Here is a 144,179-nt window from a genome sequence, read left to right as displayed (position 1 = left end):
TGATTAAGTAATTGGGCTTATTAACAAATGAAAACTGCGTGTATATTTTTAACTCGCCTGTCATGGGAAGAATGTTGCGCTCAGTGGGAGCAGTGATGCTGCGCTTTTGGTCTGAAGGATAGCTGGCAGGTCAGGAGGAGTAAGTTTGGTGGTTGAGATGCGAAGGACGTCACAGAGATGGCTGTCGACCGTTCTGGTTCGTTCTCAGCCTGCTTTTGTTCAGCGTTAACAGAGAGAATGTCTGCTCACAGATGTATGTTGAGCCGAACAAACTCATCATTCGTTTTGCGTGGCGTCTCATCAGAGGAAACTTGACCTTTTCCAAGCTCCGGTAGAAGTCAGGTAGAAAGAGAAGCGGATGCTGATTCTTCAGAAAATCATCACACTGAATTTCGATCAGTTCTAATTGCAGACTCTCCTCCACTTATTTTGCATCCATTGAAAACGGAGCCGCAAACAGTGTGATTTCCTTCTCAATGACAGAAAAATCTTGGAAGCGCTCACTGAATTCTGTCATGAGAGATGTGATCACAGACACATATTCTCCCATTTTTGCAGAGAGCTTGGCATTTGGAAATGCGCATTTGATTTGGGTCAGCGTGGGGAAGTGTGCTACATTGAAGTTGCGCAGTTGTGAACTCGAAGAGACGGAGCTTCGCATGGAAGGCTTTCATGTGCGCATACAGCTGTGGTACCAGCTGCTCTTTGCCTTGTAGTCTCTTGTTCAGGGTGTTGAGAGATGATCAGTGAGATCAACTAAAAAAGCCAGGTCTGCCAACCATAAAGGGTCACTGATCTCATGGAGAGGTCTGCCCTTTTCTTTCAAAAACTTGTCGATATTTGATCTCGGGGAATAAAACCGCTGCAGCACGCAGCCGCGACTGAGCCAGCGCACTTGAGAATGGTAGAGTAGGTCCCCGTATTCTGCATCGACATCAGAGAGGAACGCTGAGAAATTCTCTGTGGTAAAGCCTTCGGGCCCGAATTGTGTTGACAGTTTTCACAGCTGTGTTCATGACATCGCCAAGCTGGATTATCTTGGCACAGAGGGCTTCTTGGTGGATGACACAGTGCATTTCGACAGCCTCACCTCCGCTCTCCCGCGCACCTTGGCACTCACCATAGAGGCCATTCCTTTGCGCTCGCTTGTCATTGCTGGAGCCCCATCCGTTGTAATTCCACACAGCTTGTCCCATTGAAGTCCAGCCTGGTCAATTGCATCTGACACAGCTTCAAACATGTCCATCCCAGTTGTTGTCCCCTTTAGACTCCTCAGATCTAGCAGTTCCTCCGTAATGCAAAAATTATCATCAACTCCCCGTGAAAAAAATAACAGCTGTGCAGTGTCCGTGGCATCTGTGCTCTCATCACATGCACGCGACTAAAAATCGAAAGCACAAGCTTTATCTGACACTTGCTGTTTTAAGTTAGCCGACAAGTCTTCAATTCGCCGCACAAACGTATTTCTGGACATACTAACATCGTTGAAATCTCGATTTAAAGCTTTCGTGACTGCAAGGATTCATCTTCTTTGGTTCTTTCGGTAAAGTCACGTAGAATGAGAATAAAATAATAAATTGATAAAATAAAATAACACAATTAAATTCTCACGACGTTTCGGCCACAACACAAGCGGCCTTCATCAGGTGAAGGGACGAGACTGTCTGGGGGACAGCGCTGGAGTGTTGTCCTACCAGACAGTCTCGTCCCTTCACCTGATGAAGGCCGCTTGTGTTGTGGCCGAAACGTCGTGAGAATATTATTGTTATTTTATTTTATCAATTTATTATTTTATTCTCATTCTACGTGACTTTACCGAAAGAACCAAAGAAGATCGTTGAAATCCTGAATTTTCTCCGGGCACATTATTCCCACGACTTTAGTGAGGCACTGTTTGATGAAGTCACCGTCTGAGAAAGGTTTCCCGTGTAGGGCAATGAGTTGAGCTTACTCATAACTGGCTATTGTTGCATTTTCTTGAGCTTTGTTGGCACGGAAACAAACCTGCTGCTGCGTTAGCAGGCTAGCTTGCCATTTGCTTTACCTTCTCTTTCCGCTCGGCGCCAGTGTAGGACGTGAAGGTCTTATGTTTCGTTTCATGATGCCGTCGTACATTGTACTATTTCACTCTCTTTACAAATCAAACAAACACATTTCCCCCGTGGTTTCTATGAAAAAAAATCATTTTTCCACCGAGTCTGAAATTTTCTGCGCTCGCTTGCAATCTTGCGTCTGCCTCTTCGGTTCCGGCATTTCTGGTGACCCTGAGCAAATTTTTTCTTCGGTTGCTTTCTTTGTGGAGACGCTGCCTTGTTCAAGACAATAGCGCCACCTAGTTTTTAAACTAAGAGGTGCAATACAGTGGGCCATGCTCCATTATATTTTTAGACTTTGATACGGGCCAATTAAAAATGGATGGCGGGCCGTAGTTGGCCCGCGGGCCGTAGTTTGGACACACCTGGTCTAATCGATGCACGCATTTTACTTGGATTATGATATAACAATAATCATCTTTCTTTTGAAAAAAAAAACAATATATATTTTTTCAGCCATTACGTGAACCAGTGCCGGATGAAGCTCGTGCGGGGCCGGTAGCATTATGTTATGAAGGGGTGCTAAATAAAAAAACACGAAAATATTAAAACGCAATTTTTTTTTTACTTACACAGTAAAGTAATTTGAATTTTTTTTCTGCCATTTGCTATACGGCCAAACGATACGACAAATCGCGAACCTTAAAACGCCCCAGCCGTTCGTAAAAGTCGAAGGCGGTGTAGTACTATAGTCATTGAGCAAGTGCAGAGTCACTGGACCGGAATTGATGGCTTGAAAGCGTTTCGCGCGGGGCCCTTGAAAGTGCGGGGCGCGTAGCTACTACTACACATGTGTAGTAGCTATTACATATGTAGTAGCTACTACACATATGTAATAGCTACTACACACGTAGTAGTTACTACACATATAGCTACTACATATGTAGTAGCTACTACACGTGCAGGAACTACACGTGTGTAGTAGCTACTACATATGTAGCTACTACACACGGAGTAGTTACTACACGTGCAGGTACTACACGTGTGTAGCTAATACATATGTAGCTACTACTACACACGTAGCAGCTACTACTACATGCGCAGCTGCTACTACTACACGTGTAGTAGCAGTGTAGTAGTAGCTGCTACTACAAGTGCAGCTGCTACTACACACGTAGCTGCTACTATACACGTGCAGCTGCTACTACACACGTGCAGCTGCTACTACTACACACGTGCAGCGACTTTTTCTACTGTGTAATCTGGCACTGATTACAAAAACCCTTCCCACCCCCACTACGCGCCCCTCCCGTTATCGGATCGCCAGCATTGATGCAATCAGAGCCTGGCTTCTGATGCCGCTGATGAGGGACTGAATGTCGAAACGGGTCCAGCCGCTGCTGTGAGTCGAGTGATTTGCAGGAGACTTCCCAGCACTGGGGATGTGGTTTGGCTCAATGCCAGTTCCACAGTGGGTGTGGCTTTCGCTATCGCAGCGCACCAAGGAAAGTGCCCATTCAGGTCGATCTAGGGCAGTGGTTCTTAACCTGGGTTCGATCGAACCCCAGGGGTTCGGTGAGTCGATCTCAGGGGTTCGGCAGAGCCCCCGCCACGGAGGTCCGGACACACTTGAATTATTGTGTAAATTTGTGATGACACACACGGCCCGCTTGGCCATCACTGGCTGCAGATGATCATGCTACACCAGGGGTCGGGAACCTTTTTGACTAAGAGAGCCATGAAAGCAAAAAATTTGGAAATTTATTTCAGTGAGAGCCATATAATATATTTTAAAAGTGAATTCAACTAAATGTCAGTATAATAAGCCTCTGAATTTATTCTTTTAAATAATGTTATAACACTCACCATTAATGCGACTTCTGGTGCTGCATGGATTTGCTGATGTCTTTGTAGTCGGGTTGGTACTTTGTAGTCGGGTTGGTACTTGGTGAGGTTAAGCTTCATGCAAGCGTTGAGGCTTTCATCCGTTAAACGTGATCGTAGGTTGGACTTGATGTTTTTAAGATGTGAGAATGACTGCTCACATGCATACGTAGATCCAAACATGGTCAATACAGCAATACTCACACGCTGCAGTGTGTGGTATGTGACAGGAAGCGCGTTCCAAGTTTTGAGAATCAGCTGGTCTTCGGGTTGGAGTTTTTTCATTTCTGTCCACATGTGCTTGCTCGCCAACTCCGCTTTCTGTCGTGTGATTCTTTCCAAATCTTCATTCAGTGACTTGAACTTATTCACCCACATGTCTGAGGCCTTCAGGTCAGCCACTTCTGCTTCAAAATCTCTGACGGAGACACCAGGGATGTAATTCAGGTCGGCTGTGTTCAGTGAACACTCGTTTGGGTGGGTGATGAACTTAAAAAGACGAGTGTGCTCACGAAATTCTCCAAAGCGTGCTTTGAAGGACTGTAGGAGACTGGATGTGCAGCCAGCTAGCTGGTGGAGATCAAGGTTTTGAATGGGCTCACTTGCTGTGCATGCATCTTTAAATTGGCTCAGTTTTTCAAAATGTAGTAAACGACCTGTTTCAAGATCCGTGATGAAAAGCTCCAGCTTGTTTTCAAGATGTTCAGTCAGATCTACGAGATAGTAAAACTTGAGGAGCCACTCGGTGTCGGCTAGCTCAGGATGCCCGACGCCTTTCATTTCAAGGAAAGTCCGGATTTCGTTCAGGCAAGCCGCAAAACGGCTAAGCACCTTCCCTCTTGACAACCAACGCACATTGCTGTGCAAAAGCAGACCAGGATAGTTATTTACAACTTCATCCAGCAGTGTTTTAAACTGGCGATCATTTAAGGCTCGGGCAACAATAAAGTTGATCACACGAATGACCAGCGACATCACTTCGCCAAACTGCCTGTCACACATCTGAGCACAAAGTGCCTCCTGGTGTATAATGCAATGGAAACTTAGGATGGGTCTATTTTCATGTTCACGGAGAAGCGCCACAAATGCTTTGTTTTTCCCCACCATACACGGAGCACCATCAGTACACACTGAGAGAAGTTTATCCATAGGTAGACTTTTTTCTTGAGCAAACTCCATGAAAGACTTGAATAAATCCTCACCTCTTGTGGACCCTTTTAATGGCAGAACAGCAAGACTTTCTTCGCGCAGTGTGTCACCAACAGCATATCTTGCAATCACGCTGAACTGCGACAAATGGCTCACGTCTGTTGACTCATCCAAAGCCAGAGAAAAGAACGGCGCTGCATTTATGTCCTTCACTTGCGTTTCCTCCACTTTGTTTGCCATCACGATGGTACGATCATGAACAGTTCTTGCCGACAGAGGCATGTCTTGTATCCGTTTGATTATCTTGTCTTTGTTCGGAAGATCATCAAAAAGTTCATTGGCTACATCCAGCATGAACGTTTTAGCATACTCGCCATCTGTGAATGGTTTTCCGTTCCTCACTATTGCTAAAGAACCAGCAAAGCTAGCCGAATTATAGTCACCTTGCCGGGTCCATACGCGGAGTTGCTGCTGGCTAGCTTGCATCCTGCTCAGAAGCTCTTGGCACGCTTTCTTTCTGCTGTCTCCCGCAGGGTATTTTGATGCAAAGGTAGCGTGGCGCGTGTCGAAGTGCCGCTTTACATTCGACCGTTTCAACGATGTAATTTTGTCATTGCAAATTAGACACACCGCAGAACCCGCTCTCTCCACAAAGGCGAATTCTTCGGTCCATTCGTCCTGGAATGTACGATACTCGTCGTCTTTTTTTCTTTTCGCCATCTTCTTCGTCGAAGGGTTAGCTTTGAGCTAATGACCGAGCAGACGCAGTCTCAGACTGATTCAAAAGGGGGCGTTTACCTGTTTTACCCAGCAACGGCAAACGTAGGCCAGTATCATCCAATTAAAATAATGGACAATTGCTCCTGCAGCCCTGAACAGGACATGCGCAGTGAAAAATCGATGGATGGATTAAAACAAGTGAGAATATTTTGTTTTATCTGCGAGCCATATGCAATCATCAAAAGAGCCACATCTGGCTCGCGAGCCATAGGTTCCCGACCCCTGTGCTACACTGCTTGGCCAATCAGCGCTGCGGGGAATTTAGTGCGTACTCAGTAGTCAACGTGTGACTGTTGTTGTCGTACGTCGTGTGATTTCTTTAATATTTTATCCATACTAACTATGTCGGGCAAAAGAAGAAAGTGGTCGGACGAATATGTACAACATGGATTCTCATGTATCACGGAACGTGATGGGAGTGAGCGTCCTATCTGCATGATTTGCAACGCCAAGTTGAGCAACTCTAGTCTTGCACCGGCAAAACTAAAGGAACACTTCTTGAAGCTGCATGGAGACGGGGAATACAAGAACACAACACTTGCTGAATTCAGGGTGAAGAGAGCCAGATTCGATGAAAGGGCCACTCTGCCTGCTCTTGGATTTGTACCTGTTAACAAACCGATCCTGACAGCATCGTACGAAGTTGCTTACCTGATCGAAAAGCAGGGCAAGCCACCCACCATTGGTGAAACACTTGTGAAACCAGCTGCATTAAAGATGGCGAATCTGATACTCGGAACAGCGGCCGAAGGTAAATTATCCCAAATTCCCCTTTCAAATGACACCGTCAGTGACAAAATAGAAGACATGAGTAAAGACATCTTGGCTCAAGTAGTCGCGGATCTGATTTCAAGCCCGGCAAAATTCAGCCTTCAACTCGACGAAACCACAGACGTTTCTGATCTAAGCCAGCTTGCTGTTTTTGTACGCTATGTGAAAGACGACATGATAAAAGAAGAGTTTTTATTTTGTAAGCCTCTTACAACAACAACGAAGGCAGCCGATGTGAAGAAGCTTGTGGATGACTTCTTCAGAGACAACAATCTTTCATGGGATATGGTTTCTGCAGTTTGTACGGACGGAGCTCCAGTCATGCTGGGAAGAAAGTCTGGTTTTGGTGCGCTAGTAAAGGCCGATGCACCACACATCATTGTGACGCATTGTATTCTGCACAGGCATGCGTTGGCAACAAAAACCTTACCTCCAAAAATGGCAGAAGTATTAAAAACTGTGGTGGAATGTGTGAACTATGTGAGAAAAAGTGCTCTGAGGCACCGCATCTTCAGTGAGCTGTGTAAAGAAATGGGCTCTGAATTTGAGGTACTTCTGCTCCATTCTAATATTCGGTGGTTATCCCGGGGACAGGTGCTGAATCGTGTTTTTGCCATGCGTGTGGAATTAGCCCTGTTTTTGCAAGAGCACCAACACTGCCATGCAGATTGCTTCAAAAATCCTGAGTTCATTCTCATTTTAGCGTACATGGCTGATATATTCGCAGCTCACAATCATCTCAATCAGCAGATGCAGGGTGGTGGAGTCAATATCATGGAAGCGGAAGAATACCTGAAGGCTTTTCAAAAAAAGCTACCGTTATGGAAACGACGAACAGAGAACAATAACTTCGCAAACTTCCCGCTTCTGGACGACTGTGCAAGTAAGATCGAAGATGTGTCTGGAATCGGAGATATTTCTGTATCCACGGAACTGAAGCAAACAATTGCCACGCACTTAGATGAGCTTGCAAAGTCTCTCGACGGATATTTCCCTACAAGAGAGTCATATCCAGCATGGGTGAGACAGCCGTTCACGTTTGCTGTTGAAACAGCAGATGTCAATGATGAATTCCTCGACGAAATCATTGAAATTCAGCAGAGCCAGGTTCAACAGCAACTCTTCAGAACAACAACGCTCTCAACGTTTTGGTGTCGACAAATGAACAAGTATCCAGTTATTGCTAAGAAAGCCCTGGATTTTTTTATACCATTTGTTACAACATATCTTTGTGAGCAATCCTTTTCGAGGATGCTGGACATAAAAACGAAGAAAAGGAACAGACTTTGCTGTGAAAATGACATGAGAGTGGCACTTGCCAAGGTGAAGCCACGCATATCTGAACTGATCTCTCAAAGGCAACAGCAGAAGTCACATTGATTTCCAGGTATGTAATTTGTTGTGAGTTTATGCATTGTGTTGGTTTTATTCTTTGAACAAGGTAATGTTCATGCACGGCTCATTTTGTGTACCAGTAAAAAACATATCTATGTCTTGAATTTGAAAAAAATCACATTTTATTTTTCACTAAAGAGGGGTTCGGTGAATGCGCATATGAAACTGGTGGGGTTCGGTACCTCCAACAAGGTTAAGAACCACTGATCTAGGGCAATGGGTGGGCGCATTTTTTGACTCGCGGGCAACAATGGGTTCTAAAATTTGACAGAGGGGCCGGGCCAGTAACGGATGGACGGAGTGTTTGTGTGAACTAAGTATAAATGACGTGTTAAAAAATCATTACGTGAGAGGATTTGGCCTTTAACAGGCAGCAAAGCATTTATACGCAAGGCAATTTAACGAATTGCACGAACGTGAACGATACAGAAAAACACGCCGTAACTCCCGGTTGAAGTGCGCCATCTAATGGGGAAATGGGGGCACTACAGGAGAAAGGTAAAATTTAATTTAATAATAATTATTATATTTGGACGAGTTCGGCGGGCCGGATTAAAAAGCCCAACGGGCCGTATACGGCCCGGGGGCCGCACTTTGCCCACGTCTGTTCTAGGGGATGGTGGTGCTGCTCGCTAGCAGAACTTGCCCCAACAGTCTGTTAGAGGCTACACGAGGGATCTTTGTCTTTGTGTGGTTTTAATAGCTGCTGCTCGCGAGCAGAACTTGCCCCAACAGTCTGTCACAGGCTACACGGGGGATCTTTGTCTTTGTGTGGCTTTAATAGCTGCTGCTCGCTAGCAGCACTTGCCCCAACAGTCTGTCACAGGCTACACGGGGGATCTTTGTCTTTGTGTGGCTTTAATAGCTGCTGCTCGCTAGCAGCACTTGCCCCAACAGTCTGTCACAGGCTACACGGGGGATCTTTGTCTTTGTGTGGCTTTAATAGCTGCTGCTCGCGAGCAGCACTTGCCCCAACGGTCTGTCAGAGGCTACACGGGGGATCTTTGTCTTTGTGTGCCCCGTGGCCTCCTCCTGCACCTAGCCTGGCACAGTGGTGGGCACAGGTGGTGCATCGGTCAGCAGTCGTCTCAGTCAGTCGACCCATGGCACCTGCTGGGTCTGTCCCGTGACCTCCTCCTGCACCTAGCCTGGCACAGCAGTCAACCCACGGCACCCGCTGGGTCTGTCCCGTGACCTCCTCCTGCACCTAGCCTGGCACAGTGGGGCGTTCGACACTTCACGTGGTCTCAACGTGCACCTAGCCTGGCATAGGCGCCGTGGTGACGTAACCGCGGTTGTTGTTTTGTTGTTGTCGTCTGGATCACGGGTTGCTATTGAAGCGAGAGACAGGGAGAGTTGAATTGAAGGGGGGCTCTGGTAGAACGGGTTTGCCTGGCCGCGTGATTTTATATGTGCATGAAATATACATGTCTGATAAGTTCACTAGATACAGGTGGTGGGGGGGTTGTGGTGGGGGTTGGGGTGAGGGGGGTGAGGGGGGTGAGGGTGGTGGGGGTGAGGGTGGTGGTGGTGAGGGTGGTGGTGGTGGTGATGGTTGTGGTTATGGTGGTGATGGTGGTGATGATGGTGATGGTGGTTGTGATGATGGTGGTTGTGATGTTGGTGGTTGTGATGATGGTTGTGATGATAGTTGTGATGGTGTTGATGGTTGTGATGATGGTGATGATGGTTGTGATGGTGGTGGTGGTTGTGATGATGGTTGTGATGGTGGTGGTGATGGTGATGATGGTTGTGATGGTGGTTGTGATGATGCTTGTGATGATGGTGGTGATGGTTGTGGTGGTGGTGGTGATGGTTGTGATGGTGGTTGTGATGATGGTTGTGATGGTGGTGGTTGTGATGGTGGTGATGGTGATGATGGTTGTGATGGTGGTGGTGATGTGATGATGGTGATGATGGTGGTGATGATGTTGGTGGTGGTGATGATGGTGGTGGTGATGATGGTGGTGGTGGTGGTGATGGTTGTGATGGTGGTGATGATGGTTGTGATGGTGGTGGTGATGATGGTTGTGATGGTGGTGGTGATGATGGTTGTGATGGTGGTGGTGATGATGGTTGTGATGGTGGTGATAATGGTTGTGATGGTGATGATGGTTGTGATGGTGGTGATGGTGGTGGTGATGGTGATGATGGTTGTGGTGGTGGTGATGGTGATGATGGTGGTGATGGTGATGATAGTGATGGTGGTGATGGTTGTGATGGTGGTGGTTATGTTGGTGATGATGGTGGTGATGGTTGTGATGGTGGTTGTGATGATGGTGATGGTGATGATGGTTGTGATGGTGATGGTGACGATGGTGGTGATGGTTGTGATGGTGGTCGTGATGATGGTGATGGTGGTGATGGTTGTGATGGTGGTGATGGTTGTGATGGTGGTGATGGTGATGATGGTTGTGATGGTGGTGGTGATGGTGGTGGTGGTGATGATGATAGTGATGGTTGTGATGGTGGTGGTCATGTTGGTGGTGATGGTGATGATGGTGATGATGGTTGTGATGGTGATGATGGTTGTGATGATGGTGATGATGGTGGTGATGGTGATGATGGTTGATATGATGGTGATGATGGTGGTGATGTTGGTGGTGATGGTGGTGGTGATGATGGTTGTGATGATGGTGATGATGGTGGTGATGTTGGTGGTGATGGTGATGATGGTTGTGGTGATGGTGATGATGGTGGTGATGGTGATGATGGTTGTGATGATGGTGATGATGGTGGTGATGGTGATGATGGTGATGATGGTGGTGATGGTGATGATGGTTGTGATGATGGTGATGATGGTGGTGATGTTGGTGGTGATGGTGATGATGGTTGTGGTGATGGTGATGATGGTGGTGATGGTGATGATGGTTGTGATGATGGTGATGATGGTGGTGATGATGGTGGTGATGGTGGTGGTGATGATGATGGTAGTGATGGTGGTGATGGTGATGATGATGGTGATGATGATGGTGGTGATGGTGGTGGTGATGGTGATGATGATGGTAGTGATGGTGGTGATGGTGGTGGTGATGGTGATGATGATGATGGTGATGATGGTGGTGGTGATGGTGATGATGGTCGTTGTCACAACGTTTTGGGGGGGGGGGGGGGGGTTCTGGGGTGGAGCCTCTTCGTCGACGCGCCCTGCACCATACGTAGTCAACGCACGCTGGTCGGTGGTGCGGTGGAAATGACAACAAACTACACAACAACAACATATAAAGGTTTTTGGGTTAGATCGCGTTATTTATAAATGTGTCGTAACCCTCAACCACCCAACACGGCCCAATCAGCAAAAAAAGTGTCACGTTGACAAAAGACAAAATAGTTCACTACTTTAGCCCCGCACCGGTGACGTTGTTGAAGAAGAGTGAATCCACAACATTTACAGCTTGAGTAGTACTGTGACGTTTCGCTGGTAATTACAACAAACTAAACAACAACAACAAACTACATCATCTTTGGCTCTTTCGGTAAAGTCTCCACCACGTAGAATGAGATCAAAATAATAAAATAACAAAATGAAATTCGCACGACGTTACCTAAATCACGGGTTTCCCATTTTCGTTACGCTTGCGTAGTGGCCGAAACGTCGTGAGAATTGTATTGTGTTATTTTATTATTTTATTCTCATTCTACGTGGTGGTGACTTTACCGAAAGAACCACAGAAGATGAATCCTTGCAGTCACGAAAGCTTTAAATCGAAACAAACTACACAACAACAAACCACACAACAACAAACTACACAACAACAAACTACACAACAACAAACTACACAACAACAAACTACACAACAACAAACTACACAACAACAAACTACACAACAACAAACCACACAACAACAAACTACACAACAACAAACCACACAACAACAAACTACACAACAACAAACCACACAACAACAAACTACACAACAATAGGCAGCAGCAGCAGCTCTAAAGACATGAGTTTGTTGATGTGACTGTTGTTGTTGTCGATGTTGTTTCTAGTGTTGTTGTTATAACGTGATTGTTGTTAATGTTGTGTTGTTGGTGGCGTGATTGTTGACGTGATTGTTATCGATGTTCATGTTGCTGATGATGATGCTGTTGATGATAATGTTGATGATGATGATGTTGTTGATGATAATGTTGTTGTCAACGGTGTGATTGTTGTTGTCGATGCTGTTGTTGATGATGATGTTGTTGATGATGTTGTTGTCAACGGTGTGATTGTTGTTGTTGAGGATAATGATGATGTTGCTGATGATGATGTTGTTGTTAACGGTGTGATTGTTGTTGTACGGTGTTATTGTTGTTGTTGCTGTTGTTGAAGTTGATGATGTTGTTGATGATGATGTTTTTGTCAACGGTGTGATTGTTGTTGTCAACGGTGTTATTGTTGTTGCTGTTGTTGAGGATGATGATGATGTTGTTGTCAACGGTGTGATTGTTGTTGTTGATAATGATGTTGTTGTCAATGGTGTGATTGTTATTGTTGAGGATGATGATGATGATGTTGTTGATGATGATGTTGTTGTCAACAGTGTTATTGTTGTTGTTGAGGATGATGATGATGTTGTTGTTAACGGTGTTATTGTTGTTGTTGAGGATGATGATGATGTTGTTGTCAACGGTGTGATTGTTGTTGTTGATGATGATGTTGTCAACGGTGTGATTGTTGTTGTTGTTGCTGTTGTTGATGATGATGATGATGTTGTTGTCAACGGTGTGATTGTTGTTGTTGAGGATGATGATGTTGTTGATGATGATGTTCTCAACGGTGTTATTGTTGTTGTTGAGGATGATGATGTTGTTGATGATGTTGTTGTCAACGGTGTTGTTATTGTTGTTGTTGTTTCTGTGCGGTCCTCCGTCCTCCGCAGGAACACAATATGGCTCGGCACGCGGCCGTTCCACGGCTGCTCAGCCTCACCTCGTCACCCCTCCTCCTCATCCTCCTCCTCCTTCTAACGTCATCAGCAACCTCCTCCTCCACCACCTCCTCGCCACCACCATCGTCGCCACCACCATCGTCGCCACCGCCATCGTCGCCACCACCATCGTCGCCACCGCCACCACCATCGTTGCCACCGCCACCACCACCACCATCGTCAGCTCCGGCAACGCCTCTCCCCAGCAGCCCGGCTAATCCGGCCTCGTCGACCGCGCAAGCCGACCCCGGCGCGGCCGCCGTGAATTCTACCGCGGGCGGGAATGTCACGGCGATGCCGGCCGGCGCCGAACCGGTGCTGAATCCTACGGCAACGGCGCCTTCGGCAAGTCCTCCCGCCGGCGCCGACGCTACGACGGTGACGCCGGCCGTCAACGCGAGCTCCACGGCGAGCGCCTCCGGCACCGCCCCCACCACCGGCACCGCTACCGGCACCAACGCCACCACCGCTACCGGCACCACCGCCACCACCGCTACCGGCACCAACGCCACCACCGCCACCGCCGCCACCACCGGCACCGCTACCGGCACCAACGCCACCACCGCTACCGCCACCAATGCCACCACCGGCACCAACACCACCACCGGCACCGCTACCGGCACCAACGCCACCACCGGCACCAACGCCACCACCGGCACCAACACCACCACCGGCACCACCGGCACCAACGCCACCGCCACCACCGCCGCCACCACCGCCACCGGCACCAACGCCACCACCGGCACCAACGCCACCACCGCCACCGGCACGAATGCCACCGCCACCGCCACCACCGCCGCCACCACCGGCACCAACACCACCGGCACCACCGGCACGAACGCCACCGCCACCGCCACCACCGGCACCACCGGCACCGCCGGCAGCACCGCCACCGGCACGACGTGGCCCACCACGGTGAAGAGCGGCACGGCGAGCGGCGAGGAGCTTCCCGGTGAGACACGGCGCCGGGGGGTTCTTGGCGATCGGTGTCGTGGAACCCACCGGTGCGCTGACCCAGCGGTGTGGGGGTAGCGACGCGTCCCGCCTGGTAGACGCTCACGCAAACCGGCGTTGTTCAAGCTCTTTCTGTTCCATTTCTTTTCAAACCAAAAATCCACGGCAATCTTCGTTTGATTGCCGCGGGGTGCGCGTGGCTGACCGTGGCGTGCGGTCTGTTTGGCGTTCCCGGAAATTAATTTGGTTATTTTTTGGTGAATTCACGGGAGGTATGAAATGAAGTGAAATTTGTCAGATAAGGTGGTGAGGAACGCCCCTGTTCACGTGGTTTTTTTTTGCAGAGCTTTTTCCATCCCCCACAAGCGACTTTGTTAACAGATGAAAATGCGAAATTTTTCGTTTTTATTTCGTGAGTAGGTGTAAGGGTCCTCACCGCGCTACGCCACGGCTCTGTTTGCAGAAACGTCCTGGGGACACCACAAATGCACAAAACCGTGGCGACCCACACGGTTTAGCCCGCAATTCTTGTACAGGGGAAATTGAGTTGAGCAATACAGTCTGAATTGGTCTGTAATAAGGGGTTGACAGGTTTGGTATACACTACAACACTATACACTACACTATACTACTACACTACTATACACTACACTATACACTACACTATACACTACTATACACTACAACACTATACACTACACTATACACTACTATACACTACACTACTATACACTACATTACTATACACTACACTATACACTACTATACACTACACTATACACTACACTATAGGTACAGTAAATGTTAATTAATGCGTTGATTTAACCGTGTTTCTCTGAACGGTATGTGTTTATAATGTTGGTATCTTTACGTATTAATATCCATTGTGTTTAAATATTATGAAAGTAAATTTTTCGCGGTAAAAAAGGGGGTAACTTTCGACGCTGTATTTCTGTATTCGCTTAACGAACATTCCCCTGTTAACCACGGGCTTTTACAGGTGCGGTAAGTATTCATTAATGCGTTGATATAGCCGCGTTTTCCTTAGCAGTATGCGTTTATAATGTTGTTGGTATCTTTATGGATTCATATCCAATGTTTATAAATATTAGAAAAGTACGTTTTGGGTGAAAAAGGGGTAACTTTCGACGCTGTCGGAATGAATTACGCCTTTATCGCGTATTTTCTAGACTCGCTTAACCACCCAAAGTCTCTGAACGACCGGTTTAGTGGAAACCAATTACCATCGCGAAGATGAGGTTGTCACTGTACACAGCAGGCATCAGGGTCAGGATCGAACCCACGACCTGCTGCGTACCAGGCGAGGTAGTCAACATCTCATAGCCACCGTGATGATGATGATGATGATGAGAAAGAGACGCAGACTCCAAATTTACAGCAGCAGCAGGCATCGTCAGGGATCGGGATCGAACCCACGACCTCCTGCGTACCAGGCGAAGTAGTCAACATCTCCTAGCCACCGTGATGATGATGATGAGAAAGAGACGCAGACTCTAAATTTACAGCAGCAGCAGCAGGCGTCGTCAGGATCGGGATCGAACCCACGACCTCCTGCGTACCAGGCGAGGTCGTCAACATCTCATAGCCACCGTGATGATGATGATGAGAAAGAGACGCAGACTCCAAATATACAGCAGCAGCAGGCGTCAGGGTCGGGATAGAACCCACGACCTCCTGCGTACCAGGCGAGGTCGTCAACATCTCATAGCCAACATGATGATGATGATGAGAAAGAGATGCAGACTCCAAATTTACAGCAGCAGCAGCAGCAGGCGTCGTCAGGGTCTGGGATCGAACCCACGACCTCCTGCACACCAGGCGAGGTAGTCAACATCTCCCTAGCCACCGCCGCTAAGTTTTTAAAACTCCACTCCCGCCCCTCCCCCGTTCCCGCGCTCAGTGATGCCCAGGGACGTCGCCTCGCTGCGTGGGGCGCTGGGCGTCACGCTGGGGGTGCTGTTGGGCGTGGCCGTGCTCGCCGCTGTGGCTTGCTACGTGCGCGGGACGAGGCGCAAGCACGCGGTGCGCTTCCGCCACCGCCGCCTCTACGACAGCGCGGAAGAGCCCGGTAACGGCGTCACACCGCATGCGTCACACCACATACGTCACAATGCATACGCCACACCGCGTGCGTCAGGCCGCGTGCGTCACGACGCGTGCGTCACGACGCGTGCGTCACAACGCGTGTGTCACAACGCGTGCGTCACAACGCGTGCGTCACAACGCATGCGTCACACCGCATGCGTCACAACGCATATGTCACACCGCATGCGTCACACCGCATGCGTCACACCGCTTGCGCCACAACGCATGCGTCACACCGCATGCGTCACACCGCATGCGTCACGCCGCATGCGTCACAACGCATGCGTCACAACGCATGCGTCACACCGCTTGCTTCACAACGCATGCGTCACAATAGGCGCTGGCGTCCGCAGCAGCATCGTGTCGCCGCAGGGGCGGAGCCAGGGGTCTGTCGCCAACCGATGGCGTCCGGCTCAGCAGCCCGGCTCTCTCCATCATTCTTGAACGTCACCCCGGGCTGAAAATCCTGCCTCCGCCCCTGGTGCCGCGCTCATACCCCGCGCTAGCATCATACCGCGCTATGCCAAGACGAGCATCATACCCCCTTTTACACCACACTGGCATCATACCGCGTTATACCCGGGGCGAGCGTCATACGGCGCTATCATGATACCGCGCTAAGCCGCGCGAGCGTCATACCGCGCTAAGCCGCGCGAGCGTCATACCGCGCTAAGCCGCGTGAGCATCATACCACATTGCTCCCCTCCCCCCCCGCGTGTTCATCTGATCCTGCTTGTGATGTCGCGGCCAACGCAATGGCCCATCCCGAGGGCAGCACAGGGCAGCGTCATGCCACACGCCTGCACCGTGCCCTCACCACGCCTGAGGTAGCGTCATACCACACGCCTGCACCGTGCCCCCACCACGCCCGAGCTAGCGTCATACCACACGCCTGCATCGTCCCCTCACCAAACCTGGTGCATCAGCCAGTCATCTCGGTCATCTCAGTCAGTCGACCCGTGGCACCTGGGTCTGCCCAGTGACCTCCTGCCAGCGGGCGTTCGACACTTCACGTGGCCTCACGGTGCACATAGCCTGGCACAAGCGTCGTGGTGACGTCACCGCCACTTAGTGGCGAATGGCGGTTGTTGTTGTGTGTTGATGTGTTGATGTGTGTGTATGTTGATGTGTGTGTTGATGTGTGTGTGTTGATGTGTGTGTGTTGATGTGTGTGTGTGTTGATGTGTGTGTGTTGATGTGTGTGTGTGTTGATGTGTGTGTGTTGATGTGTGTGTTGATGTATTGATGTGTGTGTGTTGATGTGTGTTGGTGTGTGTTGATGTGTATGTTGATGTGTTGATGTGTGTGTTGATGTGTTGATGTGTGTGTTGATGTGTATGTTGATGTGTGTGTGTGTTGATGTGTTTTTTGATGTGTGTGTGTTGATGTGTGTGTTGATGTGTGTGTTGATGTGTGTGTTGATGTGTGTGTGTTGATGTGTGTGTGTGTGTTGATGTGTGTGTGTGTTGATGTGTGTGTGTGTGTTGATGTGTGTGTGTGTGTTGATGTGTGTGTGTGTGTTGATGTGTGTGTTGATGTGTGTATGTGTGTGTTGATGTGTGTGTGTGTGTGTTGATGTGTGTGTGTTGATGTGTGTGTGTGTGTTGATGTGTGTGTGTGTGTTGATGTGTGTGTTGATGTGTGTGTGTGTTGATGTGTGTGTGTGTTGATGTGTGTGTGTGTTGATGTGTTTGTTGGTGTGGCAGAGCTCCGGCTGGACGAGATGTCGCCCACGGCGTTCTACAACGCCAGTGCCGACTCCATGGACTTCTCTCCTTCGCCGGGATCCAGCCACGTTTGAGCGGCAACAGCGGCGGTGGCGGCGTCACGATGGCCGCCCACCTCGTCGCCCGCCCACCCACCTCGTCGCCCTGCTGCCTCAGCGACCCGGCCACCCCGTCGCCTGCTCTCCCACCTCGTCGCCCGCTCTCCCACCTCGTCGTCCGCTCTCCCACCTCGTTGCCAACTCTCCCACCTCGTCGCCCGCTCTCCCACCGCGTCGCCAGCTCTCCCACCGCGTCGCCAGCTCTCCCACCTCGTCGCCGGCTCCCCCACCTCGTCGCCAGCTCTCCCACCTCGTTGCCCGCTCTCCCACCTCGTCGCCCGCTTTCCCGCCTCGTCGCCAGCTCTCCCACCTCGTCGCCAGCTCTCCCACCGCGTCGGCAGCTCTCCCACCTCGTCGCCCACCAACCTCCGCTCCCTCCTCACCCTCCCCCCTCCTCCCACCCCTGTCGAGGCTGAGCCTTCCCGAGCCTCCACATTCTCTCTCCCGCCGCCACCACCACCGTCACCTCCCGCCATCGCTAAACCCACACCCACTGTGGAACTGCTACCCAGCGAAAATCTACAAAGCCCTCCCCACGACGCTCAGAGAGCCCCTGCTGGACATTTGTGCAAACAAGAGCTTTGGAGCTTATCGGATTCCTCCTGTGAGTATAAAATACAAGATTCTGATTCTGAGTTGCAGCAGCAGTAGCAGTGTTGTCACATCGCCCATCTCACTCCTGTGAACAACAGTGGGCAGGACCCTGTGTGTGGATTTAAAAAAAATATATATTTTCGTTTTAATCCTGGAGAAGAGACGCAATTATTATTATTTATTATAAATCTGCCCGGCTGGACGCGGAGGTCGCGCTCGGAGATGGCTGGTAGAGCGGTGGGCGGTGAGCGGGGGGCTGGGGGCGGTGGGCGGTGAGCGGTGAGCGGAGGGCGGTGAGTGGGGGGCGGGGAGTGGGGAGCGGGGGGCGGGGAGTGGGGAGCAGTGAGTGGTGAGCGGGGGGGCTGGGGGCGGTGAGCGGTGAGCGGGGGGGCTGGGGGCGGTGAGCGGTGCGTGGTGAGCGGAGTCGACGCACCACCAACGTCTCGTGCCGGTCTGTGAGGCGACGCACTCCCCTCCATCTCCCTCCCTCTCCATCCCTCCCTCCTCCCTTCCCTCTCAATCCATCTCCCACTCCCCTTCTCCCTCCTTCCCCCCACCCCCCTCTCCATCCCCCTCCCCCTTCCCTCCCTCCCCCTCTCCCTCCTTCCCCCCCCACTCTCCCTCCCCCCCACCCTCCCCCCTCCCTGTCCCCCACCCTCCCCCCTCTCCCTCCCCCCCTCTCCCTCCCTCCCTCCCCATCCCTCCCCATCCCTACGTCAAACCCGACGGGTAGTCACGTGCTCGCGAGTTTCACTATTTAAGCCGTTAGCCGTTTAGCTTTTTAGTTAAATTGAATTGTGGTGGTGGTCGTGATGGTAGTGGTGGTGTTGGTAGTGGTGTTGGTGGTGGTGGTAGTGGTGGTGGTGTTGGTGGTGGTGGCTGATCGATGCCCGGGTGCAGTCAAGGGATGGCTCCCTATTGGTCAACCACGTTTTGTATGCCGATGACCTGGTAATTGCGGCTCACTCAGTTGGAAACGCTGCTGCTGAAACTGGAGTGTGCCACTCAGAGGTGGGGCCTTACCATCAGCCCCACCAAAACGAAGCACATGCCTGGGTATTTTGTACCATCGGACACTCCACCCCCACAACTACCAATCGGTGATGGGGCAGTTGTGGAGAGAGTGGAGAGTTTCCCATACCTGGGCAGTGTGCTCATGACCGGCTCCGGTTTAACAGCAGAGGTCTCACTCCGAATCAGTCGAGTGGCATCTTTTCATCGGTTGCGTAACACTGTGTGGAAGCTACCTGGTCTGTCGCTCCGCACTAAGCTTCAGGTCTTCTCGGCCACGGTTATTCCCTCCCTTCTCTACGCTTGCGAAACGTGGACCCCCCTAACGGAACATCTTCGCCGGTTAGACACATTTAAGCTGGCCTGCCTACGATTAATCCTGGGTTTAACCAGGCTGGATTGTGTGAGGAGCTCACAAATCCTCGAAAGATCTGGACAAAGTCCCATCGGTGAGCTCCTCTGGCAGGCAAGGCTGCGTTGGCTGGGCAATGTAGCCCGCATGCCCAGCCACCGCATGCCAAAACAGCTTTTGTTCGGCCGGATCGAGGGGGCTAAACGGACGCGGCACGGGCTAGAGAAGAGATGGAGTGATGTGGTACAGGAGGACGTGGAGCTGAGTGGACTTGCCGATGACTGGTACCAGCGGTGTCAAGATCGGCCTCTGTGGAGGAGGCTCGTGAAGGACGCTACTGGGCAGTTGGAGGCAGTCGCCCTCCAACAACAACGGAGGGCGGAGGAGCGACGCTCACAACAACGAGCGGAGCGTCGGGTGGCTAAAGCACAGCAAGTTGGCACAGTAGGGGGCACAGTTGGTGCATCAGCCAGTCATCTCAGTCATCTCAGTCAGTCGACCCGTGGCACCTGCTGGGTCTGCCCCGTGACCTCCTGCCAGCGGGCGTTCGACACTTCACGTGGCCTCAAGGTGCACATGGCCTGGCACAAGCGTCGTGGTGACGTCACCGCCAATTAGTGGCGAATGGCGGTTGTTGTTGGTGGTGGTGATGGGGAGCGGTGGCATTGCGGTCAGCGCCATGCTGCTCTACGAACCTGGCGAAGCCGGGTTTGATTCCCGCTCACGGCCGCCACCACCATCACCAGTGACGATTTCTCTGAACCGATTCTGGGACTCCGCCTAGGTCGCCTCAGCCTCAAATGAGTAGCTGGTGTAGCGGTGTGTAGGGAACACTGCCATTGGGGAGAGACAAAAGCGGCCGGACGTGGTGCTGGCCACCCACCCCCTCGTGTGCTGTGCCGGCCTTCATAGGTGCTCGCTAACAGAACTTGTCCCACCACTCTACCATAGGCTATACGGGGGGATCTTTTGGTGTGTGTGGTAGTGGTGGTGTTGGTGGTGGTTATGGGGAGCGGCAGTGTAGCGGTTAGCGCTACGCTGCGCTATGAACCTGGTGACCCGGGTTCGATTCTCGCTCACAGCCAACACCACCAGTGACGATTATCTGAACCGGTCCCGGGCCTCCCCTAGGTCGCCTCAGCCTCAAATGGGTACTTGGTGCGGTGGATAAAAGCATTGCCACTGGGGAGACAAAGGCGGTCGGGCGTGGTGCTGGCCAACTACCCCCTCGTGTACCGTTCCGGCCTTCGTAGGTGCTCGCTAACAGCACTTGCCCCTACAGTCTGTTAAGGCTATACGGGGGATCTTTGTCTTTGTCTTTGTTGGTGGTAGTGGTGTTGGTGGTGTTGGTGGTGATGCCAGTAGTGGGTACAGCTGGTGGTGCATCTACCGGTCATCTCAGTCAGCCGACCCATGGCACCTGCTGGTTCAACATACGTACGTGCATACGTGTGCAGATGCATTCTAAACATTCTGAACGAGCTGGAGTCTACCCAGCCCCGCGGTGGGATAGGAGATGTTAACTACCTCGCCTGGTGTGCAGGAGGTCGTGGGTTCGATCCAGACTCTGACGCCTGCTGCTATAGATTTGGAGTCTGCGTCTCTCTCATCATCATCACGGTGGCTAGGAGATGTTGACTCCCTCGCCTGGTGTGCAGGAGGTCGTGGGTTCGATCCAGACTCTGACGCCCGCTGCTGTAGATTTTGAGTCTGCGTCTCTCTCTCATCATCATCACGGTGGCTAGGAGATGTTGACTACCTCGCCTGGTGTGCAGGAGGTTATGGGTTCGATACCGACCCCTGACAACGCCTGCTGCTGCTGTAGATTTTGGAGTCTGTGGATTTATCTCCAAGTCCTCCTCCGGGATTTTTCCCCCCCTCCACATTTAGAATCAACATCGCCACGCGCTTAGAGCGTTCAGCTGCTGCTGTACATGTCCACGTGATGATGATGGTGGTGATATCAGTCACTCGGTTGAGGCTGCTATCATTTGTGATGGCCATGTCACAGCTTCTGAAAGCGATAGTCTACTGCCGCATACCTCAGCGGTGGGGACCTCATACAATACATCTGGCCAGCGTGGAAGAGTAGGCCAAACACCTTCCCGAAAAAAACGGGGCTCTGGAGATAGGGGCCAACTTAGCGGAGGGCGTATTCCGCCAACGGTGACGTGACGCCATTAGATTTTATTTTTTTAAATGCAGTAATTTGATTCCTTGCAAAAAGTTAGTTTTAAAAATCTATTGGGTGTTTGGACATCTGAACACAATTCCGGTTTTATTATGGCCAGAAAGGGTAAAAGCCAATTTTTTTCATACTCTGATACTGGCAAAAATGTGTCCCCGTGATATCGCTGCTCGCCCCGAGCTCTCAAGGCCCCGATGGTGCCTTGCCCTTGTGCTTGTTGGCCTTTTGTCATCGTTCTCTGCTCTGACGCTGCTCGTGGGACTAGGCCCTAATCAAGGCTGCTGTCTCTGATGTAGGCCAATCAGTTTCATAGACAACGCCACGTAACATCGCCATCAGAGCCGCGTTTGTGTTTGAATGTTCACCTCAAGTACCGCGCGCGAGTGTGTGGCGAATGCGGTCACTTGATTCCTTGCGGAAAAGGTTTAATCTGTTGTTATGTTTGAACGTCTTCACACGACACCCGTTTTATTTATTCATCCTACCAGGCCAGGATCGTACCCACGGCTTCCTGTATACCGGTACAAAGTAAAGGATAGGTAAATAAGCAGATGAATCACCATGCGTGCTTTCAATAGGGCCACGTGCCTACACCGCCACTTACGTCTGAAAAAAGAACTGACGGTTCGAGCCCTGGGTCTAGGTGGGTTTATTTATCAGGGGGGGGGGGTTCATAATGGCCGTGTCAGAGACACTGAGCCAGTCACTCCTGAGGCCTGGGTTCAAGTGCTGGGTCTCTGTGTGTCTGTCTCTCAGGGGGTTCACAATGGCCGTATCAGAGTCATTGAGCCAGTCACTCCTGAGGCCTGGGTTCAAGCGCTGGGTCTGTGTGTGTGTGTGTCTCTCAGGGGGGTTCATAATGGCCGTGTCAGAGTCACTGAGCCAGTCAATCTTGAGGCCTGGGTTCAAGCCCTGGGTCTCTGTGTGTGTCTGTCTCTCTCGGGGTTCATAATGGTCGTGTCAGAGTCACTGACCCAGTCACTCCTGAGGCCTGGGTTCAAGCGCTGGGTCTCTGTGTGTCTGTGTCTCTCAGGGGGTTCACAATGGCCGTGTCAGAGTCACTGAGCCAGTCACTCCTGAGGCCTGGGTTCAAATCCTGGGTCTCTGTGTGTGTGTCTGTCTCTCTCAGGGGGTTCATAATAGCCGTGTCAGAGTCACTGACCCAGTCAATCTTGAGTCCTGGGTTCAAGCCCTGGGTCTCTGTGTCTGTGTGTCTCTCAGGGGGGTTCATAATGGCCGTGTCAGAGACACTGAGCCAGTCAATATTGAGGCCTGGGTTCAAGCCCTGGGTCTGTGTGTGTCTTTGTCTCTCTCAGGGTTCATAATGGCTGTGTCAGAATCACTGACCCAGTCACTCCTGAGACCTGGGTTCAAGCCCTGGTTCTGTGTGTGTCTCTCTCAGGGTTCATAATGGCCGTGTCACAGCCACTGACCCAGTCAATCTTGGGGCCTGGGTTCAAGCCCTAGTTCTCTGTGTGTCTGTGTCTCTCTCTCTCAGGGGGGTTCATAATGGCCGTGTCAGAGTCACCGAGACAGCCAAAGCTGAGAACCTGGGTTCGAATCCACACGTGCGGTCTTGCCGTTGCCATCGTATGTGTGTGCGTGAGTGTCTCTCTGTGTCTCTGTGTGTGTCTCTCTGTGTGTGTGTCTCTCTGCGTGTGTGCGTGAGTGTATAGATAGTTGTGTGTGTGCGTGCGTGTATAGATAGTTGTGGGGAGCGGTGGTGTAGCGGTTAGCGCTACGCTGCGCTATGAACCCGGCGACCCGGGTTCGATTCCCGCTCACGGCCAACACCGGTGACGATGATCTGAACCGGTCCCGGGCCTCCCCTAGGTCGACTCAGCCTGAAATGAGTACCCGGTGCGGTGTGTAAACATCGCCACTGGGGAGACAAAGGCGGCCGGGCGTGGTGCTGGCCACCCACCCCCTCGTGTACCGTTCCGGCCTTCATAGGTGCTGCTCGCTAACAGCACTTGCCCCGACGGTCTTTTAAGGCTTCACGGGGGATCTTTGTCTCTAGATAGTTTCACGTTGCGACGGAAGAGATGACGCGCGTATGCGGACACGTGCGTGTATCGATGTCCGGGGGGGGGGGGGGGGTGGGAATTTGTTACAGTCGTTGATTGTACCGTGATTGTTAACAATAAACAGGTTACATCGGTGTACGGATGCGTCACGGCCTCTCGTCCCTCGCTCGCTCTCAGCCAGCCGGAGCCTCCCATACACCACGTGACTCCTGAACTTTCTTTCGCACCGCACGCAGCCGACCCGGAGGTGCGGTCAACCTCGCTACTCGGAGTCCCTCCCACCTCTTCTCGATGGCGCCGCCCACTGCGAAAACAGACTCCGCTCACTCATGCTACGCGCAGGTCGCTTCTGTCGCACGCTCCTTTGCTACCCCCCCCATCCTCCTCCTCCTCCTCTCTCATCGTCATCATCATCACCGTCACCCTCTCATCATCATCACCATATCATCATCACTACTGTCACCCACTCATCATCACTATATCACCATCATCACCATCACCCTCTCATCATCACCATATCTTCACCATCACCCTCTCATCATCACCATATCATCACCCTCTTATTGTCGTCATCACCATATCACCATCATCACCATCACCCTCTCATCATCATCATCATCACTGTCACCCACTCATCATCACTATATCACCATCATCACCATCATCCTCTCATCGTCACCATATCACCATCATCATCACCCTCTCCTTTGTCGTCATCACCATCACCCTCTCATCATCACCATATCACCATCATCACCCTCTTATGATCACTGTCATCCACTCATCATCACCATCACCCCCTCATCATCACCATCACCCTCTCATCATCACCATCACCCTCTCATCATCGCCACCATCACCCTCTCATGATCACTGTCACCCACTCATCATCACCATCACCCTCTCATCATCATCGCCACCAATCACCCTCTCATCATCGCCACCATCACCCTCTCATCATCACCATCACCCTCTCATCATCACCCTCTCATCATCACTATATCACCATCAGCACCCTCTCATCATCACCATCATCACCCTCTCATCATCATCATCATCACCCTCTCATAATCGCCACCATCACCCTCTCATCATCACTGTCACCCACTCATCATCACCATCACCCTCTCATCATCATCACCCTCTCATCATCGCCACCATCACCCTCTCATCATCACCACCATCACCCTCTCATCATCACTGTCACCCTATCATCATCACTATATCACCATCAGCACCCTCTCACCATCATCACCATCACCCTCTCATCATCACTGTCACCCACTCATCATCACCATCACCCTCTCATCATCATCATCACCATCACCCTCTCATCATCACTGTCACCCACTCATCATCATCATCACCATCACCCTCTCATCATCGCCACCATCACCCTCTCATCATCACCATCACCCTCTCATCATCATCATCACCCTCTCATCATCACCGTCACCCACTCATCATCACCATCACCCTCTCATCATCATCATCACCATCACCCTCTCATCATCACTGTCACCCTCTCATCATCACCATCATCACCCTCTCATCATCATCATCACCATCACCCTCTCATCATCACCACCACCACCATCATCACCACCACCATCACCATTATCAGCACCACCACCATCATCATCATTATCACCATCCCATCATCCAAAACAATCGGAGGTTCTGTTGGCTGGCACTCGGGCTCAAGCGAAACTAAAAAAAGGTGGAGGATCAGCTGCGGTGGTCATGGACTCTGGGATATTTGGTTCTCCGCTCGCGTCTCAAGAGCCTCTGCACCGCACTCGAGCGGGAATTCGTCGCTCGACCACGTCGCGAAAAATAAGGATCAGCTGTCCGTGGTTAAAAACTCTGGGATTCACTTTCTCGGCTCGCGTCTCAAAGAGCCTCGTCGCTCGACCACCCTGATGCGGGATACCGCCAGCTCCTGCCGATGTGCTCAGCGGCGACGAATTCCACCGCCGATCGAGCCGTGACGGAGCGTAGTGGCATCAAATCTGCGACTGAAAGTTTTCGTGACTGCAGGAATTCACATTCTTTGGGTCTTTCGGTGAAGTCGCGGAGATAGGTTCGAAGTAAAAAAAACCGACGACGACGTTTCGATCGCGACACAAAGCGTTGTAAAGTCACAAAGATAGGCTCAGAGAAAATAACAAAAAAATAACAACAAAAAAACTGCGACGTTTGGATCGCGACACAAGCGTTGCGTTGCGATCGAAACGTGGCAGTTTTATTTATTTAGTTTTGTCATTTTCTTTGAACCTATCTACGTGACTTTACCGAAAGACCCAAAGAATACGTAGTAGCATCGACAAGGCGCGATTATTATCCGTAACTCGCTACTCTACGGAACGTCTGGCAAAAAAAGTAATATTTTAAAAAAACTTAAAAAAACACGCTTTTATTAAATGTACCGTACTATAACAATAGGGGTTTTCCCCTTTTTTTCTGGCAACAAAACTGAAACCTTTTTACAGGCATTCATGTTTACTGCATTAACCACAATACCTCCAGTCAAAATGCAAACAAAAAACACACACTATGATAATCTGTTATATTTTGGTACCGGCAAAGGAGGTCTAATGAAATGTACCCTACGAGTAAATGGCAGAACTCCACGACTCCCGAAGCTTGCCACAACGTAAGGGGGACCGTGGTCCAATTACAGCCAACGTCAGTTGAGCGTGGACAATTAGACCCAAGCCGAAACATAACATATGTAAAAAAAAAATGTTTAAGAAATATTTTTTATTTTTAATGATAGAATATAGTACTGTCATCAGTATGACATAAGCATACCAAGTTTGCAGTCGATACCACATTGGGAAGCGGGTCAACGTTGAGTTACAAGATTTGAGGATACAACAACAGGCAGAGTGAGTTAAATAAAAGCGCGTAATAATGAAAAAAAAAGGCCGGGGTGGTGCAAGATCCCCCAGTTTGTCCGTCGCTGAGCTGCATTGGATTCCGGTTGACCGGAATTCAATTGACCGGAATTCAATTGACCGGAATCCAATCGATCTTCGATGTAAATGAAGACCTTCATCTGTACGTAGTCTCAACAAGCCCTCTAGGGTTACTTTCGGACGGGGTGGGAAGCTGGCATTTGATGCACCTTTTAGGGCACAAACGACACGAGAGAGAAAAATCTATGGAGACGAGGCTCAAAAGAAAGCCGTCTCTGGTGCGGGCCAATCAGATTCGGGGACAATGCATCATGTTATCAGTGTGTTTTTTTTTGTTGGCCACAAGTATTGTGGTTAATGCAGAGACGATTCCTCGTAAAAAGGTTTCAGTTTTGTTGCCAGAAAAAAAGGGGGGAAACCCTATTATTATCTTATATCTTCTACGTAAATAAATACCTTAAAGTGTGCGTAGTCTCAAACACATCTATAGCGTTACTTCCCGACCAGGTAGACACCTGAGATGTTGTACACAGGTCGCTTCTAGGACACACACAACACGAGAGAGAAAATCTATCTTATACGCAAATACAGATCCGAATGTGTACGTAGTCTCAAACACTTCAAGGGTTACTGCCCGACAAGGTAGACAGATGACATTTGGTTACACGTGTCGCTTCTAGGACACAAACAACAGAAGAGAGAAGATCTATCTTATACGCAAATACAGATTCGAATGTGTACGTAGTCTCAAAAAACTTCTAGGGTTACTTCCCGACAAGGTAGAAAGTTGAGATGTGGTACACAGGTCGCTTCTAGGACACAAACAACAGAAGGGAGAAAATCAGAAAATCCCAGACTTGTCATTTTAAGGGCCACAAATCTCGACGTTCGAGTGCCCCATGAACACGTTTGAGTGCGTGGTGTCATTCAGAAGCCGTTCACAATGTAAGTTTGCGGGGTTTTTTTCGTTTGACAAGAGAGCGTTAGATGGCAAATATAATTAAAGCCAGGACCACACTGGGGTTCTATCTTTCATATATTTTTTAGATATTTCGGATGCAAGCATTGTATGATGTTGACATCTGAATAATTCGAAAACCGTAACATAGAGGATAGATGGGTATCTATGTATGTCTATGGGTCTCTATGTAAGTATATGGGTCTCTATGTAAGTCTATGGCTCTGTGTACGTCTATGGGTCTCTATGTATGTATATGGGTTTCTATGTGAGTCTATGTGTCTATATAAGTCTATGGGTATATATGTATGTCTATGGGTCTCTATGTAAGTCTATGTGTCTCTATGTAAGTCTATGGGTATCTATGTAATTCTATGGGTCTCTATGTGAGTCTATGGGTCTCTATGTAAGTCTATGGGTCTCTATGTAAGTCTATGGGTCTGTGTGAATTTATGGGTATCTATGTGAGTTTATGGGTCTCTATGTAAGTCTATGTGAGTCTATGTGTCTCTGTGTGAGTCTATGGGTCTCTATGTGAATCTATGGGTCTCTATATGAGTCTATGGGTCTCTATGTGAGTCTATGGGTCTCTATGTAAGTCTGGGTCTCTATGTAAGTCTATGGGTCTCTATGTGAGTCTATGGGTCTCTATGTGAGTTTATGGGTCTCTATGTGAGTATATGGGTCTCTATGTAAGTCTATGGGTCTCTATGTAAGTATATGTGTCTCTATGTAAGTTTATAGGTCTCTATGTAAGTCTATGGGTCTCTATGTGAGTCTATGGGTCTCTATGTGAGTCTATGGGTTTATATGTAAGCTTAGATACAAAGTGTAAATTAACAACACACAACACGCTCCGTGTCCATAACAACCGGCTGCGTATTTGGCGACGTTTCGGGCAATGAACCTTCTTCCGTAGATACAAAAATAAAGGAATCGCGATTCCACACCAATCGAAACCGCGTTAATCGAATCACGATTTCCTTTACATGCGAATGCGTCGCCTGTGAATCGATATTGATCCTGCAACGAATTATAGCCTCGATTCAGGTTATCGATTTAATCTACACGCGCGGAGAAATACATCGAGCGGCGATGCCAACATCGGCGCTAGCCATGATCTATCCACTGCGGCGTGAACTTACGGACTATTTATTTTGTGTTATACACGCTGCGTATAAAAAAATAAACTAAAGCGTTAACCCAAAACTACAAACCTGCAGCGGAATCGACTTCCGAGGAATCGATTCCCCGGCGAGTGACGCCCGTTAATATGTAAATGAGCAAACCAACCCCACCCACCACCACTCCCCCACGACAGTTTAAATTTCCCAGCAAACTCCTTCCTCATTGGTTGCCACCGTCAACGTTACTGCGGTGGGAGAGGGAGGAGAGAGAGGGGGGGAGAGAGGCGGGGGGGGAGAAGGGAGGGAGGGGGGAGGGAGGGGGGAGGGAGGGGGGAGGGAGGGGGGAGGAGGGAGGGGGGAGGGGGGAGGGAGGGGGGAGGGGGAAGAGAGGCGGGGGGGAGAAGGGAGGGAGGGGGGAGGGGGAAGAGAGGCGGGGGCGGAGATAGGCGGGGGGGAGGGGGGGATGGAGGGAGGGGGGAGGGATGGAGGGAGAGGGGGGAGAAGGGAGGGGGGAGGGAGAGGGGGGTGGGAGAGGGGGGAGGGAGGAGAGAGAGGGGGGAGAGAGGCGGGTGGGTAGAGAGGCGGGGGGGGAGAAGGGAGGGGGGGAAGGGAGGGGGGGAAGGGAGGGGGGAAGGGAGGGGGGAAGGGAGGGGGGAGAGGTGAGAGAGGGGGGTAGAGAGAGAAGGAGGGGGTAAGGAGAGCAGTACGATAAATATTTTGTTACATAAAGCAAAGCATTAAAAAAACAAAAAAACCCGAAATGATGAACGAAGCAAAGTGCCGACTACACCGAGCATCTTCTTGTTTCCTCTGATCGTTAAAAAAGAGAGGGGGGATGGGGAGGGAGAGGGGAGGGAGAGGGAGGGGAGAGGGGGGGATGGGGAGGGAGAGGGGAGGGAGAGGGAGGGGGGATAGAGAGGGAGAGGGGGGAAGGGGAGGGAGAGGGAGGGGGGGATGGAGAGGGGGAGGGAGGGGGGGATGGAGAGGGGGGAAGGGGAGGGAGAGGGAGAGAGGGGAGGGAGAGGGGAGGGAGAGGGGGAGGGGGGGGAGAGGGAGAGGGGAGGGATGGAGAGGGGGGAAGGGGAGGGAGGGAGAGGGGGAGGGAGAGCGGGGGGAAGGGGAGAGGGGAGGGAGGGAGAGGGGAGGGAGAGGGAGAGAGGGGGGAGGGAGAGGGGGATGGACAGGGGGGAAGGGGAGGGAGGGGGGGAGGGGATGGAGAGGGGAGGGAGAGAGCGGGGTAGAGCGGAGAGAGAGGGAGGGAGGGGGAGGGAAGAGGAAACCGACCAATGAGAGCCTGCCGCCCCACTGGGTGAGGGACGTGACGTAGTGGGAGAGGGGGGGGCGTGCACCACTGAGTAAGCCGCTCTCCCATTGGCTCCAAACGCCGGGGGGGAGGAGGGGGCGGGGCAGAGAGCGAGAAATTTGAAATCTGCTGTGGCGATTGCAAAGGCGGGAACGGCGGAGCCGACGCTATGGAGGTGAGGGAAAAAGTTTAAATTAAATTTAGAGAGAGAGATAAATAACTTGTTAACAACACATGTAGACAGAGCGAACTTTGCCCTTGTGTTTTTGTTTGTTCGCGAGTAGAAAATCGCCCTGGGGGCCTCTGGGCCCGTTGACAAACAACGCGACTAAATTTCCGGACCGATACAGAAAACGGCGTCGATTTAAACAACTTTAACATTCTAGAGGTGGGGTGGGTAGGTGAAGTCACGCAGATTGGTTTCAAGGAAAATAACGAAAGAATAAAAAACGGACACTATGTAAAATAAAAAAAATGGACACTAAAACGGACACGGACACCAACGCAAGCGCGGGGTTGTCACGTCCCTGAAGACGGCCGCTCGCGTTGCGATCGAAACGTCGTCGTGAGGTGTTGGTTTTTGTTTGTTTGTTTGGGGTTCTTTTCGTTTTGTTGGGGGGTTGTTGTTGTTCACTTTTGAACCTATCGACGTGCAAAAAAGACCGACACCCGCGCTCGCGTTGCGATCGAAACGTCGTGTTGAGGTGGTTTTTACATTTTTTTTTACTTCGAACCAATCTACGCGATTTTAGCGAAAGAGTTCCCAAAAGGATATGAATTAACTGCAGTCACGCTAGCTTTAAAGTCAAGATTCTATGTACAACGCTTAAACAAACAAATATATATACGTGTAACGTTGTTGTGGAAGTGACTCACGCAATGAGCTATGGCCTACAGCGTTTTGGTGTTGCCATGTTATTTATGTAGTTTTATTTTTTAAACGTTTCGGTCACGGTCCCTGTGATCGCTGTTACGTTGCAATCAATGGTTTTATTTTGGGCGATTTCAAAAACGTTTTTTTAAAAAAAAATTTTGTATCCACGTTTGTTTGTTGCAGTACGGATTTAAGATTGACGGCCTTAAATCTAAAGTTGTCTTGTGGTTCATATTCTTGTTTCTTTCGGTAAAGTCACCACGTTTTGAAGGGAAACAAAAAAAATAATGAAACGATATTACTTTATTGTTTCCCTATCTACGTGGTGACTTTGCCGAAAGATTTAAAGCTTTCGTGACTGCTAGGATCCATACTCTTTGGCTCTATTGGGTAAAGTCGCGTAGGATTTTTTTGTTATTTTATTTTCACCTACGTGACTTTACCCAATAGAACCAAAGAGTATTTGCCGAAAGAACCAAGAATATGAATCCCTGCAGTCACGAAAGCTTTAAATCAACATTTTTTTGTCTTGTGGCTGTTGTTTTGACTTGCAGAGACGTTGGTGTGGCGCACGGCGCTTTTTTTGTCATATTTTTTTCCTGTTTTTTTGTCCTGGATTTTCTGTTTTGTACAGTCACACACGTAGTCACTTCAAGATGTTTTTCTTGTTTTTGTGTTTTTAGTTTGTTGCGGTTGCACCCGATTCAAGAGCCGAATGGCTCACACGGGGCTATACCAAATAAACGAAACTGAAAAAAAATGAAACTGGCCCTCAGGCCAATTGAACAATCCCAGACAGATAATCACGTCCATTATAACAGGTCCCTGCAGGGTGGGCTGGTAGGAACATTTGAATTTTGCGCAATTTTACGACATTGTTACGTAAAATTGTGCAAAGTGAGAGCGGTCTTCCCACCTTTTTGCCCTCCAAAATCGTTGAGGGTTCTTCGGACAAATTTTACACCCAACAGCACGAGATTTCACTTCGTTAAAGTATTGAAAGGGGACGGACGGACACATTAATCTATTGCAGGCTGGTACACTCAGTTTATAACTTCGTTCCTACCAGTATAACTTTAACGTTCTATATACGGTACGCACGTACTCTTATGTATATAACGTTGTTAACGTTCTATGCACACACACAATATATATAAAACGTGTTGCCGTACAAGTAACGAATTGGTCACGTTCTGTTTACGTGCCACAGCTCATTACAAGTCGGGTGGTGGCGGGGTTTAACGACACAACAACAATTGATGTATTTACGCGATCGAACCAACAACAAAAAAAACCTGTACCATGGATCCCGATCAATAATCACAGCGATTAATACTTGAACAATTTTACATCTGACGTAGTTTTTTTAATATATCTCGGCTGTCGTTTCGGTCGCTAATATCGACTTTAAGTCGTAACTGTGAAGGTTTCGCGACCAATATCCACAATAAAGGTTGCTTTTTGGGGGAGGGTTAGATCTCGTAATAAAACATCTAAGTGTTGTGTCGTTAATACCCCTCCCCCCGCCACCACCAAACACAGACAATTCGTAACGGGGTCTGTCACGTCAACAGAACGTGCCAATTTGTTACTAGTACAGCACTGTGTATAGTGTAGTGTGTATAGAGTAGTGTGTATAGTGTAGTGTATAGCAGTGTATAGTGTAGTGTATATTATAGTGTGTGTAGTGTATAGTGTAGTGTATAGTAGTGTATAGTGTAGTATGCTAGTACAGCACTACACCGGTGTGTTGGAGAGTCTCGCCACAACATTGACAATCTTGAGTTGACGTTTCGCCAGTAATTAATGGTGCCGGTTGTAATGAATGTGGAGGGAGAACCTCTGTTATGGATAACCCTCATATTTAGACTCAAAATCATGCGTTTAGAGTACAATATTTGGCTGCTATAAACTCATAATTTCGGGTGTTTTGGGTTCGATCGTGTAAATATATGAATGCATTGTTAAACCCGCCACCATCCGACGCAGACAATTAGTAACGGGGTTTTTCACGTCAACGGAACGTGCCAATTTGTTACTAGTATAGCACGAGTGTATAGTATTTGTATAGTTTTCTTTGGTTCTTTCGGTAAAGTCAGTTATCAATTTATTATTTTATTCTCATTCTACGTGACTTTACCGAAAGAACCAAAGAAGATGAATCCTTACAGTCACGAAAGCTTTAAATCGATATTTGTATAGTGTAGTGTATAGTGTAGAATACTAGTACAGCACCCACCGGTTGTGTATTGGAGAGCCAAGCCGTAACATTTACAATTAAATGTTACGAAGTAATTAAAAACCGGCATCGTCAGTCGACGGCCATATTTGTAGTTTCGGGCCTTAAATTAGAAGGGGTATAGACGTGATGACACAACGTGTGTGCGCTATTCCTGCACGTACTTGGTTGTCCACTCCTGGATGCGTCCCATCCACTTGGTCGAGAGTTGGCGTCTCCACTGCCCCCCTCCCGTCATCCCCCCCGCTCCTCTGCCCCCCGTATTGGGCCGTGTTCGATCCGCTGCTGGATGGAGGTCTCCGCACATCATCATAATCGTCGGCTATCGATCGCCTTAGGGTAGGTTGGCGATGAGGAGGCCTCACCTCTGCCTCAAATGAGTGCTGCGTGCAGTAAACATCACCACGGGGGGGATGGGGAGGGGGGAGACAAAGGCGGCCGTGCGTGGTGCTGGCCACCGGCTTCCCCCCCTCCTGTGCTACAGTGCCGGCCTTTGTAGGTGCTGCTGCTGCGACTCGGGATCGCCAAATCTGTCAACCCCTTATCAGTGCCCTACCTTATTACAGACCGATTCAGATCTTATTGGTCACCCCGTGGCCCTTATACATCTCAACGTTCATTATATACACTACACTATACACTACTATACGCTACACTATATACTACTATACACTACACTATATACTATTATACACTACACTATACACTACACTATACACTACTATACACTACACTATGCATTACACTATGCACTACACTATACACTACATTATACACGACTATATACTGCACTATACACTATTATACAGTACACTACTGCATAGCTCTCAACCCCTTATGAGTGCCCTACCTTATTACCAACCGATTCAGATCTTATTGGTCACCCCGTGCCCCTTACAAATCTCAACGTTCATCTTATACACTACACCATCGGTTGGCTACGTATGGTGCGAAAGAAGTTCAACTTGCAGTACACAAACACCTACAATGAGACCCAAAATATTTATCGCACCTCCTCCGGGCCCTTTCGACATCCCTCCTCGCAGACGTCGATTTAATCCATCGGCTTCACTCGCCAAGTCGCTCCCTCGCTCGCTCACCGGTGACCTTGCCCGCTCGGAACGCCCCACTCGCCTGTCGCCCCACCGTGTGTCGGCCAGCGGCGTGACAGCCAACCGCGTCGGAACGACGGCGGGTCGATGCGCAGACGTACCCTGGCGACAAATTGTGTTCGCTAGTCGAGGACTTGCCCGTACAGCTCAGGTGGGCCCTATGCCCGGTGAAGTTAAGCGACAGTTGCACGGCTTAAGATTGCCTGCCGCTGCGCGGTTCTCTCGCACAGGAGGCCAACGTGACCAAGCTGGAGATTGGCGACATCACGTTCACGATGCGGGACAAGGTGCATAGCCTCCTGCTGGATTTCGACGAGACGGTGATGAGGCCAAAGACACAGTGGCTCGAGGAGATCGTGAACGAGGCCCAATTGCACTTCTCCGCCGCGTGAGTCTGAAAGCCTGTGGAAGGGGCGGGGGGATGGGGAGAGTGAGGGGAGAAGAATGAGAGGGGAGAGGTAGGAGAGAGTGAAGGGCAGTAGAGAGACGGTAGGAGAGTGAGTGGAGGGGAATAGAGAGAGGGGAGTGGTGGTGAGCCGAGAGAGGAGAGAGGTAAGAGAGTGAGTGGAGGGGAGTAGAGAGAGTGAAAGAGGTAGGAGAGTGAGTGGAGGGGAGAAGAAAGTGGGGAGAAGTAGGAGAGTGAGTTGAGTGAGGGGAGAGGTAGGATAGTGCGTGGAGGGGTGTAGAGTGACAGGAGATAGGTAGGAGAGTGCGTGGCAGGGGGTAGAGTGAGAGGGGAGAGGTAGGAGAGTGTGGAGGGGTGGAGAGAGGTAGGAGAGTGCGTGGAGGCGGGGAGAGTGACAGGAGAGAGGTAGGAGAGTGCGTGGATGGGAGGCGAGTGAGATGAGAGGAGGGGAGAGAGGCAGGCTGGTGGGGGACATTTTGAAGTTCGTTGACATTGACTGGGTTGGCAGCCAGCGATGGGATTTGATCATTGGGTGCCATCTTCCGAGCAGGACGCTTTTATCAATCTCTCTGCTTTCCAGAAAAGCACCGGAGATGCTCCCCAAGACTCCGTCGGCCAAGAATCGGAGACGTCTACGCAAAAGCTCTGTCGCCTGCAACACGAACCAGTACAACACCCCGCCACGGTACGACCGGCTGACGTCATGCACGACAAACTTATTAAGCTGTTTTTTTATATTTCATTCATGTTTTTTAGCAGGTAAGGGGCCCCACACTGCTGAGCTGTGTAGCTGTTTTTCAGAAGCGACCCTGTCTATCGCAAATGATACCCCAACGCAAGTTTCTCCAGACTCGTATAGAGACCCATAGACCCACAGAGATCTAGCGACTCGTAGAGACCCATAGAGACCCGTACTCAATCAACTGTTTTTATTCTACCAGGTTAAGGCCCACTGATTTGTGTAGCTCTTTTTCAGAATTGACCGTGGCTATCGCAAATGATATCCCAACGCATTTTTCGACAGACTCGTAGGGACACCCATAGAACCACAGAGATCCAGAGACTCGTATAGACTCGTAGAGAACCATAGAGACCCACCCTCAATTTACTTTTTATTTTACCAGGTAAGGAGCCATCTATTTAGTATGTACGCAAAAATCTGTCAAAACTTGACCCCTCCCTGTAAGCACGTGTACTTTTTACACCTCCCCCTCCCACCTGCGTATGTACGCTTGACGCACCCCCCCCTCCCCGAAATCCAAATCCTATAGAATGGCCGATATTTAATCCACGCAGAAACGATCAAGGATTAATTATATTAACGTGTTTAAGCAAACAGTCCACTGCCGGACTATCTAACTCATGCCTTAAAGCTTTCGTGACTGCAGGAATTCATATTCTTTGGATCTTTCAGTAAAGTCATGTAGCTAGGTTGACGGTCGTTATCAAGAAATGGGGGTTAGCTTCTAAAATCTAAAGGCAAACTGTTTACAAAGGTTTGAGATGGGCATGTAGCCCAAATGTGAGCAGCATGGACGGGGCAACCAATGTTGGTGTGAGTGGTGGGGAAGCGACCGCGACGGTGGAGGGTTTTCCACCAATTTAAAGGGATGCCAGGTAAAAAATGTGCATGGTTAATGTAAGATCGGTGAGCGGCCTCCACGGTGAGCGCGCTGAGGTGGCTATGTTAATGCGAGAGATTGGCATGTCAAATGGAGGATCGCAGAGCCGTAACCTCTAGGTACGGCGCACGGAGGTGGCTGCGTTGGTGCGAGAAATGTAACCTGTTCATGTAAAATCCTAGAGCCGAAAATAACAACTAACATCGTAAGGTGGTAGTATGGGAACATCACAGCCAGTTATGACTTAAACTGGTTGATAACGTCCTTCCAACGATTGCTCAGTTTGTACCCATCTTCTCGGTTGAAATTGTGTCTGTCCATATATGGATGGCTTCATCGACGAATCTTTGTTGATAGCCAGTGGGTTTGCAAAGTACCTTCGTCTTAGAGAAATCAATTTCGTGTGAGCCCACCGCATTAAAACAATGATAAGCAACGGCTGAGGTATTGGTCCTAGAGTGTTTCAGTTCTGCCTTATGTTCACGAACATGGTCCGAGACATCGTAATGTGGTAGGATGGGAACATCACAGCCAGTTATGACTTAAACTGGTTGATAACGTCCTTCCAACGATTGCTCAGTTTGTACCCATCTTCTCGGTTGAAATTGTCTGTCCATATATGGATGGCTTCATCGACGAATCTTTGTTGATAGCCAGTGGGTTTGCAAAGTACCTTCGTCTTAGAGAAATCAATTTCGTGTGAGCCCACCGCATTAAAACAATGATAAGCAACGGCTGAGGTATTGGTCCTACAGTGTTTCAGTTCTGCCTTATGTTCACGAACACGGTCCGAGACATGTCGCTTAGTTTCCCCAATGTAACTACTGCTGCAGACACAGCTTAGTTTGTAGACACCGGGGTATTGCATGTCAGGGATCAGATGACAAATTTTATGTACTGTGTCCAATTGAAACCTGGATCTTGTTTCTGCTCGTGATTTTGTAAATCTTTTTGGTGACCCCTGTTATGCATGGCAAGGTGATGGTTTTGATTGGGTCCTCAGTTGGTTCTTTCCCAACGGTTGATGTGATAGCATTACGGATTGTGTAGTCTGAATATTCATTCATCTTGGGAGCTTGGTGTACGTGATGGAGACCGCTTGTGTTGCGATCAAAACGTCGTGGTTTATTTGCTTTTTTAATTTGAAATATACTATTTTTATTTAATTTTATTATCTTTTTTTTCTATCTACGTGACTTTACCGAAAGAACCAAGAATAGGTGATGATGGTCGTAAATACATCGAACTCCACGTTGCCGCGTTTGGATGAGGGGATTCTTCTGGGATGGATGGTGGTGGATGGCTTTCCTGTAGACAGTGTCCCATTGAGCCATCTGGTCTCTTTTCGATTAAACATTCAGGAATGGTAGCTTGCTATCCTTTTCCACCTCCATGGTGAATTTGATGGCTGGGTGCATGGAATTGATGTGGTTGAGGAATTGGTTCAGAGGTGGTCGGCCATGTGTCCAGGTGACGAACGTGTCACCTACGTACCTCTTCCACAAAGACGGACGTAGTGTGGATGCCTGGATGGCATCCGTCTCAAAATTTTCATGAAAACATTGGCTAGAACTGGAGATAAGGGAGAACCCATTGGGGTACCTTCAACTTGTTTGTAGAATGTTCCATTCCAGGTGAAGTAAGTGTTGGTGAGGCAGTGTCTCACCAGGGCCGGTACATCAGCATTCAGTCTTTGTTAGACCAAATCTTCAATGATTGCAATGGTGTCAGGCACAGGAACTCTGGTAAACAAATAGACTACATCGCTCATCGTTACTGATGTTGCTAATAGGTGCCTGAGCGTTTTTGAGGATTGCAGTGATTTCTGTTCCTGCCACGTCTGCAGTAATGACCCTTAAGGGCTACGTCAGCCTGGGCAATGATGTCATCAACTGGGATGTGTTTAGGGGTGACTGCAAAACTCTACCCTTTAGCGAGAACCGATTTGTCAGTAGACCTCCCATACGCGAGCGTACACATTTGGGTTAACCCCTCCATGCGTACGTACTAAATGGATGGCTCCTAAGGTCCCACACTGCCGAACTGTGTAGCTGTTTTTCAGAAGCGACCCTGTCTATCGCAATTAATATCCCAACGCAAGTTTCTCCAGATCTGTATAGGGACCCATAGACCCACAGAGATCCATAGACTCGTATAGACCCATAGAGACCCGTGCTCAATAAACTTGTTTTTACCAGGTCAGGCCCCACTGCTGAGTTGTGTAGCTGTTTTACAGAACCGACCCTGTCTATCGCAAATGATATCCCAGCGCAAGTTTCTGCAGGCTCGTAGTATCGAGACACACAGAGATCCTGAGACACGGAGAGAACCATAGAGACCCATACTTATCGAAACCCATACTCGATCAACTATTTTTATTTTACCAAGTTAAGGCCCACTGAGCTGTATAGTTGCTCTTTTTCAGAAACCGACCCCGGCTATCGCAAATGATAGCTCAACGAAGTGGCTTATCATTATCATCGTCATCACGTTGACTTCTACACTGGCGGCCAAATAACTCCAAACGCGTGAAGTTGATTTCTAATTGCTGAGGGAAAAACTGGGGGCCCCGAAGAAAAGAAAAAAAAATTCCCGTGACCACGGAGAGAACGAGAGAGACATGCAAGCTCCGAATGTACTCCAGGCACCGGGGTCGGGATCGAGCCTACGACCTCCTGCATACCAGGCGTCCTCCGGAGAACCGACCTCATTAGTTTATTGTCCATTTCCCCCGCACCTCAAAATAAGCACGGCCGGCCACGTGGCTATGTTAATGCGAGAGATTCGCATGTCAAATGGAGGATCGCAGAGCCGTAACCTCTAGGTACGGCGCACGAAGGTGGCTGCGTTGGTGCGAGAAATGTAACCTGTTCATGTAAAATCCTAGAGCCGAAAATAACAACTAACATCGTAAGGTGGTAGTATGGGAACATCACAGCCAGTTATGACTTAAACTGGTTGATAACGTCCTTCCAAAGATTGCTCAGTTTGTACCAAAGACGTTCGACGCCCGTACATAGGTCAGCCGCGTGGCATGGCCACAGCCCACGCGTTCAATACAGCTGCGTCTTGGACAAGGTTTTCCTGCATCGAACATCGTGCAGTGTTCCGCAGCGTCGCCTCGTGTTGGCGCGCACCTTGTCTTGTCGTTTGCTCAGCCAGCTTTACCAGTTCTCCTCGTTCTCGTCATCCTCGTCCTCATCCTCCTCGTCCTCATCCTCCTCATCCTATTCCATCAGTGCACCACGAGACGAAGCCGAGTTGGGCAAGGTTGTCCCACGTGCAACATCGCGCGCGGCATCTCGCGACGTCGCCTCGTGATGGCGGGGGTGACCCTGTCCCGTCACTCACTCGGCCAGCGTTTGTTCCTCCTCCTAACCCCTTCCCTTCCCACCATCACTCCTCCTCCTCCTCGCCGCGTGCAGCACCAGACTTCGCTGCAACCACGTTGGCCGGCAGAGCAGGCTGGCCACCTCGTCGACGGGCGTGCTCACGCGCTCGGTCGTGCGCCAGATGGCCGCTCACTCCACGGTCTCCTCCGGCGCCGGGAGTGCCGCCGCAGCCAGCGCGAGGGCGAACAGCTCCCGGGGTGCGGCGGGCAGGACGGTGCTGAACATGGTGGGTCGCTACGAGGAGCTGATTGCGTCGGCATCGAAGGTAGGGCATACGCAGGGGCAGGGCAAGGGTAACGGGAAGGGGCAAGGCAGGGCAAGGGCGGCAGCGGTTGCCGGCGTTGACGTTCGCGCGGTGACGCAGAGAGAGAAATGTTGTTCACTCGTACCAGGAACGTAACCCCATTTTTCCTCACTGGAACGAGGTTTTTATGCATTTGGGAATTCATTCGCGAGCCGATATAGGGTTTGCTGTATATCCAAATTCACGGCATAAGCCCCACTCGCTCACCCACTGGCTCACTCACCCATTCATCCACTCATTCACCCACTCACTTAATCACCCACTCACCCACCCGCTCACCCACTCACCCATTCATCCACTAGCTCACCCACTCACTCACCCACTCGCTCACCCACTCACCCATTCATCCACTAACTTACCCACTCACCCACCCGCTCGCCCACCCGCTCACCCACACACCCACTCGCTCACCCACACACCCACTCGCTCACTCACCCACTCATTCACTCGCTCACCCACTCACTCGCTCACCCACTCGTTCACCCACTCGCTCACCCACCCGCTCACCCACTCGCTCACCCACCCGCTCACCCACCCGCTCACACACCCGCTCACCCAATCGCTCGCTCACCCACCCACTTGCTCGCTCACCCACTCGCTCACCCACTCGCTCACCCACTCACTCATCCACTCACTCATTCGTTCACCCACCTGCCCACCCACTCATCATTCACCCACTCCTGCAAACGACGACTCCACATCCCGGGATCACCTGAGTTCTCACCGGGCTTCACCGAAATCCAACTTTGACACCCGAATTTGGCTTTGCAGGCAACGCCCAGGCCTCCTAACGCCACCATGGAGGCCGACGCCAGCGGCGCCAACTCGGAACTGACCAGCGGACACTCAACCCGGAGACTGTGGACATCAGCGGCAGCAGCAGCAGCAGCAGCAGAAGGGGAAGCTGTAGGATCCGGATGGGCGGCAGCAGCAGCGGTGGCAGCAAGAGCCGACACAGCCAATCCAGTGCATCTCTCCGATTCGCTCAACGCCAGCAGCGCCGCCGCCACCGTGTCGTCGCCCGGAGCGGTGCAGCGTCCGACGCGGCAGAGCCGCGCCACCGCCGCCGCCGGCGTGGTGTCCTCCATCCTGGCGAGCCGCTACTCGCAGGGCAAGCAGCGCGCCAGCCTGGCGCGGGAGCGGGCACGCCGGAGCAACCTGGCGGCGGCCGCGGCGGTCACGGCGGCGATGGCGCGGCGGTGCGCCATGGAGGAGCAGGAGGAGGAGGTGGAGCGAGGTGAGAGCACGTGTGTGTGTGTGTGCGCGCGCGCGCGTCAGTGTGTACGAGTGGGGAGAGGTAGTGTAGCGGTTAGCGCTACGCTGCGCTACGAACCTGGGCACCCGGGTTCGATTCCCGCTCACGGCCAGCGCCGGTGACGATTATCTGAACCGGTCCTGGGCCTCCCCTAGGTCGAACGTCCTCAAATGTGTACCTGGTGCGGTGTGTAAACATCGCTACTGGGGCGACAAAGGCGGCCGGGGGTGGTGCTGGCCACCCACCCCCTCGTGTGCCGTCCCAGCCATCATAGGTGTGTGCCCACGGGATTCGTTGTGTGTGTGCGTGTATCCGGTGGTCCCGGGCCGATCCGGCAAAACCGCTCCAAAGGGGGCACAGCTTTGCCAGACCGTCAAACACATCTCGTTGTTGAAACAAGAGCGTCGTAGTAGTACGTACAGTGAGGGAAAAAAGTATTTGATCCCCTGCTGATTTTGTACGTTTGCCCACTGACAAAGAAATGATCAGTATAAATTTAATGGTAGGTTTATTTGAACAGCGAGAGACAGAATAACAACAAAAAAATCTAGAAAAACGCATGTCAAAAAGTTATAAATTGATTTGCATTTTAATGAGGGAAATAAGTATTTGACCCCTCTGCTAAACATGACTCAGTACTTGGTGGCAAAACCCTTGTTGGCAATCACAGAGGTCAGACGTTTCTTGTAGTTGGCCACCAGGTTTGCAAACATCTCAGGAGGGATTTTGTCCCACTCCTCTTTGCAGATCTTCTCCAAGTCATTAAGGTTTCGAGGCTGACGTTTGGCAACTCGAACCTTCAGCTCCCTCCACAGATTTTCTATGGGATTAAGGTCTGGAGACTGGCTAGGCCACTCCAGGACCTTAATGTGCTTCTTCTTGAGCCACTCCTTTGTTGCCTTGGCCGTGTGTTTTGGGTCATTGTCATGCTGGAATACCTATCCACAACCCATTTTCAATGCCATGGCTGAGGGAAGGAGGTTCTCACCCATGATTTGACGGTACATGGCCCCGTCCATCGTTCCTTTTATGCGGTGAAGTTGTCCTGTCCCCTTAGCAGAAAAACACCCTCAAAGCATAATGTTTCCACTTCCATGTTTAATGGTGGGGATGGTGTTCTTGAATCATTCAGATGTTCATTGGAAAACTTCAGACGGGCATGTATATGTGCTTTCTTGAGCAGGGGGACCTTGCGGGCGCTGCAGGATTTCATTCCTTCACGGCGTAGTGTGTTACCAATTGGCATGGAGCCCCAGGCTGAGGGAGATTGACAGTTCTTTTGTGTTTCTTCCATTTGCGAATAATCGCACCAACTGTTGTCACCTTCTCACCAAGCTGCTTGGCAATGGTGTTGTAGCCCATTCCAGCCTTGTGTAGATCTACAATCTTGTCCCTGACATCCTTGGAGAGCTCTTTGGTCTTGGCCATGGTGGAGAGTTTGGAATCTGATTGATTGCTTCTTTGGACAGGTGCCTTTTATACAGGTAACAAGCTGAGATTAGGAGCACTCCCTTTAAGAGTGTGCTCATAATCTCAGCTCATTACCTGTATAAAAGACACCTGGGAGCCAGAAATCTTTCTGATTGAAAGGGGGTCAAATACTTATTTCCCTCATTAAAATGCAAATCAAGTTATAACATTTTTGACATGCGTTTTTCTGGATTTTTTTGTTATTCTGTCTCTCACTGTTCAAATAAACCTACCATTAAAATTATAGTCTGATCATTTCTTTGTCAGTGGGCAAACGTACAAAATCAGCAGGGGATCAAATACTTTTTTCCCTCACTGTACATCATCACCCCATGCAGATGCATCGAGATTAGAGTGGTAAGCACGGTACGGTAAAATGCAGTAACTTTTTGCAGTAGGATATTTATTTTTACGTTTATTTATACCAATTTGACGTCGTCGACACATTTACAACACCCCAAAAAAAACCCCCCAAAAAACTCGTACACGACGCCTGAAACGCAACGTTACGTGAAGGCACGCAAAAAAAAAACTATCTTAAATAATGACGGTGCCGTGACTGTCCTTGGTTTTTTTATTAATCCGGCGCTCGCGCGCGCGAGAACCCCCTTCCGCTCGAAGCTGCCGGATAATCGTGGATCCACTGCGCATCGATGCTTCGTTTAAGAGTCGGTTCTCCTGCAACGCCGCGTGCGATTTATTTTTTCACAGCGCGAATCGGAGATAGAACGCGACGAATGCGCTGTGTTGGGAACACGTCTTTTTTTTTCTTTCCCCCGTCACGTAACGCGGACGTGAATGAGGATGCAGAGCGGGACCCCCTATTTTTTTCGGGCCGGTATCAAAGTGTAACGAACCCAGGAAAAGGGGGGGCGGCACTGTCCTTGTCGGTGATCTTTATTGAAGGGCGAAGACCCCCCCCCCCCCCCGGCTCCAACTGCTGCCCCGATCCTCTCGTCTCGACCCCCCCCCCCCCTTTGTCCCCAGCGTGGGCCGCCACTCCTTGACCCGTGGCCACGCTGGCCCCTCTCACTCGAACCTTCTCGATGTTCTCCTCGGGTCCCCCGATCCGCACAACTTTGCCTCCCTTTTCTGTCACTCGGCCACAGCTCCTATTCTCGATCCTTCTCGTAGGCCCCAGCGCGTTCACCCTGTCTGTCCGTTTAACGCAGGGGTGGGGATCGTCCGGCCCGCGGGCCGTGTGAGGCCCTCGAAATCATTTGGTCTCTGGCCCTGCCAAGGCAACCGCAGGCGGGACTCGAAATTCGATAAATCTAGGAGCAAACCTGGAAAAGCAGTTGCGAGTAGCAACAACATCGTCAATACCAGATAACATCACCAATACCAGCTAACATCACCAATACCAGCTAACATCATCAATACCAGCTAACATCATCAATACCAGCTAACATCATCAATACCAGCTGACATCGTCAATACCAGCTAACATCACCAACACCAGCTAACATCACCAATACCAGCTAACATCATCAATACCAGCTAACATCATCAATACCAGCTGACATCGTCAATACCAGCTAACATCGTCAATACCAGCTAACATCACCAATACCAGCTAACATCACCAATACCAGCTAACATCACCAATACCAGCTAACATCGTCAATACCACCTAACATCGTCAATACCAGCTAACATCACCAATACCAGCTAACATCAATACCAGCTGACATCGTCAATACCAGCTGACATCGTCAATACCAGCTAACATCACCAATACCAGCTAACATCACCAATACCAGCTAACATCACCAATACCAGCTAACATCATCAATACCAGCTAACATCGTCAATACCAGCTAACATCAATACCAGCTAACATCAACACCAGCTAACATCACCAATACCAGCTAACATCATCAATACCAGCTAACATCGTCAATACCAGCTAACATCACCAAAACCAGCTAACATCACCAATACCAGCTAACATCATCAATACCAGCTAACATCAATACCAGCTAACATCATCAATACCAGCTAACATCGTCAATACCAGCTAACATCGTCAATACCAGCTAACATCACCAATACCAGCTAACATCACCAATACCAGCTAACATCAATACCAGCTAACATCATCAATACCAGCTAACATCACCAATACCAGCTAACATCACCAATACCAGCTAACATCACCAATACCAGCTAACATCACCAATACCAGCTAACATCACCAATACCAGCTAACATCACCAATACCAGCTAACATCACCAATACCAGCTAAGATCACCAATACCAGCTAACATCATCAATACCAGCTAACATCATCAATACCAGCTAACATCACCAATACCAGCTAACATCGTCAATACCAGCTAACATCGTCAATACCAGCTAACATCGTCAATACCAGCTAACATCACCAATACCAGCTAACATCGTCAATACCAGCTAACATCGTCAATACCAGCTAACATCACCAACACCAGCTAACATCACCAATACCAGCTAACATCACCAATACCAGCTAACATCATCAATACCAGCTAACATCATCAATACCAGCTAACATCACCAATACCAGCTAACATCATCAATACCAGCTAACATCACCAATACCAGCTAACATCACCAATACCAGCTAACATCACCAATACCAGCTAACATCGCCAATACCAGCTAACATCGTCAATACCAGCTAACATCGTCAATACCAGCTAACATCACCAATACCAGCTAACATCACCAATACCAGCTAACATCACCAATACCAGCTAACATCGTCAATACCAGCTAACATCGTCAATACCAGCTAACATCGTCAATACCAGCTAACATCGTCAATACCTGCTAACATCAATACCAGCTAACATCACCAATACCAGCTAACATCATCAATACCAGCTAACATCACCAATACCAGCTAACATCACCAATACCAGCTAACATCACCAATACCAGCTAACATCAATACCAGCTAACATCATCAATACCAGCTAACATCGTCAATACCAGCTAACATCGTCAATAGCCAGCTAACATCATCAATACCAGCTAACATCGTCAATACCAGCTAACATCGTCAATACCAGCTAACATCGTCAATACCAGCTAACATCATCAACACCAGCTAACATCGTCAATACCAGCTAACATCACCAATACCAGCTAACATCGTCAATACCTGCTAACATCACCAATACCTGCTAACATCACCAATACCAGCTAACATCATCAATACCAGCTAACATCATCAATACCAGCTAACATCATCAATACCAGCTAACATCATCAATACCAGCTAACATCAATACCAGCTAACATAAATACCAGCTAACATCACCAATACCAGCTAACATCGTCAATACCAGCTAACATCACCAATAGCAGCTAACATCACCAATACCAGCTAAAATCATCAATACCAGCTAACATCACCAATACCAGCTAACATCATCAATACCAACTAACATCATCAATACCAGCTAACATCACCAATACCAGCTAACATCATCAATACCAGCTAACATCACCAATACCAGCTAACATCATCAATACCAGCTAACATCATCAATACCAGCTAACATCGTCAATACCAGCTAACATCACCAATACCAGCTAACATCACCAATACCAGCTAACATCACCAATACCAGCTAACATCACCAATACCAGCTAACATCACCAATACCAGCTAACATCATCAATACCAGCTAACATCATCAATACCAGCTAACATCATCAATACCAGCTAACATCATCAATACCAGCTAACATCATCAATACCAGCTAACATCATCAATACCAGCTAACATCATCAATACCAGCTAACATCACCACCACGCCTCACCAAAGAGAAGCAGTTCCAGCCCGTTGCATTAGGGGCGAGTTAATGAAATGTTTTACCAAATATAACAGGCTAAATTTTAAGTTGATAAATTTGTATGGCCCGCGAATGACGTTATTAATGTTCAAATGGTTCTTGGCAGACAAAAGGTGACCCCTAGTCTCTTCCCGTGCTAATTCCCCTTTCATTACTCCCTGGGCCGCTCGTCCCCTGTACTGTCTTTACAAAAGTGTGGGAAAAAAATAAGAATGGGTGTGTTTTACCCTTTCTGGCATATAAAACAGGAGTCGTTAAGATGTCCAAACACCAAATATGAAGTTGAACAACATAAGCATACTTTCGTGACCAATATCCATAACGCAGGTTTTTTTATGTGGGTTAGTTCCCGTAATTATATATATAAATTTGTCGTTAAACCCCGCCACCACTCGACACAGCCGATTAGTAAGGAGTCTGTCACGTAAACAGAACATGCCAATTCGTTACTAGTACACAGCACCTTCCGGTTTGGTGGAAAGAAAATCCATAACAATGTGGTGGCGGGTTTAAAGACACATTTATATATTTGTGTGTGTGTGTGTACGCACTTTGTAATGGTGGTGGTGAGATTCTCGTCGGCGGTGGTGAGATTCTCTCGTAACTTGACCGAATGGAATACCCGGCGTTGTGCGATAATAATTATTATTGAGATTTCCCCCCCCACCCCCCCCCACCAGATGTGAAAAACGGTGAATCCATTTCGTCCGGCTCGGAGACCACGCAGCTGAGGTAGGGATTTTGTTAGTCGCTGCTCAATCCTGGAGGTGTCATCGTTGCACAGGCCGCCCAAGTCTCAGTGCGTGGTCTGTGTGGTGTTTGTGTGTGTGCAGTGTGTGTCTGGTCTGTGTGGTGTTTGTGTGTGTGCAGTGTTTGTGTGTGTGCGGTGTGTGTGGTGTTTGTGCCTGTGCAGTGTTCTGTGTGGTGTGTGTGGTGTTTGTGTGCGTGGTCTGTGTGGTGTTTGTGTGTGTGCAGTGTTTGTGTGTCTGGTCTGTGTGGTGTTTGTGTGTGTGCAGTGTGTGTCTGGTCTGTGTGGTGTTTGTGTGTGTGCAGTGTGTGTCTGGTCTGTGTGGTGTTTGTGTGTGCGGTGTGTGTGGTGTTTGTGTCTGCAGTGTTTGTGTGTGCGCGGTGTGTGTGATGATGTGTGTGCCATGTGCGGTGTTCTGTGTGGCGTGTGTGGTGTTTGTGTGCGTGGTCTGTGTGGTGTTTGTGTGTGTGGTGTTTGTGTGCGTGGTCTGTGTAGTGTTTGTGTGTGTGCAGTGTTTGTGTGTCTGGTCTGTGTGGTGTTTGTGTATGTGCAGTGTGTGTCTGGTCTGTGTGGTGTTTGTGTGTGTGCGGTGTGTGTGGTGTTTGTGTCTGTGCAGTGTTTGTGTGTGCGCGGTGTGTGTCTGGTCTGTGTGGTGTTTGTGTGTGTGAGTGGCGTGTGTGTGTGTGTGTGAGTGGCGTGTGTGTGACGTGTGCGGTGTGTGTGAGTGGCGTGTGTGTGTGACGTGTGTGTGTGACGTGTGCGGTGTGTGAGTGGCGTGTGTGTGAGTGGCGTGTGTGTGTGCGAGTGGCGTGTATGTGTGCGAGTGGCGTGTGTGTGTGTGAGTGGCGTGTGTGTGTGACGTGTACGGTGCGTGTGTGTGACGTGTGCGGTGCGTGTGCGCGCGGCTTGTGCGCGGTGCGTGCGGTGTTTATGCATCCGTATGGACACAGGAAGGTCGGGGGGGGGGGTGGTGGGGGTGGTGGTGAGCCGTGGCACTTTGCAGTCAGCACTGCAAACCACTCCCAACCCCGGCGAGCTGAGTTCGATTCCCGCTCGCGACCCACTAACCGGCCCTGGGCCTTCCCAAGGCTCCGCCGCCGCTCGTCCAGCAGCACTCGGCCCTCGACGGGTGTCGCCTTTGTGCGTCTCTCCGTGTAGGAAGCGGAGCTGGAGCATGTCGTTGGACGAGCTTCCGCCCGGCGGGGACGGCGAGTCGCGCTCCTCCGCCGAAGAGGAGCTTCCCCCGGCCAAGAAGAAGGCGCTGTCGCCTCGCCGTTGCAGGATCAAGGTGCGCGCCCTGAGACTCCCGTGTCCTTGAATCTCCATGCCGACGTGTCTCCGTACCCACATCTCCTGGTGTCTCCATACCCGCGTCTCGCCGTGTTCCCGTGACTCCATACCCACGTCTCACCGTGTCTCCATACCCACGTCTCACCGTGTCTCCTTACCCACGTCTCACCGTGTCTCCATACCCACGTCTCCCGGTGTCTCCATTCCCACGTCTCACCGTGTCTCCTTACCCACGTCTCCCAGTGTCTCCATACCCACGTATCACCGTGTTTCCTTACCCACGTCTCCCGGTGTCTCCATTCCCACGTCTCACCGTGTCTCCTTACCCACGTATCACCGTGTCTCCATACCCACGTATCACCGTGTCTCCATACCCACATCTCCCGGTGTCTCCATACCCACTTATCACCGTGGCTCCTTACCCACATCTCACCGTGTCTCCATACCCACGTATCACTGTGTCTCCTTACCCACGTCTCCCGGTGTCTCCATACCCACGTATCACCGTGGCTCCTTACCCACGTCTCCCGGTGTCTCCATACCCACGTCTCACCGTGTCTCCTTACCCACATCTCCCGATGTCTCCATACCCACGTATCACCGTGTCTCCATACAAACATTTCCTGGTGTCTCCATACCCACGTCTCCCGGTGTCTCCATACCCACGTCTCCCCGTGTCTCCATACCCACATCTCACCGTGTCTCCATACCCACATCTCCCGGTGTCTCCATACCCACGTCTCACCGTGTCTCCATACCCACATCTCCCGATGTCTCCATACCCACGTCTCACTGTGTCTCCATACCCACATCTCCCGGTCTCTCCATTCCCACGTCTCACCGTGTCTCCTTACCCACGTCTCCCGGTGTCTCCATACCCACGTATCACCGTGTCTCCATACCCACATCTCCCGGTGTCTCCATACCCACGTCTCACCGTGTCTCCATCCCCACATCTCCCGGTGTCTCCATACCCACGTCTCCCCTGTGTCTCCTTACCCACATCTCCCGATGTCTCCATACCCACGTCTCACCGTGTCTCCATCCCCACATCTCCCGGTGTCTCTATACCCACGTCTCCCCTGTGTCTCCTTACCCACATCTCCCGATGTCTCCATACCCACGTATCACCGTGTCTCCATACAAACATTTCCCGGTGTCTCCATACCCACGTCTCCCGGTGTCTCCTTACCCACGTCTCCCGGTGTCTCCTTACCCACGTCTCACCGTGTCTCCTTACCCACATCTCCCGGTGTCTCCTTACCCACATCTCCCCGTGTTCCTGTGTCTCCATACCAACATCTCCCGGTGTCTCCATACCCATGTAATGGTTCGATAGATGCGCGCACGCTCTCGTGTGAAGGCAACACTATTTATTAACGCAACCGTAATTACACCACACACAGGGTGGTGACCACCGACCTAACCTCGCGAACACTCGACACTCGGGTAACAATTGGCGTGGCCAAGCCAGGAGGTGCTACTGCTTGGCCACGCTGACTTGAGGCTTCCCTTCACTCTTGGCGAGGCGTCTTCATCCCGGGCCCTGGCAGCCCCGCACCAGGTGCGGGGCGCCCCCTTACATGCGCCTGGGCGTGGCCAGGCCACACCCAGGCCACGCCCACCTTCTAGAACCCTCGAGACGGCTCTGCTCTTGGCCACGTGACCCCAAAAGTCCCCCTGGGGCCCCCGGCCCACACCTTGATCCGGTCACGTGTCCGGCCGGGTTCACACAGAGTGCCGCGGCCTCACACAACCCCCGTGGCACTGACCGACAGCCTGTAGACTCCCCGACCCGGCCGTGACGTCATTCCTATATACCCAACGTAGTGACGTCATGTGTGTGTGCAGACTCAACACGGTAGTGACGTAATAAGTCACTACGCCCATGTCTCACCGTGTCTCCTTACCTACATCTCCCGTGTCTTCATACCAACCTCTCACCGTGTCCCTGTGTCTCCATATCCACGTCTCCCCGTGTCTCCATAACCACGTCTCCACGTATCCCCGTGTCTCAAAAAGGCGTGGTCGCCTCGCTGTCCCAGCATCAAGGTCTCCCTGTGTCTCCCTGTGTCCGCGTGTCTCCCCGTGTCCCCGAATCTCCAAACTCCCAATGTATCCCCGTGTCTCCATACAAACATCTCCGCTTGTCTCCATATCCACTTCTCACCGTATCTACACTCCACTTCTCGCCGTGTCCCCGTATCCCCCTGTGTCTATACTCAAAACAAAATAAAATAAAAAAATAGTTTTTTTATCTACGTGACTTGACCGAATAAAACCAAAGAGTATGAATCCTTGCAGTCACGAAAGCTTCAAATCTAGAACTCCCTGTGTCTCTCCGTGTCTCCCTGTAGCCAATCGTGCTAATCGGAGGTGTCTCCTCCCTTGTCTCCCTTGTGTCTCCCTGTGTGTCCCTCCACGTCTCCCCCGTGTGTTTCCCCCCGTGTCTCCCCCCGTGTCTCTCCCCCGTGTCTCCCCCCGTGTGTCTCCCACTGTGTCCCCGTGTGTCTCCCTCTGTCTTCCCCCCCGTGTCTCCCCCCGTGTTTCCCCCTGTTTCCCCCCGTGTCTCCCCCCGTGTCTCTCCCCCGTGTCTCTCCCCTGTGTCTCCCCCCATGTGTCTCCCGCTGTCTCCCCGTGTGTCTCCCCCTGTGTCTCCCCCTGTCTCCTCCCCCCTGCATCTCCCCGTGTCTCTCCCGCAGATGCCTGTGCCTCGATCCAAGGTGCTCCTCTCCTCTCTGAGGAGGCCGGCCCATGGCTTCCTCTCTTCTCCCATCTCCAACATCATCTCTGCTCACACCTTCATCAAGAGCCACACGCCCAACAAAGTCGGCCCCAAGGTCAGTCCAGGATCTGACATCGCGTCGCGGCGAGAGGCGGGTGGTATGACGCCGTTCCATCGTGAAATCGTGTATGACCTTGCTTCATCGCGACAACGGCCGTGATATCGCATCAACAAGAGCTGGGTTTTTTCGTGTTTGGTCCGTTGCCCGAGCACGGAGGGTTCCACGTACACGCATCGCACCACCGTTAGAAATGGTATGACGCCGTGTGTGCGGGCGTCCATACCACGCACGTGTGTGTGTGACGGAGGAGGAGGAGGTAGCCTCCAGGGTTGTTGTCGAGTGCCGGTGTCGCCTGTGCAGGAGAAGGAGCAGCTGCTCCTGCAGCAGCAGAAGCAGCACCAGGAGGAGCAGCGCAAACTCAAGCAGGAGGAGAAGCAACGCCTCAAGCAGGAGGACTTGAAGCGGTGAGGCCTTGCTTGCTCGCTGCGCGTGCGTGCGTGCCCTGTCCCTGTGTGAGGAACGGTGGTGGTAGCGGGCTAGCGCTACGAACCCAGCAACCCGGGTTCGATTCCCGCTCGCGATTATCTGACACCGGTCCTGGGCCTCCCCTAGGTCGACTCGGCCTCAAACGAGTGCCCGGTGCGGTGTGCGGCGTGCGGTAAACATCGCCGCTGGCCGGGCGTGGTTGCTGGCCACTCACCCGCCTCGTGTGCCACAGTGCCGGGCCTTCGTAGGTGCTCGCTAACAGCAATCGCCCAAGCAGTCTGTTATGGCTACACGGGGGGATCTTTTAGTGGGGAGTGGTAGTGTAGCGATTAGCGCTACGCTGCACTACGAACCTGGCGACCCGGGTCCAATTCCCGCTCACGGCAAACGCCAGTGACGATTATCTGAACCGGTTCCTGGGCCTCCCCTAGGTCGACTCGGCCTCAGATGAGTACCTGGTGCGATGTGTAAACGTCGCCGCTAGGGAGACGAAGGCGGTCGGGCGTGGTGTTGGCCACCCACCCCCTTCGTGTGCCGTGCCGGCCTTTATAGGTGCTCGCTAACAGCACTTGCCCCTACAGTCCGTTAAGGCTACACGGGGGATCTTTGCCTTTGTGTCGTCTGTCTGTGTGTGGGCCGCCATGGGGAGCGGCGGCGCGTCGGTCTTCACGCCGAGTTCGATTCCCGCTCGCGGCCACGATCATCCGAACCGTTCCGGTTCCCTCCCGCTAGGCCAGACGTGGGCAAAGTGCGGCCCCCGGGCCGTATACGGACCGTTGGGCTTCTTAAGCCGGCCCGCCGAACTTGTCCAAATATAATAATAATTATTATTAAATTAAATTTTACCTTTCTCCTGTAGTGCCCCCACTTCCCCATTAGATGGCGCACTTTGACCGGGAGTTACGGCGTGTTTTTTCTGTATCGTTCACGTTCGTGCAATTCCTTGCGTATAAATGATTTGCCGCCTGTTTAAGGCCAAATCCTTTCACGTAATGACTTTTACATGTCATTTATAAACACTCCGCCCATCTGCTCCCGGCCCGGCCCCTCTGTCAAATTTTAGAACCCATTGTTGCCCGCGAGTCAAAAAATTTGCCCGCCCTCTGCCCTAGGGTCTGCTCGGCCCTCACCAGGCATCGCCATTGGCCGGGCGTGGTGCTGGCCACCCCCCCCCCCCCCCAACCTTGCCGGCACTTCACGTGCGCCGACTCGCTGCCGCTCGACAGCACTTGGCCCCGGACAGTCCGCTGAGGCTTTGAGGGCGGGCGGGGAACCTTTAGCTTTGCGTGGGCGGTGGTTTTCGCGTGCAGGAAACGCGAGGAGCGAGAGCGTCGCGCTGTGGAAGCGCGCGAGAAGATGGAGCAGAGGGACCTGGAGAAGAAGCGCCGCTTGGAGCAGAAGCTCGCCCTGATGGACCTCAAGCTGAGCAAGGTGCGGGCGCCGAAGCCGCACCGCACAGCACCACAGAGTGCTACAATACAGCACCACAGAGTACTACAATACAGCACCACAGCATACTACAATACAGCACCACAGCATACTACAATACAGCACCACAGAGTACTACAATACAGCACCACAGAGTACTACAATACAGCACCACAGAGTACTACAATACAGCACCACAGAATACTACAATACAGCACCACAGAGTACTACAATACAGCACCACAGAGTACTACAATACAGCACCACAGAGTACTACAATACAGCACCACAGAGTACTACAATACATCACCACAGAGTACTACAATACAGCACCACAGAGTACTACAATACAGCACCACAGAGTACTACAATACAGCACCACAGAGTACTACAATACAGCACCACAGAGTACTACAATACAGCACCACAGAGTACTACAATACATCACCACAGAGTACTACAATACAGCACCACAGAGTGCTACAATACAGCACCACAGAGTGCTACAATACAGCACCACAGAGTACTACAATACAGCACCACAGAGTACTACAATACAGCACCACAGAGTACTACAATACAGCACCACAGAGTACTACAATACAGCACCACAGAGTACTACAATACAGCACCACAGAGTACTACAATACAGCACCACAGAGTACTACAATACAGCACCACAGAGTGCTACAATACAGCACCACAGAGTACTACAATACAGCACCACAGAGTGCTACAATACAGCACCACAGCGTACTACAATACAGCACCACAGAGTACTACAATACAGCACCACAGAGTACTACAATACAGCACCACAGAGTACTACAATACAGCACCACAGAGTACTACAATACAGCACCACAGAGTACTACAATACAGCACCACAGAGTACTACAATACAGCACCACAGAGTACTACAATACAGCACCACAGAGTACTATAATACAGCACCACAGAGTACTACAATACAGCACCACAGAGTGCTACAATACAGCACCACAGAGTACTACAATACAGCACCACAGAGTACTACAATACAGCACCACAGAGTACTACAATACAGCACCACAGAGTACTACAATACAGCACCACAGAGTACTACAATACAGCACCACAGAGTACTACAATACAGCACCACAGAGTACTATAATACAGCACCACAGAGTGCTACAATACAGCACCACAGAGTACTACAATACAGCACCACAGAGTACTACAATACAGCACCACAGAGTACTACAATACAGCACCACAGAGTACTACAATACAGTACCACAGAGTACTACAATACAGCACCACAGAGTACTACAATACAGCACCACAGAGTACTACAATACAGCACCACAGAGTACTACAATACAGCACCACAGAGTACTACAATACAGCACCACAGAGTACTATAATACAGCACCACAGAGTACTACAATACAGCACCACAGAGTACTACAATACAGCACCACAGAGTACTACAATACATCACCACAGAGTACTACAATACAGCACCACAGAGTACAATACAGCACCACAGAGTGCTACAATACAGCACCACAGAGTACTACAATACAGCACCACAGAGTGCTACAATACAGCACCACAGAGTACTACAATACAGCACCACAGAGTACTACAATACAGTACCACAGAGTACTACAATACAGCACCACAGAGTACTACAATACAGCACCACAGAGTACTACAATACAGCACCACAGAGTGCTACAATACAGCACCACAGAGTACTACAATACAGCACCACAGAGTACTACAATACAGCACCACAGAGTACTACAATACAGCACCACAGAGTACTACAATACAGCACCACAGAGTACTACAATACAGCACCACAGAGTACTACAATACAGCACCACAGAGTACTACAATACAGCACCACAGAGTACTACAATACATCACCACAGAGTACTACAATACAGCACCACAGAGTGCTACAATACAGCACCACAGAGTACTACAATACAGCACCACAGAGTACTACAATACAGCACCACAGAGTACTACAATACAGCACCACAGAGTACTACAATGCAGTACCACAGAGTACTACAATACAGCACCACAGAGTGCTACAATACATCACCACAGAGTACTACAATACAGCACCACAGAGTGCTACAATACAGCACCACAGAGTGCTACAATACAGCACCACAGAGTACTACAATACAGCATCACAGAGTACTACAATACAGCACCACAGAGTGCTACAGTACAGCACCACAGAGTACTACAATACAGCACCACAGAGTACTACAATACAGCACCACAGAGTACTACAATACAGCACCACAGAGTACTACAATACAGCACCACAGAGTACTACAATACAGCACCACAAAATACTACAATACAGCACCACAGAGTACTACAATACAGCACCACAGAGTACTACAATACATCACCACAGAGTACTACAATACAGCACCACAGAGTACAATACAGCACCACAGAGTGCTACAATACAGCACCACAGAGTACTACAATACAGCACCACAGAGTACTACAATACAGCACCACAGAGTACTACAATACAGCACCACAGAATACTACAATACAGCACCACAGCGTACTACAATACAGCACCACAGAGTACTACAATACAGCACCACAGAGTACTACAATACAGCACCACAGAGTACTACAATACAGCACCACAGAGTACTACAATACAGCACCACAGAGTACTACAATACAGCACCACAGAGTACTACAATACAGTACCACAGAGTACTACAATACAGTACCACAGAGTACTACAATACAGCACCACAGAGTACTACAATACAGCACCACAGAGTACTACAATACAGCACCACAGAGTACTACAATACAGCACCACAGAGTACTACAATACAGTACCACAGAGTACTACAATACAGCACCACAGAGTGCTACAATACAGTACCACAGAGTACTACAATACAGCACCACAGAGTACTACAATACAGCACCACAGAGTACTACAATACAGCACCACAGAGTACTACAATACAGCACCACAGAGTACTACAATACAGCACCACAGAGTACTACAATACAGCACCACAGAGTACTACAATACATCACCACAGAGTACTACAATACAGCACCACAGAGTACTACAATACAGCACCACAGAGTACTACAATACAGCACCACAGAGTGCTACAATACAGCACCACAGAGTGCTACAATACAGCACCACAGAGTACTACAATACAGCACCACAGAGTACTACAATACAGCACCACAGAGTACTACAATACAGCACCACAGAGTACTACAATACAGCACCACAGAGTACTACAATACAGCACCACAGAGTACTACAATACATCACCACAGAGTACTACAATACAGCACCACAGAGTACTACAATACAGCACCACAGAGTGCTACAATACAGCACCACAGAGTACTACAATACAGCACCACAGAGTACTACAATACAGCACCACAGAGTACTACAATACAGCACCACAGAGTACTACAATACAGCACCACAGAGTACTACAATACAGCACCACAGAGTACTACAATACAGCACCACAGAGTACTACAATACAACACCACAGAGTACTACTCCCACCCTCCTCCTGCCCCTTGTGACACGACGTGCCCCTGGGGCGATGCCCACAGCAGAACAAGGAGGGGAAGGCTGCGGAGGAGAAGGCCAAGAAGCTGAACAGGAGGCACGGGGGGTGCGACGAAGAGATGCCGGCGGCGGCTGAGAGAGTGAGGCACGCTCCCACGGTAACCCGGCAACACGCGGCCCCAGCCGCCACGCGCGCCAGCGATACGCAGCACACGTCAATGCACGCACGCACCTATACGCAAGGGCAAAGATCCCCCGTGTAGCCTTAACAGACTTGTAGGGGCAAGTGCTGTTAGCGAGTAGCACCTATGAAGGCTGGCACAGCACACGAGGGGGTCGGTGGCCAACACCGCGCCCGGCCGCCTTTGTCTCCCCAGTGGCGATGTTTACACATCGCACCGGGTGCTCACTTGAGGCTGAGTCGACCTAGGGGGAGGCCCAGGACCTGTTCAGATAATCGTCACCGGTGTAGGCTGTGAGCGAGAATCGAACCCGGGTCGCCAGGTTCGTAGCGCAGCGCGCTCACCGCTACACGCACACACGTTCATATACACAACAACCGCTATTCGCCACGAAGTGGCGGTGACGTCACCACGATGCTTGTGCCAGGCTATGTGCACCTTGAGACCACGTGAAGTGTCGAACGCCCGCTGGCAGAAGGTCACGGGGCATACCCAGGTGCCACGGGTCGAGTGACTGAGATGAGTGGGTGATGCACCACCTGTGCCCCCTACTGTGCCAACTTGCTGTGCTTTAGCCACCCGGCGCTCCGCTCGTTGTTGTGAGCGTCGCTCCTCCGCCCTCCGTTGTTGTTGGAGGGCGACTGCCTCCAACTGCCCAGTAGCATCCTTCACGAGCCTCCTCCACAGAGGCCGATGTTGACACCGCTGGTACCAGTCATCGGCAAGTCCACTCAGCTCCACATCCTCCTGTACCACATCACTCCATCTCTTCTCTGGCCCGTGCCGCGCCCGTTTAGCCCCTCCCGATCCGGCCGAACAATAGCTGTTTAGCCATTTGGTGACTTTGCATGCGGGCTACATGGCCCAGCCAACGCAGCCTTGCCTGCCTGAGGAGCTCACCGATGGGACTTTGTCCAGATCTTTCAAGGATTTGTGAGCTCTTCACACAATCTAGCCTGGTTAAACCCAGGATTGATCGTAGGCAGGCCAGCCTAAATGTTTCGAACCGGCGAAGATGTTCCATTAGGTGGGTCTACGTTTCGCAAGTGTAGGGAAGGGAGGGAATGACCGTGGCCGAGAAGACCTGAAGCTTCATGCGGAGCGACAGTCCAGGTAGCTTCCACACAGCTTTACGCAACCGATGAAAAGATAATGCCGCTCGACTGATTTGGAGTGAGACTTCTGCTTTTAAACCGGAGCCGGTCATAAGCACACTGCCCAGATATGGGAACTCTCCACTCTCTCCACAACTGCCCCATCACCAATTGGGAGTTGTGGGGGTGGAGTGTCCGATTGTACAAAATACCATGGCAGGTGCTTAATTTTGGTGGGGCTGATGGTAAGGCCCTACCTCTTAGTGGCAAGCTCCAGGTTTAGCAGTAGCGCCTCCAACTCCTCCTCTGAGTGAGCAGCGATTACCAGATCATCGGCATACATAACATGGTTGAGCAATAGGGAGCCATCCCTTGACCGCACCCGGGCATCGATCAGTCTTCCATTATATCTCTACGAGATGGAAATTCCTCCGGTACAGCTATTTAAGGCCTCACGAACTACCTGGTCAAAATAGATGTTAAATAATGTGAGAGCCAGAGGACATCCCTGTTACACCCCAAGGTGAACAGGGAATGGCTCCGACTCCCGGCCACGTAGTTTTACCCGGGCCAGCTCACCATCACGAAGGTCCTTTATGATCGTGAGCAGAGGGTCAGGGACTCCGAAAGCACGAAGAACAACCCAGAGCCCAGGCCTACTGATGGTATCATAGGCCTTGACCAGGTCAATAAAGTAGGTCTTGTTAGAATTCCCTACACCTCTGCTGTAGTAGACGGACAGAAAGTATGGCATCCGTGCAGGACCGCCCTTTCCTGAAACCACATTAAGGCTCCGCAACCCTCTCCTCAGCATGCCTAGCAAGGCGATGTTGAATAATCCTTTCCAGGACCTTTCCCGGCACACTGAGGAGTGAGATGCCCCTGTAGTTGTTAGTCTGTGCGGTCCCCCTTCTTAATGAGGGGGACCACCACACACACACCTATACACACGCATCAGTACACACACTCTTATACACACAGACACGTCAACACACACGTACACACACACATCAATACACATACCTATACACACGTCAATACAACACACACAAATACAGAAACACGTTGATATACACGCGCACACCTCAATACACAACAACAACCGCCATTCGCCACTAAGTGGCGGTGACGTCACCACGACGCTTGTGCCAGGCTATGTGCACCCTGAGGCCACGTGAAGTGTCGAACGCCCGCTGGCAGGAGGAGGTCACGGGTCAGATCCAGCAGGTGCCATGGGTTGACCCGACTGAGATGACCGGCAGATGCACCACCACCTGTGCTCCCCACTGCGGCACCTGGCTGCGTTTTATCGGCCCGGCGCTCCGCTCGTCGTTGTGAGCATCGCTCCTCTGCCCCCCGTTGTTGCTGGAGGGCGACTGCCTCCAACCGCCCAGTCGCGCTGTTAGCGAGTAGCACCTAATGAAGGCCGGCACGGCACAAGAGGGGGGTGGGTGGCCAACACCGTGCCCGGCCGCCTTTGTCTCCCCAGTGGCGAGGTTTACACATTGCACCGGGTGCTCATTTGAGGCTGGGTCGACCTAGGGGGAGGCCCAGGACCGGTTCAGATAATCACCACCACGCGCCCAGGTGACCGTGCGCGGCAATCGAACTCTGGTTACCGAGTTTGTAGCGCACACTCTCCACTTCGCCACTGCTGACGACAAACATGAAGATCTCCCATATAGCCGTAACGGACTGTTGGGGCAAGTGCCGCTGGCAAGCACCTATGAAGGCCGACACGGCACATGCAGGGGTGGGTGGCCAGCGCCACTCCCGGCCGCCTTTGTCACCCTAGTGGCATTGATAGGAGCTCGCTAACCGTGCTTGTTTTAACTTTTAACCCCCCACCCTTGTGTGATTGTGCTTGCCCGGGCAGGAGGAGCAGGAGACTGCATGGAGGGAGACGGAGGCTCAGAGACAGAGGGAGATGGAGGCTCAGAGACAGAGGGAGACTGAGGCTCAGAGACAGAGGGAGACTGAAGCTCAGAGACAGAGGGAGATGGACGCTCAGAGGGAGACTGAAGCTCAGAGGGAGACGGAGGCTCAGAGGGAGACTGAAGCTCAGAGACAGAGGGAGACTGAAGCTCAGAGACAGAGGGAGACAGAGGCTCAGACACAGAGGGAGACTGAAGCTCAGATACAGAGGGAGACGGAGGCTCAGAGACAGAGGGAGACGGAGGCTCAGAGGGAGACTGAAGCTCAGATACAGATGGAGACGGAGGCTCAGAGACAGAGGGAGACTGAAGCTCAGAGACAGAGGGAGATGGAGGCTCAGAGACAGAGGGAGACAGAGGCTCAGAGACAGAGGGAGACTGAAGCTCAGAGACAGAGGGAGATGGAGGCTCAGAGGGAGACTGAAGCTCAGAGACAGAGGGAGACGGAGGCTCAGAGACAGAGGGAGATGGAGGCTCAGAGACAGAGGGAGACGGAGGCTCAGAGACAGAGGGAGACGGAGGCTCAGAGACAAAGGGAGACGGAGGCTCAGAGACAGAGGGAGACGGAGGCTCAGAGACAGAGGGAGACGGAGGCTCAGAGACAGAGGGAGACGGAGGCTCAGAGACAGAGGGAGACGGAGGCTCAGAGACAGAGGGAGACTGAAGCTCAGAGACAGAGGGAGACGGAGGCTCAGAGACAGCGGGAGACGGAGGAGGCGGAGAAGCAGCGACAGAGACGGCATGCGGCGGAGCAGCGGCTGAGGCAGCGGGAAGAGCTGCAGAAGCGACTGGATCAGAAGCAGCAGCAGCAGCAGCAGGAGCAGAAGAATGAGGGGCGACTGGAGGCCTCGAGGTACGGGGGCAGTCCTCCGTTGGCACGCTCCTTGCGTGCTGCGCCTTTTTGGAATACCGCGGCCGCGCTCTTGCACCCTTCAGACCTTTTATAGGAACGCGCGGGTGGCAGCGTTTCGGAATTGCGTCATCAGGCCGCGTGACACAACGCCCCAGCCCGTGGCTTGTCGTCTCGTGTGGACATTTTACAGCAGCGGCGAAATAGAGGCCCGCTGGACGTCCACAGAGCTCCGGGGATTCCCGTAGGGCCACAGAGGCCCGCAGAGACCCACGGAGAGAACCACGCTCAGTGGGCGTCGCCCTGGTAAAATAAAAAAATAGTTTAGTTTGAGTGTGGGTCCTCGATGAGTGGTTCCCGGTGGGATGATCGGCCGCTGCCCGATGATTATTTGTTTTTGGAAGCGTGCGCTTGCGGAGCCTTTTGGCTGCTGCTTTAAATTTCTACGCGGCGGTGGCGGCGGCGGCGGGGATGATGACGACGACGATGACGCTGGCCACTCGGTTGGGCTCCTGTCATTTGTGGTAGCCAGGTGGCTTGTAAAAAAAGAGTTTAACCTGTACATATAATGTACTCTCCCTCCCTCTCTACCCTTCTTCCCCTCCCTCCGCTCCCTCCCCTCCCCTCCCTCCTCTCCCCTCCCTCCCTCCCCTCCCTCCTCTCCCCTCCCTCCCTCCCCTCCCCTCAAGCTCCCTCCCGCCCTCACTCCCTCCTCTCCCCTCCCTCCTCTCCCCTCCCTCCCCTCCCTCACTCCCTCCTCTCCCCTCCCTCCCTCACTCCCTCCCCTCACTCCCTCCTCTCCCCTCCCTCCCTCACTCCCTCCCCTCACTCCCTCCTCTCCCCTCCCTCCCCTCACTCCCTCCTCTCCCCTCCCCTCACTCCCTTCCCTCCCTCTCTCCCCTCCCCCCTCCCCTCCCTCCCTCCCTCCATGTGATCATTCCTCCTCATGACTCGCAGCAGCAAGCAGCAGAAGGAGAACGACGGCCGGGCGCTCAACACGAACCTCCTCAACGGCACCATGATCCTGGTACGTGCCGTGCGGCGGCGGCGACGACGTCACCGCACCGCAGTGACGTCGGCGTGCGTGCGTGTTGACGTGCGTGTGTGTGTGTGTTGACGTGTGTGCGTGTTGACGTGCGTGTGTGTGTGTGTGTTGATGTGTGTGCGTGTTGACGTGCGTGTGTGTGTGTTGACGTGTGTGTGTTAACGTGTGTGTGTGTTGACGTGTGTGTGTGTTGACGTGTGTGTGTGTTGACGTGTGTGTATGTGTTGACGTGTGTGTATGTGTTGACGTGTGTATGTATGCATGCGTGTATTGACACGTGTGTGTGACGCATGTGTGTGCGCACGTACATTGACGCGCGCGCACGTGCATTGACACGCGCGTGTGCACGTGTGTGAACGCCGGGCAGAACTCAACCCCGCCAGGCACCGCCGCCGCCAGGACCCCCAGGACAACGATGATGACGACGATGAAGCAGCAGCCGCGAGCCAAATCCTTGGAGACCTACGGCATGGACCAGAACAGCGACGACTCCACAGACGACGAGTCGAAGCCACGCAAGCCCATCCCCTCCTGGGCACGAGGTGCTCGCTCGCTCGCTCACACGCTCGCTCAAACATGTACTCGCTCGCCCGATCGCTCGCACACTCGCTCGCACACTCGCTCGCTAAACCACACGCTCGATCACTCACTCACCCGCACTCGCCCACTCAACCGCTTGCTCGCTCGCTCACTCACTCGATCACACATTTACTCAAACATGTACTCGCTCGCCCGATCACTCAACCACTCACTCGCCCGCCCGCCCTCTCGTTCGCTCGCTCACTCACTCAACCACTCGCTCAAATACACATTGTTGCTCGCACACTCGCTCGCTCATCCTCTTGCTCGCTCGCTCACACACTCCCTCAAACATGTACTCGCTCGCCCGATCACTCAACCATTCACTCGCCCGATCACTCAACCACTCACTCGCCCTCCTGCTCGCTCACTCACTCAGTCGCTCAACCACCCGCTCACTCGCTCGACCACCGGCTTACTCACTCGCTCGACCACCCGCTCACTCACTCGCTCAACCACCCGCTCACTCACTCGCTCAACCACCCGCTCACTCACTCGCTCGACCGCTCACTCACTCGACCACCCGCTCACTCACTCGCACAACCACCCGCTCACTCACTCGCTCAACCATCCGCTCGCTCACTCGCTCGACCACCCGCTCGCTCACTCGCTCGACCACCCGCTTTACTCACTCGCTCTCCGTCCGCTCCTCACCACCCCGCTCCTCACCATCCCCTCCTCTCCCCCACCCTCACCTCCCCTCTCGCTCCCCGTCCGCTCCTCACCACCCCCCCCCCCCCCCCCCGTGCCTCGCGCGCAGAGGCCCAGCTGATGGAGGCCCTGAGGGGGCAGTACAGGGCACCGCCCGACCTCGACGTCCTCTTCGGCGCCATCCCCGCCCCCATGCTGGAGGAGATCTTCAACCAGCGCAAGACGCACTACTTGAAGCGCACCAGCTCCGCTGTCTGGCACAGCCCCCCGCTGGCCGCCGGTGACGCCGCCGGCATCACCGGCGGCGTCTCCTCGTCCTCCAAATTCGCCCCGGCGTTCAACGCGACGACCGCGCAGGGCTACGGCGGCCGTCTCGCCAACGTCTTTGGCAAGAAGCACTAGGGGGGGGGGGGGTGGAGGGTGAGGGGGGGGAAGGTGCCCGTGGCCAGGCCCATAATGGCCGTTTTCGTAGAGGAGGAGCAGACCGGGTTTGGGAGTCAACGCGTGGCAGTGGTGGTGGCGGTGGTGAGGAGGAGACTGGGTTTGGGAGTCCACGCGTGGCGGTGGTGGCGGCGGTGGCGGCGGTGGTGGCGGTGGTGGCAGTAGTGAGGAGGAGGAGGAGACTGGGTTTGGGAGTCCACGTGTGGTGGTGGTGGTGGCAGTAGTGAGGAGGAGGAGACCGGGTTTGGGAGTCCACGTGTGGTGGTGGTAGTGAGGAGGAGGAGGAGGAGACTGGGTTTGGGAGTCCACGTGTGGTGGTGGAGGCGGTAGTGAGGAGGAGACCGGGTTTGGGAGTCCACGTGTGGTGGTAGTGAGGAGGAGGAGACCGGGTTTGGGAGTCCACGTGTGGTGGTGGTGGTGGCGGTAGTGAGGAGGAGGAGGAGGAGACCGGGTTTGGGAGTCCACGCGTGGTGGTGGTCTTGGTGTTGGTGGTGGTGTTGGCGGTAGCGAGGAGGAGGAGGCCGGGTTCGGGCGTCCGCTCGCCGCCGGAGGATCTTGCGAGGGTTCGTCGTCACGGCCGTGTTCCGTGCGCGGGCTTCAGGTTGACGGCCGCTGCGCTTGCGAGGCGCTGGATCACGGCGACGTTGCAAGGGGCCTTGGTTGAAGGGCTCCTGGCCTGTTGTTTGCCGAACGACGCGTCACCCCGTCAGCCACCACTTGAGTTGGAGCACAGGGACTGGGTCACGACTTTCTGTCTTGCTGTCGGTGAGGTTGGGGGGGTGTTGATGATAGTCGCTGTGTTGTGAGGCATTGGACCGGAACTGCTTATTGACTGGGTTCGAGCCCTGGGTCTGTGTTTGTAAGTTTACACGATGGCTGAGAGCCTAGGTTCGAGCCCTGGGTCTGTGTTTGTAAGAGTTCACGATGGCTGTGTGACATAGAGCCAGCACTGTCGCTGAGAGCCTAGGTTCGAGCCCTGGGTCTGTGTTTGTAAGAGTTCACGATGGCTGTGTGACATAGAGCCAGTACTGTTGCCTAGAGTCTAGGTTTGAGCCCTGGGTCTGTGTAAGAGTTCACGATGGCTGTGTCACACAGAGCTTGCACTGTCGCCGAGAGCCTAGGTTCGAGCCCTGGGTCTGTGTTTGTAAGAGTTCACGATGGCTGTGTGACACAGAGCCAGCACTGTTGCTGAGAGCCTAGGTTCGAGCCCTGGGTCTGTGTAAGAGTTCACGATGGCTGTGTGACACAGCCAGCACTGTTGCTGAGAGCCTAGGTTCGAGCCCTGGGTCTGTGTTTGTAAGAGTTCACGATGGCTGTGTCACACAGAGCCAGCACTGTTGCCTAGAGCCTAGGTTCGAGCCCTGGGTCTGTGTTTGTAAGAGTTCACGATGGCTGTGTGACACAGAGCCAGCACTGTTGCTGAGAGCCTAGGTTCAAGCCCTGGGTCTGTGTAAGAGTTCACGATGGCTGTGTGACACAGCCAGCACTGTTGCTGAGAGCCTAGGTTCGAGCCCTGGGTCTGTGTTTGTAAGAGTTCACGATGGCTGTGTCACAGAGCCAGCACTGTTGCCTAGAGCCTAGGTTCGAGCCCTGGGTCTGTGTTTGTAAGAGTTCACGATGGCTGTGTGACACAGAGCCCACCACTGTTGCCTAGAGCCTGGGTTTCAAGCCCTGGGTCTGGGTGTCCACTGAATCACTCCGGCGTTGTAACAAAAATGTCTTTGGCACCGTTGCGGCCTCGGCCATGAACCCATCGGAAGTTTGCCGTCACCGGACACCCACCTGGAGTTCGAGCCCTGGTCCCCTGCCGCCTTGGGGAGGCGGCGCGATTTTCGCGGCGATTAGTGCAGCGGTTAGCGTGCCACGAACCCACCGAGGAGCCGAGTTTGATTCCCTGCTCGTGGGACAACCAACCCAACGCAACCGACGGTCATCCGAACAACAGGTCCAGTGGGGCCCTCCCCTAGGTCGTCTCGGCTTCAAAGGAGGTACCGGGTGCTGCGGCGTGCAGCAAACACTGCTCCGCCGGATTTATCAGATGGTGCTGCTCGCCACGAAACACCACTTTCCCCCAACAGCCTGGGGCGGGGCGGGGGGGGGCAACCTCTTTTGCCTTTGTGGTGAACATCGCCGCTCGGAGTCGGAGCCTCGGTTTCCGCCGCCTTGGGGAGGCAGCGCGGTTAGCGCAGCGGCGGTGGTTGGCGCGCCACGAACACACCGGGCGAAGACTCCCGCCCGCCCGCCACTTTGCGTACACCCCCCCCCCCCCCCCCACACTTTGACGCCCCGCACGCCCGAGAACATTTTACGGTGATCGGCAACCGAAGGTCACGGCGGTGTGAAACCGCAATGGAGGAGAGCCCGTTTTTTGTTTGTTGTTTTGAATTGCGTCAAAAAAAAGAACCAACTCGGCGTGGCAAACGGGGCGGGCACGGCGGGCACGGCGAGGGCACGGCGAGGGCACGGCGAGGGCACGAGGGGGCGACAGCGGCCTCTGAATTCGACGACGCGCGCGGCTCCGGATACCCGCGGGTTTTTCTTTTTTTTCCTTTTCCAGCGACGGATTTTTTTTCATTTTATAACTTAAAAAAAATGTCTTTCTCCGAGGTCACAGCTTCTCCCCCTCCTCCAGACGGCAGCCGACCCGCGGGTAACGAGGGCCCCCCCCCTCCCCCCCGGGATCCGCGTGCCGACCCGCCAACCTTTGCCACCGTCGCGGCACACCGCCGGGTTAACGCGCCGGTGCCCGCACCGCCGCCAAGCGTGACCCACCGGGCTCTCGGTGGTCAAGCGTCTGTCCTGCGACGTGGCCGTGAATAGCCGGCGGTGGGCGGAGTGGCGCCCGCTCGCGGCGTTCCACCCCCCCCCCACCCCACCCAGTCGCTCGCCCTTTGCCGGGTGTTTCCGTCCCTGTCGTTGCGTCCGCAAGCCTCTGCGGCGTCGTCCCATTTGTAAATGTTTATTTCGGTTTTTTTCTTCATTTTTACCGCCTCGAATGGTCTTGTCTGTTGTTACGGACGCACCCCTTGCGTGTTTGTTATTGCGACAGCCTTTTTAGAGAGCGCGCGTGTGTCTCTTTACATAGTCTATGAATAAAAGTTATTCGATTTGAGTTCGGGAGGGGGAGGGCGCACGCCGTGTGGTTTTTGAACTCGTCGAATGGAGATGCCTGCGTGAAAGGAAACCGACGTTGCACACTCGATCACACTCCATTGGTGTACACTCTCAATCACACACTCATAATGTACACTCGATCACACACTCATGTACACTCTCAATCACACACTCATAATGTACACTCAATCACACACTCATCATCATGTACACTCAATGACACACTCATCATCATGTACACTCAATCACACACTCATCAAATACACACTCAATCACACTCTAATCAAATACACTCTCAATCACACTCATCAAATACACTCTCAAACACTCTCATCAAATACACACGCAATCACACTCTCATCAAATACACACTCTCATGCACACTCTCAACCACACTCCATTGATGTAAACTCTCAATCACACACTCATAATGTACACACTCGATCACACACTCACCATCATGTACACTCTCAATCATACTGTCATCAAATACACATTCAATCACACACTCATAATGTACACTCTCATCAAATACACTCTCAATCACACTCATCAAATACACACTCAATCACACTCATCAAATACACACTCAATCACACTCTCATGCACACTCTCAACCACACTCCATTGATGTACACACTCAATCACACTCTCATCAAGCACACACTCAATCACACTCTCATCAAATACACTCAATCACACACTCATAATGTACACTCTCAATCACACACTCATCAAATACACAATCACACACTCCTCAAATACACACTCAATCACACACTCATAATGTACACTCAATCACACTCCCATCAAATACACTCTCAATCACACACTCACCATGTACACTCTCAATCGCAATCATCAAATACACACTCAATCACACACTCATAATGTATACTCTTAATCACGCTCATGAAATACACTCAATCACACACTCATAATGTACACACTGGATCACACTAATCAAATACACACTCATCATCATGTACACTCTCAATCACACTCATCAAATACACTCTCAATCACACTCTCATCAAATACACATTCAATCACACACTCATAATGTACACTCTCAATCACACTCATCAAATACACTCTTAATCACACTCATCAAATACACACTCATGATCATGTACACTCAATCACACACTCATCATCATGTACACTCTCAATCACACACTCATCATGTACACACTCAATCACACACTCATCATCATGTACACTCTCAATCACACTCTCATCAAAAACACTCAATCACATTAATCAAATACACTCAATCACACTCTCATCAAATACACATTCAATCACACACTCATAATGTACACTCTCATCAAATACACTCTCAATCACACTCATCAAATACACTCTCAATCACACTCATCAAATACACTGTCAATCACACTCATCAAATACACTCTTAATCACACTAATCAAATACACACTCATCATCATGTACACTCTCAATCACACTCATCATGTACACTCAATCACACTCATCATCATGTACACACTCAATCACACACTCATCAAATACACTCTCAATCACACACTCATAATTTGCACTCTTAATCATAAACTCCTCAAATACACACTCAATCACACACTCATAATGTACACTCTTAATCAAACTCTCATCAAATACACTCAATCACACACTCATAATGTACACTCTTAATCACACTCTCATCAAATACACACTCAATCACACACTCATAATGTACACTCTTAATCACACTCTCATCAAATACACACTCAATCACACACTCATAATGTACACTCTTAATCGCACTCTCATCAAATACACACTCAATCACACGCTCATAATGTACACTCTCAATCACACTCATCAAATACACTCTTAATCACACTAATCAAATACACACTCATCATCATGTACACTCTCAATCACACATCATCATGTACACTCAATCACACACTCATCATCATGTACACTCTCAATCACACTCATCAAATACACACTCAATCACACTCTCATCAAATACACTCTCAATCACACACTCATCAAATACACTCAATCACACTCATCAAATACACAATCACACACTCACCATGTACACTCTCAATCGCACTCATCAAATACACACAATCACACACTCATAATGTACACTCTTAATCACACTCATGAAATAGACTATCAATCACACACTCATAATGTACACACTCGATCACACATCAAATACTCAATCACACACTCATCATCATGTACACAATCACACACTCATCAAATACACTCTCAATCACACATTCATCATCATGTACACTCGCAATCACACTCTCATCAAATACACTCTCAATCACATTAATCAAATACACTCTCAATCACACTCTCATCAAATACACACTCAATCACACTCATCAAATACACATTCAATCACACACTCATAATGTACACTCTCATCAAATACACTCTCAATCACACTCATCAAATACACTCTCAATCACACTCATCAAATACACTCTTAATCACACTTATCAAATACACACTCATCATGTACACTCTCAATCACACACTCATCATCATGTACACACTCAATCACACACTCATCATCATGTACACTCTCAATCACACACATCAAATACACAATCACTCTCATCTCACTCAATCACACACTCAATGTACACACTCAATCACACACTCATCAAATACACTCTCAATCACACACTCATAATTTACACTCTTAATCATACACTCCTCAAATACACACTCAATCACACACATAATGTACACTCTTAATCAAACTCTCATCAAATACACTCTCAATCACACACTCATAATGTACACTCTTAATCACACTCTCATCAAATACACACTCAATCACACACTCATAATGTACACTCTTAATCACACTCTCATCAAATACACACTCAATCACACACTCATAATGTACACTCTTAAACACACTCATCAAATACACTCTCAATCACACTCATAATGTACACTTAATCACACTCATAAAATACACTCTTAATCACACTCATAATGTACACTCTTAATCACACTCTCATCAAATACACACTCAATCATACTCCATTGATGTACATACTCAATCACACTCATCAAATACACACTCAATCACACACTCATCATCATGTACACTCTCAATCACACTCTCATCAAATACACACTCAATCACACATTCATCAAATACACTCAATCACACACTCATCAAATACACTCAATCACACACTCATCATGTACACTCTCAATCACACTCTCATCATGCACAAACTCAATCACACTCATCAAATACACACTCAATCACACACTCACCATCATGTACACTCATCACACTCTCATCAGATACACACTCAATCACACTCTCATCAAATACACACTCAGTCACACACTCATCATTATGTATATTTTCAATCACACTCTCATAATGTACACTCAATCACACTCTCATCATGTACACTCTTAATCACACTCATCAAATACACACTCAATCACGCACTCATCATCATGTACACTCTCAATCACACACTCATCATAATGTACACTCTCAATCACACTCTCATAATGTACACTCTTAATCACTCTCTCATCAAATACACTCTCAATCACACACTCATCAAATACACTCAATCACACTCTCATCAAATACACACTCAATCACACTCATCAAATACACAATCACACTCTCATCATGCACACACTCAATCACACTCTCATAATGTACACTCTTAATCACACTCTCATCAAATACACACTCAATCACACACTCATAATGTACACTCTTAATCACACTCATCAAATACACTCTCAATCACACTCATAATGTACACTCTTAATCACACTCTCATAAAATACACTCTTAATCACACTCATAATGTACACTCTTAATCACACTCATCAAATACACACTCAATCATACTCCATTGATGTACATACTCAATCACACTCATCAAATACACACTCATCATCATGTACACTCTCAATCACACTCATCAAATACACACTCAATCACACATTCATCAAATACACTCAATCACACACTCATCATGTACACTCTCAATCACACTCTCATCATGCACACACTCAATCACACTCTCATCAAATACACACTCAATCACACACTCAATCACACTCAGTCACACACTCATCATTATGTATATTTTCAATCACACTCTCATAATGTACACTCTCAATCACACTCATCATGTACACTCTTAATCACACTCATCAAATACACACTCAATCACACACTCATCATCATGTACACTCTCAATCACACACTCATCACAATGTATACTCAATCACACTCTCATAATGTACACTCTTAATCACACTCTCATCAAATACACTCTCAATCACACACTCATCAAATACACTCAATCACACTCTCATCAAATACACACTCAATCACACTCTCATCAAATACACAATCACACTCTCATCATGCACACACTCAATCACACTCTCATCAAATACACACTCAATCACATTCTCATAAAATACACTCTCAATAACACTCCATTGATGTACACTCTCAATCACACTCTCATCATGTACACACTCAGAATCTTATCCTGGTGAAATCCGATGAGCTATGGTGCTCTTTTCAACAGATGTCCACTATCATTGCACTCCATCGTTCACAGCGCAGAACATGAGAACCTACCACTACACACACACGGGGTGAGCTGTAGGGGTGAAGGCGGGGTGAGCGGTAGGGGTAGAGGCGGGGTGAGTGAGCGGTAGGGGTGGAGGCGGGGTGATCGGTAGGGGTGGAGGTGGGGTGAGCGAGTGGTAGAGGCGGGGTGATCGGTAGGGGTGAAGGCGGGGTGAGCGGTAGGGGTGGAGGCGGGGTGAGTGAGCGGTAGGGGTGGAGGCGGGGTGAGCGGTAGGGGTGGAGGCGGGGTGAGTGATCGGTAGGGGTGGAGGCGGGGTGAGTGATCGGTAGGGGTGGAGGCGGGGTGAGCGGTAGAGGTAGAGGCGGTGTGAGCGAGCTCGTAGTTTTAGTTGTGGTTGTTGTGGTGGTTGTTGTAGTGGTGGAAATGATTGTTGTTGTGGTGGTGGTTGTTGTGGTGGAAATTATGGTTGTTGTGGTGGAAATGATTGTTGTTGTGGTGGTGGTTGTTGTATCGGTGGAAATGATTGTTGTTGTGGTGGTGGTGGTTGTTGTGGTGGAAATGATTGTTGTTGTGGTGGTTGTTGTATCGGTGGAAATGATTGTTGTTGTGGTGGTGGTTGTTGTGGTGGAAATTATGGTTGTTGTGGTGGAAATGATTGTTGTTGTGGTGGTGGTTGTTGTATCGGTGGAAATGATTGTTGTTGTGGTGATGGTGGTTGTTGTGGTGGAAATGATTGTTGTTGTGGTGGTTGTTGTATCGGTGGAAATGATTGTTGTTGTGGTGGTGGTTGTAGTGGTGGTGGTGGTTGTAGTGGTGGTTGTAGTGGTGGTGGTTGTAGTGGTGGTGGTGGTTGTAGTGGTGGTGGTTGTAGTGGTGGTGGTTGTAGTGGTGGTGGTGGTTGTAGTGGTGGTGGTGGTTGTAGTGGTGGTGGTGGTGGTTGTAGTGGTGGTGGTTGTAGTGGTGGTGGTGGTTGTAGTGGTGGTTGTTGTTGTGGTGGTGGTTGTAGTGGTGGTTGTGGTGGTGGTTGTAGTGGTGGTTGTAGTGGTGGTTGTAGTGGTGGTGGTAGTGGTGGTGGTGGTGGTTGTAGTGGTGGTGGTGGTTGTAGTGGTGGTGGTTGTGGTGTTTATTGGTTATCAATCGATGTTCCCACTGCTCTTTTACTGCCTTGGGTGGGCAAAGTCCACGCCGACTCCACACAGCCACCAGAGACACACAGAGACACAGACACACACAGAGACACAGAGACACAGACACACAGACACACACAGAGACACAGCCACACAGCCACCAGAGACACAGAGACACAGACACACACAGAGACACAGACACACACAGAGACACAGCCACACACAGACACACAGAGACACAGAGACACAGACACACACAGAGACACAGACACACACACACAGCCACCAGAGACACACAGAGACACAGACACACAGAGACACAGACACAGCCACACACAGAGACACAGACACACAGACACAGAGACACAGACACACACAGACACACACAGAGACACACACAGAGACAGCCACCAGATACACACAGACACACACTGAGACACAGAGACACAGACACACACAGACACACACAGAGACACAGCCACCAGATACACACACAGACACACACTGAGACACAGAGACACAGACCGAGACAGAGACACAAACAAAGCGAGACACGCAGAGACACAGACACACAGTGAGACAAACACAGAGAGAGACACACAGACACACACAGCGAGACACAGAGTTAGACAGACACAGAGAGAGACACAGCGAGAGAGACAGACACACAGCGAGACACACACAGACATAGCGAGACACACACAGAGACACAGACACAGAGAGACACAGACACACACAGCGAGACACACACAGAGAGACAGACACACAGCGAGACACATACAGAGACAGACACACAGTGAAACAGACAGAGAGAGACACAGACACACACAGCGAGACAAACACAGAGAGAGAGAGACACAGACACACAGCGAGACACAGAGTTAGACACAGAGATAGAGACACAGACACACAGCGAGACACAGAGAGAGAGAGACAGACACAGCGAGACACACACAGAGACAGACACACAGTGAGACAAACGGAGGAGACACAGGCACGCAGACAGAACCACAGAAACAGAGACACAGAATCAACGAACATCTCATGTGAGGACAAGGCGCAACCAGGTGAGGTGGTGGTGAGAGTGGTGGTAGTAGTGTAGGTAGTGGTAGTAGTGTAGGTAGTGGTGGTAGTAATGGTGGTAGTAGTAGTAGTGTAGGTAGTGGTAGTGTAGTAGTGGTAGTGTAGGTAGTGGTAGTAGTGGTGTAGCTATTAGTAGTGAAGGTAATGGTGGTAGTGGTAGTGTAGGTGGTGGTGGTACAGTAAGGGAAAAAAGTATTTGATCCCCTGCTGATTTTGTATGTTTGCCCACTGACAAAGAAATGATCAGACTATAATTTTAATGGTAGGTTTCTTTGAACAGTGAGAGACAGAATAACAACAACAAAATCCAGAAAAACGCATGTCAAAATGTTATAAATTGATTTGCATTTTAATGAGGGAAATAAGTGTTTGACCCCTCTGCAAAACATGACTTAGTACTTGGTGGCAAAACCCTTGTTGGCAATCACAGAGGTCAGACGTTTCTTGTAGTTGGCCACCAGGTTTGCACACATCTCAGGAGGGATTTTGTCCCACTCCTCTTTGCAGATCTCCAAGACATTAAGGTTTCGAGGCTGACGTTTGGCAACTCGAACCTTCAGCTCCCTCCACAGATTTTCTATGGGATTAAGGTCTGGAGACTGGCTAGGCCACTCCAGGACCTTAATGTGCTTCTTCTTGAGCCACTCCTTTGTTGCTTTGGCCGTGTGGAATACCCATCCACGATCCATTTTCAATGCCCTGGCTGAGGGAAGGAGGTTCTCACCCAAGATTTGACGGTACATGGCCCCGTCCATCGTCCCTTTGATGCGGTGAAGTTGTCCTGTCCCCTTAGCAGAAAAATACCCCCAAAGCATAATGTTTCCACCATGTTTGACGGTGGGGATAGTGTTCTTGGGGTCATAGGCAGCATTCCTCCTCCTCCAAACACGGCGAGTTGAGTTGATGCCAAAGAGCTCCATTTTGTATTCATATTCTTAGTTTTTTCGGTAAAGTCACGTTGAAGGGAAACAACAAAATAATAAAATATATATAAAACAATAAAAAAATTCTCACGACGTTTCGACCATAACTCAAACGGTCGTCTTCAGGTGTGTTGGTTTGCATAAATTTATTTTTAAACGGTGCATTAATTTATTTTTTAAACGGTGCATTTATTTATTTTTTATAAATAAATAAATGCACCGTTTAAAAAAAAATTATGCAAACCAACACACCTGAAGACGACCGTTTGAGTTATGGTCGAAACGTCGTGAGAATTTTTTATTGTTTTATATATATATTATTATTTTGTTGTTTCCCTTCAACGTGACTTTACCGAAAAAACTAAGAATATGAATTACTGCAGTCACGAAAGCTTTAAATCAAAATTTAGCTCCATTTTGGTCTCATTTGACCACAACACCTTCACCCAGTTGTCCTCTGAACCATTCAGATGTTCATTGACAAACTTCAGACGGGCATGTATATGTGCTTTCTTGAGCAGGGGGACCTTGCGGGCGCTGCAGGATTTCAGTCCTTCATGGCGTAGTGTGTTACCAATTATTTTCTTGGTGACTATGGTCCCAGCTGCCTTGAGATCATTGACAAGATCTTCCCGTGTAGTTCTGGGCTGATTTCTCACCGTTCTCATTATCATTGCATCTCCACGAGGTGAGATCTGGCATGGAGCCCCAGGCCGAGGGAGATTGACAGTTCTTTTGTGTTCCATTTGCGAATAATCGCACCAACTGTTGTCACCTTCTCACCAAGCTGCTTGGCAATGGTCTTGTAGCCCATTCCAGCCTTGTGTAGGTCTACAATCTTGTCCCTGACATCCTTGGAGAGCTCTTTGGTCTTGGCCGTGGTGGAGAGTTTGAAATCTGATTGATTGCTTCTGTGGATAGGTGTCTTTTATACAGGTAACAAGCTGAGATTAGGAGCGTTCCCTTAAAGAGTGTGCTCCTAATCTCAGCTCGTTACCTGTATAAAAGACACCTGGGAGCCAGAAATCTTTCTGATTGAGAGGGGGTCAAATACTTATTTCCCTCATTAAAATGCAAATCAATTTATAACATTTTTGACATGCATTTTTCTGGATTTTGTTGTTATTCTGTCTCTCACTGTTCAAATAAACCTACCATTAAAATTATAGACTGATCATTTCTTTGTCAGTGGGCAAACGTACAAAATCAGCAGGGGATCAAATACTTTTTTCCCTCACTGTCGTGGTAGTGTCGGTAGTAGCAGTGGTGGTAGTGTAGGTAGTAGTAGTGAAGGTAATGGTAGTAGTGGTGGTAGTAATAGTGTAGCTATTAGTAGTGGTAGTGTAGGTATTAGTAGTGAAGGTAATGGTAGTAGTAGTGAAGGTAATGGTGGTAGTGGTGGTAGTGGTAGTAATAGTGTAGGTATTAGTAGTGAAGGTAATGGTGGTAGTGGTGGTCGTGATGACGATTATCGGAACCGGTCCTGGGCCTCCCCTAGGTCGATTCAGCCTCACACGAGTACCCGGTGCGGTGTGTGTAGTGAACATCGCCACTTGGGGAGAAACAAAGGCGGCCGGGCGTGGTGCTGCCCACCCACCCCTAATAGGTGCTCGCTAAAAGCACTTGACCCAACAGCCTGTTGAGGCTATAGGGGGGAGCTTTGTCATATTTGTGTGGAACTTCTTTCGTGCCGTACGTAGCCAACCGTACACTTCGGAGGTGTGTAGTGTGGTGTGTGTAGTATGATGTGTGTAGTGTGTGTAATGTGTGTGTAGTGTGTAATGTGTGTGTGTAGTGTATGTAATGTGTGTGTAGTGTAGTGTATGTAGTGTGGGTGTGTAGTGTGTGTGTAGTGTGTGCAGTGTGTAATGTGTGTGTGTAGTGTGTGTGTAGTGTGTGTAGTGTGTGTGTAGTGTGTATATGTAGTGTGTGTATAGTGTGTGTAGTGTGTGTGTAGTGTGTGTATAGTGTGTGTAGTGTGTAGTAGTGTGTAGTGTGTGTAGTAGTGTGTAGTGTGTGTGTAGTGTGTATATAGTGTGTGTGTAGTGTGTGTGTAGTGTATGTCTGTATTGGGTGTAGTGTGTATGTGTAGTGTGTCGTGTGTGTAGTGTGTGTAGTGTAGTGTGTGTAGTGTGTGTGGGAAGCTGCAAGCCCCAGGCTACTTTGGGCTCGCCTTCCCATCAACCGGAGGCGAGGAGTGGTGGTCGTGGTTACTTATGCCCCCACCGAAGACGAACATCCGTGGAGGGATGCAGGCAAAGCCGATGAGTCAGATGCCTTCTACGACCTCCTGTCACAGGTGCTGGCTAAAGTGGCCCCTCGGGATAGAGTAATCTTGTTGGGTGACTTCAATGCCCGAGTTGGTCATGATGCTGGCACCTGGTCTGGAGTGATTAGAGGGCATGGGCCAGATCAGCTCAATAACAACGGTAGGAGGCTGCTAGATTTTTGTGCAGCCCATGGGCTTGTAATTACCAACACGCTGTTCTGGCATCGGCGCATCCACACAACATCATGGATGCATGCCGGGTCCAAGCAAGAACATCTGCTGGACTACATAGTGACAGACCAGCGGATGCGAGCCCATGTCCTTGACACCAGGACCTACCGTGGAGCTGATCTGCCCTCTGACCATCGACTAGTCATCTGTAAGATGCGCCTGCCATTCTTACACTCCGGCGGTGGGTGTACACCCAGGACCCCATTCCAACCTAAAGTGGCCTGGTCTCAGTTATCTGATGAAAGTTGCAAGCGAGGATTTCATCATCGCTTGCGGCTGGGGTTGGCATCGTCCCCCACTCCTCCTGATGTCGAGGGTAAATGGGCGAGGTTTAGGACTGTGACTCATGCAGCTGCAATGGCTGCTTTGGGTACGCGGTCCAGATCTCCCCAGAGACCCTGGCTGACAGAGGAGGTGTTCAGGATGGTTGAGAAAAAGCGACAGGCCCACTGTCATCGGCGACAGAATCCCACGTCAGAGAATGAGGCTTACTGCAGCCTTCGCTCGGAGGTTCGGAGAGCCGTAAGGCACTGCAAGGATGGGTGGTGGTCGCGGGTTGCTGAGGAGATGGAGTCTGCCTCAGTGGCCCGTGATCACAAATCTCTATTTAACTCCATCAAAAAGTAACCTGCAGCGTCACACCTATTACCATCATTAGGGGAAAAAAACGGTGATCCAATCTCCGACCCCCAGGAACAGGTTTGCAGATATTTCTGTGAGGTCCTGGGGGAGGGAAAATCCCTCAGCCAGGAAAACATCGTGGCACAAAGTGGGGATGACCCTGCTGAGGCTGCGGTGCCTCAAATATTGGAAGAAGTCACCCCCTGTGAGTGGCTGGCTGAGGTGCCATCTGCTGAGGAAGTACTGAAGGCGATCCGGAGTCTGAGACCAGGAAAGGCAGCAGGCAGAGATGATCTCCCAAGCGAAATGCTGAGGGAGGATGGCATTTGTGCACAAACTGCCCTACATGACATAATAACGACAGTCTGGACCACTGGACGGGTTCCGCAGGATTGGAAGGATGCCCTGGTGGTCCCCCTCTTTAAGAAGGGGGACCGCACAGACTGTAACAACTACAGGGGCATCTCACGCCTCAGTGTGCCGGGAAAGGTCCTGGCAAGGATTATTCAACATTGCCTTGCCAGGCACGCTGAGGAGAGGCTTGCGGAGCCCCAATGCGGTTTCAGGAAAGGGCGGTCCTGCACGGATGCCATATTTTCTGTCCGTCTGCTACAGCAGAGGTGTAGGGACTTCCAGCAAGACCTACATCTCTGTTTTATTGACCTGGTCAAGGCCTATGATACCATCAGTAGGCCTGGGCTCTGGGTTGTTCTTTGTGCTTTTGGAGTCCCTGACCCTCTGCTCACGATCATTAAGGACCTTCATGATCGTGAGCGGGTCCAGGTAAAACTACGTGGCCGGGAGTCAGAGCCATTCCCTGTACACATTGGGGTGCGACAGGGATGTCCTCTGGCTCCCACTTTATTTAACATCTATATTTACCACGTAGTTCGTGAAGCCTTCAATAGCTGTACCGGGGGAATCTCCATATGGTACAGATATAATGGGAGGCTGATCGATGCCCGGGTGATGGCTCCCTATTGCTCAACCACGTTATGTATGCCGATGATTTGGTAATAGCTGCTCATTCAGAGGAGGAGTTGGAACTAAGCACCTGCCTGGGTATTTTGTACCATCGGACACTCCACCCCGACAACTCCCAATCGGTGATGGGGCAGTTGTGGAGAGAGTGGAGAGTTTCCCATACCTGGGAAGTGTGCTTATGACCGGCTCCAGTTTAACAGCAGAGATTTCACTTCGAAGCAGTCGAGAGGCAATATCTTTTCATCGGTTGCGTAATGCTGTGTGGAAGCTACCTGGTCTGTCGCTCCGCACTAAGCTGCAGGTCTTCTCGGCTACGGTCATTCCCTCCCTTCTCTACGCTTGCAAAACGTGGACCCCCCTAATGGAACATCTTCGCCGGTTAGAGACATTTAGGCTGGCCTGCCTACGATCCATCCTGGGTTTAACCAGGCTGGATTGTGTGAGGAGCTCACAAATCCTTGAAAGATCTGGGCACGGTCCCATCGGTGAGCTCCTCTGGCAGGCAAGGCTGCGTTGGCTGGGTCATGTAGCCCGCATGCCCAGCCACTGCATGCCGAAACAGCTTTTGTTCGGCCGGATTGAGGGGGTTAGGCGGGCGGAGGAGGAACGCTCACAACAACGAGCGGAGCGCCAGGTGGCTAAAGCACAGCAGGTTGGCACAGTAGGGGGCACAAGTGGTGCATCAGCTAGTTATCTTAGTCAGTCGACCCATGGCACCTGGGTCTGTAGTGTGTGCCGTGTGTGTGTAGTGTGTGTGTAGTGTGTGTACATCTGCTATCCGCGATTAAAGTCAGGTCACAGGTCAGTCACTATAGACTCACATGGAGACCCACACAGAGACCCACAGACTCACACAGAGACCCACATACTCTCACAGAGACGCATAGACTCACACAGAGACCCATAGACTCGCACAGAGACCCATAGACTCGCACAGAGACCCATAGCCTCACACAGAGACCCACGGAGAGACTTGAGACTCACCCAGAGACCCATAGACTCACACAGAGACCCATAGACTCACACAGAGACCCATAGACTCACACAGAGACCCATAGACTCATACAGAGACCCACAGAGAGGCCCATAAACTCACACGGAGACCCATAGACTCACACAGAGACCCATAGACTCACACAGAGACCCATAGACTCATACGGAGACCCATAGACTCACACAGAGACCCATAGACTCACACAGAGACCCATAGACTCACACAGAGACTCATCGACTCCCACAGAGACCCATAGACTCACACAGAGACCCATAGACTCACACAGAGACCCATAGACTCACAAAGATACCCATAGACTCACACAGAGACACATAGACTCACACAGAGATCCATAGACTCACACAGAGACCCACAGACTCACACAGAGATCCATAGACTCACACAGAGACCCACAGACTCACACATAGACCCATAGACTCGCACAGAGACCCATAGACTCACAGAGACCCATAGACTCACACAGAGACCCATAGACTCACACAGAGATCCATAGACTCACACAGAGACCCACAGACTCACACATAGACCCATAGACTCGCACAGAGACCCATAGACTCGCACAGAGACCCATAGACTCGCACAGAGACCCATAGCCTCACACAGAGACCCACAGAGAGACCTGAGACTCACCCAGAGACTCATAGACTCACACAGAGACCCATAGACTCACACAGAGACCCACAGAGAGACCCATAATCTCACACGGAGACCCATAGACTCACACAAGGACCCATAGACTCACACAGAGACCCACAGAGAGACCATAGACACACAGAGACCCACAGACTCACACAGAGACACATAGACTCACACAGATATCCATAGACTCACACAGAGACCCACAGAGAGATCCATAGACTCACACTGAGACACATAGACTCACACAGAGACTCACAGAGAGACCAATAAACTCACACGGAGACCCATAGACTCACACAAGGACCCATAGACTCACACAGAGACCCATAGACTCACACAGAGACCCACATAGAGATCCATAGACTTACACTGAGACCCATAGACTCACACTGAGACCCATAGACTCACACAGAGACACATAGACTCACACAGAGACCCATAGACTCACACAGAGACCCACAGAGAGACCATAGACTCATACAGAGACCCATAGACTCACACAGAGACACATAGACTCACACAGAGATCCACAGATAGATCCATAGACTCACACTGAGACCCATAGACTCACACAGAGACCCACAGAGAGACTCATAAACTCACACGGAGACCCATAGACTCACACAAGGACCCATAGACTCATACAGAGACCCATAGACTCACACAGAGACCCACAGAGAGATCCATAGACTCACACTGAGACCCATAGACTCACACTGAGACCCATAGACTCACACAGAGACACATAGACTCACACAGAGACCCATAGACTCACACAGAAACCCACAGAGAGACCCATAGACTCACACTGAGACCCATAGACTCACACTGAGACCCATAGACTCACACAGAGACCCACAGAGAGGTCCATAGACTCACACTGAGACCCATAGACTCACACTGAGACCCATAGACTCACACAGAGACCCATAGACTCACACAGAGACCCATAGACTCACACAGAGACCCACAGAGAGGCCCATAGACTCACACGGAGACTCACACAGACTTGGTTAGGGCTGATCGGGGCTCGCCACGTGCAGTGGGTGGTTGATGGTCTCCGTTTACTGCACACAAAGCAAACATCGTCAATTAGTTTGCGTCTTTGTTCGCTGAATTCAAAACGTAAATAATTCAGCTTTGAGAATAAATTTCAAAGAAAAAATATATCCATCTTGACTGACACGCTACGGAGAAGGCCGATTGCCCGAAACGTCGCCTCTTATATATAAACTGTTATGCGATTCATATAATTGTTTTTTTTCATACCAGGTAAAGTCCCACTGAGCTATGTGGGAGCTCTCTTGCAGAAACTCTGACCTGGCCATCACAAATGATAGCCAGGTCAACCATGTGGATGATATCATCATCATCATCATCACCACCACCATCATCACCACGTGGGTGATATCATCATCATCACCACCATCATCACCACGTAGGTGATATCATCATCACCACCACCATCATCATCACCACGTGGGTGATATCATCATCATCATCACCACCACCATCACCACCATCACCACGTGGGTGATATCATCATCATCACCATCATCACCACGTAGGTGATATCATCATCACCACCATCATCATCATAACCACGTGGGTAATATCATCATCACCACCATCATCATCATCATCACCACGTGGGTGATATAATCATCATCATCATCATCACCACCATCATCACCACGTGGATGATATCATCATCACCACCACCGTCATCATCACCACGTGGGTGATATAATAATAATCATCATCACCACCACCATCATCATCACCACGTGGATGATATCATCATCACCACCACCATCATCACCACCTGGATGATATCATCATCACCACCACCATCATCATCATCACCACGTGGATGATATCATCATCACCACCACCACCATCATCATCACCACGTGGATGATATCATCATCACCACCACCATCATCATCACCACGTGAAAAATGTATAAAGCAGCAGCCAAACACTCTAAACGTGCGCTTCTACAGACTCCTAGAGACTCACAGAGACCCACAGAGACTCACAGAGACCCACAGAGACCCACACAGACCCACACAGATCCACAGAGATCTAGAGACTGACAGAGACCCATAGAGACCCAGACTCACCAAGTATCATGCTATAACTATTTTGTATTTTACCAAGTGAGCTATGTTTGTAAGCGCCCTTGCAGAAGCTCTGGCCTGGCCATCACAAGTGATGGCAGCTCACTCCTATTGGCTGATATCATCATCGTCGTCGTGTGCAAATTTACAGAAAGCAGCCAAATAGTCGAACACGCGTGGTGATGTCAATTCTAAATGTCGAGGGGAAAAACCGGAGGACCCGTAGACAAATACACGCGGCCATGGGCAGAGAGACACACAGACACCAAATATACAGCAGCAGCAGGCATCGTCAGGGTCTGGGATCGAACCCACGACCTCCTGCGTACCAGGCGAGGTACTTAACATCTCATAGACACCGTGATGATGAGAGAGAGAGAAACGCAGTCTCCAAATATACAGCAGCAGCAGGAGGCATCGTCAGGGTCAGGATCGAACCCACGACCTCCTGCGTAACAGGCGAGGTAGTCAACATCTCATAGCCACCGTGATGATGATGATGAGAGAGACGCAGACTCCAAATATACAGCAGCAGGCATCGTCAGGATCTGGGATCGAACCCACGACCTCCTGCGTACTAGGCGAGGTAGTCAACATCTCCTAGCCACCGTGATGATGATGAGAGAGACGCAGACTCCAAATATACAGCAGCAGCAGGCATCGTCAGTGGCAGGGATCGAACCCACGACCTCCTGCGTACCAAGAGAGGTAGTTAACATCTCCTAGCCACCGTGATGATGAGAGAGAGAGATGCAGACTCCAAATATACAGCAGCAGCAGGAGGCATCGTCAGGGTCAGGATCGAACCCACGACCTCCTGCGTACCAGGCGAAGTAGTTAACATTTCCTAGCCACCATGATGATGAGAGAGAGAAACGCAGACTCCAAATATACAGCAGCAGTAGGCGTCGTCAGGATCAGGATCGAACCCACGACCTCCTGCGTACCAGGCGAGGTAGTCAACATCTCATAGCCACCGTGATAATAATGATGAGAGAGACGCAGACTCCAAATCTACAGCAGCAGCAGGCATCGTCAGGGTCTGGGATCGAACCCACGACCTACTGCGTACCAAGTGAGGTAGTTAACATCTCCTAGCCACCGTGATGATGATGAGAGAGACGCAGACTCCAAATATACAGCAGCAGCAGGCATCGTCAGTGGCAGGGATCGAACCCACGACCTCCTGCGTACCAGGAGAGGTAGTTAACATCTCCTAGCCACCGTGATGATGAGAGAGAGAGATGCAGACTCCAAATATACAGTAGCAGCAGGAGGCATCGTCAGGGTCAGGATCGAACCCACGACCTCCTGCGTACCAGGAGAAGTAGTTAACATTTCCTAGCCACCATGATGATGAGAGAGAGAAACGCAGACTCCAAATATACAGCAGCAGTAGGCGTCGTCAGGATCAGGATCGAACCCACGACCTCCTGCGTACCAGGCGAGGTAGTCAACATCGCATAGCCACCGTGATGATAATGATGAGAGAGACGCAGACTCCAAATCTACAGCAGCAGCAGGCATCGTCAGGGTCTGGGATCGAACCCACGACCTCCTGCGTACCAAGTGAGGTAGTTAACATCTCCTAGCCACCGTGATGATGATGAGAGAGACGCAGACTCCAAATATACAGCAGCAGCAGGCATCGTCAGTGGCAGGGATCGAACCCACGACCTCCTGCGTACCAGGAGAGGTAGTTAACATCTCATAGCCACCGTGATGATGAGAGAGAGAGACGCAGACTCCAAATATACAGCAGCAGCGGGCGTCGTCAGGATCAGGATCGAACCCACGACCTCCTGCGTACCAGGCGAGGTAGTCAACATCTCATAACCACCGTGATGATGATGAGAGAGACGCAGACTCCAAATCTACAGCAGCAGCAGGCATCGTCAGGGTCTGGGATCGAACCCACGACCTCCTGCGTACCAGGCGAGGTAGTTAACATTTCCTAGCCACCATGATGAAGAGAGAAACGCAGACCCCAAATATACAGCAGCAGTAGGCGTCGTCAGGATCTGGATCGAACTCACGACCTCCTGCGTATCAGGCGGGGTAGTCAACATCTCATAGCCACCGTGATGATGATGATAGAGACGCAGACTCCAAATATACAGCAGCAGCAACCATCGTCAGGGTCTGGGATCGAACCCACGACCTACTGCGTACCAAGTGAGGTAGTTAACATCTCCTAGCCACCGTGATGATGATGAGAGAGACGCAGACTCCAAATATACAGCAGCAGCAGGCATCGTCAGTGGCAGGGATCGAACCCACGACCTCCTGCGTACCAGGAGAGGTAGTTAACATCTCCTAGCCACCGTGATGATGAGAGAGAGAGATGCAGACTCCAAATATACAGTAGCAGCAGGAGGCATCGTCAGGGTCAGGATCGAACCCACGACCTCCTGCGTACCAGGAGAAGTAGTTAACATTTCCTAGCCACCATGATGATGAGAGAGAGAAACGCAGACTCCAAATATACAGCAGCAGTAGGCGTCGTCAGGATCAGGATCGAACCCACGACCTCCTGCGTACCAGGCGAGGTAGTCAACATCTCATAGCCACCGTGATGATAATGATGAGAGAGACGCAGACTCCAAATCTACAGCAGCAGCAGGCATCGTCAGGGTCTGGGATCGAACCCACGACCTCCTGCGTACCAAGTGAGGTAGTTAACATCTCCTAGCCACCGTGATGATGATGAGAGAGACGCAGACTCCAAATATACAGCAGCAGCAGGCATCGTCAGTGGCAGGGATCGAACCCACGACCTCCTGCGTACCAGGAGAGGTAGTTAACATCTCATAGCCACCGTGATGATGAGAGAGAGAGACGCAGACTCCAAATATACAGCAGCAGCAGGCGTCGTCAGGATCAGGATCGAACCCACGACCTCCTGCGTACCAGGCGAGGTAGTCAACATCTCATAACCACCGTGATGATGATGAGAGAGACGCAGACTCCAAATCTACAGCAGCAGCAGGCATCGTCAGGGTCTGGGATCGAACCCACGACCTCCTGCGTACCAGGCGAGGTAGTTAACATTTCCTAGCCACCATGATGAAGAGAGAAACGCAGACCCCAAATATACAGCAGCAGTAGGCGTCGTCAGGATCTGGATCGAACCCACGACCTCCTGTGTATCAGGCGGGGTAGTCAACATCTCATAGCCACCGTGATGATGATGATAGAGACGCAGACTCCAAATATACAGCAGCAGCAACCATCGTCAGGGTCTGGGATCGAACCCACGACCTCCTGCGTACCAGGCGAGGTAGTCAACATCTCCTCGCCACCGTGATGATGATGAGAGAGACGCAGACTCCAAATATACAGCAGCAGCAGGCGTCGTCAGGGTCTGGGATTGAACCCACGACCTCCTGTATACCAGGCGAGGTAGCCAACATCTCATAGCCACCGTGATGATGAGAGAGAGAGAGACGCAGACTCCAAATATACAGCAGCAGCAGGCATCGTCAGTGGCAGGGATCGAACCCACGACCTCCTGTATACCAGGCGAGGTAGTCAACATCTCCTAGCCACCGTGATGATGATGAGATAGACGCAGACTCCAAATATACAGCAGCAACCATCGTCAGGGTCTGGGATCGAACCCATGACCTCCTGCGTACCAGGCGAGGTACTTAACATCTCCTAGCCACCGTGATGATGAGAGAGAGAGAGACGCAGACTCCAAATATACAGCAGCAGCAGCAGGCGTCGTCAGGGTCTGGGATCGAACCCACGACCTCCTGCGTATCAGGCGAGGTAGTCAACATCTCATAGCCACCGTGATGATGATGATGAGAGAGAGACGCAGACTCCAAATCTACAGCAGCAGCAGGCGTCGTCAGGGTCAGGATCGAACCCACGACCTCCTGTACACCAGGTGAGGTAGTCAACATCTCATAGCCACCGTGATGATGATGAGAGAGACGCAGACTCCAAATCTACAGCAGCAGCAGGAGGCATCGTCAGGGTCTGGGATAGAACCCACGACCTCCTGTGTACCAAGCGAGGTAGTCAACATCTCATAGCCGCCTTGTCCACATCTTACGACTTGCCCTGAAATTTTGATTTAAAGCTTTAATGACTGCAGTAATTCATATTCTTAGCTCTTTTTCACACCTGATGGCGACCGTTTGTGTTATGGTCGAAACGTCGTGAGAATTTTAATTGTTTTATATATATTTTATGATTTTATTGTTTCCCTTCAACGTGACTTTTACCGAAAGAGCTAAGAATATGACTTGCCCTGACTTTGCCTCGTCCGGGTCACCGAGTGCAGTGGCTAATCTCTCTCTCTCTCCCTCCCTCTCTGTCTCTCGCTCTGCTGTCAGGTCACCGTGACTCTGCCCAGATAAGAGTCGAGGATAAACGCTCAGCCATTGACCTCGGGCGTGGGCTGAGGCCTCGTGACAGAGGCTCCAGGGAGTCTGAGAGATGCCCGTCCCACGCAAAACCCAGCCCCGAGACCTGGGCACACACAGGCCCTTAGCGCCACGGTGGCCTAGGAGATGTTGACTACCTCGCCTGGTATGCAGGAGGTCGTGGGTTCGATCCCTGCCACTGACGATGCCTGCTGCTGTATATGTGGAGTCTGCGTCTCTCTCATCATCATCATCACGGTGGCTATGAGATGTTAAGTACCTCGCCTGGTACGCAGGAGGTCGTGGGTTCGATCCCGACCCAGACCATGCCTGCTGCTGCTGTATATTTGGAGTCTGCGTCTCTCTCTCATCATCACCACGGTGGCTAGGAGATGTTGACTACCTCGCCTGGTGTGCAGGAGGTCGTGGGTTCGATCCTGACCTTGACGACGCCTGCTGCTGCTGCTGTATATTTGGAGTCTGCGACTCTCTCTCTCATCATCATTACGGTGGCTAGGAGATGTTGACTACCTCGCTTGATGTGCAGGAGGTCGTGGGTTCTATCCCTGCCACTGACGATGATGACTGCTGCCTGCTGCTGTAGATGTGGAGTCTGCGTCTCTCTCTCTCCTTCCTCTCTCTCTCTCCCCTCGTGGCCACGTGGATTGTTCCCCGAGTCCTCCCCCGGGGTTTCCCTTCCACATTTAGAATCGACGTCACCACGCGTTCAGAGTCTTTGGCTTCCGTTATAAACTTCCACACGACAACGGTGGTGATGATGATAGGGGCCGTCCATACATGACGTCACGCACATAGGTTGGGGGGGGGGGTCAGACATTTGTGACGATGTGTCTAGTGTAGTGTATAGTGTAGTTTATAGTAGTGTATAGTGTAGTGTATAGTAGTGTATAGTGTAGTGTATAGTGTAGTGTATAGTAGTGTAGTATATATTGTAGTGTATCAAGGACATGGGCTCGCATCCGCTGGTCCGTCACTATGTAGTCCAGCAGATGTTCTTGCTTGGACCCGGCATGCATCCATGATGTTGTGTGGATGCGCCGATGCCGGAACAGCGTGTTGGTAATTACAAGCCCATGGGCTGCACAAAAATCTAGCAGCCTCCTACCGTTGTTATTGAGCTGATCTGGCCCACGCCCTCCAATCACTCCAGACCAGGTGCCAGCATCATGACCAACTCGGGCATTGAAGTCACCCAACATGATGACTCTATCCCGAGGTGCCACTTTAGCCAGCACCTGTGACAGGAGGTCATAGAAGGCATCTGACTCATCGGCTTTGCATGCATACCTCCACGGATGTTCGTCTTCGGTGGGGGCATAAGTAACCACGACCACCACTCCTCGCCTTCGGTTGTTGGGAAGGCGAGCCCAAAGTAGCCTGGGGCTTACAGCTTCCCACACCTCACCGCCACGCTCCCACGCCCCCTTCATTCTTTTGTTCAAAAGAAGAGCCACACCCTGTTGTTTGGCAGTCTGCTGCCCCGAGTAGAGGACTGTCCACCCCTCATGGTGGCAGGAGCCAGAACCGGTCCACCGGACCTCCTGAATACCACAGAGATCCAGGCGGTACCGGTCCAGCTCCCGACAGAGGAGTGGCAGCCTCTCCTCCGCAGTGAGCGTTCGAATATTCCACGTGGCCATCCGTAGTGGCTTTTCCTTGTTTCTGGAGGAGCCCCGAGGGTAGAGATTCAATCTCCTGGCTCCGCCAATTATGGTTTGACCAGGAGACGTTATAGATGCCTGCCCCCCCCGGGGCCTCCGGCACAAGCTTATTAGTTACATATTTCAGTTTACCTCGTGGTTTAGTGGTCATTAATTGAAGGTGGAGGGGTTACCAGCCTCTCGCACCCGTCCAGAGCCCCCGTTTAGCCACTGTGGTGGACACAGACGCCATGAGGGGAGGAACCAATCGGAATTGGCCCTCCCCCCACAGCACTGTCCACGACAGAGTTGCCCGTCCGGCACCGCGAGGAGGTAGCGGGTTGTTTCACCAACTCACTCACCCACCCACCCACTCCATCACCCACTCACCACTCCATCACCCACTCAGCCACTCCATCACCCACTCACGCACTCCATCACCCACTCAGCCACTCCATCACCCACTCACGCACTCCATCACCCACTCAGCCACTCCTTCACCCACTCGGCCACTCCATCACCCACTCACGCACTCCATCACCCACTCAGCCACTCCTTCACCCACTCACCACTCCATCACCCACTCACCACTCCTTCACCCATTCACCACTCCATCACCCACTCACCACTCCTTCACCCACTCACCACTCCATCACTGACTCACGCACTCTATCACCCACTCAGCCACTCCTTCACCCACGTGCCCCACTCTCGGGGTTGGCCGTGGTGGCAGTACAAAGAGATTAAAGTGCGTTCCAAAGGGGCTCAAAAGTCAAATTCCGCATGGGAGTCGCTGAGCCGTCTCCTCCTCCCCCCCTCCTCCTCCCCCCCTCCTCCTCTTCCCCCCCCTCCTCTTCCTCCCCCCTCCTCCTCCCCTCCTCCTTTTCCCTCCCTCCTCCCTTGCTCCTCCTCCCCCCTCTTCCCCCCCCCTCCTCCTCTTCCTCCCCCCTCCTCCTCCCCCCCTCCTTCCCCCCCCTCCTCTTCCCCCCCTCCTCCTCTTCCCCCCCCCTCCTACTCCCCCCCCCTCCTCCTCTTCCCCCTCCCCCTCCTACTCCCCCTCCCTCCTCCTCCCCCCTCCCCTACCCCCACCCCCTCGCGCAGGCCGCGATGGACGCCTGCGGCAGGGAGCCCGAGGGCCCCAACTTCGCCTTCACGACGGCCCCCACGTGCGGGGCCTACGCGAGAGACCCGGATTCAAGCCTGAGCTCGCCTGGATCGGCCGCCCAGGAGGGGTTCAGGGAGGGCGGCGGGGAGTGGAGCCCACAGACAGGTGGGGCGGGTGGTGGTGGTGGGGGGGAGATTAGCGATCTGTCAATCACTACTGCTGACCCCGCCCATCGATGCTGACCACGCCCACCAAGCTACTGACCACGTCGACTCGCTATCGACCACGCCCACCCACACTGACCCCGCCCACCCTACACCGACCCCCCGTCCACCTCCACCAACCCCGCCTACCCACACCCCCACTGACCTCTCCGACCCACACTGACCCCGCCCACCCATATTGGTTCCGCCCACCCCCGTGACCACGCCTACCTCCTACTGACCCCGCCCACCTCCTACTGACCCCGCCCACTCAGGAAACGAAGTGACTGCAGGGATTCACATTCTTGTTTCTTTTGGTAAAGTCACCACCACGTAGAAGGGAAACAATTAGAACCAAGAATATGAAGTGTAAAATGTCAACATCACTGCTCCCAGCGTGCAGTCTCCATCTCTGAAAACCACCACCACTACCACCACCACTACTACTACCACTACTACCGCTACCACCACCACTACCACCACTAGTACCACCACCACTACCATTACTACCACCACCACTACCACCACTACCACCACCTCCACTACCACCACTATCACCACTACCATTACTACCACCACCACCACTACCACCACCACTACCACCACCTCCACCACCGCCGCTGCCTCCACCTCCACAACCTCCACCACCACCACCTCCGCCACCACCACCACCACCACCTCCACCACCTCAACCACCACCTCCACCACCACCGTCACCACCTCCACCACCACCACCTTCACCACCACCACTACCACCACCACCGTCACCACCACCGTCACAACCGTCACCACCGTCACCACCTCCACCACCACCACCTCCACCACCAACACCACCGTCACCACCTCCACCACCACCACTACCACCACCACCGTCACCACCACCGTCACCACCTCCACCACCACCACCTCCACCGCCACCACCACCTCCTCCGCCACCACCTCCGCCGTCACCGCCTCCGCCACCACCACCTCCGTCACCACCGCCGTCACCACCGCCGCCACCTCCGCCACCACCACCACCACTACTACCACCTCCACCACCTCAACCACCACCTCCACCACCACCGTCACCACCTCCACCACCACCACCTTCACCACCACCACTACCACCACCACCGTCACCACCACTACTACCACCACCTCCTCCACCGTCACCACCACCGCCGCCGCCACCACCACCTCCACCACCACCTCCACCGTCACCACCTCCACCGTCACCACCTCCACCGTCACCACCTCCACCACCACCACCTCCACCACCACCACCACCTCCACCACCACCTCCACCGTCACCACCTCCACCACCACCACCACCGCACTCTCCCCGGCTTTCTACTTTCCGAGTCGGTCGCCCCGGCCGCCTCAGCCCCGCGCAGCCCTGGGCGCGATTCGCGTCGTTCACCATCGGCGCCGGGGAAGACAAAGACGGACGGGCGTTGCTTAAGGCGATGGCCGTGGTGCAGCAGCAGCAACAACAACAACAGCTACAGCTGCTGCTCCTACTGGCTGCATTTGCCCCCAAAAAGCCCGCGTGGGCTACCCGGGGGAACTTTGCATTTGGCTGTGAGGCCTACCGCGACCCGTGAAGCCTGCCGTGTTTCCTAGGCGCCGTGGGCTCGGCGGGGTCGCCTGGGGCCCGGGTGGAGGGCGCGGGGCTGTGCGTGGTGTGCGGTGATCGCGCCACGGGCTTCCACTACAACGCCTTCACGTGCGAAGGGTGCAAGGGTGAGCGCCGCTGTGCCGCTCACCACCACTCACCACCACTCACCACGCCGCTCACCACCACTTACCACCACTCACCATCACTCACCACGCCGCTCACCACGCCACTCACCACGCCACTCACCACCACTCACCACGCCACTCACCACCACTCACCACGCCGCTCACCACCACTCACCACGCCACTCACCACCACTCACCCCGCCACTCACCACCACTCACCACACCGCTCACCACCACTCACCACGCCGCTCACCACTACGCCGCTCACCACCACTCACCACGCCGCTCACCACGCCGCTCACCACGCCACTCACCACGCCACTCACCACCACTCACCACGCCACCACTCACCACGCCACTCACCACCACTCACCACGCCACTCACCACCACTCACCACCACTCACCACGCCGCTCACCACCACTCACCACGCGGCTCACCACGCCGCTCACCACGCCGCTCACCACCGCTCACCACCACTCACCACGCCGCTCACCACCACTCACCACCACTCACCACGCCACTCACCACCACTCACCACGCCACTCACCACCACTCACCACGCCGCTCACCACCACCACGCCGCTCACCACCACCACTCACCACCACTCACCACGCCGCTCACCACCACTCACCACGCCACTCACCACCACTCACCACGCCGCTCACCACGCCGCTCACCACACCGCTCACCATCACTCACCATCACTCACCACACCGCTCACCACCACTCACCACGCCGCTCACCACCACTCACCACGCCACTCACCACCACTCACCACGCCGCTCACCACGCCGCTCACCACACCGCTCACCATCACTCACCATCACTCACCACACCGCTCACGACCACTCACTACGCCACTCACCACCACTCACCACCCGCTCACCACCACTCACCAACACTCACCACGCCGCTCACCACCACTCACCACGCCGCTCACCACCACTCACCACGCCACTCACCACGCCGTTCACCACACTCACCACCACTCACCACACCACTCACCACAGCCACTCACTACACCACTACACCACTCCTCACACACGCCACTCACCACTCACCAGCCACTCACCACACCACTCACCACACCACTCATACACAGCCACTCACCCCAACACTCATCCACAGCCACTCGTACACAGCCACTCACCACACCACTCACCACGCCACTCACCACACCACTCACCAACACTCCATACACAGCCACTCACCACACCACTCACCACACCACTCACCACACCACTCATACACAGACACTCACCACCCACTCATTCACCAGCCACTCACCACACCACTCACCACACCACTCACCACAGCCACTCACCACACCACTCATACACAGACACACACCACACCACTCATTCACGCCACTCACCACACCACTCATACACAGCCACTCACCACACCACTCACCACACCACTCACCACACCACTCATACACAGCCACTCACCACCCCACTCATACACAGCCACTCACCACACCACTCACCACACCACTCACCACACCACTCATACACAGCCACTCACCACACCACTCACCACACCACTCATACACAGCCACTCACCACACCACTCACCACACACCACCACACCACTCATACACAGACACTCACCACACCACTCATTCACAGCCACTCACCACACCACTCACCACACCACTCACCACCCCACTCATACACAGACACTCACCACACACTCATACACAGCCACTCACCACCCCCACTCACCACACCACTCACCACCCCACTCATACACAGCCACTCACCACCCACTCATACACAGCCACTCACCACACCACTCACCACACCACTCACCACACCACTCATACACAGCCACTCACCACACCACTCACCACACCACTCATACACAGCCACTCACCACACCACTCACCACACCACTCACCACACCACTCATACACAGACACTCACCACCCCACTCATACACAGCCACTCACCACACCACTCACACACACCACTCACCACCCCACTCATACTCAGACACTCACCACACCACTCATACACAGCCACTCACCACCCCACTCACCACACCACTCACCACCCCACTCATACACAGCCACTCACCACCCCACTCATACACAGCCACTCACCACACACTCACTCACCAACCACTACACCCACACCACTCATACACAGCCACTCACCACACCACTCACCACACCACTCACCACACATACACAGCCACTCACCACACCACTCACCACACCACTCATACACAGCCACTCACCACACCACTCATACACAGCCACTAACCACACCACTCACCACACCACTCATACACAGCCACTCACCACACCACTCACCACACCATTCACCACACCACTCACCACACCACTCACCACACCACCGCACAAGAGAACGGCACCACCGGGGGGCATTGCTAGCTCGGGGTGAGCAACTTCTAAGTGCAGGTGAAGTCTTAACCGACTGTGATGTTTTTGCCCTGACGGTGCCTTGCCCTTGTGCCGTCCGCCTTCCGGCCTCGTCCTCTGCTCTGACACTGCTCGTGAGACTAGGCCCTAAGCTAGGCTGCTGCCTCTGATGTAGGCCAATCAAAGGCAACGCCAGCGTAACATCGTCACCAGAGCCGCGTGTGCGTGTTTGCACGTTCACCGCAAGCAACGCACGCGCGTTCGCGTGCGCGTGTGGCTGATGCGGCAACTTTGATCCCCTTGCGAAAGGTTTCTGTTTGGCGCTTGAACATCTTCGCCGTCGGCCGTGCGCAGGCTTCTTCCGCCGGGCGATGGTGCGCTCTACGGTGCAGGCCTGTCGCCTGGGCGGGCGCTGCCACATGGACACGTACATGCGGCGACAATGCCAAGGGTGCCGCTACCGCAAGTGCCTGCAGGCCGGCATGCAGGCGCAGGGTACGCGCGCTGGAGACGTGGGCGAGCGGGCGGGCGAGTGGTTGAGTGATTAGTTAATTGTTGAGTGGGGGGGGGGAATGGTTGAGTGGTTGAGTTAATGGTTGAGTGAGTTAATTGTTGAGCGAGTGAATGGTTGGGTGAGTTAATTGTTGAGCGAGTGAATGATTGAATGAGTGGTTGGTGAAGTGATTGAGTAAATAGTTAGGTGAGTTAATTGTTGAGTGGGGGGGGGAATGGTTGAGTGGTTGAGTTAATGGTTGAGTGAGTTAATGGTTGGGTGAGTTAATTGTTGAGCGAGTGAATGATTGAATGAGTGGTTGGTGGAGTGATTGAGTGAATAGTTGGGTGAGTTAATTGTTGAGTGGGGGGAGGGAATGGTTGAGGTTGAGTAGTTGAGTTAATGGTTGAGTGAGTGAATGGTTGAGTGAGTGAATGGTTGGGTGAGTTAATTGTTGAGCGAGTGAATGATTGAATGAGTGATTGGTGGGGTGATTGAGTGAATAGTTGGGTGAGTTAATTGTTGAGCGAGGGAATGGTTGAGTGAGTGAGTTAATTGTTGAGTGAGTGAATGGTTGAGTGAGTTAATTGTTGAGCGAGTGAATGATTGAATGAGTGGTTGGTGGAGTGATTGAGTAAATAGTTGGGTGAGTTCATTGTTGAGTGGGGGGGGAATGGTTGAGTGGTTGAGTTAATGGTTTAGTGAGTTAATGGTTGAGTGAGTTAATGGTTGAGTGAGTTAATGGTTGGGTGAGTTAATTGTTGAGCGAGTGAATGATTAAATGAGTGGTTGGTGGAGTGATTGAGTGAATAGTTGGGTGAGTTAATTGTTGAGTGGGGGGAGGGAATGGTTGAGGTTGAGTGGTTGAGTTAATGGTTGAGTGAGTTAATTGTTGAGCGAGTGAATGATTGAATGAGTGATTGGTGGAGTGATTGAGTGAATAGTTGGGTGAGTTAATTGTGAGCGAGGGAATGGTTGAGTGAGTGAGTTAATTGTTGAGCGAGTGAATGGTTGATTGAGTTAATTGTTGAGCGAGTGAATGATTGAATGAGTGGTTGGTGGAGTGATTGAGTAAATAGTTGGGTGAGTTAATTGTTGAGTGGGGGGAATGGTTGAGTGGTTGAGTTAATGGTTGAGTGAGTTAATGGTTGAGTGAGTTAATGGTTGGGTGAGTTAATGGTTGGGTGAGTTAATGGTTGGGTGAGTTAATGGGTTGGGTGAGTTAATTGTTGACCGAGTGAATGATTGAATGAGTGGTTGGTGGAGTGATTGAGTGAATAGTTGGGTGAGTTCATTGTTGAGTGGGGGGAGGGAATGGTTGAGGTTGAGTGGTTGAGTTAATGGTTGAGTGAGTGAATGGTTGAGTGAGTTAATGGTTGAGTGAGTTAATTGTTGAGCGAGTGAATGATTGAATGAGTGATTGGTGGAGTGATTGAGTGAATAGTTGGGTGAGTTAATTGTTGAGCGAGGGAATGGTTGAGTGAGTGAGTTAATTGTTGAGCGAGTGAATGGTTGGGTGAGTTAATGGTTGGGTGAGTTAATTGTTGAGCGAGTGAATGATTGAATGAGTGGTTGGTGGAGTGATTGAGTGAATAGTTGGGTGAGTTAATTGTTGAGTGGAGGGAGGGAATTGTTGAGGTTGAGTGGTTGAGTTAATGGTTGAGTGAGTGAATGGTTGAGTGAGTTAATGGTTGAGTGCGTTAATTGTTGAGCGAGTGAATGATTGAATGAGTGATTGGTGGAGTGATTGAGTGAATAGTTGGGTGAGTTAATTGTTGAGTGGGGGGAGGGAATGGTTGAGGTTGAGTGGTTGAGTTAATGGTTGAGTGAGTGAATGGTTGAGTGAGTTAATGGTTGAGTGAGTTAATTGTTGAGTGAGTGAATGATTGAATGAGTGATTGGTGGAGTGATTGAGTGAATAGTTGGGTGAGTTGAATTTTGAGCGAGGGAATGGTTGAGTGAGTGAATTAATGGTTGGGTGAGTTAATGGTTGGGTGAGTTAATTGTTGAGCGAGTGAATGATTGAATGAGTGGTTGGTGGAGTGATTGAGTGAATAGTTTGGTGAGTTAATTGTTGAGTGGGGGGAGGGAATTGTTGAGGTTGAGTGGTTGAGTTAATGGTTGAGTGAGTGAATGGTTGAGTGAGTTAATGGTTGAGTGCGTTAATTGTTGAGCGAGTGAATGATTGAATGAGTGAATGATTGAATGAGTGATTGGTGGAGTGATTGAGTGAATAGTTGGGTGAGTTAATTGTTGAGCGAGGGAATGGTTGAGTGAGTGAGTTAATGGTTGAGTGAGTTAATGGTTGAGTGAGTTAATTGTTGATTGAGTGAATGATTGAATGAGTGATTGGTGGAGTGATTGAGTGAATAGTTGGGTGAGTTAATTGTTGAGCGAAGGAATGGTTGAATGAGTGAGTTAATGGTTGAGTGAGTTAGTGGTTGAGTGAGTTAATGGTTGAGTGAGTTAATGGTTGAGTGAGGTAATCGTTGAGTGAGTTAATGGTTGAGTGAGTTAATGGTTGAGTGAGTTAATGGTTGAGTGAGTTAATGGTTGAGTGAGTTAATGGTTGAGTGAGTTAATAGTTGAGTGAGTTAATTGTTGAGCGAGTGAATGATTGAATGAGTGATTGGTGGAGTGATTGAGTGAATAGTTGGGTGAGTTAATTGTTGAGCAAGGGAATGGTTGAGTGAGTGAATGAAAGATAGAGTCAGTGAATGCTTGAATGGCTCAGTGAATTGTTGAGTGAGGGAATGGTCTATCGGCTGAACGGTTGAGTGAGTGAATGAGTGATTGGTCGATCGAACGGTTGATCGTAAGAGCGAATGGTCGAGCGAGTGAATGAATGAGTGAGCGAGCGAGCGGATGAGCGGCGGATAACGTGCGATCACCCCTCCCATACCCCCCCACCCCTTCCCACCCCCCCCCTTCCCACCCCCCCCCACCCCTTCCCACCCCCCCCACCCCCCCACCCCCCCCACACCCCCCACACCCCCCAGGCATGGTGATGGAGGTGAGCAGCAGTCGAGCGAAGCGGGCGCGGAAGCACTGTCCCAAGAGGTCACCCACGGTGAGTTCATCCAACTGGCCCTGTTGGTGGGGGGGTTCACAATGGCCGTGTCGTTGGGGGGGGTTCACAATGGCCGTGTCGGTGGGGGGGGTTCACAATGGCCGTGTCGGTGGGGGGGTTGACAATGGCCGTGTTGGTGGGGGGGGGTTCACAATGGCCGTGTCGGTGGGGCGGGTTCACAATGGCCGTGTCGGTGGGGGGGGTGGGTTCACAATGGCCGTGTCGGTGGTGGTGGGCGGGGGTTCACAATGGCCGTGTCAGTGGGGCGGGTTCACAATGGCCGTGTCGGTGGGGGGGGTGGGTTCACAATGGCCGTGTCGGTGGTGGTGGGCGGGGGGTTCACGATGGCCGTGTTGGTGGGGGGGGTTCACAATGGCCGTGTCGTTGGGGGGCTTCACAATGGCCGTGTCGGTGGTGGTGGGCGGGGGTTCACAATGGCCGTGTCAGTGGGGCGGGTTCACAATGGCCGTGTCGGTGGGGGGGGTGGGTTCACAATGGCCGTGTCGGTGGTGGTGGGCAGGGGGTTCACAATGGCCGTGTTGGTGGTGGGCGGGGTTCACAATGGCCGTGTCGGTGGTGGTGGTGGGCGGGCGGGTTCACGATGGCCGTGTTGGAGCCCTGGTCCTGTGGGGGGAGGGGTGTCTCTCTCTCTCACGGCCAATGTCGGTGACGGTGAGTACCCGAGCCGACGCTGGCCATCGGCATGAGGACGCCTCCCTGTGCCGCGTCGCACTCCACCTCACAAGTTCACTGCGTCTTGTCCTCTCGTCGATTTGTTCGCGGCAGACGACCATCGCACGCTGGCGTTCGATTCATTTCCCTTCCTACTGCCGCTTTACCGACAGAACCAGAGCGTGGTTCACCGTTTCGTTTGAAAGGGCGGCCACCGCGGCGCCGGTGCCAGGCTAGGTGCGCCCTGAAAGCTCCCGCGTGGAGCGTCGAAGGCTCCGCCGGCAGGAGGTCTCGGGACGGTTCCCCGGGCAGGTGCCGACGCCGGCTCACCGTGGCAGGTGCCGACGCCGGCTCCCGCCACGGTGACGTCACCGTTGCTTGGTGGCCCGGGGGCCCGGCGCCGGCGCGGCGTGGGCTGCACGGGGGACCTTTTCCTCTGTCTTTGTGCGTCGTCGGCGGCGGCAGGCGGCGGCGGCGGCGGAGGGCAGCCGGGGGGACGGACTGTCCCAGGAGCAGCGGCAGATGGTGGAGAGGATCGTGGCGGCGCATCGCAAGTACTCCATCGCGCCAGAGGCCATCCACAAGTTTGTACGGGCACGCAGGCGCTCGCTCGCTCTCTCTCTCTCCCCTCACTCTCTCGCTCTCGCTCTCTCTCTCTCGCTCTCTCTCGCTCTCGCTCTCTCTCTCTCGCTCTCTCTCTCTCGCTCTCTCTCCCCTCACTCTCTCTCTCTCTCGCTCTCTCTCTCTCTCGCTCTCTCTCTCTCTCGCTCTCTCTCTCGCTCTCTCTCTCTCGCTCTCTCTCTCGCTCTCTCTCTCGCTCTCTCTCTCTCTCGCTCTCTCGCTCTCTTTCTCGCTCTCTCTCTCTCGCTCCCTCTCTCTCGCTCCCTCTCTCTCTCGCTCTCTCTCTCTCGCTCTCTCTCGCTCTCTCTCTCGCTCTCTCGTTCTCTCGTTCTCTCTCTCTCGCTCTCTCTCGCTCTCTCTCTCGCTCTCTCCTTGTGCTGCACCACGCCACGTGTGTGTGTGTGTTACACCATGCTGTGTGTGTGTGTGTGTTACACCATGCTGTGTGTGTGTGTGTGTGCTGCACCATGCTGTGTGTGTGTGTGCTGCACCACGCTGTGTGTGTGTGTGCTGCACCACGCTGTGTGTGTGTGTGTGTGCTGCACCACGCCACGTGTGTGTGTGCTGCACCACGCTGTGTGTGTGTGCTGCACCATGCTGTGTGTGTGCTGCACCACGCTGTATGTGTGTGTGTGTGCTGCACCACGCTGTGTGTGTGTGTGTGTGTGTTGCACCACGCTGTGTGTGTGTTACACCACGCTGTGTGTGTGTGCTGCACCACGCCGTGTGTGTGTGTGCTCCGCCGCGTCGCCGCTGCTTAGATGTCGGAGGCGGTGATGTCGTCGGACAGCCACGAGAACTTTGCGCGCATGAGGGACATCATGACGGACCACATGCGAGCGCTGGTCTCCTTCGCCAAGACCATCCCTGGTGAGGCCCTCGCTCGTTAACTTGGTCAGCGTCGTCATCAACGTCGTCATCGACGTCATCAATGACGTCATCAGCGTTGTCAACATCATCAATGTCGTCATCAACATCGCCATCAGTGTCAATGTCGTCATCAACATCGTCATAAATGTCGTCAACATCGTCATCAGCGTCGACAACATCGTCATCAGCGTCGACATCGTCATCAATGTCGTCATCAGCGTTGTCAATGACGTTGTCATCGACGTCATCAGCGTTGTCAACATCATCAATGTCGTCATGAACATTGTCATCAGTGTCAATGTCGTTATCAACGTCATCAACATCGTCATAAGTGTCGTCAATATCGTCATCATCAATGTTGTCATCAACATCGTCATCAGTGTTAATGTCTTCATCAACTTCATCAACATCGTCATCAGCGTCGACATCGTCATCAACGTCATCAGCGTCGACGTCATCAATGTCATCAACGTGGTCGTCAACGTCGTCATCGTCAACGTCATCAACATTGTCATCGTCATCGTTAACTTAGTTGACATCATCATCAGCGTCGTCATCAACGTCGTCGTTCTTAACTTAGTCGATATCGTCATCAACGTCGTCATCAACGTCGTCATCGTCGTTCTTAACTTAGTCGACATCATCGGCTGTACGTGGAATCTTTGTCTGTGTGTATCCATGTGTCCGTGTCTGTGTGTGTGTCCGTGTGTGTGTGTGTCTGTGCGTGCGTGTCTGTGCGTGTGCGTGTCTGTGTGCGTGTGTCTGTGTGCGTGTCTGTGTGCGTGTCTGTGTGCGTGCGTCCCTGTGCATGCGTGCGTCTGTGCGTGCGTGCGTGCCTGTGCGTGCGTGTCTGTGTGTCTGTGTGCGTGTGTGCGCGTGTCTGTGTGTGCGTGTGTGTGTGCGTGTGTCTGTGTCCCCGTGTGTGTCTGTCCGCGTGCGATGGCGGCGGTGTGCAGGCTTTGCGGAGCAGCACGAGGAGGACCAGATAGCGCTGCTCAAGGGCTCCGCCATCGAGGCCATGATGATCCGCTCGGCCCTCTTCTACAACGGGAAGCAGCCCCACGCAGACCCCCGCACCTTCCTGCCCGAGAACATCACCAAATTCGGTAGCGGCACGCTACCACGGCACACCGCCACCGTCAGCACGCTACCACCGTTAACACGCTACCACCGGCACACCGCCACCGTCAGCACGCTACCACCGGCACACCGCCACCGTCAGCACGCTACCGCCGGCACTCTACCACCGTCAGCACACCACCACCGGCACACCACCACAGTCAGCACGCTACCACCGTCAGCACGTCACCGCACCTCCAACTTCATTGGTTTCTGGACAGATGTTCGGCAGTGTAGTGCGTAGTGTAGTGTATAGCAATATGTAGTTTAGTGTATAGTGTAGTGCGTAGTGGTGTAGTGTATAGCAATATGTAGTTTAGTGTATAGTGTAGTGCGTAGTGGTGTAGTGTATAGCAATATGTAGTTTAGTGTATAGTGTAGTGCGTAGTGGTGTAGTGAACAGCAATATGTAGTTTAGTGTGTAGTCTAGTGCATAGTGTCTGTTAGTGTAGTGCAGGGGTCGGGAACCTTTTTGACTAAGAGAGCCATGAAAGCAAAAAATTTGGAAATTTATTTCAGTGAGAGCCATATAATATATTTTAAAAGTGAATTCAACTAAATGTCAGTATAATAAGCCTCTGAATTTATTCTTTTAAATAATGTTGTTATAACACTCACCATTAATGCGACTTCTGGTGCTGCATGGATTTGCTGATGTCTTTGTAGTCGGGTTGGTACTTGGTGAGGTTAAGCTTCATGCAAGCGTTGAGGCTTTCATCCGTTAAACGTGATCGTAGGTTGGACTTGATGTTTTCAAGATGTGAGAATGACTGCTCACATGCATACGTAGATCCAAACATGGTCAATACAGCAATACTCACACGCTGCAGTGTGTGGTATGTGACAGGAAGCGCGTTCCAAGTTTTGAGAATCAGCTGGTCTTCGGGTTGGAGTTTTTTCATTTCTGTCCACATGTGCTTGCTCGCCAACTCCGCTTTCTGTCGTGTGATTCTTTCCAAATCTTCATTCAGTGACTTGAACTTATTCACCCACATGTCTGAGGCCTTCAGGTCAGCCACTTCTGCTTCAAAATCTCTGACGGAGACACCAGGGATGTAATTCAGGTCGGCTGTGTTCAGTGAACACTCGTTTGGATGGGTGATGAACTTAAAAAGACGAGTGTGTTCACGAAATTCTCCAAAGCGTGCTTTGAAGGACTGTAGGAGACTGGATGTGCAGCCAGCTAGCTGGTGGAGATCAAGGTTTTGAATGGGCTCACTTGCTGTGCATGCATCTTTAAATTGGCTCAGTTTTTCAAAATGTAGTAAACGACCTGTTTCAAGATCCGTGATGAAAAGCTCCAGCTTGTTTTCAAAAGCAAATACAGCTTGTTGAAGGGATAACACTGTATTTCCAATGCCTTGCATTTTCACGTTGAGCTGGTTCAGATGTTCAGTCAGATCTACGAGATAGTAAAACTTGAGGAGCCACTCGGTGTCGGCTAGCTCAGGATGCCTGACGCCTTTCATTTCAAGGAAAGTCCGGATTTCGTTCAGGCAAGCCGCAAAACGGCTAAGCACCTTCCCTCTTGACAACCAACGCACATTGCTGTGCAAAAGCAGACCAGGATAGTTATTTACAACTTCATCCAGCAGTGTTTTAAACTGGCGATCATTTAAGGCTCGGGCAACAATAAAGTTGATCACACGAATGACCAGCGACATCACTTCGCCAAACTGCCTGTCACACATCTGAGCACAAAGTGCCTCCTGGTGTATAATGCAATGGAAACTTAGGATGGGTCTATTTTCATGTTCACGGAGAAGCGCCACAAATCCTTTGTTTTTCCCCACCATACACGGAGCACCATCAGTACACACTGAGAGAAGCTTATCCATAGGTAGACTTTTTCTTGAGCAAACTCCATGAAAGACTTGAATAAATCCTCACCTCTTGTGGACCCTTTTAATGGCAGAACAGCAAGACTTTCTTCGCGCAGTGTGTCACCAACAGCATATCTTGCAATCACGCTGAACTGCGACAAATGGCTCACGTCTGTTGACTCATCCAAAGCCAGAGAAAAGAACGGCGCTGCATTTATGTCCTTCACTTGCGTTTCCTCCACTTTGTTTGCCATCACGATGGTACGATCATGAACAGTTCTTGCCGACAGAGGCATGTCTTGTATCCGTTTGATTATCTTGTCTTTGTTCGGAAGATCATCAAAAAGTTCATTGGCTACATCCAGCATGAACGTTTTAGCATACTCGCCATCTGTGAATGGTTTTCCGTTCCTCACTATTGCTAAAGAACCAGAAAAGCTAGCCGAATTATAGTCACCTTGCCGGGTCCATACGCGGAGTTGCTGCTGGCTAGCTTGCACCCTACTCAGAAGCTCTTGGCACGCTTTCTTTCTGCTGTCTCCCGCAGGGTATTTTGATGCAAAGGTAGCGTGGCGCGTGTCGATGTGCCGCTTTACATTCGACCGTTTCAACGATGTAATTTTGTCATTGCAAATTAGACACACCGCAGAACCCGCTCTCTCCACAAAGGCAAATTCTTCGGTCCATTCGTCCTGAAATGTACGATACTCGTCGTCTTTTTTTCTTTTCGCCATCTTCTTCGTCGAAGGGTTAGCTTTGAGCTAATGACCGAGCAGACGCAGTCTCAGACTGATTCAAAAGGGGGCGTTTACCTGTTTTACCCAGCAACGGCAAACGTAGGCCAGTATCATCCAATTAAAATAATGGACAATTGCTCCTGCAGCCCTGAACAGGACATGCGCAGTGAAAAATCGATGGATGGATTAAAACAAGTGAGAATATTTTGTTTTATCTGCGAGCCATATGCAATCATCAAAAGAGCCACATCTGGCTCGCGAGCCATAGGTTCCCGACCCCTGGTGTAGTGTATACTGTAGTGCATAGCAGTGTAATGTTTAGTAGTGTGCTTCAAAAAAACATTAACACGTACGTGGGACTATAATTTTTAATGGGGAAAAAAGAACGGATATTACTACGCAGTAACACGATAACAAATGTGATGTTTATCGTTCTGTGTAGACAGCCGTGGAGTAGGTGGAGCTCAGTTCTGTCTCTGTGTAGACAGACGTGGAGTGCGTGGAGCTCAGTTCTGTCTCTGTGTAGACAGACGTGGAGTGCGTGGAGCCCACGTTGTGTAGACAGACATGGAGTGCACATTGTGTCTCTGTGTCTGTGTAGACAGACGTGGAGTGCACATTGTGTCTCTGTGTCTGTGTAGACAGACGTGGAGCCAATGTTGTGTCTCTGTGTTGACATCGATGTGGAGCACGTGGAGCTGATGTTGTGTCTGTGCGTGTCTGTATCTACACACAGACATGGACGCGGAGTGTGTGTCTGTCTCTGTCTACACAGACAGAGCCGATGTTGTGTGTCTGTGTGTGTGCGTATCTGTGTGCGAGTCTCTGTGTGCAGACATCGATGCGGAGTGCGTAGAGCTGATGTTGTGTCTCTGTGTGCGCGCGTCTCTGTGCGCGCGTCTCTGTCTGTGCGCGTCTCTGTGTGCGTCTCTGTGTGCGTGAGTCTGTGTGCGTCTGTGTGTGTCTGTGTGTGTCTCTGTGTGTCTGTGTGCGTGTCTCTGTGTGTCTCTGTGCGTGTCTCTGTGTGCAGACATCGATGCGGAGCGCGTCGAGCCGATGTTCGACTTCTTCCGCAGCATGGGGGTGCTGGACGTGACGGAGACGGAGTACGCCCTGCTCACCGCCGCCGTCATCATGTCCCCTGGTGAGACGTCCTACCGCTCACCACCACTCACTACTCACACCACCACGCTCACCATACACACCACCACTCACTACTCACACCACCACCACGCTCACCACTCACTCACCCCTACTCACTCACCACCACTCACTCACCAGCACACATTACTCACCACACACCACCACTCACCACACACTCACCACCACTCACCAGCACACATTACTCACGCCGCCGCCACCACCACTCACCACCACTCACTACTCACTCACCACCACTCATCAGCACACGCTACTCACACTGCCACCACGCTCACCACACGCTCACCACCGCTCACCACACACTCACCACCACTCACCAGCACACATTACTCACCACCATTCACCACCACCACGCTCACCACACACTCACCAGCACACATTACTCACCACCATTCACCACCACCACGCTCACCACACACTCACCACCACTCACTACTCACTCACCACCACTCACCAGCACACATTACTCACCACCACGCTCACCACACGCTCACCACACACTCACCACCACCCTCACTCCCCGCAGACCGCCCCTGGGTGCGTGACTACGCCGGGGTGGAGCGGGCGCTGGAACCCATCGTGGCGCTGCTGCTGTTGCACGGTGGTGGCGGCGGTGGCAGTCGCTTTGCCCGCCTGGTGTCGCGACTCACCGTGCTGCGCTCACTCAACCACAACCACGAGGAGGTGCTGGCAGCGTGGAGGCGCAAGTTTCACCACCAGCTCACGCCCCTCCTGCACGAGCTGTGGGACTGCTGAGTCAGCACCCACGGGGTGTGAGGGGGTGACTCAAGGGGTGAGCGAGAGGGGGTGAGAGTGAGTGAGAGGGGGGTGAGTGAGTGAGTGAGAGGGGTGTGAGTGAGTGAGTGAGAGGGGGGTGAGTGAGTGAGAGGAGAGGGGGGTGAGGTGAGTGAGAGGAGAGGGGGGTGCGTGAGTGAGAGGGGAGTGAGTGAGTGTGAGAGGTGAGTGAGTGTGAGAGGTGAGTGTGAGAGGTGAGTGAGTGAGTGAGAGGTGAGTGAGTGAGAGGGGAGAGTGAGTGAGAGGGGTGAGTGAGTGAGAGGGGTGACCGCTTTGGGGCAGTGCCGCCGGGCCCCAGTGACGCATGGCAACGGCGGGCCGCCGAGATTTTGACACAAGATGGCCGCTGTCATCTTGACGCAATCGCCAATATCCGTGTGGGGAACCCGCTAAACCATCGGCCCTCCCCAATACCTTAACGCAAAGTCTCCACGGTCAAACGACCTCGTCTTAGCCTCGCACCGGACGTTGACGCTTGCGTTCAGGAGCAAACACAATCGGTCGCAGTCGACATCTCAACGCAAAATCGTTAACCTCCGCACGGGGCCGATGCAATAATCGCCGTCGATATTTTAACACAAAATCGTCAACGGCCTGCGAGGAACGCGCGCGATCAGACGTCGAGATTCGAACACAATCTCAATTGTAAAAAAATATATATATATAAATCGTCATCTCAACTCGCCCGTTACGGGCAACGCCAAATCGTCGGCAGTATCTTGACACGCAATCGTTACGAAGTCCATATGCGGACAACGCAACAATCACCTTGGTCGAGTTTTTTTTACACAAAATCTCCATTGTAAAACGACGACAAAATGAGTCAACGTGTGTATGAGTGAACGCCAAATCGTCGTCAACATCGTAACACACAATCGTTCAAGTCCTCATGAGGAACAGATTGATCATATTCTTGGTTCTTTCGGTAAAGTCACCACGTAGAAGGGAAACAATAACATAATAAAAAATAAAGCAATGTTTTATATTTTATTTTATTATTTTATTGTTTCCCTTCTACGTGGTGACTATACCGAAAGCACCGAGAAAGCTTTAAATCAAAATTTAGATTGATCATAGTCGTCAATATTTTAAACACCATCAGTAAATGGTTTGCGCGACCATGGCCGGGGTGGAGGGAGATTGATGAGACCTCTCCGTCCAAGGAGGAGGGAAAATGAAAAGATCAACATTCAATGATCAATAAAAGTTTTTTTGTTTACACGATGCGTCAGCGGCCGTCCTTGCTGCTGGACGTCGTCAGCACCGTTCACCTTCAGCGGCGGCAGCGTTGCTCGATCCACTGCTGGATTGCCGCCCCCTCTCATCATCATCACGGTGTTGACTACCTCGCCTGGTACGCAGGAGGTCGTGGGTTCGATCCCGATCCTGACGACGCCTGCTGCTGCTGCTGTAGATTTGGAGTGTGCGTCTCTCTCATCATCATCATCACGGTGGCTATGAGATGTTGACTACCTCGCCTGGTGTGCAGGAGGAGGAGGGGGGGATGGGAAGGAGGAGGAGGGGGGGCGTGGCGTCTCTCGTGGCTCGTTGCCTGTGGCGTGGGCGAGGAAGCAGCGCAGGACGTGGACCCCCACAAACGAGCGGGCGCTACGCGCACACAGACACACACAGACACACACAGACACACACAGGCACACACAGACACACACACAGACACAGACACACAGACACACACACAGACACAGACACACAGACACAGACACACAAAGATAAAGATCCCCGTATAGCCTTAACAGACTGTAGGGGCAAGTGCTGTTAGCGAGCACACACACACAGACACACACAGGCACACATACACAGACACACAGACAGACAGACACACACACAGACACACACAGAACATGTAGTCATACTGGTAGTTCAGAGTTCTGCACACACACACAGACACACATACAGACACATACACACACACAGACACACATACAGACACATACACACACACAGACACACACACACGGGGCAGCACACCGCTGTGTAACACACACACGGTGCAGCACACCGCTGTGTAACACAGACACGGTGCAGCACACCGCTGTGTAACACACACACACGGGGCAGCACACCGCTGTGTAACACACACACGGTGCAGCACACCGCTGTGTAACACACACACACGGGGCAGCACACCGCTGTGTAACACACACACGGTGCAGCACACCACTGTGTAACACTCACACGGTGCAGCACACCGCTGTGTAACACTCACACACGGTGCAGCACACCACTGTGTAACACTCACACGGTGCAGCACACCACTGTGTAACACACACGGTGCAGCACACCGCTGTGTAACACACACACGGTGCAGCACACCGCTGTGTAACACTCACACGGTGCAGCACACCGCTGTTTAACACACACACGGTGCAGCACACCGCTGTGTAACACACGGTGCAGCACACTGCTGTGTAACACTCACACACGGTGCAGCACACCGCTGTGTAACACACGGTGCAGCACACCACTGTGTAACACACGGTGCAGCACACCGCTGTGTAACACTCACACGGGGCAGCACACCGCTGTGTAACACTCACACGGGGCAGCACACCACACTGTGCGTTGGGGGGAGGGATGATGCTGCTACTACTACTACCTGGTGAGGAACACATGCGGGTAGCAGGCCGCGCCACTGCCACCGATGGCCCTCTGCACCGCCAGCACGTTCTCCAGCAGCTGGCGCCGGCTGGCACGGTCCACCTTGGTCAGCACCACCTGCAGGCGGCGGCCGGTGCAGAATTGGTGTTGGGGAGTGGGGGTTCAAGTTACGGATTCGTGACTCCGTGCTGTGGTGGCGGTGGCGGCGCTCATAACGGTGGAGGTGGTGGTGGTAGTGGTCGTTATGGCGGTGGTTGTGGTGGTAATGGTATTAGTGGCGGTGGTGGAGGTGGTGGTGGTAGTGGGGAGCGGTAGTGTAGTGGTTAGCGCTACGAACCCGGCGACCCGAGTTCGATTCCCGCACGCGGCCACCAATACCGGTGACGATTATCTGAACCGGTCCTGGGACTCCCCTAGGTCGACTCAGCCTCAAATGACCACCTGGTGCGGTGTAGTGGAGTAAACATCGCCACTGGTGAGACAAAGGTGGCCGGGCGTGGTGCTGGCCGCCCACCCCCTCGTGTGCCACAGTGCCGGTAGCCTTCATAGGTGCTGCTCGCTAACAGCACTTGCCCCAACAGTCTGTTTCAGGCTATACGGGGGATCTTTGTCTTTGGTAGTGGTGGTATTGGCGGTGGTGGTAGCGGTAACGGTGGCGGTAGCAATGGCGATATTGGCGGTAGTGGTGGTGGTGGCGGTATTGGTGGTGGTAGTGGCGGAAGTGGTATTGGTGATGGTGGTAGCAGTATTGGTGGTGGCGGTGGAGGTAGCGGTATTGGTGGTAGTGGAAGCGATAGCGGCGGTAGCGGCAGTCGCGGTAGTGGCGGTATTGGTATTGGTGGTGGTATTGGCGGTGGCGGTATTGGTGGTGGTGGTAGCGATATTGGTGGTGGTGGTAGCAGTATTGGTATTGGTGGTGGTGGTGGTATTGGCGGTGGTGGTGGTAGCGATATTGGTGGTGGTGGTGGTAGCAGTATTGGTATTGGTGGTGGAATTGGCGGTGGTGGTGGTAGCGGTATTGGTGGTGGTGGTAGCAGTATTGGCATTGGTGGTGGTATTGGCGGTGGTATTGGCGGTCGTGGTGGTAGCGGTATTGGTGGTGGTGGTGGTAGCGGTATTGGTGGTGGTGGTAGCAGTATTGGTATTAGTGGTGGTGGTATTGGCGGTGGTGAGTACCGCGTAGGCGACGTCCAGCTGCTCCAGCAGCGCCAGCGTCTGGCGGTCGATGGTCTGCACCCCGGCCACGCCGTCCATCAGGAGCACCACGCGGCAGAGGCTGCACCGCCACCGCCGCCGCAGCCAACCGGGAGGAGGAAACACGTGCACGCATGTGCAGAGGTGTTACGGCAGGGTGACACGCGGTTGTAGGGCGGTGGCCACAAACACGTCCGCTACGGCCACCACCCTGGGGGGCTGTGGGGGACGCTGTGATCCCTCCCAGCCCCGCCCCCTCAGTGAGGGACAGTATAAAAGGTGGGACCCGGAGAGCCGAGAGTTCAGTTCGACTCAAGCAAGATGAAGAGCCAGTTGAAGAAAGATCGACTAGCTAGACCCTGGAACTCCTTTGTCGCGCTGTCCTTCTGAGGGCCGGGCAAAGCAAGCCAGGGGGTACGGCATCAGAGCCGCGAGGGCCGATGTCCTCCTGAGGGCCGGACTCGTGGGGCTGGTGATCGGGACCTGCGCCGAAGATGGGCCCAGGTCAGACAGCCTCCTGAGAGAGGACCAGGATAGAGGGAACCAGGGAACTAGCGTGGGCTAAGGCTCGGGGAACGTTCCCTCTGTAGAATACGGGCGAAGAGGCCGTTACCTCTTCAAGTATCAGATTCGCCGCTGTAATTGAAGTGTCTGTAATAAATACGTGTTGCCTCCAAAGAACAGTCTCCGACGTCAATAAGGCCACTACACATGGATTAAACTAGGCAAGGCCCCACGACCGAACTATGTGGCAGCTCCTGTTCAGAAGCGGGCCATCGCCAACGTTGGCACGACGAAGTTTGCTGCTACCATCGTCAAGGTCACCGCGTGGAAATTTATTTGCAGCAGCCAAATGCTCCGAACACGTGACACCGGTTTCTAACAATGCAGTAGCAGGCATCGTCAGGGTCGGGATTCAACCCACGACCTCCTACACACCAAGCGAGGTAGTCAACATCGCCTAGCCACCGTGATGATGATGAGAGAGAGAGAAAGAGACACACACAGACTCCAAATATACAGCAACAGCAGACATCAGGGTCGGAATCGAATCTACGACCTCCTGCATAACAGGCGAGGGAGTCAACATCGCCTAGCCACCGTGATGATGATGAGAGAGAGAGAGACACAGAGTCCAAATATACAGCAGCAGCCAACATCAGGGTCGGGATCGCATCTATGACCTCCTGCATACCAGGCGAGGTAGTTAACATCTCCTAGCCACCGTGATGATGATGATGAGAGAGAGAAAGACGCAGACTCCAAATACACAGCAGGCGTCAGCGTCGGGATCGAACCCACGACCTCCTGGATACCAGGCGAGGTAGTCAACATCTCCTAGGCCACCGTGGATGTACACACGAATATTCGACTTACGAACTTGCAGAGATACGAACAAACCTGGTCCGTATATCCAGTTGCCTGTTCGGACCGAGAGTCGTAAGTTCAACCGCCGTGCAATAGATGGCGGTGGTGGCATCTACATCTGTAGAACATGAAGAACCAGTGGCATCTACATCTGTAGAACTTGAAGAACCAGTGGCATCTACATCTGCAGAACGTGACGAACCAGTGGCATCTACATCTGCAGAACGTGAAGAATCAGTGGCATCTACATCTACAGAACGTGAAGAACCAGTGGCATCTACATCTACAGAACGTGAAGAACCTGTGGCATCTACATCTGCAGAATGTGAAGAACCAGTGGCATCTACATCTGCAGAACGTGAAGAACTAGTGGCATCTACATCTGCAGAACGTGACGAACCAGTGGCATCTACATCTGCAGAACGTGAAGAACCAGTGGCATCTACATCTACAGAACGTGAAGAACCAGTGGCATCTACATCTGCAGAACGTGAAGAACCAGTGGCATCTACATCTACAGAACGTGAAGAACCAGTAGCATCTACATCTGCAGAACATGAAGAACCAGTGGCATCTACATCTACAGAACGTGAAGAATCAGTGGCATCTACATCTACAGAACGTGAAGAACCAGTGGCATCTAGATCTGCAGAACGTGAAGAACCGGCGGCATCTACACGAGATGAAGAACCAGTGGTATCTACAGAACATGAAGAACCAGTGGCATCTATATCTACAGAACGTGATGAACCAGTGGCATCTATATCTGCAGAACATGAAGAACCAGTGGCATCTAGATCTGCAGAACATGAAGAACCGGCGGCATCTACACGAGATGAAGAACCAGTGGTATCTACAGAACATGAAGAACCAGTGGCATTTACATCTACAGAACGTGAAGAACCAGTGGCATCTACATCTGCAGAACGTGAAGAACCAGTGTGGCATCTACATCTACAGAACGTGAAGAACCAGTGACATCTACATCTACAGAACGTGAAGAAGCAGTGGCATCTACATCTACAGAACATTAAGAGCCAGTGGCATCTACATCTACAGAACGTGAAGAACCAGTGGCATCTACATCTACAGAACGTGAAGAACCAGTGGCATCTACATCTGCAGAACGTGAAGAACCAGTGGCATCTACATCTACAGAACGTGAAGAACCAGTGGCATCTACATCTGCAGAATGTGATGAACCAGTGGCATCTACATCTGCAGAACGTGAAGAATCAGTGGCATCTACATCTACAGAACGTGAAGAACCAGTGGCATCTACATCTACAGAACGTGAAGAACCAGTGGCATCTACATCTGCAGAACGTGAAGAAACAGTGGCATCTACATCTACAGAACTTGAAAAACCAGTGGCATCTACATCTGCAGAACGTGAAGAACCAGTGGCATCTACATCTACAGAACGTGAAGAACCAGTGGCATCTACATCTACAGAACGTGAAGAACCAGTGGCATCTACATCGACAGAACATGAAGAACCAGTGGCATCTACATCTGCAGAATGTGAAGAACCAGTGGCATCTACATCTGCAGAACGTGAAGAACCAGTGGCATCTACATCTACAGAACGTGAACAATAAGTGGCATCTACATCTGCAGAACGTGAAGAACCGGCGGCATCTACATCTGCAGAATGTGAAGAACCGGCGGCATCTACACAAGATGAAGAACCAGTGGCATCTACATCTACAGAACGTGATGAACCAGTGGCATCTACATCTGCAAAACGTCAAGAACCGGGGGCATCTACACGAGATGAAGAACCAGTGGCATCTACATCTACAGAACGTGAAGAACCAGTGGCATCTACATCTACAGAACATTAAGAGCCAGTGGCATCTACATCTACAGAACGTGAAGAACCAGTGGCATCTACATCTACAGAACGTGAAGAACCAGTGGCATCTACATCTGCAGAACGTGAAGAAACAGTGGCATCTACATCTACAGAACGTGAAGAACCAGTGGCATGTACATCTGCAAAACGTGAAGAACCAGTGGCATCTACATCTGCAGAACGTGAAGAACCAGTGACATCTACATCTGCAGAACATTAAGAACCAGTGGCATCTACATCTGCAGAACATTAACAACCAGTGGTATCTACATCTGCAGAACATTAAGAACCAGTGGCATCTACATCTGCAGAACATTAAGAACCAGTGGCATCTACATCTGCAGAACATTAAGAACCAGTGGCATCTACATCTGCAGAACATTAAGAACCAGTGGCATCTACATCTGCAGAACATTAAGAACCAGTGGCATCTACATCTGCAGGAGATGATACAACTTGTAAAGCTATTCCCCGTGTTTAGTGTCCACGCCGTACAACGCATTTGGAAACGACGGGGAGCAACGTCGGGACATTTACGGACAAAATCGACTCGCAAATGCAGCAGCCGCCTCTGGAACCCCGAGTCATTCGTAAGGTAGAGGAAGTCCCCGCGTGAATATCCGTACGTGGAAGGCGAGCCTTCAATCGGGGATAATTAAAAAAATACGATTAGAAAAAAAGAAATCTTCTATATATATAAAAAAGGGAAATTTGTGAATATGTGTGTCTGTTCGAAATGTTTAGCATACTTCCCGACATGCAACAAACTTGAAATTTGGCATGTGGGTAGTTTCCAGACTGTACACAATGTAAAAAGTATAAAAATAGACTTTTCTATTTGGGGGGGGGAGGGGCGAAATAATGTATATATTTTGCACGGCAAGTGAGCGGTGACGTCACATCTGTGATGTCACCTGCATGCGGCAGCGTCACGCAGTGTGCCTGCTGACGTCACGCATCCCCCCCCCCCAACCCTCCGCGTAAGACGTGTATTATTCCAAGACGAGAATCCAAGTCTCGGGCGAGTAGTAAAGCTCGTAATACGTAGAAAGATTTGAAACAACGGAATCATTCACTCACTCGGGACTCTGGGCCAGGTATCCCTTCACCATGGGAATGTAGTCCGCTGGCGCGCGGTAGCCGTAGCCCGGGGCGTCCAGCAGTGTGAGGGCCTGGCCCACGCGGTAGAAGTGGAGCTTGCGGGTGTGGCCCTGCACGCCACCAGGGGGCAGCGAAAGACGAAGATCCACCCCACGAACACCACCCACCAACAACACCACCCACCAACAACACCACCCACCAACACCACCTCAGTTCGCCCACCCACACCCCCCCCTCAGCCTGCCCACCAACCCCCCCCCCACCCCAGCCTGCCCACCCACCCAACCACACCCCAGGATGTGTGTGAGTGCGTGGGTGCGTATGTGGGGAGCGGTAGTGTAGCGGTTAGCGCGCTGCGCTATGGACCTAGCTACCCGGGTTCGATTCCCGCTCACGGCCAACACCAGTGACGATTATCTGAACCGGTCCCGGGCCTCCCCTAGGTCGACTCAGCCTCAAATGAGTACCTGGTGCAGTGTGTAAACATTGCCACTAGGGAGACAAAGGCGGTCGGGCGTGGTGCTGGCCACCCACCCCCTCGTGTACCGTTCCGGCCTTCATAGGTGCTCGCTAACAGCACTTGCCCCTACAGTCTGTTAAGGCTATATGGGGGATCTTTGTTTTGCTTTGTGTATGTGTGTGGGTGTGTATGTGTGTTGGTGCGAGCCCATGTCCTTGACACCAGGACCTACCGTGGAGCTGATCTGCCCTCTGACCATCGACTAGTTATCTGTAAGATGCGCCTGCCATTCTTCCGCTCCGGTGGTGGGTGTACACCAAGGACCCCATTCCAACCTAAAGTGGCCTGCTCTCAGTCATCTGATGAAAGTTGCAAGCGAGAATTTCGTCATCGCCTGCGGCTGGGGTTGGCATCGTCCCCCACTCCTCCTGATGTCGAGGGTAAATGGGCGAGGTTTAGGGCTGTGACTCATGCACCTGCATTGGCTGCTTTGGGTACGCAGTCCAGACCTCCCCAGAGATCCTGACTGACAGAGGAGGTGTTCAGGATAGTTGAGAAAAAGCGACAGGCCCACTGTCATCAGTTACAGAATCCCACGTCAGAGAATGAGGAGGCTTACAGCAGCCTTCGCTCGGAGGTTCGGAGAGCCGTGAGGCGCTGCAAGGATGGGTGGTGGTCGCGGGTTGCTGAGGAGATGGAGTCTGCCTCAGTGGCCCACGATCACAAATCTCTATTTAACTCCATCAAAAAAGTAACCTGCAGCGCCACACCTATTACCATCATTAGGGGAAAAAATGGTGATCCAATCTCCGACCCCCAGGAACATGTTTGCAGATTTGCTGAGCATTTCTGTGAGGTCCTGGGGGAGGGAAAATCCCTCAGCCAGGAAAACATCATGGCACAAAGTGAGGATGACCCTGCTGAGGCTGCGGTGCCTCAAATATTGGAAGAAGTCACCCCCTGTGAGTGGGCGGGCAGAGATGATCTCCCAAGTGAAATGCTGAGGGAGGGTGGCGTTTGTGCACAGACTGCCCTATATGACATCATAACAACAGTCTGGACCACTGGACGGGTTCCGCAGGATTGGAAGGATGCCCTGGTGGTCCCCCTCTTTAAGAAGGGGGACCGCACAGACTGTAACAACTACAGGGGCATCTCACTCCTCAGTGTGCCAGGAAAGGTCCTGGCAAGGATTATTCAACATCGCCTTGCCAGGCACGCTGAGGAGAGGCTTGCGGAGCCCCAATGCGGTTTCAGGAAAGGGCGGTCCTGCACAGATGCCATATTTTCTGTCCGTCTGCTACAGCAAAGGTGTAGAAAATTCCAGCAAGACCTACATCTCTGCTTTATTGACCTGGTCAAGGCCTATGATACCATCAGTAGGCCTGGGCTCTGGGTTGTTCTTCGTGCTTTTGGAGTACCTGACCCTCTGCTCATGATCATTAAGGACCTTCATGATGGTGAGTGGGCCCGGGTAAAACTACGTGGCCGGGAGTCAGAGCCATTCCCTGTACACCTTGGGGTGCGACAGGGATGTCCTCTGGCTCCCATATTATTTAACATCTATTTTGATCACGTAGTTCGTGAAGCCTTGAATAGCTGTACCGGGGGAATCTCCATATGGTACAGATATAATGGGAGGCTGATCGATGCCCAGGTGTGGTCAAGGGATGGCTCCCTATTGCTCAACCACGTTATGTATGCCGATGATTTGGTAATAGCTGCTCATTCAGAGGAGGAGTTGGAGACGCTGCTGCTGAGACTGGAGCGTGCCACTAAGAGATGGGGTCTTACCATCAGCCCCACCAAAACTAAGCACCTGCCTGGGTATTTTGTACCATCGGACACTCCACCCCCACAACTCCCAATCGGTGATGGGGCAGTTGTGGAGAGAGTGGAGAGTTTCCGATACCTGGGCAGTGTGCTTATGACTGGCTCCAGCTTAACAGCAGAGGTCTCACTCCGAATCAGTCGAGCGGCAATATCTTTTCATCGGTTGCGTAACGCTGTGTGGAAGCTACCTGTTCTCTCGCTCCGCACTAAGCTTCAGGTCTTCTCGGCCACGGTCATTCCCTCCCTTCTCTACGCTTGCGAAACGTAGACCCCCCAAATGGAACATCTTCGCCGGTTAGAAACATTTAGGCTGGCTTGCCTACGATCCATCCTGGGTTTAACAAGGCTGGATTGTGCGAGGAGCTCACAAATATTTGAAAGATCTGGGCAAGGCCCCATCGGTGAGCTCCTCCGGCAGGAAAGGCTGCGTTGGCTGGGTCATGTAGCCCGCATGCCCAGCCACTGCATGCCGAAACAGCTTTTGTTCAGCTGGATTGAGGGGGCTAGGCGGGCGCGGCACAGGCTAGAGAAGAGATGGAGTGATGTGGTACAGGAGGACGTAGAGCTGAGTGGACTTGCCGATGACTGGTACCAGCGGTGTCAAGATCGGCCTCTGTGGAGGAGGCTCGTGAAGGACGCTACTGGGTAGTTGGAGGCAGTCGCACTCCAACAACAACGGAGGGTGGAGGAGCGACGCTCAGAACAACGAGCGGAGCGCCGGGTGGCTAAAGCACAGCAGGTTGGCACAGTAGGGGGCACAGGTGGTGCATCAGCCAGTCATCTCAGTCAGTCGACCCGTGGCATCTGGGTCTGCCCCATGACCTCCTGCCAGCGGGTGTTCGACACTTCACGTGGCCTCAGGGTGCATATGGCCTGGCACAAGCGTCGTGGTGACGTCACCGCCACTTAGTGGCGAATGGTGGTTGTTGTTGTGTGTGTGTGTGCTACCGGTGTTTTGGAGATGCGGATGTCGATGTCTGGCACAAGGCACAGCAGCGCACGCAGCAGCGAAGACTTCCCCACGTTGCTGCGCCCAATCAGGCACACCTAGCGGCACAGACCCACGGCCAATCAGCACGCACCTAGCGGCACAGACTCACGGCCAATCGGCACGCACCTAGCAGAATAGGCCCACAGCCAATTGGCACGCACCTAGCGGCACAGACCCACGGTCAATCGGCACGCACCTAGCGGCACAGACTCACGGCCAATCGGCACGCACCTTGCAGAACAGACCCACGGCAAATCAGCACGCACCAGGGTACACGCGTGTCGTGCGGTACACGCGTGTCGTGCGGTACACGCGTGTCGTGCGCACGGTGCCGGCACCTCGGGCAGCCCGAGCCGGGGAGCGTGGTCGATCCGCTCGGCCGAGGAGACGTAAGCCACACGGTGGCGCTCCGTTGCGGTGAAGACTCGCTCAGCCGCACGCAGCTCCTCCACGCCGGGGCGGAACGCCTGCCAGATCGTCGTCCCACCACCTCGTCCACCTCGCCCGCTCGGCTCTCCGTCCTTCAACATCAGCACCAAGACGTCAAGAACACCACACTGCACTACACACGACACTACTAGACACGACACTAAACCACTATACACTACACCACAGAACAATACACCATACGCTACACTACTATACACTAAACTACTATACACTACACCAAAAAACAATACACCATACACTACACTACTATACACCACTATACAGGACACTACTATACACTACACTACTATACACTACACTACTACACACTACACTATACTACTATACACTACACTATACACTACACGAGTAGACACTATCCTACTATACACTACACGAGTATACACTACACTACTATACACCACTATACAGGACACTACTATACACTACACTACTATGCACTACACTATACACTACACTACTATACACTACACTATACACTACACTACTATACACCACTATACAGTACACTACTATACACTACACTAATATACACTACACTATACACTACACTACTATACACCACTATACAGTACACTACTATACACTACACTAATATACACTACACCAGGGGTCGGGAACCTTTTTGACTAAGAGAGCCATGAAAGCAAAACATTTGGAAATTTATTTCAGTGAGAGCCATATAATATATTTTAAAAGTGAATTCAACTAAATGTCAGTATAATAAGCCTCTGAATTTATTCTTTTAAATAATGTTGTTATAACACTCACCATTAATGCGACTTCTGGTGCTGCATGGATTTGCTGATGTCTTTGTAGTCGGGTTGGTACTTGGTGAGGTTAAGCTTCATGCAAGCGTTGAGGCTTTCATCCGTTAAACGTGATCGTAGGTTGGACTTGATGTTTTTAAGATGTGAGAATGACTGCTCACATGCATACGTAGATCCAAACATGGTCAATACAGCAATACTCACACGCTGCAGTGTGTGGTATGTGACAGGAAGCGCGTTCCAAGTTTTGAGAATCAGCTGGTCTTCGGGACGGAGTTTTTTCATTTCTGTCCACATGTGCTTGCTCGCCAACTCCGCTTTCTGTCGTGTGATTCTTTCCAAATCTTCATTCAGTGACTTGAACTTATTCACCCACATGTCTGAGGCCTTCAGGTCAGCCACTTCTGCTTCAAAATCTCTGACGGAGACACCAGGGATGTAATTCAGGTCGGCTGTGTTCAGTGAACACTCGTTTGGATGGGTGATGAACTTAAAAAGACGAGTGTGCTCACGAAATTCTCCAAAGCGTGCTTTGAAGGACTGTAGGAGACTGGATGTGCAGCCAGCTATCTGGTGGAGATCAAGGTTTTGAATGGGCTCACTTGCTGTGCATGCATCTTTAAATTGGCTCAGTTTTTCAAAATGTAGTAAACGACCTGTTTCAAGATCCGTGATGAAAAGCTCCAGCTTGTTTTCAAAAGCAAATACAGCTTGTTGAAGGGATAACACTGTATTTCCAATGCCTTGCATTTTCACGTTGAGCTGGTTCAGATGTTCAGTCAGATCTACGAGATAGTAAAACTTGAGGAGCCACTCGGTGTCGGCTAGCTCAGGATGCCCGACGCCTTTCATTTCAAGGAAAGTCCGGATTTCGTTCAGGCAAGCCGCAAAACGGCTAAGCACCTTCCCTCTTGACAACCAACGCACATTGCTGTGCAAAAGCAGACCAGGATAGTTATTTACAACTTCATCCAGCAGTGTTTTAAACTGGCGATCATTTAAGGCTCGGGCAACAATAAAGTTGATCACACGAATGACCAGCGACATCACTTCGCCAAACTGCCTGTCACACATCTGAGCACAAAGTGCCTCCTGGTGTATAATGCAATGGAAACTTAGGATGGGTCTATTTTCATGTTCACGGAGAAGCGCCACAAATCCTTTGTTTTTCCCCACCATACACGGAGCACCATCAGTACACACTGAGAGAAGTTTATCCATAGGTAGACTTTTTTCTTGAGCAAACTCCATGAAAGACTTGAATAAATCCTCACCTCTTGTGGACCCTTTTAATGGCAGAACAGCAAGACTTTCTTCGCGCAGTGTGTCACCAACAGCATATCTTGCAATCACGCTGAACTGCGACAAATGGCTCACGTCTGTTGACTCATCCAAAGCCAGAGAAAAGAACGGCGCTGCATTTATGTCCTTCACTTGCGTTTCCTCCACTTTGTTTGCCATCACGATGGTACGATCATGAACAGTTCTTGCCGACAGAGGCATGTCTTGTATCCGTTTGATTATCTTGTCTTTGTTCGGAAGATCATCAAAAAGTTCATTGGCTACATCCAGCATGAACGTTTTAGCATACTCGCCATCTGTGAATGGTTTTCCGTTCCTCACTATTGCTAAAGAACCAGCAAAGCTAGCCGAATTATAGTCACCTTGCCGGGTCCATACGCGGAGTTGCTGCTGGCTAGCTTGCACCCTGCTCAGAAGCTCTTGGCACGCTTTCTTTCTGCTGTCTCCCGCAGGGTATTTTGATGCAAAGGTAGCGTGGCGCGTGTCGAAGTGCCGCTTTACATTCGACCGTTTCAACGATGTAATTTTGTCATTGCAAATTAGACACACCGCAGAACCCGCTCTCCCCACAAAGGCGAATTCTTCGGTCCATTCGTCCTGAAATGTACGATACTCGTCGTCTTTTTTTCTTTTCGCCATCTTCTTCGTCGAAGGGTTAGCTTTGAGCTAATGACCGAGCAGACGCAGTCTCAGACTGATTCAAAAGGGGGCGTTTACCTGTTTTACCCAGCAACGGCAAACGTAGGCCAGTATCATCCAATTAAAATAATGGACAATTGCTCCTGCAGCCATGAACAGGACATGCGCAGTGAAAAATCGATGGATGGATTAAAACAAGTGAGAATATTTTGTTTTATCTGCGAGCCATATGCAATCATCAAAAGAGCCACATCTGGCTCGCGAGCCATAGGTTCCCGACCCCTGCACTACACTATACTGCATTGATAACTAGTTCCTACAGAACTGCTTTTTGTGTTTCCTTTTTTGTCCACACCTCCGATTAGCACGGTTGGCTAGGTACGGTGCAAAAGAAGTTCACAGACACACACACACATTACACACTTCATTTAGATACACACACATTACACACTTCATTTAGATACACACTCATGACACACTTCATTTACATACACATACATTACACACTTCATTTACATACACACATTACACACTTCATTTACATACACACACACATTACACACTTCATTTACATACACATTACATACATCATTTACATACACACACATTACAAACTTCATTTACATACACACACACTACACACTTCATTTACATACACACACATTACACACTTCATTTACACACACACACGACACACTTCATTTACATACACATACATTACACACTTCATTTACATACACACACATGACACACTTCATTTACATACACACACATTACTTACACACACTACACACATTACTTACATACACACATTAATTACACACACTACACGCATTACTTACACACTACACACATTACTTACATACACATTACTTATACACACAATTACACACATTACTTATACACACACATTACTTACATACACACACTACACACATCACATACATACACTACACACATCGCTTACATTACACACACTACACACATTCATGTACATACACTACACACATTACTTACATACACACATCACACACATCACTTACACACATTATTTACATACACACTACACACACCACTTACAGTGAGGGAAAAAATTATTTGATCCTTTGCTGATTTTGTACGTTTGCCTACTGACAAATAAATGATCAATCTATAATTTTAATGGTAGGTTTATTTGAACAGTGAGAGACAGAATAACAACAACAAAATCCAGAAAAACGCATGTCAAAATGTTATAAATTGATTTGCATTTTAATGAGGGAAATAAGTATTTGACCCCTCTGCAAAACATGACTTAGTACTTGGTGGCAAAACCCTTGTTGGCAATCACAGAGGTCAGACGTTTCTTGTAGTTGGCCACCAGGTTTGCACACATCTCAGGAGGGATTTTGTCCCACTCCTCTTTGCAGATCTTCTCCAAGTCATTAAGGTTTTGAGGCTGACGTTTGGCAACTCGAACCTTCAGCTCCCTCCACAGATTTTGTATGGGATTAAGGTCTGGAGACTGGCTAGGCCACTCCAGGACCTTAATGTGCTTCTTCTTGAGCCACTCCTTTGTTGCCTTGGCCGTGTGTTTTGGGTCACTGTCATGCTGGAATACCCATCCACAACCATTTTCAATGCCCTGGCTGAGGGAAGGAGGTTCTCACCCAAGATTTGACGGTACATGGCCCCGTCCATCGTCCCTTTGATGCAGTGAAGTTGTCCTGTCCCCTTAGCAGAAAAACACCCCCAAAGCATGTTTCCACCTTCATGTTTGATGGTGGGGATGGTGTTCTTGGGGTAATAGGCAGCATTCCTCCTCCTCCAAACACTGCGAGTTGAGTTGATGCAAAAGAGCTCCATTTTGGTCTCATCTGACCACAACACTTTCACCCAGTTGTCCTCTGAATCATTCAGATGTTAATTGGCAAACTTCAGACGGGCATGTATATGTGCTTTCTTGAGCAGGGGGACCTTGCGGGCGCTGCAGGATTTCAGTCCTTCACGGCGTAGTGTGTTACCAATTGTTTTCTTGGTGACTATGGTCCCAGCTGCCTTGAGATCATTTGCAAGATCTCCCGTGTAGTTCTGGGCTGATTCCTCACCGTTCTCATGATCATTGCAACTCCACGAGGTGAGATCTTGCATGGAGCCCCAGGCCGAGGGAGATTGACAGTTCTTTTGTGTTTCTTCCATTTGCGATTAATCTCACCAACTGTTGTCACCTTCTCACCAAGCTGCTTGGCAATGGTCTTGTAGCCCATTCCAGCCTTGTGTAGATCTACAATCTTGTCCCTGACATCCTTGGAGAGCTCTTTGGTCTTGGCCATGGTGGAGAGTTTGGAATCTGATTGATTGATTGCTTCTGTGGACAGGTGTCTTTTATACAGGTAACAAGCTGAGATTAGGAGCACTCCCTTTAAGAGTGTGCTCCTAATCTCAGCTCGTTACCTGTATAAAAGACACCTGGGAGCCAGAAATCCTTCTGATTGAGAGGGGGTCAAATTCTTATTTCCCTCATTAAAATGCAAATCAATTTATTACATTTTTGACATGCGTTTTTCTGGATTTTGTTGTTGTTATTCTGTCTCTCACTGTTCAAATAAACCTACCATTAAAATTATAGACTGATCATTTATTTGTCAGTGGGCAAACGTACAAAATCAGCAGGGGATCAAATACTTTTTTCCCTCACTGTACAAACACGACACACATCACTTACATTACTCACATCACATACACACAATACACACATCACATACACCCACTACACACATCACTTACATTACACACACACTACACACACTACACACATCACTTACACACACTACACACATCACTTACATTACACACACTACACACATCACTTACATTACACACATTACACACATCACATACACACACTACACACATCACTTACATACACTACACACATCACTGACATACACACACACTACACACATTACTTACACACACAGTACGCACATTACACACTATATACACACCACACCACTACACTATACCACACACTACACACTATACACACACACACCACTACACTATATATATACACTATACCACACCACTACACTATATCACTACACTATACACAACAATCGCCATTCGCCACTAAGTGGCGGTGACGTCACCACGACGCTTATGCCAGGCCATGTGCACCTTGAGGCCACGTGAAGTGTCGAACGCCCGCTGATAGGAGGTCACGGGGCAGACCCAGGTGCCACGGGTCGACTGACTGAGATGACTGGCTGATGCACCACCTGTGCCCCCTACTGTGCCAACCTGCTGTGCTTTAGCCACCCGGCGCTCCGCTCGTTGTTGTGAGCGTTGCTCCTCCGCCCTCCGTTGTTGTTGAAGGGCGACTGCCTCCAACTGCCCAATAGCGTCCTTCACGAGCCTCCTCCAGAGGCCGATCTTGACACCGCTGGTACCAGTCATCGGCAAGTCCACTCAGCTCCACGTCCTCCTGTACCACATCACTCCATCTCTTCTCTAGCCCGTGCCGCGCCCGTCTAGCCCCCTCGATCCGGCCGAACAAAAGCTTTTTCGGCAAGCGGTGGCTGGGCATGCGGGCTACATGACCCAGCCAACGCAGCCTTGCCTGCCGGAGGTGCTCACCGATGGGACTTTGCCCCAATCGTTCAAGGATTTGTGAGCTCCTCACACAATCCAGCCTGGTTAAACCCAGGATGGATTGTAGGCAGGCCAGCCTAAATGTTTCCAACCGGCGAAGATGCTCCATTAGGGGGGTCCACGTTTCGCAAGCGTAGAGAAGGGAGGGAATGACCGTGGCTGAGAAGACTTGACGCTTAGTGCGGAGCGACAGACCAGGTAGCTTCCACACATCGTTACGCAACCGATGGAAAGATTTTGCCGCTCGACTGATTCGGAGTGAGACCTCTGCTGTTAAACTGGAGCCAGCCATAAGCACACTGCCCAGGTATGGGAAACTCTCCACTCTCTCCACAACTGTCCCATCACCGATTGGGAGTTGTGGGGGTGGAGTGTCCGTTGGTACAAAATACACTACACCACTACACTATATACACACCACACTACACACACTATATATATACACACTACACTACACCACTACACTATACCACTACACTATACCACTACACTATATACACACCACACTACACACACACTATATATATACACTACACTATACCACTACACTATATACACACCACACTACACACACACTATATATATACACTACACTATACCACTACACTATATACACACCACACTACACACACACTATATATATACACTATACCACTACACTACACACACTATATATACACACTACACTATACCACGACCTCCTCCACGGGCCCACCCACCGCAGCAGCCCCCGCCGCGACCGCCTCCTTCACCGCCTCCTCCTCCCCCCCGTCCCATCGCCCGCCGGCGCGGGCGACCGCGGCGAGCGGCCGGAGGATCCCCTCCTGGCGGGCGGGCGGCAGGGCGAGGACCGCGGCCAGCGAGGCGAGCGCGAGCCGCGGCTTCCTCCAAGCCGCCGCCACCGCCGCCGTCGCCGCCGTCGCCGCCGTCGCCGCCACCGCGTGGCCGAGGTGGCTCGCCGCGTGGCCGAGGGCGGCCTTCGGCCTGAGCGCGACGAACATTGTTGGAGACTGGGGGGGGGGGAGGTGTAGAGGGGGAGAGAGGGGGGGCAGGGAGAGAGGGGGGGCAGGGAGAGAGGGGGGGGGTCACATGTGAGCGTCACTTCACGGCGAACGACTTTCGCACCGCACGCGGCCAACGGCGCCAATCGGAGACGCCAAACTCGCCGCAGGGAGCGTCGCTTGCTTCATGTTTCATGCCGCTGCTTCATGCTTCATGCTGCTGCTTCATGCTTCTTGTTGCTGCTTCATGCTTCTTGTTGCTGCTTCATGCTTCATGCTGCTGCTTCTTGCTGCTGCTTCTTGCCGCTTGCTTCATGCTGCTGCTTCTTGCTGCTGCTTCTTGCAGCTTCTTGCTGCTGCTTCTTGCCGCTGCTTCTTGCCGCTGCTTCTTGCCGCTTGCTTCTTGTTGCTGCTTCTTGTTGCTGCTTCTTGCCGCTGCTTCTTGCTGCTTCACGCTGCTGCTTCTTGTTGCTGCTTCTTGCCGCTGCTGCTTCTTGCTGCTTCTTGCCGCTTGCTTCTTGTTGCTGCTTCTTACCGCTGCTGCGTCTTGCTGCTTCTTGCCGCTGCTTCTTGCCGCTGCTTCTTGCTGCTGCTTCATGCTTCTTGTTGCTGCTTCTTGCCGCTGCTTCTTGCTTCATGCTTCATGCCGCTTGCTTCTTGCCGCTGCTTCTGTCGTGATCTCAACAACCTATTAACAGTGATTTGGGGGGCCCGCTCTTGCAAGTGAGATCTCTCGCATCACCATCATCACCATCATCATCAATCATCATCGCCATCATCGCCATCATCATCATCACCATCATCATCATCAATCATCATCGCCATCATCATCGCCGCCATCATCATCGCCATCATCATCAATCATCATCATCGCCGCCATCATCATCATCGCCATCATCATCATCATCATCGCCATCATCATCATTATCGCCATCATCATCATCACCATCATCAATCATCATCTCCATCATCGTTCATCATCGCCATCATCGCCATCACCATCATCGCCATCATCTCCATCATCATTCATCATCTCCATCATCATCATCGCCATCATCATCGCCATCATCATCATCACCATCCATGAGCCAGGGTCGATCCGCTGCTGGGTAACGGCTGCACTCCCAACTCTCCCGTCTCTCTCCCAGTTCTGCGATCCTCTCTTTATCTCTCCCGTCTCTATCTCTCTCTCCCAGTTCTGCGATCCTCTATTTATCTCTCCCGTCTCTCTCCCAGTTCTGCGATCCACTCTTTATCTCTCCCGTCTCTCTCCCAGTTCTGTGATCCTCTATTTATCTCTCCCGTCTCTCTCCCAGTTCTGCGATCCCCTCTTTATCTCTCCCGTCTCTCTCCCAGTTCTGTGATCCTCTATGTATCTCTCCCGTCTCTCTCCCAGTTCTGCAATCCTCTATTTATCTCTCCCGTCTCTCCCGTCTCTCTCCCAGTTCTGCGATCCTCTATTTATCTCTCACGTCTCTCCCGTCTCTCTCCCAGTTCTGCGATCCTCTATTTATCTCTCACGTCTCTCCCGTCTCTCTCCCAGTTCTGCGATCCACTCTCTCTCTCTTCTACCATCAGCGTTGCACGTTTGTGCAACGTTGAGCTAACGTTGGCGCTACGTTGAGCTAACGTTGGCGTAACGTTGGTCCAATATTGAGCTAACGTTGTCTCAACGTTGAGCTTACGTTGGCCCAACTTTGCGATAACGTTTGCACAAATGTTGTGCGAACGTTGGCGCAACGTTGAACCAACGTTGAGCCAACGTCGGTCCAACGTTCCATCAACGTTAGCTCAACATTGAGACGTTAGCACAACACTGTTGCAACGTTATCTCAACGTTGGGCCAACGTCAGCTCAACGCCGACGAGCTTAACGAGATTGCTTGGGGATAAGCAGAGGTCGCTTACGATGTCAACAAACCAAAAATGACGAACTGCAGACTCACGCGCGTCAAGGCGAGAAGGCGAATCCGTGGGCCACCGCTTCAAATCGCAGCCGCCGCTGCCACCATCATCATCACCACCACCACCATCATCAGGCGCGGAGAGCGCGTGTTAGGAGCGTATAGTTAGCGGCGACTGTGCTACACGTGTTGTTGTACAGTGCGCGCACGTGACATTGGGCGTGGCTCGAGGTCACTGCGGGTGACGTCCGCTGGTGACCACGCCCCTCCCCCGCCGCGCGCCACTTTAACCCCGCCCACCGTCACGTCAACCCCGCCCTCCGTCACTTCAACCCCGCCCTCCGTCACTCCAACCCCGCCCCCCGTCACTTCAACCCCGCCCTCCGTCACTCCAACCCCGTCACTCCAACCCCGCCCACCGTCACTTCAACCTCAATCCCCGCCACTTAAACCCCGCCCTCCGCCATTCCAACCCCGCCCCCTTCCACTCCAACTCCGCCTCCCCTTCCACTCCAACTCCGCCCACCGCCACCATATCGCGTACAGCTGTTTCAATGTGGGCAAATTTTTTAAACTGCCAATCCGTTTGTTTCTCCCTCGTGATGGTGAAGACTTTGTAGGGTGAACGTTGAGATTTATAAGGGGCACGGGGTGACCAATGAGGTCTGAATTGGTCTGTAATAAGGTAGGGCACTGATAAGGGGTTGACAGGTTTGTAGTATAGTGTATAGTAGTGTATAGTGTAGTGTATGATAGTGTATAGTGTAGTTTATAGTAGTGTATATTAGTGTAAAGTGTTATGTATAGTCCTGTATAGTGTAATGTATAGTAGTGTATAGTGTAGTGTATAGTAGTGTGTAGTGTATAGTGTAGTGTATAGTAGTGTATAGTGTAGTGTATAGTAGTGTATAGTGTAGTGTGTAGTGTAGTGTATAGGATAATCGTTGAGATTTATAAGGGGCACGGGGTGACCGACAAGGTCTGAATTGGCCTGTAATAAGTTAGGTGGCACTGATAAGGAGGTTGAGAGCGATGCAAACGAAACACAACAACAACCGCTTCTAAAGAATGATTCAGGTGCTGTATTTAAATGCCCATACGGTCAGAATGTCGCGGTTCAACAACAACAAAAAAAACCGGAAGCATCGTCTTAAAACCTCATGATGAGCATAAATAATAAAGATTGTACATTTGCACGCAATGCTGCCGTAAACACTGCCACGGTAGCAACATAAATTAACAAAGGGACGTGAATTGAAAACAAAATCCCTTTGTTTTTGGTGTCGCTTACCTCGCTGATGTCGCCATTCGCCACCAAGTGGCGGTGACGTCACCACGGCGCCAGTGCCAGGCCAGGTGCACTTTGAGGCCGCCACGTGAAGTGTCGAAGGCTCCCTGAAAGGTCACGGGACAGACCCAGCAGGTGCCATGGGTTGACTGCTGTGCCAGGCTAGGTGCAGGAGGAAGAGGTCACGGCACAGACCCAGCAGGTGATATGGGTTGACTGCTGTGCCAGGCTAGGTGCAGGAGGTCACGGGACAGGCCTAGGTGGTGCCATGGGTTGACTGAGATGACTGGCAACCTGCTATGCTTTCGCCACCCGGCGCTCCGCTCGTTGTTGTGAGCGTCGCTCCTCTGTCCTCCATTGTTGTTGGGAGGGTGGCTGCCTCCAACTACCCAGTAGTGTCCTTCATGAGCCCTCTCCATTGAGGCTGATCATGAAACCACTGATACCAGTCGTCGACAAGTCCACTCAGGTCCACCCATACCGCATCACTCCATCTTTTTTCCAGCCCGTGTCGTGCCGGTTTAGCCGCGTCTATCCGGCCAAACAGAAGCTGCTTGGGCATGGGGTGGCTGGGCATGCGGGCTACATGACCCAGCCAACGCGGCCTTTCCCACCGGAGCTCACCGATGGGAATATGAATCATTTGGCGGGACCCCGGGGTCCCGCAAAAATCAGGTCAATAATAATGATTTTTCAGTCTGCCCACCCGCGATCCCGACAGCAACGCGCCGCCCGCCCAGACTCGCGCCAACAAGCGCCAGCAGCAGCAGGTGGCGATCAACACGATGGGCGCCACCCCACCGGCCAAACGCGAGGCCCGGGGGGGCGTCCGCCGCGGTCGCGCGCGGCGACGACGCCCTCCGGTCAGCCGTCGACCCTCGGCTTCTTTGCCAAGGCGAGCCCGCCGCCCCCGCGGCAGTGAATTTAACGTTTATGTAATTTTTCAACTTTTTACGAAACTTAGTACCCCGAGTAGCTCTCGACGAGGCCAATCGATTGACGCTAGTTTTGTTGTTGTCGGTAAGGCGACAAGACTCGTGTCGCTACGCGGATTTTCCCACCCCGGGGGCAGTGATGGGACCCCGGGGTCCCGCCAATTGCTTCATATGTCCAGATCTTTCAAGGATCTGTGAGCTTCTCACACAATCCAGCCTGGTTAAACCCAGGATAGTAGGCAGGCCAGCCCGAATATTTCTAACCGGCGCAGACACACCATTAGAGGGGTCCACATTTCACAAGCATAAAGGAGGGCATGACCATGGCCGAGAAGACCTGAAGCGTCGTGCGGAGCGACAGACCAGATAGCTTCCATGCAGCAGCGTAACGCATCCGATGAAAAGATAATGCTGCACGACTGATTCGGAGTGAGAGTTGTGCTGTCAAACCAGAGCCGGTCATAAACGCACTGACCAGATGTGGAAAACTCTCCACTCTCTTCACAACTGCTCCATCGCCAATGAGAAATTGAGGCGGTGGTGTGTTTGATGGCATAAAATACCTAGTTAACTGCTTAGTTTTGGTGGGGTTGGCGGTAAGACCCCACTTCTTAGTGGCAAGCTCCAGGTCTAGCAGCAGATGATCTGGTGATTGAGCAGCAATCACCAGATCATCGGCATAAGTAACATGGTTGACCAATAAGGAGCCATCTCTTGACCGCACCCGGGCATCGATCAGCCATCCCATTATATCTGTACCAAATGGAGATTCCCCCGGTACAGCTATGGAAGGCTTCACGAACTACGTGGTCAAAATAGATGTTAAATGATGTGGGAGCCAGAGGACATCCCTGTCGCACCCCAAGGTGAACAGGGAATGGCTCTGACTCCTGACCCCGAAAGCTTAACCCAGGCCCGCCAACCATAATGAAGGTTCTTAATGATCGTGAGCAGAGTCAGGGACTCCGAAAGCACGAAGAACAACCCAGAACCCTGGCCTATTGATGGTATCATAGGCTTTGACCAGACCATTACAGTAGATATGTAGGTCCTGTTGGCATTCCCTGCACCTCTGCTGTAGCGGACGGACAGAGAATATTGCATCCGTGCAGGGCCTCCCTGGTCTCATACAACACTGGGACTCCGCAAGCTTCTCCTCAGTGTACCTGGCAAGGCGATGTTGAATAATCTTTTCCCGACACACTGAGGAAGGAGATTTTCCCGACACACTGAGGAAGGAGATGCCCCTGTAGTTGTTACAGTCTGTGCAGCCATCCTTCTTAAAGAGGGGGACCACCGGGGCACCCTTCCAATACTGCGGAACCCGTCCCGTGGTCCAGACAGCTGCGATGATGTCATGTAGGGCAGTCTGTGCACAGACGCCACCATCCCTCGCTTGGGAGATCGTCTCTGCCCCCCCGGCGCCTTTCTTGGTCTCAAGACTCCGGGTCGCCCCTCGTAACTTCCCCCACAGATTGCACCTCCGGCAACCACTCACAAGGGGTGGCTACTTCTGCCAACAATTTGAGGCACTGCGGAATTACGACGAGCCGAGCTCAGCGATTCCCCCCAGACGGATTCGTCCATCACGGGCGGATGAACGAAGCCGCTGCCGCGTGGGCAAGCGCTGCGGTAATTTCGGCTGCTCTCGAGCGCGCCGGAGCGCGCCGGCGAGCGGACTGCCCTCGAGGTCCGCGCCGGAGGTCCGCGCCGGACGTCGGCTCACAGACGAAAAAGCAACGGTCGCTCTTTACTGTCCACACAACAAACAAAAACACGGCCGCCGTGTCCGGCGTCGCTCTCCGAGCAAAGCGTTTCCCCTGACAGAGCGAGAACGCTGCCGCTGCCGCCGCCGACCGGGAAAATAAGCACAGGCCGGAGCCTCAACGCGGCGACGCGGTCTGAAGAGGTGGGGCGGTGGGGGCAGGGGGTTAACGGACCCCCCCGCGCCCCGCCGCCCATCCCCAACGTGCGTCTCCCCGTCCGCCAACTGGCCGATCGTCTCGCCGGACCACGCCGCCTCTGTCCAGGTCTACGCGGAGAGAGAGAGAGAGGGAGGGACGGTTTCCCGCTCCTCCCGTGGTCCGCTCCCAACGTCCCAGTCCAGCCGGCGGATATCCTCCCCCCCCACCACCCACTGCTTCTGTGTCTCACGAAACCGTTCCACCCACACCACGTGTCGCGTGCTTTCCCCCCCCGAGGCAGCGCGCTGTCGCGTATTTTGATTCGCGGTCTGCACGTGGCCGTGTCCGAATTGGAAGCTGCTGCTGCTGCTCTGCTGAAGGTTATAATGAAGATCGTTTTTCTCCTACTCTTGGGTTTTTTGGGTAAAGTCACGTAGGTTAAAAAATAAATAAAATAAATGAAAACTAAATTAAATCACGACGTTTCGGGAGCAACACAAGCGTCCTTCTTCAGGTGGGGACAACGTAGCGAAAGCACAAACGCTTAAAGTGCGTCTCAGAGATGGTTGTGACGAGGGATTATAGAGTAGTCGCGGGTTATGGAGGTGGGGGGGGTCATGGTGAGTGTGGGGGCGGGGTGTGGGCTGGGAGGAGAAGTTGCAAAACCGAGGGTGCACTGGGAGGCAACTGGTGGAGCCGAGACTGAGGCTTTGTGATGTAGATGGCGGAAGTAAATAAGCGAGCGAGGATTAAGCCGCCTTTTGTTATGCTGCCGGGTGGGCAAGTGAGAAATGCGCAGGCTAACAACGAAAGGAGTTCAAACTGTTTTATCTCCTCTACTCTCGGTACCCAATGTTTTCACTTTTCTGTATCATCCTCCTGCGACTACTACCACTACACCGCTCTAGCAGCCCCCGTCCCGCGGTCACCCTTGAGCAAGAGCTCGGTCGGCTCAAATGGGCCACGCACGGTGGGTAGCGAACAATAAATAGGCCGCAAAACCTCAACTCGCTCGGCGTGATACGCAGGCCACGCGGTCGTGAAATCAACGTTGCCAGGGACTCGCCACGCGGGCGCCTATCTACCGCTGTCGCCGTCTTCGCCCGTCGTCTGCCGCTGCCACCCGACGTTTGATGACTTTGCCTTCTGCTCCTTGTGACACCTCTCGTGCTGACGCAGGCTGTCCAGCTCCGTGAACACCTCGCCGCAGTCGGAACACAGCAGTGGCTTCTGCTCCTCGTGAGACCTCTCGTGCCGACGCAGGCTGTCCAGCTCAGTGAACACCTCACCGCACTCGGAGCACACGTGCGGCGCGTCGTTGGCGCGCGTCTTCTCGTGGGCACGGAGGGCGCCCAGCCTGGTGTACGACCTCTCGCATCGCTTGCACTCGTAGCCCTTCCTCTTGCGCAGGTGTTACCCTCTGGTGGCCGCGCAGGTCCTTGGGCGTGCGCGAACGCCTCGTCGCACACCGTGCACACGGACGGCCGCTCGTCGGCGTGCGTCGCCTCGCGGCGCTCCAGGTTGCCCAGCACGGCGTATGCCCTGCCGCACGCGTCGCACCGCAACGGCTTCTCGCCGACGTGCGCCGCCCGGTGCCTCCTGACGGTCTCCAGGCTGGCGAACACCTTGAGGCACGTGGGGCGCTCGTAGGTCCTCTCGCCCGCGTGGATCTTCCGGTGAGGGCCGAGGCTCACGGCGCACGGGAAGGGCTTCTCGCCCGTGCGCATCCGCCGGCGGGTGGCGGGCGCGCGCCTGTTGTCCGTCACGTAGGGGCAACCACTCGCGCACCGAACGCCGCCGGCTCCGGCCGCATCCTGTGCTGCCTCACGTGGTCCTGCAGCGCCGCGTGGCTCACGAGGGCCCAGCTGCGCACCGAGCATCGCAGCAGCATCCGCCGCCGCCGCTCCACCTGGTCCCTCCGCGTCGCCTACGTGCTCGCTCGCTCGCTCGCAAGCGCTCGCGAGCGTCGTTCATTTTTTTCGCCCCGTCTCGATCGCCGGAACCATTTTCGCGTCGCGGGCCACGGACGTCGATCGCAGCGGAAGGGGAGCGACGCCCGTCGCGCCGTCGCTCCCCAGCAGGCGTGCGAGGAACCTCGTCGGGCGTCAACGACGGGCGGCGTCCCTGCAACCCTGACCAAGAGACAACCGCGTCAAGACGGCGGGACGCCACGCAACTCGATCCACCCCCACCCCCACCGGCCCGGCCGCCTGACGCTCGGGCCGTGGCCTGACGTGGAACGCGCGGCTCAAAGGGGCCCTGGGGCGGGGGGAGAGGGGCCACCAGGGCCTACCGCTCTGCGAGGGTCACCAGGGCCTACCGCTCTGCGAGGGTCACCAGGGCCTACCGCTCTGTGAGGGTCACCAGGGCCTACCGCTCCGCGAGGGCCACCAGGGCCTACCGCTGTGAGGGTCACCAGGGCCTACCACTGTGAGGGCCACCAGGGCCTACCGCTGTGAGGGTCACCAGGGCCTACCGCTGTGAGGGTCACCAGGGCCTACCGCTCTGTGAGGGCCACCAGGGCCTACCGCTCTGTGAGGGTCACCAGGACCTACCGCTCTGTGAGGGTCACCAGGGCCTACCGCTCTGAGGGTCACCAGGGCCTACCGCTCCGTGAGGGTCACCAGGGCCTACCGCTCTGTGAGGGTCACCAGGGCCTACCGCTGTGAGGGTCACCAGGGCCTACCGCTCTGTGAGGGCCACCAGGGCCTACCGCTCTGTGAGGGTCACCAGGACCTACCGCTCTGTGAGGGTCACCAGGGCCTACCGCTCTGAGGGTCACCAGGGCCTACCGCTCCGTGAGGGTCACCAGGGCCTACCGCTCTGTGAGGGTCACCAGGGCCTACCGCTCCGTGAGGGTCACCAGGGCCTACCGCTCCGCGAGGGCCACCAGGGCCTACCGCTCCGTGACGGTCACCAGGGCCTACCGCTCTGTGAGGGTCACCAGGGCCTACCGCTCTGTGAGGGTCACCAGGGCCTACCGCTCTGTGAGGGCCACCAGGGCCTACCGCTCTGTCAGGGCCACCAGGGCCTACCGCTCTGTGAGGGTCACCAGGGCCTACCGCTCTGTGAGGGTCACCAGGGCCTACCGCGCTGAGGGTCACCAGGGCCTACCGCTCTGTGAGGGTCACCAGGGCCTACCGCTCTGTGAGGGTCACCAGGGCATACCGCTCTGCGAGGGCCACCAGGGCCTACCCCTCTGCGAGGGTCACCAGGGCCTACCGCTCCGTGACGGTCACCAGGGCCTACCGCTCCGTGACGGTCACCAGGGCCTACCGATCTGTGAGGGCCACCAGGGCCTACCGCTCTGCGAGGGTCACCAGGGCCTACCGCTCTGTGAGGGTCACCAGGGCCTACCGCTCTGTGAGGGCCACCAGGGCCTACCGCTCTGTGAGGGCCACCAGGGCCTACAGCTCTGTGAGGGTCACCAAGCCACCCAAGCCTGGAGTCCGCGGTCAATTTTCAAAGCTCGTTTCTTTAGAACTGTTTGTTGTTGTTGTTTGTAGTTTGCTGCTCCCCCCCGCATTCCCGCCGCACATCCGATTAGCGCGGTTGGCTACGTACGGTGCAAAAGAAGTTCAACACTACACTACTATACACTACTGTACACTACATTACACTACTATACACTACTGTACACTACTATACACTACTGTACACTACATTATACTACCATACACTACACAGTACTATACACTACACTATACACTACTATACACTACACTATACACTACACTATACACTACTATACACTACACTATACACACTACACTATACACTTACTATACACTACAATATACACTACTATATACCACACTATACACTACACTATACAGTACTATACACTACACTATACACTACTATATACCACACTATACACTACTATATACCACACTATACACTACACTACTATACACTTCTATACACTACACTATACTATACACGACACACTAATATATACCACACTATACAGTACACTATACACTACTATATACCACACTATACACTACACTATATACTATACACTACACTACTACACTAGATCACGATGGCTCAGGAAGACTTTTGTTTTGGTTCGTTTCAGAAGAGCCCTGCCCTAGAGCCGTCACGGCATTGACGGAGCAGCTGGTTGAAGGGGGTGGCCGGCATTGTCCTCGTCGTGTGGACATTCACAGCAGCAGCAGACACTCTGGCCGCGTGGCGATGGCGATTCTAAAATGTGGAGGGGAGAGAGGAGAGAGAGACGCAGACTCCAAATCTACAGCAGCAGCAGCAGCAGGAGGAATAGTCAGTGGCAGGGATGGAACCCACGACCTCCTGCACACCAGGCGAGGTAGTCAACATCTCCTAGCCACCGTGATGATGATGATAGACGCAGACTCCAAATATACAGCAGCAGCAGGCATGGTCAGTGGCAGGGATCGAACCCACGACCTCCTGTGTACCAGGCGAGGTAGTCAACATCTCCTAGCCACCGTGATGATGATGATGATGAGAGAGACAGGCAGACTCCAAATCTACAGCAGCAGCAGCAGGCATCGTCAGTCGCAGGGATGGAACCCACGACCTCCTGCACACCAGGCGAGGTAGTCAACATCTCCTAGCCACCGTGGTGATGATGATGAGAGAGAGACGCAGACTCCAAATCTACAGCAGCAGCAGCAGGCGTCGTCAGTGGCAGGGATGGAACCCACGACCTCCTGCACTCCAGGCGAGGTAGTCAACATCTCCTAGCCACCGTGGCGCCAAACATTGCCTGAACGTTGCCCCAACGTTGCCTCAACGTTGCCCCAACGTTGCCTCAACGTTGCCCCAACGTTGCCTCAATGTTGCCCCAACGTTGCCTCAACGTTGCCCCAACGTTGCCTCAACGTTGGCTCGTGCAAAGCGCCCACGAACGCAGTCTCACGCGCGTCAGACGAGAAGGCGAAATCCGTGGCCCCGCTTCAAATCGCCGCCGCCGCCATCATCAGGCGCGGAGAGCGCGTGCGGCGAGCGTACAGTTAGCGACGAGTGTGCACGCGCGTCGATGTACAGTGCGCACGCACGTGACGTTTGGGGGCGTGGCTCGAGTGGCCCCCAAGCTCCGTCCCCGCCCCGCCCCGCCCCGCGCCTGCAGCGTCGTCTCGCCCCGCCCACACACACGGATAAAGCTCCCCCGGGTAGCCTCTAGTAGGCTCAAGGGACAAGTGCTGTTACACACACACAGGCTGTAGGGGCAAGTGCTGTTACACACACACAGGCTGTAGGGGCAAGTGCTGTTACACACACACAGGCTGTAGGGGCAAGTGCTGTTACACACACAGGCTGTAGAGGCAAGTGCTGCTACACACACACAGGCTGTAGAGGCAAGTGCTGCTACACACACACAGGCTGTAGAGGCAAGTGCTGCTACACACACACAAGCTGTAGGGGCAAGTGCTGTTACACACACACAGGCTGTAGAGGCAAGTGCTGTTACACACACACACAGGCTGTAGAGGCAAGTGCTGTTACACACACAGGCTGTAGGGGCAAGTGCTGTTACACACAAGCTGTAGGGGCAAGTGCTGTTACACACACACAGGCTGTAGGGGCAAGTGCTGTTACACACACACAGGCTGTAGGGGCAAGTGCTGTTACACACAGACAGGCTGTAGGGACAAGTGCTGCTACACACACACAGGCTGTAGGGACAAGTGCTGTTACACACACACACAGGCTGTAGGGGCAAGTGCTGTTACACACACACAGGCTGTAGGGGCAATTTCTGTTACACACGCACAGGCTGTAGGGGCAAGTGCTGTTACACACACACACAGGCTGTAGGGGCAAGTGCTGTTACACACACACAGGCTGTAGGGGCAAGTGCTGTTACACACACAGGCTGTAGGGGCAAGTGCTGCTACACACACACAGGCTGTAGGGACAAGTGCTGTTACACACACACACAGGCTGTAGGGGCAAGTGCTGTTACACACACACAGGCTGTAGGGGCAAGTGCTGCTACACACACACAGGCTGTAGGGGCAAGTGCTGTTACACACACACAGGCTGTAGGGGCAAGTGCTGTTACATACAGGCTGTAGGGGCAAGTGCTGTTACACACACACAGAGGCTGTAGGGGCAAGTGCTGTTACACACACAGACTGTAGGGGCAAGTGCTGCTACACACACACAGGCTGTAGGGGCAAGTGCTTTTACACACACACACAGGTTGTAGGGGCAAGTGCTGTTACACTCACACACATGCTGTAGGGGCAAGTGCTGTTACACACATACAGGCTGTAGGGGCAAGTGCTGTTACACACACACAGGCTGTAGGGGCAAGTGCTGTTACACACACACAGGCTGTAGGGGCAAGTGCTGTTACACACACACGGGCTGTAGAGGCAAGTGCTGCTACACACACACACAGGCTGTAGAGGCACGTGCTGTTACACACACACACAGGTTGTAGAGGCAAGTGCTGTTACACACACACAAGTTGTAGGGGCAAGTGCTGTTACACACACACAAGCTGTAGGGGCAAGTGCTGTTACACACACAGGTTGTAGGGGCAAGTGCTGTTACACACACACAGGCTGTAGGGACAAGTGCTGTTACACACAGGTTGTAGGGGAAAGTGCTGTTACACACACAAGCTGTAGGGGCAAGTGCTGTTACACACACACAGAGGCTGTAGGGGCAAGTGCTGTTAAACACACAGGCTGTAGGGGCAAGTGCTGCTACACACACAGGCTGTAGGGGCAAGTGCTGTTACACACACACAGGCTGTAGGGGCAAGTGCTGTTACACACACAGGCTGTAGGGGCAAGTGCTGTTACACACACACAGGCTGTAGGGGCAAGTGCTGCTACACACACACAGGCTCTAGGGGCAAGTGCTGTTACACACACACAGAGGCTGTAGGGGCAAGTGCTGTTTCACACACACAGGTTGTAGGGGCAAGTGCTGTTACACACACAGGCTGTAGGGGCAAGTGCTGTTTCACACACACAGGCTGTAGGGGCAAGTGCTGTTACACACACACACAGGCTGTAGGGGCAAGTGCTGCTACACACACAGGCTGTAGGGGCAAGTGCTGTTACACACACACAGGTTGTAGGGGCAAGTGCTGTTACACACACACACAGGCTGTAGGGGCAAGTGCTGTTACACACACAGGTTGTAGGGGCAAGTGCTGTTACACACACACACAGGCTGTAGGGGCAAGTGCTGCTACACACACACAGGCTGTAGGGGCAAGTGCTGTTACACACACACAGGCTGTAGGGGCAAGTGCTGCTACACACACAGGTCGTAGGGGCAAGTGCTGTTACACACACGAACTAAAGCACAAGCGAACGTGGCTGATATCATCACCACCATCACCACCATCATCATGTGGACATGTACAGCAGCAGCTGAACGCTCTAAGCGCGTGGCGATGTTGATTCTAAATGTGGAGGGGGAAAAACCCATCCCGGTGGAGGACCTGGAGATAGATCCACAGACTCCAAAATCTGCAGCAGCAGCAGCAGGCGTTGTCAGGGGTCGGGATCGAACCCACGACCTCCTGCATACCAGGCGAGGTAGTCAACATCTCCTAGCCACCGTGATGATGAGAGAGAGACACGCAGACTCCAAATCTACAGAAGCAGCAGGCATTGTCAGGGTCAGGATCGAATCCACGACCTCCTGCACACCAGGCGAGGTAGTCAACATCTCCTAGCCACCGTGGTGATGATGATGAGAGAGACGCAGACTCCAAATCTACAGCAGCAGCAGTAGGCGTCGTCAGGGTCAGGATAGAACCCACGACCTCCTGCAAACCAGGCGAGGTAGTCAACATCTCCTAGCCACCGTGATGATGATGATGAGAGAGACGCAGACTCCAAAATTACAGCAGCAGCAGGCATGGTTAGGGGTCGGGATCGAACCCACGACCTCCTGCGCACCAGGCGAGGTAGTCAACATCTCATAGCCACCGTGATGATGATGATGAGAGAGAGAGAGACGCAGACTCCAAATCTACAGCAGTAGCAGGCATGGTCAGGGGTCGGGATCGAACCCACGACCTCCTGCACACCAGGCGAGGTAGTCAACATCTCCTAGCCACCGTGGTGATGATGAGAGAGACGCAGACTCCAAATATACAGCAGCAGCAGCAGGCACCGTCAGGGGCCGGGATCGAACCCATCAGAAAGTGGGGGGAGGGAGGGGAGGGGCACGTGACGTCAAAGCGGCACGAGCAAAGCGGGTTACGTGACGTCACGCGAGCGTTTATTGTTGCGTGGGGGCGGAGAGCGGCGCGAACGTGACGTGACGTCCCCGCGAATACGGTGACGCGTTGAAGAGGTTATGACGTCGGCGGTCAGCTGCTACCAGAGCTCCGTGAACATCGCCGGTCGCGGCTTTGTGGACATGACGTCATAGCCGTGTTAAAATGCCAATCAATTTATAACATTTTTGACATGCGTTTTTCTGGATTTGTTGTTGTTGTTATTCTGTCTCTCACTGTTCAAATACACCTACCATTAAAATTATAGACTGATAATTTCTTTGTCAGTGGGCAAACGTACAAAATCAGCAGGGGATCAAATACTTTTTTCCCTCACTGTATACTGGTAGGAACCTCCTGGTGACACCACCAGCCCACAGGGGATTATTGTGTCCGTCCGCCCGTCGTGCATCTAAAAATGGGAGGGGTGGGGCTGGGTGGAGGGGAGGGTGGGGAGGGGCTGGGTGGGGCGGGTGGGGAGGGGCTGGGTGGGGAGGGAGGGACTGGGTGGGGAGGAGAGGGTGGGAGGGGCTGGGTGGGGCGGGTAAGGGTGGGTGGGGGGTGGGAGGAGTGGGGCTGGGTGGGGAGGGGCTGGGTGGGGAGGGGCTTAGTGGGGTGGGGCTGGGTGGGGAGGGGCTGGTCACCCCGTGGTGCCCTTATAAAACTCAACATTTCAACCTACTCACGCCGGCTTGTGCCCGCCCTTACAGTCGGGCGTATTGTGCTGAACACACCACGTGGTGGTGCCGCCATTGTTGACCCTGGCCATTGACCGAGCGACCCAACGTTCCTAGCAGCTCCCCCCTCCGCAGGAGAATGTGTTTCAGACGCATCGAGAGGCATAGAGATTCATAGATACACGACAAAGACACACAGAGACCCAATAGCATAAACTAAAACAATGTTTTATTGTTGCCAGGTAAGGCTCCACCACTGAGCTCTCTAGGACCTCTGACCTGACCCATCACAAATGAAAGCAGCTCACACCAATTGGCTGATATCATCTTCATCATCATCAATCATCATCATCACGTGGAAATGTCCAGCAGCAGCCGAATATATCATGCAAGCTCATGTGTTGTTCTCCATTATTGTATTGTAAGTCGTGCACGCAAATTTGTTCCGCACGATAACTATCGTACGGCGGCACTGTCCAATTGCATCGTGAGACGATCTCACAGGGGGCCGTCCGTAAATGACGTCACGCGATTTTGGACGATTTTTGACCCCTCCCCCGCCCCCTCGTCACAAAAAGTCAGACCACTCCCCCCCTCAAATATGACGTCACAAAGCTCTGCCCCCCACCACCCCCCCCCCCAAAACCATATTTCCAGTTTGAAAAAAAAAACAAACACGCTTCAAATCGCTTTAAACCATCGTCATCGTAGTGCGTATTTAACGTGGCGCTGCACTCTGATGTCGTAGGTAGGAAACATTGATCAAAAAGTCAATGTAATTAAGTAGAAACGTGTCGTCTATATCTATTTAAAGTTGCGCATTTTGATGTGACGTCACATTTCTCAAAACACACCCCTCCACCCGCCTCGTCACACATCGTCACAAATATCTGCGTGACGTCATTTATGGACGACCCCCATATTACGCTGATGCTCCGGACCGTACGATTGTCGTGGTGCACGGCCATTTTTACGACACACCACCCAGAACCCCCGCCCCCCACCGCCCCCCATTCACCATCCACACTCCGTGTTGCTCTTTGGCCCGACCATTAAAACAAAGGCAGTGAAGGTGGCGTCCCTCCCTCCCTCCCTCCATCGCTCCCTCCCTCCCTCCATCCCTCCCTGCATCCCTCCCTCCACCCCTCCATCCCTCCTTCCCCCCCTTCCATCCCTCCCTCCCTCCCTCCACCCCTCCATCGCTCCCTCCCTCCCTCCATCCCTCCCTCCCTCCACCCCTCCCTCCCTCCACCCCTCCATCCCTCCTTCCATCCCTCCCTCCCTCCCTCCACCCCTCCATCGCTCCCTCCCTCCACCCCTCCATCCATCCCTCCCTCCATCCATCCACCCCTCCATCGCTCCATCCCTCCCTCCCTCCCTCCATCGCTCCCGCGAACTTTCGCACGCGGTTCCCCCGGCGCGAGCCTAGCCGCAGGGCCTCGACGACGTCACACCACCACGTCACGTGACGCGGCACGTGACGCCGCGCTGCGACGCGCTAGAACGCACGTGACGCGCCACGTGACGCGCACGGGCACGTTCCCCTCCCCCCCCACCCTTGCCCCCCCCCTCGCGCCCCCCCCCCCCCCCGTAAATATTTAACAACGCAAGCTACAAATGTAGGGATGCCGCTCTCTTCGCGTGACTTGAAGAACCTCACTCGACTCAAACGAATTTGCAGAAGCCAAAGTACGTACACAGTTCGCTTGTTGTTGTTGTGTTGTCTAAGCTTGTCCTCAACGTACGTACACAGTTCGCTTGTTGTTGTCTAAGCTTGTCCTCAGCGTACGTACACAGTTCACTTGTTGTTATTGTTCTTGTTGTCTTAGCTTGTCCCCAACGTACGTACACAGTTCGCTTGTTGTTGTCTAAGCTTGTCCTCAACGTACGTACACAGTTCGCTTGTTGTTGTTGTGTTGTCTAAGCTTGTCCTCAACGTACGTACACAGTTCGCTTGCTGTTGTTGTGTTGTCTAAGCTTGTCCTCAACGTACGTACACAGTTCGCTTGTTGTTGTCTTAGATTGTCCTCAACGTACGTACACAGTTCGCTTGTTGTCTAAGCTTGTCCTCACGTACGTACACAGTTCGCTTGTTGTTGTTGTCTAAGCTTGTCCTCAACGCACGTACACAGTTCGCTTGTTGTTGTTGTCTTAGCTTGTCCTCAACGTACGTACACAGTTCGCTTGTTGTTGTTGTCTTAGCTTGTCCTCAACGTACGTACACAGTTCGCTTGTCGTTGTTGTTGTCTTAGCTTGTCCCCAACGTAGTACACAGTTCGCTTGTTGTTGTTCTTGTTGTCTAAGCTTGTCCTCAACGCACGTACACAGTTCGCTTGTTGTTGTCTATGATTGTCCTCAACGTACGTACACAGTTCGCTTGTGTTGTTGTCTTAGCTTGTCCCCAACGTACGTACACAGTTCGCTTGTTGTTGTCTAAGCTTGTCCTCAACGTACGTACACAGTTCCCTTGTTGTTGTTCTTGTTGTCTAAGCTTGTCCTCAACGTACGTACACAGTTCGCTTGTTGTTGTTGTTGTTGTCTAAGCTTGTCCTCAACGTACGTACACAGTTCCCTTGTTGTTGTCTTAGCTTGTCTCCAACGTACGTACACAGTTCGCTTGTTGTTGTTCTTGTTGTTGTCTAAGCTTGTCCTCAACGTACGTACACAGTTTGCTTGTTGTTGTCTAAGCTTGTCCTCAACGTACGTACACAGTTCGCTTGTTGTTGTTGTCTAAGCTTGTCCTCAACGTACGTACACAGTTCGCTTGTTGTTGATGTTGTCTTAGCTTGTCCTCAACGTACGTACACAGTTCGCTTGTTGTTGTTGTCTTAGATTGTCCCCAACGTACGTACACAGTTCGCTTGTTGTTGTCTTAGATTGTCCCCAACGTACGTACATAGTTCACTTGTTTGTTGTTGTCTAAGCTTGTCCTCACGTACGTACACAGTTCGCTTGTTGTTGTTGTCTTAGATTGTCCCCAACGTACGTACACAGTTCGCTTGTTGTTGTTGTTGTTGTTGTCTAAGCTTGTCCTCAACGTACGTACACAGTTCGCTTGTCGTTGTTGTTGTTAAGTTTGTCGTCCTCGGCCACCGCGCCTCCGATCTGCGTGGCTGGCTCCGTGCGGCGACGCACGCACAGCGTTGGCTCCACCACGCGGTTGGACGATATTTTAAATGTGTGCTGTGTGTGTACTGTGTGTGTGTACTGTGTGTGTGTGTACTGTGTGTACTGTATGTGTGTGTACTGTGTGTACTGTCTACTGTGTGTGTACTGTGTGTACTGTGTGTGTACTGTGTTTGCTGTGTGTGTACTGTATCTACTGTGTGTGTACTGCGTGCGTACTGTGTGTGTACTGTGTGTGCACTGTGTGTGTGTACTGTGTGTGTCTACTGTGTGTTGTCTACTGTGTGTGTACTGTGTTTGCTGTGTGTGTACTGTGTCTACTGTGTGTGTACTGTGTGCGTACTGCGTGCGTACTGTGTGTGTACTGTGTGTGCACTGTGTGTGTACTGTGTGTGTGTACTGTGTGTGTCTACTGTGTGTCTACTGTGTGTGTGTACTGTGTGTGTACTGTGTCTACTGTGTGTGTACTGTGTGTGAACTGTGTGTGTGTACTGTGTGTGTCTACTGTGTGTGTGCACTGTGTGTGTACTGTGTGTCTACTGTGTGTGTCTACTGTGTGTGTGTACTGCGTGTGTGTACTGCGTGTGTGTGCTGTGTGTACTGTGTGTGTACTGTGTGTGTACTGTGTTTGCTGTGTGTGTACTGTGTCTACTGTGTGTGTACTGTGTCTACTGTGTGTGTACTGCGTGCGTACTGCGTGCGTACTGTGTGTGTGCACTGTGTGTGTACTGTGTGTGTGTACTGTGTGTCTACTGTGTGTGTCTACTGTGTGTGTGTACTGTGTGTGTACTGTGTCTACTGTGTGTGTACTGCGTGCGTACTGCGTGCGTACTGTGTGTGTACTGTGTGTGTGCACTGTGTGTGTACTGTGTGTGTGTACTGTGTGTGTCTACTGTGTGTGTCTACTGTGTGTGTCTACTGTGTGTGTGTACTGCGTGTGTATACTGTGTGTGTACTGCGTGTGTGTACTGCGTGTGTGTGCTGTGTGTACTGTGTGTGTACTGTGTTTGCTGTGTGTGTACCGTGTCTACTGTGTGTGTACTGTGTGTGTACTGCGTGCGTACTGTGTGTGTGTACTGTGTGTGCACTGTGTTTGCTGTGTGTGTACTGTGTCTACTGTGTGTGTCTACTGTGTGTGTGTACTGTGTGTGTACTGTGTGTGCACTGTGTGTGTACTGTGTGCGTACTGTGTGTGTACTGTGTGTGTACTGTGTTTGCTGTGTGTGTACTGTGTCTACTGTGTGTGTACTGCGTGCGTACTGTGTGTGCGTACTGTGTGTGGACTGTCTACTGTGTGTGTGTGTACTGTGTGTGTCTACTGTGTGTGTGTATTGCGTGCGTACTGTGTGTGCGTACTGTGTGTGCGTACTGTGTGTGTACTGCGTGCGTACTGTGTGTGTGTACTGTGTGTG

The 144,179-nt window shown here is 51.8% G+C and overlaps 4 protein-coding genes across 19 annotated transcripts in view; 3 read left to right on the top strand and 1 right to left on the bottom strand.

Annotated features, from left to right (window-relative positions):
- Positions 1-18,653, top strand: part of LOC116957666 (uncharacterized) — a 21,791-nt gene extending 3,138 nt beyond the window's left edge. For both annotated transcript variants that reach the window (XM_076057330.1, XM_076057331.1), the window contains exons 2-4: positions 12,881-13,880; positions 15,804-15,971; positions 17,695-18,653. In XM_076057330.1, coding sequence (XP_075913445.1) covers positions 12,890-13,880; positions 15,804-15,971; positions 17,695-17,789 — 1,254 coding nt within the window. In that variant the 5' untranslated portion in view covers positions 12,881-12,889 and the 3' untranslated portion in view covers positions 17,790-18,653. The remainder of the gene's footprint in view (positions 1-12,880; positions 13,881-15,803; positions 15,972-17,694) is intronic.
- Positions 18,654-30,351: 11,698 nt separating this feature from the next.
- LOC116957668 (uncharacterized) lies at positions 30,352-67,037 on the top strand. Of its 7 annotated transcripts, none has more exons than XM_076057305.1 (15): positions 30,352-30,469; positions 34,750-34,907; positions 35,506-35,610; positions 39,973-40,165; positions 41,015-41,480; positions 47,497-47,548; positions 48,723-48,852; positions 51,557-51,694; positions 52,001-52,104; positions 53,437-53,557; positions 57,194-57,307; positions 60,302-61,212; positions 62,167-62,236; positions 62,622-62,796; positions 63,594-67,037. In XM_076057305.1, exons 1-15 carry the CDS (start codon positions 30,464-30,466, stop codon positions 63,884-63,886), a joined length of 3,036 nt encoding a protein of 1,011 aa, XP_075913420.1. In that variant the 5' UTR covers positions 30,352-30,463; the 3' UTR covers positions 63,887-67,037. The 7 variants fall into 7 exon arrangements, with proteins under 7 accessions (XP_075913420.1, XP_075913419.1, XP_075913416.1 ...); XM_076057304.1 differs by having other exon boundaries at positions 39,973-40,204; positions 57,197-57,289; XM_076057301.1 differs by having other exon boundaries at positions 39,973-40,204; positions 57,197-57,307.
- A 5,802-nt stretch (positions 67,038-72,839) lies between these two features.
- LOC116957662 (bile acid receptor-like) lies at positions 72,840-105,434 on the top strand. Of its 2 annotated transcripts, XM_076057338.1 has the most exons (10): positions 72,840-73,829; positions 89,789-89,957; positions 91,601-91,720; positions 94,467-94,607; positions 97,605-97,675; positions 98,813-98,935; positions 99,730-99,838; positions 100,795-100,944; positions 104,548-104,661; positions 105,205-105,434. In XM_076057338.1, the coding sequence occupies exons 2-10, from the start codon at positions 89,795-89,797 to the stop codon at positions 105,432-105,434; spliced, it is 1,221 nt and encodes a 406-aa protein (XP_075913453.1). In that variant the 5' UTR covers positions 72,840-73,829; positions 89,789-89,794. The 2 variants fall into 2 exon arrangements, with proteins under 2 accessions (XP_075913453.1, XP_075913454.1); XM_076057339.1 differs by lacking the exon at positions 72,840-73,829 and having other exon boundaries at positions 89,747-89,957.
- A 678-nt stretch (positions 105,435-106,112) lies between these two features.
- On the bottom strand, positions 106,113-135,805 carry LOC116957663 (GTP-binding protein 8). 8 transcript variants are annotated; one of them, XM_076057341.1, is made up of 8 exons: positions 135,632-135,786; positions 124,411-124,701; positions 117,236-117,418; positions 116,855-116,953; positions 113,593-113,723; positions 109,269-109,368; positions 108,088-108,209; positions 106,113-107,081 (listed from the first exon to the last, which is right to left on the bottom strand). In XM_076057341.1, exons 2-8 carry the CDS (start codon positions 124,690-124,692, stop codon positions 106,943-106,945), a joined length of 1,056 nt encoding a protein of 351 aa, XP_075913456.1. In that variant the 5' UTR covers positions 124,693-124,701; positions 135,632-135,786; the 3' UTR covers positions 106,113-106,942. The 8 variants fall into 8 exon arrangements, with proteins under 8 accessions (XP_075913456.1, XP_032835861.2, XP_032835862.2 ...); XM_032979970.2 differs by lacking the exon at positions 135,632-135,786 and adding an exon at positions 126,638-126,868; XM_032979971.2 differs by lacking the exon at positions 135,632-135,786 and adding an exon at positions 126,638-126,865 and having other exon boundaries at positions 108,091-108,209.
- Between the last annotated feature and the right edge of the window lie 8,374 nt (positions 135,806-144,179).

This window comes from Petromyzon marinus, chromosome 80 (assembly GCF_048934315.1).
Source record: "Petromyzon marinus isolate PM22_M1 ecotype Great Lakes invasive population chromosome 80, UKy_Petmar_22M1.pri1.0, whole genome shotgun sequence".
In the NCBI taxonomy this organism is placed as follows: domain Eukaryota; kingdom Metazoa; phylum Chordata; class Hyperoartia; order Petromyzontiformes; family Petromyzontidae; genus Petromyzon; species Petromyzon marinus.
The sequence above is the reverse complement of the archived record's forward strand: the minus strand, read 5'-3'. Positions and strand labels throughout refer to the sequence as shown.

What these genes read in the sequence shown, in the direction of transcription:
- LOC116957662 (XM_076057338.1), top strand. Translation starts at nt 89,795, where the DNA reads ATGGACGCCTGCGGCAGGGAGCCCGAGGGCCCCAACTTCGCCTTCACG. An exon ending in GGCCGGCATGCAGGCGCAGG is followed by an intron (nt 94,608 to 97,604) that starts GTACGCGCGCTG and finishes CACACCCCCCAG; the next exon opens with GCATGGTGATGGAGGTGAGC. An exon ending in CAGAGGCCATCCACAAGTTT is followed by an intron (nt 98,936 to 99,729) that starts GTACGGGCACGC and finishes GCCGCTGCTTAG; the next exon opens with ATGTCGGAGGCGGTGATGTC.
- LOC116957668 (XM_032979977.2), top strand. An exon ending in CCAACAAAGTCGGCCCCAAG is followed by an intron (nt 51,695 to 52,000) that starts GTCAGTCCAGGA and finishes TCGCCTGTGCAG; the next exon opens with GAGAAGGAGCAGCTGCTCCT. An exon ending in TGGACCTCAAGCTGAGCAAG is followed by an intron (nt 53,558 to 57,193) that starts GTGCGGGCGCCG and finishes CGATGCCCACAG; the next exon opens with CAGAACAAGGAGGGGAAGGC.
- LOC116957663 (XM_076057341.1), bottom strand. Translation starts at nt 124,692, where the DNA reads ATGTTCGTCGCGCTCAGGCCGAAGGCCGCCCTCGGCCACGCGGCGAGC. An exon ending in CCCGGCTCGGGCTGCCCGAG is followed by an intron (nt 116,954 to 117,235) that starts GTGCCGGCACCG and finishes CTGTGCCGCTAG; the next exon opens with GTGTGCCTGATTGGGCGCAG. An exon ending in AGCTGGACGTCGCCTACGCG is followed by an intron (nt 108,210 to 109,268) that starts GTACTCACCACC and finishes CGCCGCCTGCAG; the next exon opens with GTGGTGCTGACCAAGGTGGA.